The sequence below is a fragment of the Lampetra fluviatilis genome, chromosome 25, assembly GCF_964198595.1.
Source record: "Lampetra fluviatilis chromosome 25, kcLamFluv1.1, whole genome shotgun sequence".
NCBI classification, from domain to species: domain Eukaryota; kingdom Metazoa; phylum Chordata; class Hyperoartia; order Petromyzontiformes; family Petromyzontidae; genus Lampetra; species Lampetra fluviatilis.
Window position 1 is genome coordinate 11,658,297 of NC_136299.1, and position 144,179 is coordinate 11,802,475.

General features: G+C 46.6%; 3 protein-coding genes across 4 annotated transcripts; 1 reads left to right on the top strand and 2 right to left on the bottom strand.

The window, feature by feature from the left end:
- Positions 1 to 13,601: 13,601 nt before the first annotated feature.
- On the bottom strand, positions 13,602 to 15,411 carry LOC144941625 (uncharacterized). The gene is made up of 2 exons (XM_078867943.1): positions 15,300 to 15,411; positions 13,602 to 15,173 (listed from the first exon to the last, which is right to left on the bottom strand). The coding sequence occupies exons 1-2, from the start codon at positions 15,409 to 15,411 to the stop codon at positions 14,056 to 14,058; spliced, it is 1,230 nt and encodes a 409-aa protein (XP_078724069.1). The 3' UTR covers positions 13,602 to 14,055.
- Positions 15,412 to 45,041: 29,630 nt separating this feature from the next.
- Positions 45,042 to 63,210, top strand: NDUFAF7 (NADH:ubiquinone oxidoreductase complex assembly factor 7). Its single transcript, XM_078868281.1, has 10 exons — positions 45,042 to 45,316; positions 49,822 to 49,985; positions 50,422 to 50,502; positions 50,956 to 51,066; positions 51,539 to 51,770; positions 51,903 to 51,961; positions 52,565 to 52,678; positions 53,432 to 53,575; positions 54,723 to 54,899; positions 59,352 to 63,210. Exons 1-10 carry the CDS (start codon positions 45,247 to 45,249, stop codon positions 59,559 to 59,561), a joined length of 1,362 nt encoding a protein of 453 aa, XP_078724407.1. The 5' UTR covers positions 45,042 to 45,246; the 3' UTR covers positions 59,562 to 63,210.
- Positions 63,211 to 64,538: 1,328 nt separating this feature from the next.
- Positions 64,539 to 109,819, bottom strand: LOC144941813 (serine/threonine-protein kinase D1-like). Of its 2 annotated transcripts, XM_078868280.1 has the most exons (19): positions 109,728 to 109,819; positions 107,070 to 107,343; positions 91,281 to 91,419; positions 87,408 to 87,539; positions 85,092 to 85,207; positions 84,188 to 84,356; positions 83,612 to 83,689; positions 81,800 to 81,977; positions 79,979 to 80,102; positions 78,569 to 78,646; positions 77,579 to 77,900; positions 77,009 to 77,055; positions 76,392 to 76,464; positions 75,986 to 76,092; positions 75,385 to 75,546; positions 72,885 to 72,983; positions 70,704 to 70,974; positions 68,067 to 68,152; positions 64,539 to 66,984 (listed from the first exon to the last, which is right to left on the bottom strand). In XM_078868280.1, exons 2-19 carry the CDS (start codon positions 107,217 to 107,219, stop codon positions 66,646 to 66,648), a joined length of 2,670 nt encoding a protein of 889 aa, XP_078724406.1. In that variant the 5' UTR covers positions 107,220 to 107,343; positions 109,728 to 109,819; the 3' UTR covers positions 64,539 to 66,645. The 2 variants fall into 2 exon arrangements, with proteins under 2 accessions (XP_078724406.1, XP_078724405.1); XM_078868279.1 differs by lacking the exon at positions 109,728 to 109,819 and having other exon boundaries at positions 107,070 to 107,477.
- Positions 109,820 to 144,179: the final 34,360 nt, after the last annotated feature.

The window sequence follows — 144,179 nt, forward strand, 5'->3', positions numbered from 1 at the left end:
ATAATAACGTAAATGAACTCTTGACATCGTCGTGATATCGATTCAAGTGCAGAAATTACGAGCGCACAACGCAGTAGGTGAGTATTAACAAGATAGGGAATGAATATAGTCGAAGGCGATTCCCCAAATAGATAGTATTCTAAGCAAGGCCAATGTGACCAAAATCACCCGCGGAATGCGCCCGATTTGGTCAGATCTCGGAAGTTAATCAGGACTTGAGTCCGATTAGAACTCGGATGAGCGACCACAAACAGAGTTGAGCGTGACACAGTTTGCTGTTGGCTGCTGCTGCTGCTGATGTTGATACATTGTAGGCAGGAGACGACGGTGCATAAATATCCACGTTGTACTGCACTACATTCCACGCGGCTATAATCCACGAAATTCACCAACCCGCACTGAGCAGCGTGGTTGATGATGTGTGGTCATCCACACGTCCGGCGTAGGGGGGGGGGGTAGAGGCCCTCATCCAGCAGTGGATTGCCAAATGGGTACGTTCCTGTCCAAGCGATTGTATTCTTCTGCTATCCGCGACGAGAGGGCTTCAGGAGTCAAGAGTTGCTGTGGTTTTTCTATTCGTGCTATGGCCCATAGTTTTGGTTGCATGGCCACAACGCATCCTCACAGCAGCGGATGTCGGCTAACCATCAGCAAAGGCGGCGGTCACTGCATCGCGCGGAGCTTTCAGACGCGCTTCTGCGGCCGTCTGGAACGCTCTTCTCTCCGATGTTAGGAAGCCGCTTGCGCAATGTACGGCTAAATATAGATTTATAACGAATTTCTCTTTAGTTCTTTCGATAAAGTGACGTCGAAAGAAAAATAAATTAAATAATAGCTTACGACGTTTCGATTGCAACACAAGCAATCATCGTCAGGTACGAATTAATGAAATAACAAACCTAGTAAACTTAGAAATATCTTGCATTGCATCTTATTTCTAAGTTTACTAGGTTTGTTTTATCATGAATTCGTACCTGACGATGATTGCTTGTGTTGCAATCGAAACGTCGTATGCTATTATTTAATTTCTTTTTTTTCTACGTGACTTTACAGAAATAAATAAAATAATAAATCACGACGTTTCGGAGGCAACACAAGTCTCCGTCATCAGGTAGGACCGTCACAGCTAAATTTACTGTATCAAGATATTATTATTTTATTATTTTTTATTTTTATTTATTTTTACCTACGTGACTTTACCGAAAAAACCTAACAGTATGAATCCTTGCAGTCACGAAACCTTCAAATCTAGAATTTACCGAAAGAACCAAAGAGAAATTCCTGCAGTCACGAAATCTCCAAATCAAGTTAAAAACTAATTTCTTTAGAACTGCGACGTACGGTGGGAAAGAAGTTCAACAAACACACGTACATGCAAGCAAGGAACCCAGTTCATCAACAGAAGCTCCACCGAGAGGCGCCGGTTGTTACCATGAAGAGAGACGCGATTATTGTGCCAGGCTCACGAAGCGTCGCGGTAAAAGGAACGCTCCAGATCGAGAGCAGGGCTCAGTCTGCGCTGTGTTGCACCTTTGGTTTGTGAATTTTTTGGGGGGTCCGGAATTAATAGACCAGAGATACACTTGCTGACACTTTCCCCGTATAATATTCTCTGCACGCATCGTCTCATAGGGGCTCGCTAACAGCACTGCACAACGCCTTTGCATAGACGGCTGTATATGCGTGTCGCGTGTATGTGTGCGTGTGTAATTATCGGCACTGGGGATACAAAGGCGGCCGCGCGTGGTGATGGTCACATCACCCCTCCCATCCATCCTCATTCCGCGTGACAGTCTTTATAGGTGCTCGCTAACAGAACTTGGACATCCTATACGGAGTAGAGTTTCTTTGTCGTTTGTGTGTGCATTGTATTGGGGGCGGAGGCGGCGTGGTTAGCGCCAGGAACACGGCTGCTGTACTTTAGTTCGATTCCCGGTTAACGGTTCAGGGTATTGTAACATCGATCCTGAGCCTCTTTTGGGTCGACTCAGCCTTGGCTTGATGACACTGTGCTGTGTGGGGACGTTGAGCAATGGATTGAAGGTGGCCGCGATCGGGGTAGAGAGCGCTGCTCACCCATCTCGCTCGTCGCACGGGTCTCAAGACCCCAACAGCGCTCGGTCCCAACAGTCTATCGAGCTTCACTCGATAGACTGTTGGGACCGAGCGCTGTATGCGAGATTGTGACCGTCGGTGTGTGCTGCGCGTGTTGCGTGAGGATGGCTCGCAACGCAGAGCAGCGCTCATGAACACGACCTCCGCATTCCACGCTACGCGCTAAAGCATCGCGACATTTTGCGGTGTAACACAAATAAACACGCGGGGAAGGTCTCCTTCAGGTAAACCGTCCATCTCTCCTCGTTAACAAAATCACAGTCATCGTCAATGTACCGCTTACGCATCCATTGCAGCAGCATTGTTTCAAGACAAGCAGTGACCGTGGAACGGGATCGACACACAGCGAGCGTATCGTCATCAGCAGTCAGGCTTGCTCGAGTCAATGTCGCAAAAACTTCCGATCTTACTGGCAAAGAGCCCTCCCTTTACGCTCAGGGGGTCCCAGTTCCACGAAATGAGATAATACTTAACTCAAAATAACCATAGACGTGGCTCAAAGGAATACACAGATACATATTAATGTTGTTATTTATAGTGTGCACAGCGAGACTCATTAGTATGTTGACGTATCATTCGGTAGCGTCCTGGTTACCATCGATTCACTAATTGAGATTTGTCAACGATAAACGCACTCTGTGATATAAATAACACACACAATAAACAAATTCGTCTTCATCAGATCATTTATCTGCTCTGTGGAAGGGTCATTGCCCGAAACATCGCCGATTAAATGTAACTTGCGAATGCGATGAGTGTGTTGTGTTATTTGTGTTTATAGCCACCAGTGCCAAGGCTGCATCACGCAAACAATTGCTTAGGATATAAATGATCAGACCCTTTAAGTTTGAAAAAAGTAAATATTTCTATGGTGATAACCTTTTTGTTGTTGTTTGCCTTTTGTTTTGGTGCCATTTATTTGTTAATTCATTTTTTTTATTTTGCTTGGTGCTAATGTGTTAATTTGCTTCGGAGTAGCTGTATATAGGAGTTGGTGCTTTTACATAATTCATGTTTGCAGCAAGCATGAATGACGCTATAGAAAATGACATTTTTATTATTTGTATTTATATGCTTATCGTTACAAAGGGAATGCGTCCGCTGTCGTTGACAAATGTCTGTCGTTTTTACGTAACCTACATAAATCATCAATACGCATTCCCGCCATTGGCTGATTTGCGCGCACAACCTGTTAATGCAGTTTCAGTTTCATTGATTAGGCATAGCCCTGTGAGCCATGCGGCTCTTGACGAAGATGAGCTGGCGTAGAGCGATCGATCAGTGCTGAGCGCACCCAACTACGGACCCGGCCGCATGCGTTTGATTCCGAGCCACGACAAAACATCAGGGGCGAGTGTTACCTGAACCGGTCCTGTAACGAACGCGCACTGAATTATTATGAGTGGTATTATTATTATTATTTCATATGACTAGGGGAAGTTATTAACGACGTTCAAATAGCCTCTGAGATGTCGCCGTCAAACGTTGGAGGCTTGAAGGCAATTACAATGCGGTCCAGAGTTGGCCATTGACGGTCATATTATGCGTTGACCAGAGTGGTGAAGTATGACCAAATTGTCCTTCATGGACTAACACAGCATTGGGGAAGGCCTTAAACCAACAGGGGATTACCAAAGGCCTGTAAAATAGTTTTTACAATGTATTCCATTAAATGTGATACTATCATTACATGATTAAAATACATCCTTCAATGTGAACGTCACATTGCGTTTGTTCGGCAGCAAGGGAGCTGCTAATTGCACGTGTCTCAGCTCTTCGCGGAACTTTTTGCAACCAGTAGTATCGTGAACAACACGATCGTGCCAATTCGCAAGCGACGTAACGCTTGAGTTGAATTCGACTCTTTTCTCGCCGGTGGCAGCAACGTTCAGCGGCGAAATGCCAAAGTCGAGGTCTTCCTGGCCACGGCGAGAGGGCTTCAGGAGTCAGAGTTGACGTGGTTGTTGATATCCTTTCGCCTCTTTCTCGTCCGTTGAATGAGCGCAGACTACGGTGGGTGTCATACTCTTTGGGTTGGTTTACTGTGAAGTCCATCGTTTGCGTTGCATGGCCCCACACACATTCGCTCTACTGTGTGTTTTATTTGTCATTTTCCAAACTCGGAGACAGTATGTTGTTTGTTGAACTTCCTTCGTACCGTACGTAGCCAACCGTGCTAATCGGAGGTAGCGAGTACGAAGCACAGTTGGCCACTCAATGCGCCACCCCTCGGTTGCACACGTCTGATATAAATAACAATAAGAACACGTCTGATATAAGTAACAATAAGAACACGTCTGATATAAGTAACAATAAGAACACGTCTGATATAAGTAACAATAAGAACACGTCTGATATAAATAACAATAAAAACACGTCTGATATAAGTAACAATAAGAACACGTCTGATATAAGTAACAATAAGAACACGTCTGATATAAATAACAATAAGAACACGTCTGATATAAGTAACAATAATAACACGTCTGATATAAATAATAAGAACACGTCTGATATAAATAACAATAAGAACACGTCTGATATAAGTAACAATAATAACACGTCTGATATAAATAATAAGAACACGTCTGATATAAATAACAATAAGAACACGTCTGATATAAATTACAATAATAACGCACAACTCATTGCCACTTCACTCGTAGATGAAGGCCTCTTCGCCAGGCGGTGTCGGTCACGGGGCCTGTTTAGACCATACTTCACCACGCTGGTCAATGCGGGTTGGTGAACCGGGCGATGGGGGAATTGTCGGTCAGGACTTGGTAGATTTTTTTTTTGCTCCAAATTGGCGTTTACCTGTGGTCAGGAATCGAACTCGGGGCGCGGGGTACGAAGCACAGTGGACCAATCATTGCGCCACCGGCTTGGTTTCTACATCTAATCATTACAATCGATTGTGTAAGAGATTTCGTGAAAGCTTGCCACTGCGGCTGCAAGAATAGCGACGCTCGCATCGGCTCCATCGCTGAAGACCCCGGACCCACCAGGGTAGTGATTCACCAGCGCAGCTACGCCGCGGAGAAAACGAGCGCCAGCTTCGCCCGTGATCGACGATCATCAGCACGCTGTAGCCATTTCTAGTTTGTGCCCATTGTTGAGTGACGGCGAGAGCTGAGACGGAGCGATGGAATGGGCTGGCGTGCTGGAGGAGCTGAACGCATTTGCGGCGTCGCTCGCGGGATCGTGAGACAAGGCGATGCCTTGGCCGATGATGTCGATGTCGTTGATGTGAAACGCACACACACACACATATGGTGTACATCGTAGCTCTTTCAGCATTGCGATTCTATGCAGGCTGCGCTGGCGTCCGTGGCATAGGTTGAGAAACGGTGTTTCTCGCCAATCGTGTAATGTACGTGGCATAATAGTTCTTAATCCTATTCAAGAGATCGCATTAGATGCGTCCCCGGCTCGGATTTGTAAATCTACGCAGCTCCATCGCATCGACGCTCTCATACGCGTGTCGCCACGAATTCCATCATCATCATCAGCAGCAGCCACGAATTCCCATCATCATCATCATCAGCAGCAGCGGCAGTGCTCGATCCACTGCTGGACGCAGGCATCCCCGCACACGTTTTCGCCATCGCGAAATGGTTCACGCGCGCGCACTGTGCACGCTCTAACCCCGAACACACACAAACACACACACACCACACACACACACACGCACACAAAAACACACACACACAAACACACACACACAAACACACACACACAAACACACACACAAACACACACACGGACACACAAACACACACACACAAAAACCGCACACACACACGCATACAAAAAAACACACACACACAGAAACACACACACACAAACACACACACAAACACACACACACAAAAACCACACACAAAAACACACACGTACACAAAAACACACACACAGAAACCAACATGCGGCTCTGGAAAGGCTCGACGCGGAAATGATGTCATTTAATATGGAGAATGTCCATGAAGTGATCATGAATTACTAAACCGTTATAATTGGAGAGTACTTTGAGATAGGTCGATGACATCTGAATAATGTGGGGAGCGGTGGCGCAGTGGTTAGCGCCCTGCGCTACAAACCCGGCGGCCCGAGATCGATTCCCGCTGACGGTCAACACCAGTGACGATTATTTGAATCGGTCCTGGGCCTCCCGTAGGTCGACTCAGCCTCAAATGAGTAACCTGGTGCGATGTGTAGTGAACATCGCCACTGGGGAGACAAAGGCGTGGTGCTGACCACCCACCAATCTCACCCCCCTCCCCCCTCCCTCCGCCCGTCGTGTGTCGTGCAGAACTTCATAGGTGCTCGCTAACAGCACTTGGCTCCTACCGTCTGTTAAGACCTATACGGGGGATCTTTATCTTTGGTGTGAAGAATGTATCGCAACGGGTCTCATGCCACTAAAGCGCCACGCGTTCCCACAACGGCATCGGCGACGTAGCCCTCTCTCGACTGCGTCTGCTACGTGCTGTTGAAGAAGATGACTCGTGAGTTTTCCCGTTCAAACGAGCAAAACGAATGTTGAGTGTAGCACGGAATATGTTGCCAACATTGTAATCACTCAGTCCAAACTGTTGTCATTATAATGACCTAATGCTGGATGATGCCTTCATAGACACCCTTCAGTGCTTCCCATGCTGACAAATCAGATTTGGGTCATCCGACATATGGCAGGCTTTGCGCAAAGAATCGTATTATACACGTGAATGAGTGTATATGTCTATGTCGGGTTTATCTATGCGAACACAAACAACTGCTCCTGTGTAAATGTAAAACTAGTTGTTTGTCAACTTTATAAAAATGTAACAAAAAGAATATGAGAAACCTATTATTATCGTGCCTGTATCCTCTCTGTTCTCAAGAAGGGTCATGATCCGATACGTCTGCCCATTCTATACCGTGTTCACGTGCATGTGCCTGTCGTAAGGTAGTGCTAGATGACGAACGCTAAGATTTGTGTGAATGTCATGCTATTATTTCTGTAAGTCTTCTTCACTCACTGTTGCACCCTATAAATATACTGTACCTCTGCTGGATCCAGTCATTGTGTTCAGCATTTTCACGTTCATCATAATCTGACCGCGTGCACACGTGTGCAGGTTAGCGCGAGGGCTCCTGCAGCGAGCAGCAGACAAAAGATTATCCTCTGTGGCTCAAGATTAGTTTTGTCATCAAAATTGACTGTGCCAGACCTGTCCAGTTTTAATTCTCCTCCACGCATGCATCATTACGTGTGTACACGTTGCTCTGGGCTGTATGTATAAAACACAACTCACGTTGCCAGCTCATCATTGAACACACCTCAATGGCTGACCTCAAAATTCACCTCAAATCTGTGGTAATGCTGAGGGCACTCGATTATGTGTTTCATCTGTGAGAGGGGCATTCTTTTGTTTTATTCCAGCCCCTGGATTTTGAGCGGGCGCACACCCTGACGCAGCGAAGAGAGAATGAATCGAGCGTGGTGTGATGGCATAGGCATTCTGTGATCCGAGCGAGAAAGCTCGATAGCCCGTTACCACGAGGGGTGGAGACAATGATACCAATGTCCACCACGGGCAATATCCACCACGATTGAAATCTTTCTAGATTTGAAGTTTTCGTGACTGCAAGGATCCATACTCTTTGGTTCTTTCGGTAAAGTCACGTAGGTAAAAAATAAAATGAAAAAATAATGATTGCTTGTGTTGCAGTCAAAACGTCGTGATAAAATTCACTTGTATTTATTTATTCTATTTTCATCTCTTATTTTTATTTTGTTTAATTTTTTACCTACGTGACTTTATCGATTGAAATCTTTTCGTTAACTATGCATGTTTTAATCGCACGATGTCGTGGTTGTTTTCATATCATGTATATTTACAAACGACATACTCGACCGAACATACTATATGGTACAGTTGTAAGATCTATCTTTGGGTCTTTCGGTAAAGTCACGTAAATAGGTTCAAAGAAAAGAACCAAAAACTACGACGCAACACAAGTGGTCGTCATCAGGAAAAGGGGGTTAGTGACGATGACGACCGCTTGTGTTGCGATCGAAACGTCGTAGTTTTTGGTTATTTTCTTTGAACCTATCTACGTAACTTTACCGAAAGACTCAAAAAATATGAATTCCTCTAGTCACGAAAGCTTTAAGTCAAGAGTTGTAAGATATGTTTCCGATAAATATCTGCCACGGTAAGCTTGCTATCATAGACATTTTTGATTTACAGTTACATTGCTCTAAGGATTGTTATCATGTGCCACCCTAGATGGCACTGATAAGCCGTCATTGGCACAAATACTATTATAATAGGGATTATCATAGTATTATCATAGTAATGTATTGGTATAACTACACCAGACCTACGGCTTGAGTAGTAATATATTATAATGATAATTGTTTTTTTACCCTTTTATCTGACAACAAAACTGACACCTTTTTTACAAGGAGTCATGTTTGCATAGACCACAATACCTGCAGTCATAATGCAAACAAAAAAACATAACTCTGATAATGGTGTTAGTTTTGATAATGGTGTCAGTTTTGTTGCCAGATAAAAGGGTAAAACAACTATTATCAGATTTTTTACTGGCAAATGAGGTTCCAATGGTAGTAATATATTTGTAACCGCACATTGGAAGTTTTAGAAGTCATCATTTGGTGCTGGGTGTTGCTATGAAAATATGCCAATGATGTGGACCTGTATTCACTTCCTATTGTCAATCCACTCCTGGATGAAACCCTTCCCATGTCATGTATTATATATCAAGAAATATTTGTCAAGAAACATTCCATCTTGTGACCAAATTACATTTTGAAATTGATCGATCGTGGATGCGGCGTACAACGACACATCACAAACCTTCTGGATCATCAGCACATTGTGGACAGGTGTTGTAATGGACATCAATTATGCACGAAAGGTCCCTTTTGGGGCAACACGGTTGCAATCGATACATCCTTGTTGTTCTTCGTCCCTTCCTATTTGATCAAACACTCCTTGCCCGAGTGACCGGGTTAAAATGCACGAAGTTAAAGCAAAAAACACTTAGTAGATACTTTTCACAAAACATATTAAGGCACCTGGCCTGCCGCTCTTTGCATAACTTTGCTCCCACACCTCCGATGAGCACGGTTGGCCACGTACGGTGCGAAAGAAGTTCAACACGCACACACACACACGCACACACGTGCGGCATACGTGCAACTCTGTGGGAGGGCGTATTGCCGCCATGTTTGATCATGGATGCACTTATATGAGCATTTATTCATTTTCTCGCGAAATAAACTTCTTTAACTTTTGTTGTATCGACTCGGGCAGTAGCCAACGATATGAGCATAGTGTACATACCGAGGATACATTGTGCAAATGTTTATATCAACAAGGTCGGACCCTGCTGATGAGACTCGGAATGTCTAAACCGGGTGCAGAGTTTGCCTTGCTTAAACAAATGCTGCTTAATGACTTTGGTCTGGAAAGCCAATCGGCGGATGGACTGTGACTTCGCTTTTGTTGTTGTTGTTGTTGTCATAATGTGGAGGCACCGAATGGAATTCTGCTCATATTCGCTTGTAAAAACTGTCGCAGTATTACGTGACGCAAACGCACAGGCATTTTAAAATGATGAACATCTGTCACCTGTAGTACTTTCAGTTTAATAACAATAACAAGGCTATCTGTCCCGAATGCACTGTATGTCGTTGTTTCGTAAGAAATTCGTAAGCTGTACAGAACATTTAAGTCTCGAGGCAAACTTCTGCAGGACTGTCTGACTCGTGGACAGCGACTGGCGATCAGCACATAAACCCAAACAACGAAACGAGTGTTTGTATTTGACCAAGTAAGGCCCACTACATAGCTGTTTATCAAGCGCGACCTGGCCACAAATGATAGCTCAACATAGTCGCATGTCAAAATGGAAATGTACAGCAGCCAAATACGTTTCTAATTGTGGAGGGAGGTTTGGGGAAAATCGGAGGACCCGGAGAAAAATCCACGCGACCATGGCGAGAGAGACACGCAAACTCCGATTATACAGGCATCAGGGTCGGGATCGACACCCACGACCTCCTGTATACCAGGCGAGGAAGTTAACATCTCGTCGACCAACTACCCTCTCGTGAGCGAGATAAAGACGCCACGAGAAGCATTCCGAACGTTCAACGGACCAGTCACCGACAAATCGACAATTCTCTAGAGGCGCAACAATCGGTTGGAGCTGCTGCTGTTATGACGATTAACCTTTAAAATAACGACAAGTCATGAACAGTGTCTATAATCATATAGGCCGAGTCGTTATACCTATAGCAACGTGGACGCGCGCGTGCGTGAATTGTGTGTACGTAGGGAGCCGCATATACGTTATAATGTGTATATTTTATACGCGGTATAACACGGTTATATAAAACGCCTATACCGCACATGCATACGTGGAGTCGAGCGAGCGGTGGCGCCGTGGTTAGCGCACTTCGCTATGAATGCGGCGTCCGGAGATGGATTCCCGGTCACGACTCATATCGGTGGCGAGTGGCACCTGAACCGGTCCTGCCCCCCCGCCTGACCACCCTGTAAGGTCAACAACCAGCGCGGGGAAGTATGGCCAAAGAAACCCCATGACCGACACGGCTTAGGGAAGCCTTCGTCGATTGGTGTTATTTTATCTGGTGAATGAAGAAAATAGTTTAATAGTTTCGTTTTAGTTTTCAAATGGGTGGAACTTGTTATTTTAATTAATGGCATTTTACACAGATATACATTGTTGTTATTGTTGAAAACATTCAACAGTGGATTTGCAGAGGGAGGGATGTAAACTACACGGGTAGGCTTGCAGAAGCACATATCGTGAAATAACTGTCTCCACTCTACGAAGTGGTCATCTATTCGTGCTATGGCCATGCGCGTGTGTGCCAGGACGTGCCTCTTACATCACGCACGCTCGTCGCACGTTCTTGTGTAGGCCCTGCGATAAATGTGTCCTCAGATGAAGACATTTGAAATATTGGATACATATACGACAATTGGCTTCGTCGAAGGCTCACACGACACGCGGGAGTGGATTGGCAAAGGGCTGTACGTTGCCGTGAACACTCGCCCTGCACCGTAGCCATCCGATTGTCCGAAGCGGATGTCACGCGTTGGAAGCGACGTACGCGATTTGCTCTGCAGCGCAAACGATGCGTATACCCGTGTATGGGCTCAGGGTCTGCATGTCACGTCACCGAGTATCCCAAGTACTTATTGTTATGCATAAATATACGTATGTAGGTGTATATCTGGATTTTGACATGCTATACACGAATTAAGTTAGTATTTCAATGGACATATTTCTAATGCGCGTTCGTACATATCCACTTCCGTACAAAAACAATGTAATTTCGTAGGCTGAAATTGCCGGTCTGGGCTGATATTCAATGATTGTCTCTAAACTGGCAAAAACAAAACTTTACACCGAGAGAAAGCCACATTGGTGAACAATGCACATTGTGTGTGTTTGTGTGTGTACAGCCTTTGTAAATCCACTGCGAGATTAAGGCTTCCCCACGCCGTGCCAGTCACGGGGGTTATTTAACCATTCATTCTCCACGACGTCAACAATACTGCGGCCTAAAAAAGGACATGTATATAATAGGCGACGTTTCGGGCAATGAACCTTCATGGCACATACATTCACCACGATTGTGAGTGCTGGTGTGGAGGGAGGAAGTTATCCGCCACTGGTTCAGATATCGCTCGCCAATGATGTTAGCCGTAGCCGGGAATTGAACTTCAGGTTGGTGGATTCGTCGAGCAGCAACGATGCTAACGACTGCGCCTCTGCCCCTTAACGCATGAAGATGTTATGAAGAGCGCTCGCTCTTGACGACGAGAGGGACCCGATCGTGTTTACCATAATACTGAGAGAGAGAGCGAGAGACAGTACAACATTATATGACCAACATTTTAGATAGATGCCCTTCCCCCCCCCATTCATGAAAATACCACCACCATAAATAACCAAGCCTGGACAGCACCCGACGTTATGGTCACAACACGTGTCTCAAGTTGAGCACGGGGTTGCCTGAGCGTGGGTTAACTTATTGGGGGGGGGGTTGTTTATCACTGGCATAGAGAGAGAGATAGACACACACACATCAAGCACACCACGTCAAATGTGAATCTTTAAAAAAAAGAGAGAGACGACGACGCTACCCCCAGTGCGTGCGTGCGTGTGAGTGAGTGAGTGGCCGCTACTCTGCCGCATACGCCGTGCAATGCCGCGTGCTAAGAAACACAGAGAGAGCTTCTCCAGTGTTGCCGTGAAAGCATCTCGCGTGGTCTTTTTTATATACATAGCCCGTAGCGTGTTAACTTTGCGTGTTTAATGTGTCGGCAATTGTGATGTAAAATAACGATGAGACCGTAGCATACACTCTGGCGTGTGCGCCCAACGGTGCCAAGACATGCACTAATAGACGTCAATAGGCCCGCTCTAAAAGTAAACATATAATGTGCGACGGATTCGGGGTTATTGGCACCTCATTCATATCAGAGAGAACATATGAAGAAGGAACGTAGCCCCGTGTCTCTACCCTTCGTGATAGCACCTCCGATGAGCACGGTTGGTTAGTACAGTGCAAAGGAAGTTCAACATACATACTTAGAAGGGGCATTGCCTGAAACGTTGCCTATTATTTGTGTTTCCTCGTGCAAAACGACCAAAGCAGTATCACAAATCACGCGAATATATCGGGTTGCCCCAGAATTCAGGACACATCGGGTTAATTACATTTATTTTAACAAATGTTCAAACTACTCCCATTAACATGAATGTACGCATTAATTATCTTTTACATTAATTCATGACCTTTAAAAAAATATTACAGGTGTAACATTAATCTGGACAGTGCATACAGAGTTATGTTTTTTGTTTGCATTATGACTGCAGGTATTGTGGTCTATGCAAACATGACTCCTTGTAAAAAAGGTGTCAGTTTTGTTGTCAGAGAGAAGGGTAAAAAACAATTATAACATTAATCTCTTACGTTGTGTCTCAATTCAGTCAATGTTCTCTACATTTTTAATTGTCATATGAAAAGGAATAGTAAATAAATAGTAATAATGATAATCGATAGAATATTTAATTAAATAATCAATAGTTAACACGTGTTCATGCAGGTGTTAAAATAAATGCAGTAACCCTACGTGTCCTTACTCTTGGGCTACCATGTATATACGTGGTGTGTCCAATTGTCACTCTCATCAGCATTAGATTGTACGACAATTGTACGACAAGCTAATTGTAATTAAACGCACACACACACACGGGGGGGGGGGGGGGGTTAAGGTTGCCACTTAATTCTGTAACTCCCTTCTAGATGGTGGACTAAAATATAAGAATTAACAAATTTGTTTGACATCAAACAACAACAAAAAACACTTGTTCGTAAAAGTTTTAAAACAAATGTAATTTATATATATTCAAAAAAACGCTGCAAGTTTACATCCTAAAGGGCATACAAAGTACGCCAGAAACACGTTATATACAGTTTGTATTTACAAGCCATTCACATTGTGCACGTGTTCCTTTAAGTTGACTTTGAGAGTACCGTGTGTTACTACCGAGATTAGTGTATCGTATATGCCGTGGAAAACAATGACTTATTGCACAATTACACAAATTCACATTTCCTCTATAATATCTTAGCTATGTACACATGAGCCGGCATAACTTTAGAGGCGCGTTCAATCGTCAATTAAATCATACAGCTATATTATCTGGGCGCACAAGTGAGTCGAGCGTGCGGATTGCTTTGAAAACTAATAAACAAAGAAAAACAAGAACTTACAGTCTTGAGATCGCGTCGTTGAATTTTGTCTGTTTATCGGTAAAGCACGGTGTCGTCTATGTACACGTGGTTTCAGAAACCTTAGCGATCATCAGCACGCTGCGCGGTCAATGCAAGGAGGCGTAGGCGGATGACACGCGCGGGTAGAAGGCGGAGAGTGCTGGGGGGATGGCTGCTACGATGCTCGTGCCCACGCACGGCTCCACCGTGGAGCTCGACGCGTCCACTTGACTTTGCTGCTGAGGTTCAGTCGTCGCCTTCCCACCGTGTAGGCCAGTCAGAGCTGCAAACGCGGTCGCGGTAAGTTGCTGCTGCTGCTGCTGCTGGTGATGATGATGGTGGTGATGGAACGGTAAGTCCCGAAAGCCTCTAAGCCCATCGGCAAGCTGCAAAAAGCCACCGCAGGCTCCCGCGAGCGCCAGGGGAGGACCTCCCAAGGCCGCGTGGCACAGCAGCGGCGCGTACAGCCCTGCAGCTGCGCTTGCGTGCGGAGGGCAATGGAACGTCTGGGCTGCGCTGTAATGCAGCCCGTGCTGAAGCTGCTGCTGCTGCTGGTGATGATTCTGCAGGTGGGGATGAATAGAGGACGGGTGATGATGATGATGATGCGGCGGAGGCGGCGGAGGCGGTGGAGGGGGCATGATGGGCCAGAAGATCGAGGCCGCTCTCTCCATGAGCGCCAGGCCGGCCGAGGCGAAGAGAGGGCCGCGGCGGAAAGCGAGCTTGCCCCGGGACGCGCCCGATCTCCGGCGCAGCTTGCCCGTGGTGCCTCCGATGAAGACGTCGTCGCTGCACGGGTCGAGCATCCAGTAGTTGCCTTTGCCCGGGTCGTCGTAGTGGCGCGGCACCTTCACGAAGCACTTGTTGAGGCTCAGGTTGTGCCGGATGGAGTTCTGCCAGCCCTGTTTGTTCTCGCGGTAGTAGGGGAAGTTGGTCATGATGAACTCGTAGATGCCGTTGAGCGTGAGTCTCTTCTCGGGACTCTGCCTGATGGCCATCATGATGAGCGCGTTGTAGCTGAAGGGCGGCTTCTCGTGCTTGCTGTTGTTGCTGTTGCTGCTGCTGCTGTTGCTCTTCTCGTGCCGGGGGCAGGACGACTTCTCGTCGTCCGCCTCGTCGCATCCCTCCACGCCGTTCGCGTCGGCGCTCGCCCTCTTCTCGTCGCCGCTGCTATCGCGCCGCGCGGTGCCGCGGGCCCTCTCCTCCTCCTCCACCTCCTCCACGCCTGTGCTGCCACCGGCGTTCCCAGTCGCTTCCCCGTCCCCACTCCTGACGACGCCGCTGCTGCTGTTGATGATGATGCCGCTGCTGCTGCTGTTGATGATGATGCCGCCGCTGCTGCTGCTGTCACCGCCGCCACCGCGATGGTATCCGCGCTGCACCGCTTCGAGCAATAGGCTGTCAATGCTGAAGGATGTCTTCGCAGCCACTTTAACAGCGCCTGCATGTCGTTGATCGCCCATATCCGGACGCAGCCCAGACGACCCTCAGCCTCGAGCTGTTCCACGCAGAATTTCCAAAGCAGCGACAGCGACGAGCACTCCAAGCCAGCAAAAAAACGAACAATCCAACACCGGCGGACGGAAAATAATAAATATATACGCGCCGAAGCAAGCTGGCTCTTGCACTCCCCGTCTCCGTGTGCCAGCGACATATACGCGCAGACGCGAGCAAGAGGAGCACTCATCTGGCTGCCCTGGGACCCATAATGCGCCCTCGGCCGTGTCGGTCCGACGTGTTAAAGTGCATGGGAGCTCATTAAGAAGCGGCGCGACATTGGAGGGGCGGGAGGAAAGGCGGGGGTCGTGGAAGAGGAGGCGATGGGTGCGGGACACGGGGGGCACGGCGAGAACAAAACACGCGCACGGCACTCGCTCGCTCGCTCGAGGTTCGCAGCCCACGCGTCGGGCGGGCTGCGAGTGACGCGCCGAGCCGCCCAATCCGCGCGGCTCGGCCTCGATGCGATCGACCCATTTCTATCGCCTGCCGCCAATCGGACGACGTCCCGATCGCAGCGTCAGGGACACCCGCACGGCCTGGCGCGCCGTTTGGCCTCGCACAGACAAACAGACACGCGCACACGCACGCACACACACACAGACACGCACACACACAGACACGCACGCAGACACACAGACAGACACACACACAGACACGCAGATACGCGCACACTCACAGACACGCGCACACACAGACACGAAGACACACACAGACACAGATACGCACACACACAGATTCACACACACACAGATACGCACACACACAGACACACACACAGACACGCACACACAGACACGTACACACAGACACACACACAGATACGCTCACACACAGACACGCACACACAGACACACAGACACACACGCGCGCACACACAGATACGCACACACACTCACAGACACAGACACAGACACGCACACACACAGACACACACACAGACACGCACATACACAGACACGCGCAGCAACAGACAAAGATTCCCCCGTATACATCCTGCAAGCAGACTAACACGTAGGCTTTCGCGACCAATGTCATCCACAATAAGGGTTTTTTGGTAATGAAGCAAGTTGTAATTACTGGAGAAACGTCGTACTCAGATTGTCAATGTCGTGGCTTGGCTCTCCAACACACCGGCGTGCTGTACTAGTATACTACACCATACACTACACAATACACTACACTATACACTACACAATACACTACATTATACACTACACACTAGTTCTGTACTAGTGACGAATTGGCCACGTTCTGTTCACGCGACAACCCTTACTAGTTGGCTGTGTCGGGTGGTGGCGGGTTTTAACGACACATTTACATATTTACGCGATCTAACCTCAAACAAAAACCCTCTCTTATGGATGCAAGCAGACTGTTGGGGCAAGTTCGGTCCTGTTGTAGGGCGCACCTGCGATGGGCCTGGCACGACCAACACGCACGAAAGGGGTCCCTGGGTGGCCGAAGACCACGCCCGGCCGCCTTTGTCTCTCACTCTCGCTCGTGCTGATGCCGAATGCACACCGCGCAAGGCGTTCATTTAAGGCTGAGTCTAGCTAGGGGAGGCCCGGGACCGGTTCCAGATTTTGGCTCTCACTGTTATTGGTCGTGAGCGGGAATCGAACTCGGGTCGCCGGTTCGTAGCGCACTAGGCTCGCCACGACGCTACTAAACACGGACACGCACAGATGGAATCTGTAATATAGTATGTGCTATTTAGCACGATATGGCTACTCTATAGCGCCGTGGAAATATCGCGAAGGTGTTCACATTTTGGAGTTGTGTTTCCCAGTGTGTTTGCGTGTTATACAAATGTTTTACTCTTTTTTCACGAGTTTGCTGTATTTGTTGAAAAAATGTCCACGGCGCAGGTTTTCGTTGCGGAGAGACGCCTGATTTTAAGAATGGGACTTCACCTGCCCTGAAAGAAAGGTGATTCTTTGTTTCACTGTGTAGTGTGCATTCGTGTGATGCGTGTGCATGTGTGTGGTTCATGCACGCGTAGGCTGTTACATGGATGCAATACGACCGTGACGAACAACAAGTTTTATAATTCACGTCTTAAGACCGTCATAGACCGGAAAATGCCCACACTTTGTACTCAACAATGTACAAACACGTATCCTCATTTTACCCGTATAGCCTTAACAGACTTTTGGGGCAAGTGCTGTTAGCGAGTAGCACCTATGAAGGCCGACACGGCACACGAGGGGGTGGGTGGCCAGCACCACGCCCGGCCGCCTTTGTCTTCCTAGTGGCGATGTTTACACATCGCACCAGGTAAGTCGTTTGAGGCCGAGTCTACCTAGGGGAGGCCCAGGACGGGTTCAGAAAATCGTGCCATGGTCAAATATTGCTGCAGCGAATCCGCTCTGGTTGGGAAAAGAATAAAATAATAAATGAGTACACTTAAGACGATAAAAAAAATAATTATAACACATTGTCGTGTATTTATGACGTGTTAACAGGATGTTGTGAATATGATGAAATGGCTTTGTTTAAAAATTGGGGGTTTTTTTAGAGCTCGGCCACCTGGCGGAAACGTGGCGAGTGTTTGTCTCTCAGCGAAAACCTCTCTTACATTACGGACTTTTTATTATTTAACGTGAAACAAGACAAAGAGTCCCCGTGTAGTCTCAACCGACTGTTGGGGCAAGTGCTGTTCACGAGCACCCTTTGGCGGGTCAGCACGGCGCACGAGAGGGTGGCGTGGCCGAGTTGGACACCCGACCGCCTTTGTATCCCCAGTGCTGACGTGCAGCACCGGATCCTATTTTAAGGCTGAGTCGACCTAGAGATGTTCGTAAAAGACACACACACAAAACTTTCGCACACACACATTGTTACACATTAAGTATGTTACCGTGTGTATGTATGTTGAACCTCTTTCGCACCGTAGGTAGCGTGGTGTAAATAGTTTCAGATATAAATCTACACGAGCACAAATATAGTATATCTGTAACTGCGGGTATGAGTGTGGTTTGAGCAACTGCGTTATGAACCGCGCTAACTGAGTTCGATTCTCAGGCAGGGCTGACATCAGTGGTGAGCTGTATACCACAGATGGTTTGTAGCATCCCATCAGCCTGTTTCGCAATCGTACACTGACCTACGCGTTTAGTAAACCACAGATCCGTGATCGAGATGGCAAGGGAAAGTCTTCATCCAGCAGTGGAGTAGTATACATTCACGGATACGTGTACTGCCATGTGATGGAGACACTAACAGTGTCTGCCACACGGCCTAGATTATTATGATAGTCTCCATTAAGGTGTGCCTGCATAGTCAATTACCCCGATTAATGATTCCACAGTGGTCCATTTTATATAGAAAGTGTTCACGAAGATGCGCCAAGAGCGCCAATGTTGTTTCGTTGCATAACTCGTATTTATTTTATTTTATACCTACGTGACTTTACCGAAATAACCAAAAAGTATGGATTCCTCCAGTCACGAAAGCCTCAAATCAAGATTGTATTTATATGCAGAGCATGTAAGGGAACGTACGCGCCGTGTTTGGCACGACGCGTATTCATTTACTAATCCCGTGCACACATATGGCTCAGGGTGATACTGTCAAGGTAAAAATTCCAGAGAGCACTCGAATGAACCTCAGACGTAGCTCTGTAATATCCGCTTCCGCGGGCCGTTCTCTGACACGCAGCAGGGTCGCGCTGCTCAGCGAGACATCCGAACGGCCTCGCTTGTCTCACCACGTGACGACTCAGACAACACAGTCGCGATAGAAATGGGGGGGAGGGGGGTTGGGTTGGAAGCTGACAAAACACATTTTACTATCATTACACAGAATGGAGTTTACATTTCAGCGTTATACAATACCATTATGTGTCATACAATACCGGGTATGAGTCAAACACTTCTCCCACTAGCGCCAGCGTCGATGCAGTGTTGGCTATGTGAACCCGAACTTGGAAAACCTCTCTACACACCAGCCTGGGGAGTGGAGGTTACGTGGTGTGCGTACCGCTTACGGCAGTTTACACATCCACGGTTTCGACTTTAAACAAAATCACAACGCGTTGCTGTGGAACAACATTACATGTTGAAGGAAACACGAGCGGAACTTTGCTGATGTCTCTGCATTATCCAACAAAGCCGAATGGGGACGGACACAATTTCGTTGTGCATTGAACAAGACCCGATGGTTTGTTCGGAGTGCTCTGGGCAATGCAGTCGTACCGCGACTTCACGTCTCCCCTTTGTTTACGTCTTTTCGCAAATACGTCGTCACTTTATTAACTCCGCTACTACCCGGTTTGCATCGTCTCAACCCCCACACTCACGTCGCTGATAGCATCGGCCTTCCTTTCTCGTATCCGTCGCATTTCAGCCTTCACCACCACCACCACCTGCCACCATCCTGTAAATCGCTTCTCCGATTGACGTCGTTTCGATATTCGTCGTCGCACATTCCCGGAACGCATCCTCGACGTTAACCGGGGTAATATCATCTCGTCACCCAACAGCATTTGTTTTAACAAGCTTGACACGAGGTCGAAAACGATCTAGAGTTTCCTTGCGTTAAACAAATGCTGCTGGAAAATCGTGATGTGGAGAGCCTCGGAGTGAAACACATTTTGATGTATGTAACAACACAAAACGGAGCTGTGTCGTTACATATATATGCATATCTATTTGGATTTGCGTGTCGTGCATGGTAACACATAACCACGATTACGCACCAACATGAAACAAACCTTGACTTTACCGACGTCACCGGACCCGCAAGTTGTTTATTCAGTAGATTACATACAAAGTATGACGGCACATATTGAACTCTAACACAGCGCGTTTATAGCGTTTTATAATGATTACAGTCTATAGCTCTTTACGACAGACTTCAAAACAAGCCACACATTGCATCGGTGTGATTCCTTTGGTATTTCGTTATCAAACACCTTTTTTATGACCGCCCCCATATGTTAGATGACATAATTGGTCAGTCCTATACTCGAATTACTGTCACATTGACGCCACAGCTGGGGAACATTCGAACGCTGTGACGACGACGACGATGTTGATGATACGCATAACAGAATAACAAACGTCTCGACAATAAGAGAAACCACGTAATCACAGAGCCCATCGGCTGCATAATCACAGAGCCCATCGGCTCCCCCGTGAGTGCGTCCGTGTGCGCACACCGAGGCTCTGATGGTTGATACCGGAGAGCCGAGAGCAACTCGATACGGCAATGAGGTTTGCATCTCATCTGCCGTCGCATGCATCAGCCGAACAGGCGGGCCGTATGAGTGGCGGATGAAGCAGCGTAGGTTACTGTAGACCACGAAACAAGTCAAACTCCGCCGACGAGACGCTGAATGACCAACCCCGTCCAGACTTTGCAGGCCGTGCGACCGATGGAATTGTGTCTCGTTAACGTTTCTATTTGTCAGTGGAGAATCGAAGATTGTAGGTAGGCGTTATTTGTTGCTCGCTATTAACCATGTCGACGCACGCCCCGTGAGTTTTGTTGGAGCCTTCAACAAAAGGCAAAGGGACTTAGCAGTGCCCCCCCCCCCCGCCCCCCCTCGCACACATACATTTATTATACACAGGAGCGCTCGTATCCCGAGTTTACACACGGCTGTGTCTTCATGCAGAACACATTCAATGGACTACTGCCGATGTCTGCATTAGCAGCGGCCATGGACAATCCACCGTTGGATGAAGGCCTCCTCAAGCTGCCCGCCATCCGTCACAACCCGACGATGTCATCATCCACGCGGTCGAAGGGTGGTGAGCAGTTGCTCTGCACAAGAGTCCCCTTGCCAATCCACTGCTGGATGAATGCCTCCCACCACGCCCCGTGTCGGTCATAGGAGTTGTTTCGGCATACTTCACCACGGTTTTCAGTGCAGGTTGGCGAAGGGGCCTCGGGTGTGGCCCAATATGGGGCCCAGGATTTCGTCCAGATATCCATCGCCACCGGTGCCAGAGCCGTGGCCGGGAATCAAACTCAGGACGGCGGATTCATAGCGCTGTGCGCTCACCGCTGCGCCACCGCTCCACCCACTCCATGTATATGAACATGTAAATATGTATTTTATATATCCGTGCTACACCAAGTATACACGCGTGATGGGTTATGTAACCCCGATTTAGCATACTGGCTACCCGGGGGTAATTTCGCAAACGAGCTTATTTGCGCTACACAAAGTAAACCCTTGTGCGATCTGCGTTGATTTCAAATCAACATCGACGCTTAAATCGATGTTTTATCGCTGTTCTTACATTCACTGGTATTTCAGTTTATCCCCCAATAATTATTTTCCCCGTGTTACATTTAGGAGTGGTTGTGTTTGTCCTATACTCTTTATATGGCATTGGTGGACGTAGCTGTCGTCACAACTTTATTGTAATTATCATCATGATCATCATCAGCTGAAGCGGTGACGAATCCACTGCTGGATGAAAGAACCTCCGAGCTGCCGACTTATCTCACGATCCTGCTTTATAAACGAAAATGACGAAAGCATGCGTTCATCGTTGTTTGTTTTATACGCATACATGCGTGAAGGCGCACGGGTGTGTGTGTTTTTTAATTTCAACCAAACAACAACAAACTAGTTATCCTATGAAATTATTATCTTCTTAGCAGAAAAAACTCGTAAGGATAACCTCGTAGTTACGCGTATGAGTCACGAAGAAGAGCCATTGCCTGAAACGTCTCCTATCATATATATATTCCCTTATAAGACAACGATGTTATGGACGAATATCTTGAGCTTTTGTTGTTGTTCATAGTTATGCAACGACGATGTATTTCTCTGCAAAGAATGGGTGGGTACATAGGCTCGTGATTCCACGTGGCGATCGGGGCGTTGACACGAATGCGCAGTGGAATTATATGGCAAATGACCACCTTGTGTGCACAACGGATTTGCTGTGCGTTTCTCCCAACGGGACATATGTGAAAAGGGATATATGCTGGGAGTTTTTTTTGGCACCAAATATGCAACACAATACGCACATGCAGTAATACTTAAGGGGGACTTTATCTGCAACCCGTATAGAATTTGGAAATCAGGGCTATTGTGTAACGACCTTACCCGTTCCTATTAAATTGGCAATTACTGAAAAGGCCTTGCAATTTCATACTCACATTGATAACAATGCAGGCGTTTTGTGGCATGAAATTTATTTCATAATCCCATGAGTATTATTTGTCTACTTGCCTTACGCTGTGTGTACATACGTACTCTGTGTGTACATGCGTACACGTACACACAGAGTAGTTTGCATGTAATATGTGAGCGCTATGTATATTATACTGTGTATGTGTATGTAGGGGGGGGGGGGCAGAGTGGTTAGCGCATTGCGATGTGAAAACAGGCGACGTGACGAACATTCCCAGCCCGCATCATTGCGAAGCATTGACCAGTGTGGTGAAGTATGGTCAATCAATCTACCCTTTCCCATGATCGACACGAGGTGGAAAGGACTTCATCACGCAGTGAAGCGCCAAGGATCAGAAATGTTTTGTTTTTTTGTTGTTCACGTGTGTGTGTATGCGTGTATTCTACCATATATGTACGTAAGTAAGTTTTATAATAATAAAGATTTATACTCGGTGGGGTCGTGTGACCATGCTTCACCACGATGGTTAGTGCGGGTTGGTGAACGAGTGAAGATGACGCCAGGACCCATTCAGACAGCCGTGACCTGGACTCGAACTCTGGCGTGGTGGTTTCATAGAAGCGCAGTGCGCTAACCGCAGCGCCACCGCTCCACCCCGCCGCGTACGCATTATGTATGCACAATAAACCCTCGAGATAAATGTTTCCTCGAGCAATTAGTCACGCTGCTCTTTATACGCTTAAACATTGCGATTGTCTACACATACTCGTGGCACTTTATACGGCCCCGCTCCACATTTGTATATACCTTGAGTACATTACACGCGTTATTTATCCGTGATGGATTACAGTTTACGGGTCAGCGACAGCAGGGTATACACGCTTGTCCTTACAATAACACCGCAAGTTTATATGCCATTATCATTAACCGCATGCGGGATCGCTCCGTGGATCAGATGATTACCTTTTTGCCACGATGGTGACAAGAAGAAGAAGAAAAGAAAAACCCCCACCAAGCAAAAGAGAAGAGAAGCCGTTAATCACAGAGTCCGTGCGGTCAGACAGAGCGGAATGCGCCGAGGTGTCGGGGCTAAATGAAGTTAGCGATGTTGGTGGAGGGGGTTTGTGTGTCTGTGTGTGGGAGGCGGGCGGGCAGGGGAGCGGTGGTGTGGCGGTCAGCGCGCTGCGCTACGAACCTGGCCACCCGAGTTCGATTCCCGCTCACGGTCAACACCGGTGACGATTATCTGAACCTGTTCTGGGCTTCCCATGGGTCGACTCAGCCTCAAATGTGTACCTGGTGCGGTGTGTAAACATCGCCACTGGGGAGACAAAGGCGGCCGGACGTGGTGCTGGCCACCCACCCCCTCGTGTGCCGTGCCGGCCTTCATAGGTGCTCACTAACAGCACTTGCCCCAACAGTCTGTTAAGGCTATACGGGGGATCTTTGTCTTTGAGGGCAGTGCAGGTGGGGGGGATGGGGTGTCTGTTTTTGCACGTACCCTAGCCCCGGCCCCAACCCATCATCCATCATCCGAATGCCGCCTATCCGAAGCCACAGCGCGCTTTTGGCCGTACATGTCTCCCGACGCCCTTTAAAGTGTCTGTGGATGAAATAAATAAATCTCGATCCCCCGCTGCGTCTCCACGTAGCAGTGAAACGCGTGCGTGTGTGTGTGTGTTAAGTCGATCGGCCCTATCGCCTTCTCGACTCGTTGCTGTTTAAACGGCGGCGTTTGCTTACGCAAGCAAATTGTGTGGACTGAACTCCGGAGCGATTTCAGCCTCCTACGTCTGCATCGATAGCAGCGTCGGGGGTTGTGAAATGAAAACAATACCAAATAGCGTGCACGTGTCCTGGTCGTCCCATTCACCAAACCCGCACTGACCAGCGTGTTGGCCAAACAACCCCAATAACCGCACACGACGTTGGGAGGTCGTCATCCAGCAGTGCATAGACAAATAGCCGTAGACCACTGATATTGAATATGCATTGATTCATATGTAGTCGTTAATGTACATTCATTCGTATGCGTTATTTAACGTGCATTAAATAATCAATAAATTAATCACTCGTTGATGGTGGCCTAAGTATGAATTACTTACGTCCAGCTCTTTGACAATCCATATTTCACCACGCCGGTCTGTGCAGATTGCTGAACAGGGGACCCAGGATCGATTCAAGTGTCAGCCCTGGCCAGGAATCAAACTCAGACGCGACGGGTGTCGAGCAGAGTCGAGGCTGCCCGCTCGCTGCCCAGTGGCATTCCGCTTGAGAGGTCATCCAGTCATGTGAATTGAGCTTATTGCACAATGACCCTGGGATTCCTAAAGTAAAGTTGCGTTTACGACTATATATGTTTTATATATACACCATGCATTGTTCAAACATAGGTGTAACTTTTCAATTGCAGAACATGTTAGGTTTAACTATTACTTAAAATAGCATTCATGCTTGCCATACATCCACAAAAAAAACTTCCGTTTGTCTCTCCAAATAAACGTTAAATCTGCTTTAGTCTATCGGCCTATTGGCTTGCCGGGCTATTTATTTATTTAGCCAAGCGACGAACGTGCCGAGACGAGAGCAAGTCTCTTTACCCTTCATGTTACATGCGAGTGGAGCGGTGGCGCAGTGGTTAAAGCACTGCGCGACGAGTGTGACGGCTCAAGTTGGATTCCCGGCCACGACTGTAATCTGTGACATCCAAAGCGGCGACTTCCAAAGGGCACAATCTCAAGCAACCCGCGCTGAACAATGTGGTGAAGTATAGTGGAACATCCCCTATGACAGATACGGCGTGGGGAGAGGCAGTGTAGTGGTTTGTGCGCTGCGCTATAAACCTGGGGACCCGGGTTTGATTCCCGCTCGCGGCCAACACCCGTAACGATCCTGGGTCTCTCCTAGGTCGACTCAGCCTCAAATTAGTACCTGGTGTGGTGTGTGAACATCGCCATGAGCAAGATAAAGGCGGCCGGGCGTAGTGATGGCCACCCACCCCGTCGTGTACCCTGCAGGCTTTCAAAGGTGCTCGCTAACAGCACTTGCCCCAACAGTCTACTGACGACTATATGGGGGAACTTTGTTTTTTGTGCAGGTCTTAATCTAGCAGTGCATTGACAAATGGGCGTACATTATGATTATCAACTTTGAAAATAGTGTTTTTGGAGCCACATTGTTTTATTTCCATTGCTCAATAATCACGTACAGACCTTTGTCAGTACACTGCGGGATAAGCGCCTCCCCACGTTGTGTCAGTGGTAGGGGTTATTTGACCATACTTCCCCACGCTGGTCAGTGCGGGTTGGTGAAGTGCCGGTTCAGACATCACTCCCCACTGATGTCAGCCCTCGCTGGGATTCGAACTGAAGTTGATGGGTCCATAACGCAGTTCGCATACCACTGCCCCACCGCTCCACAACTTAGTATACATAAAACAGATGCATAACACAATTATCGGTGTCATTACCATCACCACCTAAATCATTATCATCATCTGTATTTATAAAGCGGCTTGCATAATAATAATAACAAAAAGTCTATCCCGTTGTGCTACAGAAGCCAGTGCAGCCATATCTGTTGTTGTGCTGTGCTTCTACGCTCCCATCTACGCTTCGCGTCTTCACCAACGCGTGCAAACAAGTGGTCAAATTCCCCACGAACCCGCACGGCGTCTGTGTGGGTTGGGGTGGTGGGATCAACCATCGTCCAACATTGACAGAGTGCGCGCAGATTCGCACGGAGTAGTACATCGTTTACGGTAATAATCCTAGAGCAGCCCACCTACCGCATGTAATGATCGCGCATTCGGCACTCAGTGCACATTTTACAGTGCAACAGCGACGGCCATGAACTTGCGCTCGCCAAGCGAACGCAGATCGTCCAAAAAGACACGCCGGTACATTGTCACCTGATACTTCAGCCTAAGAGTGTGTATACAGGCACGCATGAGCAGGTGCTATCCTTTATTGCTCTCAGGCATACACATTCACTCCGAGGCCAAGCAGAATGTATGGTTCACGGAGGGACCTTTGACCCCCATATATCCGAATGGCTGGCTGAAAAGCATTTCCATAACCATTCCTAACCCTCCCCCATCCGCAGGCTCCCTCCCTCCCTCTCTCTCACTCACTCAACCCATTTGCAGTTTCCTTCCAACTCTGAATGGATGACCACCAGCCAAAACACTCGGGCCTCCCATAGTCTCATCTGTCAGCGGCGCGGCTGCGAATCCATACACGGTACATTTTGCAGCGAAGTGATGTTTGTCTCAAGTGATTTTGATGTCCTTCTCTAACTGTTTCGCGAGTATATACACACACACATAAAGAGCTGTCAAGTTCTGGCTCAAGTGAATGTGCTTGTGTATATGTAGGACGAGGGGGCGAGAGCGGCAGCACAGTTTGACAAACGCTCTGTTATGTGCACCTGAGTTTGATTCCCTGATGTGGCTAACGTCAGGGAATTGCTAACTGGCGCTCTTCCCTATCGCTCCGCGCCCACTCCGAGCCGCGTCGGTCAGCGTGGTGAAGTATGGTCGGACAACCCTCGTGGCGGACGTTTCACGGGGAGGTCTTCATGCAGCAGTGGATGGACACAGGGTTGTAACTGATATCTCATCCTAAGCCATGATCGGTCCGCTGCTGAATGAATCCCGCTTCCTAAGCGCCGCCCACGATGGAATGCACGTGTACACGTATGTGTGTTGAACTTGTTTCGCACCCTACGTAGTAAGATGTGCCAATGGGAGGTGCGGGGGATGGATAACAAACTGAACACGAAAGTAATTTCTAAAGAATGTAATTTTCAATTTAGTATTGTGGTGTAGTATACAGTAGTGTAATATATCGTAGTGTAGTGTATAGTGGCGTAGTGTATAACGTGTTGTGTAGCGTAGTGTATAGTGTAGTGTATAGTGTAGTGTATTCTAGTGTATTGTATAGTGTAGTTAATGTATGTTGAACTTCTTTCGCATCGTATGTAACCAACCGTGCTAATTGGAGGTGCGGGGGGAAGGACAACACTAAACACAAAACGCAGTTCTAAGTGATGAGTTTTCAATCGAGATGATTTAAAAGTGCGTAGCTCCAGTGGCTCCCTAATATCGGAAGGAAGAGCACACAACAGGGCGCGGAGTGAGTTCACCTTCAGGCATTGATACGGGTAGCAGAACCTGCATTCTAGACGGTGCCACTTGTCTGCGTTGTGGTCTGGTTGACCGTCGCCAATGACGCGAGACGGTGCTGTGCAAATCCTGCACGCTTGGATTTCCAAGCAAAGTTTTCACGCGGCAGCAGCAGCAGCAGCAGTGGCAGCTTTGTGACGAATTCACGAGCACGCACGCAAAATCCGGCAGTGACTACGAACAAACACATCGCACCGCGAACGTTTTTCGATCGTGCCGCCTCTGTCCGCCCGGCAGTGTGAACGACCACACCAGCGTTAGTCCATCCGCACGTCGCCTGCGGTCGGGGTTAACTCTCGGGTCACATCCACCCCTTCGAGACGTTTGGCCAGCGTGGAAGAGTAGGCCAAAACACCCTCCAGATTCGTTTTCTAGAGCCAGCAGCTCAGTGAGCAGGCAATTGCAGGGCTGCGCCTGGACCTTGGAGCTTGGCAATCCACTGCTGGATGAAGGCTTCCACACGCAGTGTTGCTCGTTAGGGTTTCTGTTTAACCATACTTCACCACGCTGATCAGTGCGGGTTGGTGAAGTGGTGTGAGGGTGGTGAGCGGGTGGAAGGGGGGTTGGTTGCCAATATGATCTGTTCGGTTATCACTCGCCACCGATGTTCGCCGTGTTCGTGAATCGAACTCGGCTCAACGGGATCCATAGCGCAGTGGGCTTAGAGCTGCGCGCTCCCGCCCCTCCTTGCAATACAAACAACAACAAAGTGTTCCCTTTCAGAGCGCGAACGCAATTGAGAATGGTCGCTAAATTCCGCTGGAGATAAAACAAAACCCCATCAATGTTTGTGTTGCGTCGCTCGAGGAATAAACACTCGGCTCAACAAGCGAAAGGCTTTGAGTGAAAGTTGACTACGCACTTATGCGCTTCTACGAAGTGGGTTAGCGCAGACTTACGGAAAAAAAAAACAAAGTGCAAATACCTACGGCGTGGTAGCACACACACAAATTACAAGTCTCGCCATTGTCCCGAGCGAAATTCTCCTTGTGTCTCAACTAATCGCCATTTACCAACTGTTGACTGACACGGAACAGGTCGGTCCGCTAATTTATTTTAAAAAGGTGGGTCAAGTTACAGCGCAAACGAAATCTGCTTCATCTCCCAAGTCCGTTTGAAGCATTACTAGGTCCGCTGGCATTTGCAGAGGGCAGAGGGCACTAATATACTTGGAGTCTGAGCGACGGGGAATGGCCAGGCGCTCTGCGCATGTGGCCTTGCAAACCACGCGGCCTCCCAAATCTGTAAGATCGCGCGTGACACGCGGCCCCGAAATGTGAAAGTGGTTTTGACTCCCGCCTCCGATAGCCACCAGGGCCCACCTGTATACCACCAGGCCTTGGCTATCACCTGTGCTCTCCGTTGGTGCTTATAACGTCACTGCAGGGAATGCGCTTCGTAATGTAAAACGAAGGTAACACGTTCGTCAACACACGGCTGCATCCGAAAGATGAAAACTCATTCTATTATACTCTTAGGGTTTTTCCGGTAAAGTCACGTAGGTAAAAATTAAAAAAAAAATTACTAAAAGTAATAATAGAAATCAAATAATAAATCACGACGTTTTGGAAGCAACACAAGTCTCCGTCATTAGGTGGGACCGTCACAGCTAGATTTGCTGTATCAAGTGAAAATCTAGCTGTGACGGTCCCACCTGACGACGGAGACACGTGTTGCCTCCGAAACGTCGTGATTTATTATTTTATTGTATTTCTATTATTACTTTTAGTAATTTTAAATTTTATTCTTTTACCTACGTGACTTTACCGAAAAAACCTAGGAGTATGAATCCTTGCAGTCACGAAAGATTCAAATCTAGAATTCATTCTTTGATAATGTTGCGTGCGATGGCAATATGTTCAGGAGCTAAATGCCAATGTCGAGGTCTGCTAGCCGTCACGGGAGGGCTTCAGGAGAGCAGAGGTGGGACAAAGTCATTGTTATGCAAGTCCAAGTCGAGTCGCAAGTCATCAAATTCATGACTCGAGTCTGACTCGAGTCCAAGTCACATGACTCGAGTCCACATCTCATAGGTGGGACAAAATCATTGTTATGCAAGTCCAAGTCGAGTCGCAAGTCATCAAATTCATGACTCGAGTCTGACTCGAGTCCAAGTCACATGACTCGAGTCCACACCTCTGCAGGAGAGTGTTTGTGTAGTTTGGATGCTCCTCCTCCGTTGAAGGAGCGCAGGCGACAGTGGGTTTACTCTACGCTCCAGAGTTTGGGTTGCATGGCCACATACGTCCTGTGGCTCATCTCTTTTATTTACCATTCGCGAAGGAGACGTGCGCAGCGGCCCGTTGCGGTTCTGATGCGGCTGACGGTCCCACCACCGGTGTCTTCGAGGAGGGGGAATGCCAATGCCAGGAGGTCAGTGCCGGATTATCCTGGAAGAAAAAGTAGCTACACATGTAGTAGCTACAACACGTGTAGTGGCTACAACACGTGTAGTAGCTACAACACGTGTAGTGGCTACAACACATGTAGTAGCTACAACACGTGTAGTGGCTACAACACGTGTAGTAGCTACAACACGTGTAGTAGCTACAACACATGTAGTAGCTACAACACGTGTAGTGGCTACAACACGTGTAGTAGCTGCAACACGTGTAGTAGCTACAACACGTGTAGTGGCTACAACACGTGTAGTAGCTACAACACGTGTAGTGGCTACAACACGTGTAGTGGCTACAACACGTGTAGTGGCTACAACACGTGTAGTAGCTACAAACCAGCGTGGTGAAGTATGGTCAAACAGCTCCCATGACAGGATCACGGCGTTGAGAGGCTTTCATCCAGCAGTGGATTTGGTACGTTATTTAATTATTCTGTTACGTCACTACGCCACCCCTTCGCCAACACGCACCCGACTGTTTACTAAATATGTCTGTTGCCTAATAAGGGCAGGTGACGTGTTGAATGATACAATGTGTGATTTATTTCAGGACAAAGCAACAATATAACCGATCTTATCTGGCAGGCACAGACACGCAGCTGTGTCCCGGGCTGACACGAGTGTGAGGCGTTGTTTACGAAACAACAAAAACAACGGCAAATCCCGATGCCGCCGTGGGAAAATCCCGAGGTAGCCGGTTCGATCTCCCGGTTTGCGGCAGTTCAAACAATCGGCAAATAAATAAAATATCCCCGCTTCTGTCCACTCAGCCCCTGTAAGATGGGCCGGTCACGTGTGGTGGCGTAAAGCGTGGGCTTCGTAGGCGTCGGGCAAGAGTGGAAGACGAGGCCAAGATAGCCTCGAGAGGGGCTCTCCGGAGCTCCGTCTTTCGCCAGCAGTGCAATAAGCGAGCAATTTCAGGGGCTGTACCTTTACCTTTCAATGATAATACAGTCAAACCTCGATTTATCTCTGCCCCATTTTACGTCGTTTCGCAGATACGTCGTCACTTTATTAACACCGCCACGTGATTTGCGTCGCCTCAACCCCCACGTTGCTGACAGCACCGTCCCTCCTGTCTCGTTCCCGTCGCCTCTCAGCCTTCCGTCTCCACCTTCCCCGTGAATCGCTTCTTCGATTGACGTCGTTTCGATATTCGTGGTCGCACATTTCAGGAACGCATCCCCACACGTAAACCGGGGTATTACTTGATGCATATATACACACACACAACAGGATAGTCGTGGTCAGGAGCGTCACTCACTGTGGGGCAAGGCCGTAATTATAATATATATTGGAGGGGGGGGGACATATCCACCCCCTCCAATATATATTTATCCCACCCCCCAATATTCAAATATGCTCAAAATGTCCCCACCAATAAATTGCTATAAAAAAATTGCTATGTAAATAAAAACAACAATTTGATAAACCTTGGCCACAATATCTGGACTTGTCTTCATATAAATCAATGCATAGATTTCTGTTTATATGATTGTGGTTATGGTTGTACGTTATTAATCCCTAATCTCCGCCATGACATACAATGAAACAATAAATGGTAAAAAAAAGTAAAAACAGAGCAATGTAATACAATACACTATTAGACATTGTAAAAAATAAAGAAAAGGTCCATCCCATGTGTTAGTGATTTTTTTTTATTTTAGGCAGGAAATGAGTTTGCAAATTAGATATTATTCTGGGTTGGGTCCCCCAGACACCCTGGAAGATTTGGTCCCCCCCATTGTTGACTCCATGGCTACGGCCTTGCTGTGGGGTAACTCTCAAACATTCTATCACAACGTCACTGCAGTGACGTCACTAGCGTACTCTTGAACGTTAATGTTTATTTATTATCGAAGCCACACACTTGTATCGAACAGCGCAGGGCACACAGCGTAGGTATTTGTCTTTTCGAACAGCGGAAGGAAATCTACAGCCCCGCAGGCCGCATCCAATCTCCGACTTCATTGTATATGACCCGGAGCAACGTGGGGCCTACCTAGCAGACATACCACGTGCTGCAAAGCACCCCGCTAACAATGTTTATCCGTCAATGCAAGAATCTTAGTTTAACCCGTAGGCTTTCGCGAGAAATATTATCCACAATAGAGGTTGTTGTAAGGTTAAATGTGTCGCTAAACCCGCCACCATCCGACACAGCCAATTAGTAAGGTTTGTAACTTAAAAAAAACATGCAAATTCGTTACTAATACAACACACCGGTGTGTTGGAGAGTAAACCCACAACATTTACAATTCGAGTACGACGTTTCGCCGGTAATTACAACCAGTCTCATCAGGCGAGAGACAAAGCTGGCTGTGCCGGATGATGGCGGGTTTAAGGACACATTTATATTTATGCGATCTAACCCCAAAAAGATAACCACTCTGAAATAACGGTATCTGCACTAATAAGAGTTGTGTGGCCATGTGCGGGCCACGAGAGGTATTTGAAAGTCATATTCAGGCCGTCAGTCGGGCCCTCGGGAATAGATTTCCTTGGTCTACAAAGGAAAGATAATTATATTTTATGCGGGTTGCATAATCGCGTATCAGTGACCTTTACTTCATTTAATGACCGTGACTTTTGTTTAATGACAGTGACTTTTAACAAAGCAAACAAAGGTCAAGTTCAAATATATTTTGTTTAACCTGGTGAGAACTCAAGAGAGTAGGAGCGTCTCATTTGTAAGAGTGACCACCTGGGGTATTCGTCTGTCAGTCGGCGGCAATGATTTCTAAGTATATTCCCAATTGAGTAATTTGTGGTTAATTTTAGAATTTAACAAATTTGGACACTCGCATTAGCACACAATGACCTATGCTCTTGCGAGTGATCTCATGTGATATTTAACATCCACCTCGAAGCAGACGGCACGCAATCATAATATGGTAATAGCACCTGCATTAATAACCAGGGCGGCCACTGGATTGGAACCGTGAATCTCTGCAACAACCGTGAATCTCTGCAACAAGCTGCGAGCGGCCACGTCAATGCCCCGAGGTCCTGTGACACAACACGTTTGGAAATGAAATAAATAAAATACACATTACATGGACGAAAACTAGAAATCGGCGCGGTTTACTGAAGGCACATTTGTAAATGAAGAGGTGAATAAGAGAAGAATGGCGTGATCCCGATGCGCTTGTGGAAGATGTTTTTTTCAATCAGTGCAAACTGCCAGAGGCATGGTTAACAGAGGCCGAGAGTGCGCAAATAAGTAGTAAGAACAACAACAGCAAAACAAACTCAACACGTTCGTCAATAACTCTGTGGCCTTTGAAGGCAACATATAATAGACGACGTTTTAGACAGTGGCCCTTTTTCACGGCAAACACGTAAAGGAGGACCATGGTGCGAAACGTCGCCTATTGTACATTTGTTTTCCTTTTATGGCATGAGTGTGATTGACGACTGTGTTTAGCTTGTTGTTATTTGTGTTTGTGCACTACTGCCGATGCAGCAGCGACCGCAAATAACGTCGATATAAGTGCGGCGCGATGCATGTTTGGAATGACACCGAGAGACAGGCAGAGACGAACGTGGATCAGCGCGGAGTCCTCTGTTTGTTGAACTTCTTTCGTCGCCAACCGTGTGAAGCGAAGGTGCGGGGGGGGGGAGACAACAAACGAACACACAAAAAGCAGTTGTAAAAAAATGAGTTGCCAATATAGATTTTGTAAAGTCCATAGCTCAAGTGGCTTCTTCGTATTGGAAGGAAGAGCGTTCCAGACGGCCGCTGAAGCGCCACCCGAATTCTGGCGCAGTCCGTGAACCACCGCTTCACCCAGCTCGCTCTGTAATAGGTGCAAAAATACACAGCGCGCGTTACCGTACCGCCTCTCACCCGTATAGTGACACCATTGTTCAGTGCGCGCCTGCTTTGTGTCCGGCAGTCATTGTGCACCCCCCCCCCCCGCGTTGACCCCCCCCCTTGCCCCCCGCCCTGTAAATCCTCGCCTCTCCACCCCCAAGTGGCGCCCCCCCCCCCGACCTCCTTCAGCCTCTTCTCTCCCTGGGTGGTCCCGGGATCCTCCCTGGCCCAGCCATGGCAGGTGTCCTCATGGCCTGCTCAGCAAGCGGTCGGACCCCCATTGGGGGGGAGGTCGGAAACCTGCGGCTCCGTAGCTGCGTGCGGCTCTTTAACGGGCTGCTGCTTCGCGTTATTCGCATGGCATCGAGGCGCTTGAAATATTGAGTGGGTTTTTTTTACGTTGTTGTTGTTATCGACTTCGCAAAAGCAAATATGGCTCTTCTTCTTATTTTGGTTGACGAGCCCTGCCATAGGCTCAGGTAGAAGCGAAGGTCAAGGCGCAGCCCTGCACTTGCTTCCTCACGCTACTGCTGGAGGAAGGGTCTCCGTCAGAGGGAGCTCTGGAGAACCCCTTTCGAGTTAAGGTTATTGTTTAGCCAGTTTCCCGATCATAGTGTAAAGGAGATCCGTGGTGCGTGAACACAGCAACAACAAGACAAGGCCAAAAACATCGACATTGCAGAGAACGAGTACAAGCTCCTTGAGGAATGTTGCAAAACTAAAAAAAAAACACGAGATATTTGACGGTCGTCAAAGAAACAAACGCGAATAAAAGAAACAGTACACACGTGATACGAGAGCAAGATGCGCCGGAAAAGGTACGTGAGTGTGCAAGTCAGCGACTTCCTTGGTCTAGCAGTGACATGAGCGCACGCGAATCGAACACCGTGTAGCAGCAATACGCTAAAAAAAAATTACCAAACAAAGTTTTAGCAAATCGAACTTTTAGTATGATTAAGGAGGCACTTCTGAGGCTACGAGAAGGGAGTTGGATGAATTAAATGGACCTATTATAGGTCATTGGTGGATTTGTTTTAAGAGGACCTCTATAGGATGAAGGCAGCCCAGTGGTGGTCCTCTGCGGATATCCGGGCAGGGGGGGGGCATATTTTAGTTATTGTACAGGAGGATATGTACAGGGGGGTGTTTTGCCTACTCCGCAACTGCTGTACTTATCGCAGGTCGGAGTACCCACGCTTTACCCCACCACAAGCGACGTGACGATCGTCATTGGTGAATCCATTTATGCCGCTGGCTGGAGAGAGGCGGGCGGGAGGGTCGGTTTTGGAAACTTGCACCATTGTCGAGTCAAGGTTCAAGGTTTTTTGTTTTGTTTAACCAGCTGAGAACTCGAGAGACCAGGACAAGCTACTTTGCCAAAGCCACCTGGGTCATCAACGTGACAAAAAGCAAAACAAATAAAGTACAGCAATGAAGCGAATATAAAGAGAACAAAACACAACTGTGCGTGTTCAATGCACAGTGGCATAAGAACATATAAGAACATATCTTCGTCATTTCACCGCCGGATGAAGGCCTCCCCATGGCGCCCACGCCATTTCATTCATAGACGCCGTTTGGCCATACTTCACCGGGCTGGTCAGTGCGGTTTGGTGAATGGGGGGGGGAGCGATGGAGGTGACACTGGTGAGGGCAGATCTCGCCTGGAATCGAACTCAGTTTGCCAAGACGCTGACCACTGCCGCACCACGTACAGTTTATACGTATGGTAAGTCCTCGCTTAACGCGTGGTGTTCACACCATAACGCGTTTTCGCTTTAACGCGATTCTTCCATTAGGGAACAATTTCCGCCCGTGGAACTCGCTCGTTGCAACACAGAACAAAGCCGCCGTTAACACGCGGTTTCTGTGTGGTCGGAGCTGCGTGGCTGAGCGGGTACGATACGGCATGCATAATGATACAGTATCCATTGAAAACTCATTTCTTTAGAACTGCTTTTTGTGTTCAGTTTGTTTTCCTTCCCCCGCACATGCGATTAGCGCGGTTGGCTACGTACGGTGTGAAATAAGTTCATCGCGACGGCGAAGCCTCAGTTGTTTGTCTCGCCCCATCTCACTCACCGCTGTGTGTGCGTAGCACATCGTATCTCGCTGAACTTCATCGTTACATTCTTGATGGGGGAAAAGGGTTTTCGCCGCACGCGTTTTTCGCTTAGCGCGGCACCTTTGAGGAACGTATCTACCGTCTTAAAAGAGGACTCACTGTACTGTATAACAACAATTAAGATTGAGATCTGTGTGTGTGTGTGTGTGCACCGATCAGTGCGCTGCGATACGAACCCGGCGAGCTGAGATCGATTCCCGCTCAAGGGCACCACCAGTGACGATAATCTAAACCGGTCCTGGGCAATCCCCTAGTTCGATTCAGCCACAAATGAGTGCCTGGTGCGATGTGTAAACATCGGCACTAGGGAGACAAAGGCGGCCGGGCGTGGTGTTGGCCACCCACCCCCTCGTGTGCCGTGCCGGGCTTTATAGGTGCTCGCTAACAGCACTTGCCCCCAACAGTCTGTTAAGGCTATACGGGGGATCTTTGTCTTTGTGTACGCGTGTTGCAAGTCTGCGTGTTACCGTACACGGGCTCCAGGTGACGTGGACAAACCGACAATGCGTGGGGGAGGCCTTCATGCCGAAGTGGATATCAAAGGTCCGTGTACATGCTAAATATTATAATATATAATACGTGTACGCATGTACACATTAGACACACGCCATTAAATTCGTGACCCTCCAAAGACACCCCTTTAAATAAATAAAAGAATTTAAAAAAACATACTCGACTGTATTGTCATCTCAAACGTCCAATAAAATTCACGACGATCTGGAACAACAGCACACGTGTGTGACTCTTGTCACCCATTGCCAAGTATTGCCCTGCGGCAGCTTGGACCAGAAGGAACGTTTCTCACCACGAAGAGGAGAACATGCCCAGGGCTCCGTTGACCGAATAAGTAGTCCATGCAACTACAGAGTGTACTGTAGATAAACTAATGGAGTCGTTGGCTCACTGCGCTACGAACTCGGCCAACTGGGTTCGATTTCGGGCCAGTGGCGAGTGATATGTGACGGGGTCATGTCAATCCCACTCACGGAACCCGCACTGACCAGCGCGATGATGCATGGTCAAACATCTTCATGACCGACGCGGCGTGGAAAGGCTTTAATCCAGCAGTGGATTGTCTCGGGCTATGTAATGATACAGTCATGCTACGGAAAGAGAAACACATCGAGAGGGGGGCACACGCAGGTAATTGACATCGTGCGGTTAAGAACAGCGGGCTTGTACAGGACGCGTCACTCGAAGAGATGATGGTTGATGGTCAAGAACAATAACGGAGTGGCGACCAAGGGATGGAACGCGTCCGAGAGGACGTCAACCGAGCAGATGGAGCAATGAAATCAGCTCGTGTGCAGGTGCGAGATGATTACATTTTCGTAGGATCTCGACAGCTGGCGGCGGCTTGGAGAGGCCTTCATCCAGCAGTGTATTGAGCACGGCTGATGCTGATGACTGCCGTGATAGCGCTCATGGCGTGCGTGGCTCGGTGTGAGGTCTGCCGGGTCTCGGCGTGCACGCCGGGCCACGCGCACTCCTCCTGCCCGTTACTTACCCACGCGGTGTGAGTTTATTTTTCATTCCAGATTCCAGATTCCGGGAATTCACATAACGCTTATCTACGAAGGAATGATTATCGAGGCATGCACACAGTCTCATACCACAAACGCTTTTCGTGTACAGTATACGTATATATATAAAAACAAAAATTCCCCGTACAGCCTATACATAGGCTCCATAATGCAGGTTTTTTTTGTGCTAGATGGCGTAAAAATATAAATGTGTCGTTAAACCCGCCACCACCCGACACAGCCAATTAGTAATATATGTCACGTTAACAGAACTTGCCAATTCGTCACTAGTACAGCCCACCCGTGTGTTGGAGAGCCAAGTCACACCATTTACAATCTGAGTACGACGTTTCGCCAGTAATTACAACTAGCTTCATCAAGCGAAAGTTTAGGTGTTATACCATAGGCTGCTGGGGCAAGTGCTGTTATCGAGAACTTTTTCTGAAGGTAAACGGAGGCGCACGCGACGGTGTTGTGGCCAAGACTACGCCCGTCCGCCTTTGTCTCCCCCATTGCACGATGTTTACACATCGCCGCCGTGTGCAAGACACAGGCCCCGGTCTGATGGTCTGTCACTCGCTTGGGGTGGTGAGCGGGAAGAGAACTCGAGGTTTGTAGAGCGGTGCTCTCACAACTGCACACACTATCCCGCCACATAGATTGTAAACGTTTATAATATATACACACACACATATTTAATTTAATATTTTAATTCAGTGGAAATTTCAGGCTCTGCGAGGTGAAATCTATTCATTGCCTCACAAATGTATTTCGCCATTGAGATTGTGGTAAACGGGTGAGATACGAAATGACTGCCCATAAGTAAAACGGCAATTTATAACTTATTCAATACAAACTGCATTGTTTTAAAATGTCTGTGGTCGAATATAAAAAAAACTACAGATGTGTTGAATGATATACACATGGTAATATACGTATTTATAATCCAATATAAAGCACGTATCCACATTAGTAGCTGTATAAGCCAATTAATTTAGATTTGAAATAAGACGTGCCAATTTGAATTCCACGTGCATTTTAAATACATTTATAATTGTACAATAAAAACAGGCCTACAGGATAGACAATCGCGTATAGGTTAGCGATGTAAATTATTATGTTGTTCTAGAAAGACTAAAAATGTAAAATCTTGGTTCGCAATTTAGATTCTAATGATTTTTTAGAAAGATGTAAAATAAAATAAAAAAAATCTGGCACAACTACAGTCGAGTCTATCTGCTTATAACAAAAAAAACACCATCATTTATAAACGATGAATGTTTTTTTGTAAATTACCCGGAGAGGCCCACTGAGCTATATAGCTCTTTTTCAGAAGCAACCTGGCCAAAAATGATAGCTCAGCGAAGTGGCTTATCATGTGGAAATGTATAGCAGCCAAATACTCTGAGCGCATGTTTCTAAATGTGGAGGGAAAATATCGGAGGACCCGGAGAAAAAAAATCCACGCGACCACGGAGAGAGACACTCAAACTCCAAATACACAGGCGTCAGAGTCGAGATCGAACCCACGACCTCCTGTATACCAGGCGAGGGAGTTAACATCTCCTGGCCACCGTGTTGATGATGAGAGAGAGAGACGCGCAAACTCCAAATACAGCAGGTGTCAGGGTCGAGATCGAACCCATGCCCTCCTGTATACCAGGCGAGGTAATAAGCATCCCCTAGCCACCTAAAAATGTATGACCCGGAGGTTAATTAGTTTCATTCCTTGGGCAGGGCCAGGCGTAAGTTAGACAATAAGTATCCCCAACAAGAGAGAATTAAGCGATTATCATCTACCCGCGGAGTGTGACGCTCAAGCTACAAGAAAGCGGACTTAACGGCTACCGGTTAGGAGCATTGACAAACACGCGTACGCACAGCATCGTAAGCCATGTACTGTATAGTTAGTATATGCTGCTTGCCCATATATTTCATTTGCTAATTTAACACCATCTAGACAAATATGAAAAGTAATGAAACTACAGCCCGTTGTCAATCTACCACTGGACAAGGTTATCTGTACACCTTTGGTGGTCATGATGTTTATTTGACCATACTTCACCACACTGGTCAGTACGGATTGGGTTGGTGAAGGTGGGGGGGGGAGGCGCAATTACTGGTCTAGACATCACTCGCCGCTGATGTTAGCCGTGAATCGAGAGCAGGTCATGTGCGACGTTCACAGCTGCAGCGTTGCTAATCACTGCGCCACCGCTCTAGCCCATCTATAACTTTTGCGAAATGAATATCGTGAACTACTTAAAGCAGTACGGGTTTCATATCTATTCTAGAACATTATCATTACCTATGATCTATCCACTGCTGGATTAAGTGAATGCATGCTTTCCAATGCTGGATAATATAAGAGATACAAGCTCTACATGACACAATTTAATATTCCGACTTCCCATATGTGCATAATACAGGTTTTATTTTGTTAGATCGCGTAAATATATAAATGTGTCCTTAAACCCGCCACCACCCGACACAGCCAACTAGTAAGGGTTGTCACGTAAACAGAACATGCCAATTCGTCACTAGTACAGCACACCGGTGTGTTGGAGAGCTTGCTGTGGCTTGGCTCTACTAGTAACGAATTGGCACGTTCTGTTTACGTGACAAACCTTACTAATTGGCTGTGTCGGGTGGTTGCGGGTTTAACGGCACATTTATGTATTTACGCGATCTAACCCCAAAAAAACTCTGTTATGGATTATATTGGTCACGAAAGTCTACGTGTTAAACTTTCCATATGTGACCTTCATCTGAAAAGTATTTTTCACACATCCCATCAGCTACACGGTCTTCTGTGAGTGCACAATTTAATCGGCATTGGTTCGACTCAACTTTCTCGCAAGCAAGCTGTGGACCGGATTAGTCTCCACAGCGACACTCATGATTATGTTGTGTTATGCCCGATACGATGGGTCACACGTGCGTTCTCTAATGTATGTATATATATAGGCTATACCACAACATACCCATGGGAGTCGTGAATAATATAAGTAACCAAATAAATAAGCAGACACTGTCTCATTCACGTGTTTGTCTCACCACGGAAAATGATATATATATTACGCCCAGCTCATCGGTCGTATGGTCTTCTGCATGGGAATGCATAATCCCAGCAGCATTGATTTAGCACAAGCAAACCCGTGGACCGGTTCGAAATCGTGCAATGTCTCATCAGCAAAGTCAGGCTTGCACGAATGCATCAATTGCCGGTGTACCAGCTGCCAGGATGTAATAGGCAATCTCTCTTTTTCAGCATATATACGTGTAGGCTGCGCACGTGTCACACACATTTAAAAGCACGACCTCTCGCCACCGTAACTCGCTGAGAGCTGCGCACGCTGCGCGCGCGATCCTCCGCTACCCGGGCGCTCACGCTGTCTTGACCCCGTGGGTCACGTTCGGACAAAATCCTCATCAAAGCGTGACACGCATTGTCAGGGCGTCCGTTAGGACGCGACAAAGCGTCGGGAAGTGCGCGGATTAACCTTTCACACACTCTCACCATGCGGGTCACTCGTGGTGAGACGCAAGTGATTTTTTTTTGTGCGCCGCCGAAGAGTGGACAAAGCCGCGAGTGGGGAGACACAGGATCACACAGAGGTCACTCGGAAATATCTGTGCGACATATCGAGCGGGCGGGAAACGGAGTGGCAGCAATGCAATGGGACACGTAGGACAGGACGGCCCTCGAGATGCGATGAAGCGATGGAACTAGTTCACGTGCAGGTGCTATTGAATGAAACTAGTTCATTCGCAGGTGCTGTAGAATGAGTACAGATGGATGGTCACATGGCAGGATCGTGAGATATGGCGGGTGGCGGTGGCGGCTTGGGGTAGGCCATCATCTTGAAGTGGATTGACCATGGCTGATTAGGATATAATGTTGAGAGGGGGCACGGAATGGTGTCGGGTTGGTGATACGCACGCTGCACCACGCATAACATATGAACCCGGCGGCCTGGGTTCGATTCATGGCTTGCATCAGTGACGATGGCTCATCAATCCGGTCTCACGAACATTAACGTCGCCCTTCTTTGCTCACTTAATGCACTTTTGGACCTTCGTCAACCCTAAAGATCGTGTCGGTCTTGAGGGTTGCTTGACCATACTTCATCACGTTGGTGAGTGCGGACAAATCGTGGACATCACGCCACTCTGATGTTACCCGTGGCTGTGACCCGAACTCGAGTGGACGGGTTCACAGCGGAGTTCGCTAATCACGCCGCCACCGCAGAACTCCATATACAAAGTGACATGGACGTGAAAGGAGGAATTATTTGGGGCGTCAAACTATATAAATGTTAAAAGGTTGTGAATTATTAATGTTATTGTTAAAATGTATCACGTGCACGTTTTCAGATGGTTTTTCTCATGACATTTATAATATTGAAATTTAATCTTATAGATATGAACACAGCACTGCTGTCTGTCCATAGAACTTCAACCAGCTGTAGTTGGACAATGGGCGATGAGGATTACAGTAAAACCCCGGCTAGCCCCAAATTGGTGGTTGGGTCACATTTAGCTGCATGAGGTCGGAAAATAAAAAGCATCTAAAATGTGAATTAAATTGCGCAAAATCGTAAACGTCGTTGAATAATACTATATATAAATTTTATACAATGCGTAAAAGATCATATATAATAAGCATGCACTACAACTGGAACATGTTGTGTATGATGTATAAAAGAGTGATAGTGTCATAATTGTATTTACGAAAATACGTTGGTGGTGATATCATATAGAGTAGAGTACATGATAGATATGTTATTTCAAAGTACATCTGTTACCTTGGTTGGCATAAACGTCGTCTTCAGTGTTCATCAGGCTTCCTATGGTAAAACACGTATTATCTAAAGTAGATACTCAGCTTCCTTTGCCATAGCAAAGTAACTTGGGCAACTCAACTACAAAGACACATAAACTGCATACCTACAGTGTTAGACGTCTCCGGTTAAATACATGTGGCCATTGCATACATATGGTATTTGAAGCAACATATCTTCCTTGATATGAATGTCATATCTGCTCTACTGTTATCAATAACGGGCTTTGGATTAATTCACGTGTTAACACGTGGATTCAGATATTAAAACGTTACAAAGTTGTAAGATGGCAGAGTTGAACTTTCTCATTGTGTCTACATCCTGTGTGTGATATGAGTGTTCTGCGAAGTAAATTTTGCAATTAAACGCATCGCTTCCTGTGAATAGAAAACCTCACGAGACTGCATTTTTTCTCTTTGTGACATATACAGAAAATAATTATTGACATTTCTTTGTCAATACACTGTTGGATCAACACCTGCCCCCCGCCCCCCAAGCACGCCGCGCTAGCCACAGGGATTGTTGAGTATAGTTCACCACGGCGGGTTGGCAAAGAGGTGGAAGATGCCGATATTAGGAACGGCTTCCAACGTCGCTCACCTCTGATGTTAGTCGTGAATCAAACTTAATAGCAGGGTTCATACTGCCCTAACCACTGCGCCACCACTGCACCCGATGTTTTATATATATATCAGTATTGCATGCATTATATGCAATATATATCATGTGCGTGATTGTTCAAACATAGGGTATAGTAAAATAAACTACATACAGAACTGTAAAATTAAATGACGTCCCATATGATTATTGGATCTCTCGTAAAATCTTTATAACCAACATATATAAGCTAAGCAGTCTCATACGCAGGAATTCAAGTCAGCCGGGATGGTGAACATGTAAATAAATCTGCATCCGGCACACCACACCCAGGATACTTCTCGCTATGGCTGTGGCTACTCGTCACGTGCCAGCGATGTAATAATCCACCTAAACAGAGCACCTTCAGCGAGACATGAGTCCCTGCAAATTATAGGTTGTGGTGGTCATTGTCGCCGCTCGTGTAAACTGCACTCTTCTAAAGACCCGAGTGCTATTACATCTATGCAGTGTAGCTGTTCCGTGTACAAATTCACCATTCTGACTTCTGAAGGCTTCAATACTGGGTGGGCAAATTAACCCCGGATTGAATTTCAAAAAAGGAACTGATCTCAAAAGAAAGCCCGTTGAAAAGTGTAAAGCAATACAGTTTGTATACACTAGCAAAGTTCATAGATGTCCATTTGTAAACCTGATCATTCTACATTGGCCCTGTGTATAGGCACCTGAGTTGATAAAGGAATCTCATTTTCGGTATCAGTAAGAAAAAAAAAGAGCAACGCATTAGAGACTAATATGGGCAACGTTCATCTAGAAATAACGCACGATCCTTTGCCGATCCACTGGCGAATGAAAACCTCCCCAGGCCCATATTGATCGTGGAGGTTGTTTGACCATACTTCACCACGACTGTCATTGTGAACCAGTTCAGATATCGCTTGCCACTGAGTCCGCCCAGATGCGGCCCGGGGCAATCGAATTCAGGTCATAGCGAAGCGTGCTAACCACTGCGCCACGGCTCCACCGCAAGGTTGATTTACGAGCTATGAACACATCTGTCATCATCATCAATTGCTTATATTAAATGCGTATGGAACGCCTACCCAATGCAGAATTTGTCAAAAAAAATAAAACTTAGAAATATGGTGATGTATAATCTCTCATGTTATATTTTCCGGGGCTACCCACAATCCGTCCAACCCCTCCTTTATATTTACGCGCCTCCCTCCTATTCCTATTCTCCTCTGGTATTTTATTTTTCCAGAGCGAAATTCCGGAACCCGGGAATCCCGTTGCGATTGTAACCCTGCGGTTATAGGGACAAACCCTCGTAATACAGAGTGCATGCATCCCTCCCTTGAAGCCAAAACGAATGCATTTTAACAGAACGTTTCAAACGCAATTAATACGAAACACCACTCATTAAATTTCGATTTAAAGCTTTCGTGACTGCAGGGATTCATCTTCTTGGTTCTTTCGGTAAAGTCCGTAGAAGGGAAAAAAAACCATAATAAAGACATATTATTAGGTTTATACGTGAACCAAGAAGATGCACCGCTCATTAGTTAATCGCTACCTTCTGGCCAAAAATGAATGCACGAATGTAAAAAGTATTTAAACATTATTAAAATTACAGTATGAAAATATGACAATTGTAATAAAATTATGTAAATTATATTATTTAAATAATGCTTTCGTACTGTTATTTAAGTAGTCAAATGTTATTTGAATAATACTTGAATTCGTGCACAATATTATAATAATAATATTTCAGCCTGAAAATGGCCCTTTAAAACTTGACCTGTGCGCCACTGACGGTGCAAAGCACGTGGTGGACACTGGGGGCTGTTACCGTAATCCCCCGATTACGAGACACTATGGGAAATAAAACAAGACGCAATTCCCCACTCGTGTGCCGGGTCGTCAATAGATTATTTTTCCGTTTATTTTACAAACTTTATCTTACACATACACACACACTCAGCACACGAACCGCATTATAAGCCGCACTGTTATCGTTAACTTTAACAAAAAGTTATGTGCGAGCATCTCTCGTGATCCAGAGAATACGGCCACAAGCGGCGAGTCGCCCGCCACGATCGCGCTTCGTGCCGTGTTCACTTCTTATTTTGCCCTTTTTAGTTGCGTTTTAAATGCTCGCAGCGAGCAAAGCAAGACGATTTATAATCGATTAGGGACGAGGCAAATCGTCATGAGTGCCGTCGTGCGCCGCTCGCTGTTCGACGCGCGTCGTCTCTATCGCCGAAAGCTCCGAGGCCTAGGTGAGTGGCGCCGCAGTCCAGCGGGGGTCGGGGCGCCTTTCCCGGCAGCGGCTTCTAGTCGAGGGTCGGTGCGGGCGGCAACCGAGTTCGGAGCGAGAGAAAAGTGGCTCACTTTCGCGCGGGAGTTGCGTTAAACGACGCACTTTATGCAGTCAGGCGAGTCGTATATAAACGTGCCGTCGCGTGTGCAAGGTTTAGCTATAGTACGCAGTGATTGCATGTTGTAATATTGTATCGCGATGTCGCAGGATCGGGCGAGAGTTTGCGGGTTCGGAAGGAATTCATCCAGCAGTGGATTTACCACGGCCGCTGAATTATTCTACATTTTATGGTGGTTCAAGCACTGCACTGCTACGAATCCTGTGGCCTCAGTTCGATTCCCGGCCTCGGATAACAACTTGTTAAGCTGCATGGGATTTTTTTACCCTGGGATCTCCTCGAGGTCAACTCGGCCTTAAATAAGTATCTGGCGCGGTGTGAATTAAACGTTGACACAGGGGAGACAAAGGCGGCCGGGCGTGTGGGGTGTGCTCGTCCCATAACTAGGTGCTCACGAACATCACTGTCGTATTTTGTGGGGTTGTTTGTTTACGGAGTGCGAGTATGATGACACTTGGGCACATGCAGAAGGCAATGCAACCACATTTATTGTTGTATTGCACTTCAATGTGCCCACGTCTATGCTCCCCACACATGCCCAACGTGGTGAAATATGCACCGACCAACGTGGTGAAATTTGGTCGAATAACCCTCACGGTGTGGAGAGGGCATCATCATGCAGCAGTGGATCAATATAGGGCTGTGACATTTAAATAAATTACCCTCAACAATTCTTGGTCTTGAGCTAATGTTTTGTCAAACTCGCTGAGATAGCAAGCTACGTCGTCGTTTTCTGTGTATCATTCTTTACGGCGACAATGCGTTTTGTTTATTTACAACGATACATTGAAACAATTAATACTCTACTGCATTGATTACAATAATAAATAAAAATTAGAGATGGTAGCATCAATGAATGTACCTAGTAGCTAAGATAAGATTTACACATGTGTGGGGTTATATTTGTGGATCCAATTATATTCGAGTTTTTTCCTTACGTTTTACTCTTATCCGTGTGTGGATAAAATGCGCGTCTCCACTTGCCACGTGTTTATAATGGAATGATTGATAGACTGCTTAACACCCGTGCAAAAGCGCGGAGAATTGGATCAATGTGCCAGTAATTTCCAGATTACGAGGTTATGTCCGCAAAATCGCGACTGATTGAATTCTCCGCTACTTCTCGCTTACTTTTGTTTTCTGCTCTAAATGGCAGATAATAGGATCGATAATGTTACTTCCACGATACCAATTCTAGGGCGATTTGGGAGTTGTAGCTAGAATAGAAACAGTGGGCAAGAGGAAGTGCATGAGAGGAGATTTCTCTGTATAACTATGCAAGACACGACAATGCTGTCCAACTGCATTTGATTGAATAATAATAGTACATCTTTTTCAGGAAAGCCTCAGTAAAATTTTGACTTAACTTTCGTGACTGCAGGAATTAATGTTCTTTGGTTCTTTCGGTAAAGTCACGTCGATATAAAATAATCAAATACAAATAATACAATAATTTTTGGTTTTATAAAACGCTAACACTCACGACGTTTCGATCGCAACACAAGCGGTCGTCATCAGGCGGAGAAAAATCATTTTTCTATCTACGTGACTTTACCGAAAGAATCAAAGAATATGAAAGCCTCCGTACTTTTGTTTTCTAAACAGTTTTTCACTTGCATGTTTTGTCATTCCATAAATACGTTTTTTTTATTCCATTGATGAGTGTTTTAATTACTCTCTGTATGTGAGTTTAATATGATCTACTTTATGGCCGTGTAGTTGGCTTGCCGATGTCGTATCGTGTACGCAGCCTGCGATAGAAGAAGAAGAATCACTGCTTTTAGTTTTTCCCTGCTGTAATTTGAACTGCTTCAAGCTAATGTTTCCAAAGCCTTGGGCGAACAGCTTCCAACTGTGGATTAATCACCAGATTAGGGATGGCTCTGTTTTGCTGTTTGCACTTTTTGAAAAGGATTAAGAGGCCGCTGGCTTCAAGGCATTAGGCACTAGAAAATTACTGCTTTCGCCACAAGCTAATGCCTGTTTATAGTTTAATTGCCTGATAATGATTTCCTACTAGAACTAAGAATGTTTTTTTCGCCAGATTGGCTGTTTGCTCGACATAGCTCAGTATTTATCAATGTGCTAAAATGTTTAGGAATCTGTTATTATTTGTATGTTTTAATTAGCAGTTCAACGTGCAAATAAGTCCACAAACTTTAACTCCTTTTTACATGCTTGTTTTTGTTAAATAAACGGCTTCATTTTCAACATTCTTTTCTGCAAATTCCACGTATTATAATATGCTTTGCTTCGTAGTTGCTTATGCATGTTATTTTAAATGCAGTATATATGGGCTTTATTTTCTAACCTCAATTGGTTAATATAGAGTAATAGTCCTCCCCCCCCAGATCCACAGCTTAGAAGTGAGGGTTTGCGGCTAATTTAATGGTACATGTTCAATGAAGGGACGAAGGCCCCCTGCCAATTTCTTTCTTAGGATTTTGAAGGCCAGGTCCTTGGACATCACAAAAGCACGACACCATTAAGACTGAACACACACGGGGACACCAACCGGGCTGCAGACAGGGTCCTTTTAGAGGAACATTCTCTGCAAAAGCACCAGCACAAGCACCTATGGACAAAGGCTTCCCCCCCCTCCCCTGTTTTAAACAAAGGCAATTCTTGACACGGCTAAGCGCTCAAATGATGTGAACAAAAAAAAACCCACACTTTTTGTGGATCTTTTCCACACTTTGCTCGAATTAAAGAACTTAATGGGGTTTTTATGCCGTCCCACTTCCTGCCTCATTAACGCACAATACCTCACCTGGCGTCGAGTTGATTTGTCCTCTGTGGCCCCCTTTTTTGAAATGTAGCCTGGGTTGGGACTGAGAGAATGAACTGAGCAGAGAGGCTGTTGTTTTGTGAGCACTGCTAATTGTTGATTGGCAGCCCTTTGTGTTTTCTGGTCCATTTCAGTGGCCTATACAATTTATTAACAAAACCCCATTAAGGATTAATATTACTACAAATCGACGGATATCAATGATAAAGTGTTTGCACAATATATATTTAAATGTAATAAAACAAAAATTGTAAGCAAGCAAAGTATAAAAAACAATACCAAGCTTCGTGCCTCATTATTTTAAAATAACCAATACAGTACACGTTTCCATCATACATAGTTACGTACATACGTGCAGTGTAACAATGAAACCACGAACATTGCCCTCCGCATCCAACCACAACTGTGAAGCTTGGTAACGCACCTCACCGGGGCCTCTCGTCTCCGGCTAATAAAGCGAAGGAATTGTCAGCTCTTACGGCCACCGAAGTGCTGGTGTCGAATGCTGGCGGCCACGTTCATCTCACAAGCGGTCCCACCCTCCATTCACCGCGCCGGCTGCCGGGCACGGAAATCCCCCCCCCCCCCCCAAATTAATAGTCACCTGCAGCTGAGCGGGCCGACTGAGCCTCTGAGTGACGCTCAGAATTAGGGCTGCACCCTGGGGTCGTGAGATCGTCGCCACACAATCCGAGCTCTGTCAATCTCCGCGATCCTTTAATAGAAGCGGGAGCGGTATTAACGGGGGTGACGGCGACGACCGGAGGTTTTGAGCGTCGTTTGCATTCCTCGCTGCCTGCAAAATTAAACTCTTCCTTTTGAGCCCACCCGTAATTACCGACTTTCTCACTGATGCTTTGTTGAATCGTAATTATAGGAATTTTAATTTAAAATTCCAAAGATGTGTTTTTTTTAAAATATATTGTCAGTTTTTAAAACATGTTCCGTTTCAATGAAGGATACACTCTGAACCCTGTAATGGGATCGTGAAGTAAATGTACATGCATGCTTCATCATGTTTTTGTAAATCACACGTTATATTTCAGAAGTATACACTTACAAAAGAATATTGTTCTAGCTCATGTGATGCATTTATAAATTATAACGGTAGCCTCCTGAACAGCACGACTTACACAAAAAAACCAACTTTTTGTACGGCACAATGTAAACACAAGGCAGTACTCATTCCGGCACCTTCCCCAGCGATTCAATGAAGCGTCACATTTCAGGGTTACATCTCAGTTGTAAAATGTATGATGTTTTATTTTTCATCATGTCCTTTGTATTTATTCCTCTTTTGATCTATTTCAATTAAATCATTTTCTTCACTCCATTAGTGCAAATGTAACAGCATAATTTACATAATTGCACACGTCATATAAATTGTTAATCATCTAGTTTCTCACGCGCAATTATATGCGCGTGTTGTGAGTACGAGGATCATTTGCAATCCACGAATCCTCTTTCATTGCTTGTTGAGCTAAAACAATCGATTATAGATTTTGCACGTGAAAATTAAGTTGCAATAATCTTAACCTTGTACCACATGACGTTATAGGTCTTTTGGAAACGCGGATGGACGTCGAGAGATTTTCATCCACTCATCCAGAGAGTGGCGTGGAGGTGACGCCGATGCTGAAGCATTTGGTGTCTAAAATCAAGGCCACTGGACCCATATCGACAGCGGAATACATGCGAGAGGTCCTGACCAACCCCGCAAAGGCAGGTCACGCGATGTTTTTTATATAACCGTCACAAGAGCATATTTGATTTGTACATGAAATCCACAGCATTCTTGTCTGTCAGAACAAAAATCTCAATGTTTCAGTAGATGTAAATATATCAGCCAAGTCAGCCGAAACTTCAAGTTCTTGTTTTCTTAGCGTCCGTGACACGCGTTATTATTTTTTTAATTAACCTGCCTGTTTTTTACAAGCTCATTGAAGGAGAAAGTTTATAATTTAATTATTACTCGAATTTTTATTCTGAAAACACGCTTGTGCTTTTTTCCATTAACTGATGAAGGCGAGCGTTGTGTACACGTCTAGGTGCAGTAAGTACACTTTGCACGGGTGTTGTGAATTGTTTTGGGTGCAGAGCACAGCGGATTAAACCACGTTTTCTTGTATGTGATGATATGATTCGAATTCTTTTGCAGGGATACTATATCCACCACGACATGCTTGGAGAGCGTGGCGATTTTATTACATCCCCAGAGATCAGCCAGATATTTGGAGAGGTACACAAGCGTCTTGTGTTTTCCACAACTACATTGAATGAACACTTTGCTGTAGCTAAGCTTCGTATGATACACAAGTGGGCATCCCCGTCCTATTGATGGGGTGATATGAAACTCACGTGAAACTTATTTGGCTCGCCCAATCCCACATGCCTATCTGTTGTATGATTTTGACACTTGACTTGCCTTACTACGCATTGAGATGTAAATCCCAGACGGGATAAACAATGCCGGTTAAAATGTCTTTTTTTCTCTTGAGAATGTCATTGTCCGTTCAATAAACTAAACATCGTAAGCTTGCAAGTTCAATTTCTTTCTTTAAAATTTTATTGAGCAGTTTCGGAGAAGCTCCTTTTGACAAAGATGCAGATTGTCTACTCATCATGGAGATGGGCCACGGTCAGCAATGATGTGTGGTTGTGGATCTTCTTTTTGTCATCCGTTGGGCCTCAGCTGGTGGCTGTGTGGTGCGTGAGCGAGTGGGTGGCTGCTGGGAAGCCCCCTTCTCTTCGTCTGGTGGAGCTTGGCCCAGGACGTGGCAGCCTGGCCAGTGATGTGCTCCGGGTTTGTCCTCCCCTTTAAACCAGTTCCCGCATCTTCGATTAGCACAGTTAGCTATGTATGGTGCGAAAGAAGTTCAACATACATACATACATGCAAATGCACATCACAATCCTCATCAACAACATGAAATACATCACCTAAAGTTATTTCACCCAAGACTGCGGTAACATAGGTTAGTGTTGAACAATAAGTGAAATATATTGGTTTTCAAAAATGTTTGAATTTATTACACCATTGAAACACACACACACAGGTTCTAACAATGAGGTCCATAAATCAAAAGCTTTGTGATTATTCCATATATATATGGGTCTCTGTGAGTCCAAGGGTCTATGTGAGGCTGATGATCTCTATGTTAATCACTGGGTCTATATGCGAATCTACGGTTTTCTACGAAAATCTCTGTCGTTGATTCTTAAATTCCCCGCAGTGTGAACAAGAATCCTCCACATCCGTTTTCTGCTCTTTCTAGGTGGTCGAGCAGTTGAGGCAAGTTCTGGACAAAACGGAGGTGGCTCTGCACTTGGTGGAAGTGAGCTCCACATTGAGCGAGGTGCAAGAGCAGGTGCTCATCGGCAGGACGCAAGAGCAGCAGGCGAGCCTGGATTCCCACGCGCAAGCGGAATCTTCCACCTACAAACAACGCGTAACGAGGAGTGGAATTCCAGTCTGCTGGCATCGGAATCTGCAAGATGTGCCAGAAGGTCAACTGTGCCAAATTCATTTAATGTTTCAACAAAGAAAACCAAAGACGCTATTTTTTATTAATATCAACAATCTTACGTAACAGCTTTAAGTAATAACGTTTATTTGACGTGATGTCATTTTTTTTATAGGCTTCACTTTCTTTGTGGCACATGAATTCTTTGATGCGTTGCCCATCCATACGTTCAAGGTTAGTGCGCTTTTGTTTTTGTGTTTTTATGGCTGTGGATCGCTCGTGAAAATGTGCTTAATCGGTACTGTTGTACGACCTGATTTCCATTGCGAGAACCACAATGTAAATAAATAATGCTTGAGTTGCACACCGTACACCACATCAGGAGAAACCACCCATGACTTAATTTCATGCGGCCCTTGGCCACATCATGGGGCCAGTCACTTCGAATTGGCCTGCAAATGATATCTGTCCCTTGCTGAAAGCATATCGGCCACATTAATCAGATACCAGAGGGGAAGGTGTGTGACCTGCCAATGCTTTCTAGTTTTAAAATGCGTTATCACCTGTTATGATTCAAAGTTCTGAGCACCGCAGTCAATACATGCAGACCTAACTGATTAATGCATAGAGTGCTAAGTTTGGTTAATGGATACAGTCTAAATTTTAGTATTGACTAATGTGTGGCTCACAAAAGCTATTTGAAAATGCTATCGGGCAGCTCCAGAATGAAACGTTTCCGTACCTCTGCTCGACACGAGTTGTAAACCTGTGCTTTGTTACTTTTAGCCAGTAATGGGGAAAAAAAACCGACCTAAAAGTGGTGTTGTTTGTACACAGAAAACGGAGCGCGGCTGGAGGGAGGTGATGGTCGACATTGATCCGGAGTTGCCTTTTGGGTTGAGGTTTGTGATGGCTCCAACTCCCAGCTTGGCCTCGAGTGCTCTTGTTCAGGTCAGGTTAAAACACAAAAAAACAATCCCCACTGTCTCGCTTTTGAGATTTCTGTCTTCTGCCATCTCACGTAATTAAGCTGCGTGTAATAATACCTGCATGGGGTTGTCCTGGCCCTTAATTAGGGCCATGGAGGGCTGAACAGGTGGATACATTAGCCAAGCCATGGTTAACTGCCAAATTAACTTAATGCATTTTTACGAAAAGTGATATTCCATGCAGGCCCTTTATAATGAATTTGATTTTGTCGGGATTAACAAAAAATGTTGCTGTGTCGTGGTGTTTTATGTACCAGATTCAGCAGTTGCATGTAATATGGAGTGAGTTGTTGAAAGCTGGGATTCAAGTATTCAGAGATCATGTGTGGGAAAATGCTGCCCTCTGTCGTTTGCAGACTTGTATTGCTCATATTACAAAATCCAAGTACAATAGGTCTACGAGAATGTATCTAACGCTCATTAGATGAGAATATATTAATCTGTCGATGTATGATAGAATAGCAATGGAATAGTGCTGTGCAGGGCTTAATTTCAGCCGGGTCTGTCCAGTCCGGCAACCTTGGATAATATTTATGCGCCCGGCACAACCATGTCCAGTATGCCTGCCGCTACGGCTGTGGCTACCAGTCACGTGCCTTCTCCAGCCGGCCAGCGATCCAGGCAACAACAATATTGAGTAAGTGAGATGTTAAGCTCCGGTGCTGGGTGCGTGGCCACAAGCAGCTGCGCGATTCTTCCGCTCGTCGGACTGCAGGCCGGGGAGGTGCGGGAGCACGTGGAGGTGTGTGCGGAGGCCGCGGTGCTCGTGGCGAACCTGGCCGAGCGCGTGGCCGCACACGGCGGGGGGGCGCTCATCGCCGATTATGGGCACGAGGGCACCGGCACCGACACCTTCCGGGTGAGCTCCCCGCTCTCGCCATGGGACAAAACTGGGCAAAGTGGCGCGGATCCTGCAATTTCATGGTGTTAAGATTTCACTGCTAATTTCATTGTTCCATCCGCACAGTGGTCATCCTCTCCCGGTGCTTTATTTCCTTTGGCTGCCATTTGATTGTAAATTGTATTCATTGGCCATCATTTAAATTGAGCGATGTGTCCTGCCCAAGCCTACTTTATTTCCGTGGCCGTCTGGAACGCTCTTCCGATGTTAGGAAGCCACTGGAGCGATGCACTTTTAAATCTAGATTTAAAACTCATTTCTTTAGAACTGCTTGTTTGTGTTTAGTTTGTTGTCCTTCCACCCGCACCTCCGATTAGCACGGTTGACTACGCACAGTGCGAAAGAAGTTCACCATACATACAAGATGATGTGTCACTTTCATCTTTGATTCAAGTGCCCCTCTTCACTTCTCTTGGTGTAATTATAATTATAATCATATATCTCTACGATTCTTTGCACATATTTCAGCATTGTTCCATTTTCCCATTCACGTGCCATGGAGAGGCCCTCATCCAGCAGTGGATTGGAAAAGAGCTGCACGTGTATATATCGTCATGTCAAATTATACAGTAAACTGTGCACGGTTTTACCTAAACGGGGCATGCGATTTTTCTAATGCATAACCTAGGTTCATTTACAATTAGCAGTCTATGTTATTGAATAATGTGGTAAGCTTTTTAGAGTTGTCTTTTATTGGCGAGCACAGTATAAATGCGATTTGATTCCATCATGTGCCGTGTGCGTAATGTTCCGTGTTTTTGCCTGCCGTGCGTGTGCATGCGTGTGCGCGTGTGTATGCGTGTGCATGCGTGTGCATGCGTGTGCGCGTGTGTATGCGTGTGCATGCGTGTGCATGCGTGTGCGCGTGTGTATGCGTGTGCGCGTGTGCATGCGTGTGCGCGTGTGTATGCGTGTGTATGCGTGTGCATGCGTGTGCATGCGTGTGTGCGTGTGCATGCGTGTGCGCGTGTGTATGCGTGTGTATGCGTGTGTGCGTGTGCATGCGTGTGCGCGTGTGCATGCGTGTGCATGCGTGTGCATGCGTGTGCATGCGTGTGCATGCGTGTGCGCGTGTGCATGCGTGTGCGCGTGTGTATGCGCGCAGGGCTTCCGTGGCCACAAACCGCACCACGTGCTGTGCGCCCCGGGGTTGGCTGACCTGACGGCCGACGTCGACTTTGCATACCTGCGTCGCGCGACCGAGGGCCACGGGGTGACCTGCCTGGGGCCAATCGCCCAGCGAGATTTTCTTCAAAACATGGGCATCGACCTGCGCTTGAAGGTTAGAATTCGGACCCCGATTCGTGCTCAGACATGCTTGGTGTGGCCTAGCAAGGCTCTTTTTCAGTGGTGTAGTGTGGATAGCATGAACCCTCGTGCAAGGAATTGAATGGGACTCCCTGTCCCAATTTCTCCGCCTTATTATTAACTCTGCGTCCACGGCCCATCTGTCCTGTGGGTCTCTGTGCAGTTGCACCCCCTGCACACTTCATAGCAGCTACGTCTCGCTTGCTCCTTGGTTCTACTGTTCCAAGCTAAAGATGACGTGGCATAAGATCACCGCCAATTGCAAATCTCACTTAATTTCCCGTTGCCAAATAGTTTTTTTTTATTCTTACACCTTGAATGCACACTTCATTGCCAGATCCGTGCGTGTCTGTGCTTGTCTGTGTACAGGACACCGCTCTGTAATAAAACAAATTTAATTGTTTTTCCTGGCACAGTGAACTTGGCGCATTTAGCCCTCATTAAACTGAATGACATTTGTCATTGGGATTTATTGCTTTCGTGACTGCAGGAATTAATATTCTTTCAACCTATGTGCGTGACTTTACCGAAAGACCCAAAGAATATTTATGGCTTTGTAAAGTAATTATTTAAAATCACAAAGTTATGCTAATTATAAATACATGTGTGCTTTATTTATCCGAGTAAACATCATTAAGTAATTTCATTAAGATTTTTCACGTCGGTCCTGCCGTGGGATGATTTTCCATGTAACAGGAGTTATTTGAGTTGATAGAGATTTTAACCAGACACAATATAAGTCTAAGCCAGTTAATTGGATGTCATTAAGGTTCATTAACTGGCTTAGACTTATATTGTGTCTGGTTAAAATCTCTATCAACTCAAATAACTCCTGTTACATATAGATATAAACATAAACAGACATACAAACCACAACACAAAACTTGACTGGGATAGCATATGTTATAAATTTGACCTTTCGAACAGGGCTTGATTTATCACCGATTCTTTTTTTGGGTTGCTCGTAAACTGTAATAGGTGGCACGTGACTAGTGGCGACAGCCATAGTGAGATGTTTATACTGGATGCAGTGTGCTGCGTGCGTGCTTTCCGGTTCAGCGACCCGGACTGAAATTATTCCCTGCTTATGAATATCGTTCTCAGCCTCTTTTCTCGCTTGCCATCCATTTGAAGTGCGGGTGATGTATTCTCACGGTGTTGTCATTTATCTACAAACAAAGGGCATCCTTTTTCCCCATACATTTCCTTCCATACTCATCCCCTTCAACTGGTTGCGGTTCGCTGGGTCTGGAAATATTTTCCAGGTCGTCGACTTGGACCGGCCCGGTTGGTATTATGCCCTGCTTCTGTGAGGAATGTTTGCGGCGGCATCTTGTAGCGCTTGACATTCGAAGTGCGAGTGATGTATTGACGCAGAGTTGCGATTTAGCTACGCGCCAGCGGAACCCCTTTCACACGCTTTCCTTTCTTGCCCCGGGGCTCGCGTGCTGGAGAGCCGGCTCTCAGGAGTTGTTTGTGGCCTCCAGGGCACGGCACCTGTGGAGGTAGTGAAGATCCTCACGCAGTGCCACGCCGATGCGTGTGCCCGCCTTATCGGCTTATCGCCCTGAAAGTGTGTTTGTCAACAAGCACCGGGACTTGTTGTGACAACAGAGGAAGGAGCCAAGAAATGAAAAGGAAAGAACAAAAAAATCATTAAGATGCCACCTCTCGGAAAAGTGTCACATTATATTGTAAGCACTTGTGTTCGTTTCCCGAAGCTATTTAAATTATTTTAACTTAATGAAGCCGATTTTACTTAAAATCATGTATGCAGGTAAAGTAATTCATTATTTACGTTTATTGATCTAAAGCTAATGCGTTTGTGAAACATACAGTTTAACAGTAAAGCATTTCTTCTCAACACAGTGACTTGTAGAAATCTGGGCCAAGAAAGGATATGCACGCATGGAGGAATAGATATATGCACAGGAGGAAAATATTTACGTGCACACCTTGTATAAATAATTATTACAGTAATGCCCAGGTGAACCCAGGAATTTACATGAGTCTTGAGACTCCCAGGAGGGTCCTGCTTTGAAATGTTTGGCCAATTCCACGAATTAGTGTTTGACGTACGGTATAAAACCGGAGTACCCAGAGAAAACCACACTCGTACGTTGGGATAACACTCGAAGCTCCGCACATTTGGATTCCACCCGCTTGCTGTACCTGCCATCTCTTGGTCACCTCACAGCCTCAGTGGGTTGGGAGTTTCATAAATGTGTGCGGTCCACCACCCCTCGCCCTCAAAGCACCGGATTGCAGGTGTGTGCTTCACCCCCACACTGGGCTCACCTCTCGTGCTTATCGTGAAGACCAGTTTTCATATTGCACTTAGCTATTGAATTTCTTAATGCGAGGTATTCACCAGCACAAAGCATGCCCACAATGGTGGAGCTGAGAGCTTCCCTACTCCGGCATCTCATATTCTCCCTCCGTCTCTCGGAGCCGAACAAACATTCTGACACGGCAAAAGGGCCTCGCAATGCTCGTTCGGAACGCAGCTCAGCTTACAGCGTGGCCTCATCAGTGGACCCGATGGGAACAATGCAGCGAAGAGCTTATGGATCATTCATATTTGTGCCGGTCGATGCTGTTATAGGATAGAGGCTGGAATTTACATCAGGGTTCAATTGGTCTGTGTGAGTGTGTGAGTGATCATAGCCCGAGAGACTCTACATTTATAATACAGATGTTAATGATTTGCTTCCCACCACCCCCCACTTGCGATTCAGTGAATTTCCAAGATTCAGGGATGCATATTTTCAAATAAAGGATCGATCGTTGTATCGGTTGTGACACCTTTCCCATTGTTTTATAGATTGCGTTCTCGGTATCATTTCACGAAGCGAATAATCCTAAAAGGAACTCTTGCAGGGCAGTGCAAGCACCCATGTTCGAGAATGTTCAGCGGAGGTGGATATCACAGGACTACTTCCGAGATATCATCAAGCGACTTCTTATCCAAACGAGGGGGCAGCCACTTTCCCACCTGCCCTGCTTACAAAGTAGTGTTCATCGCATTGCAGTCAAACTGAATTTTTAAAATGACAGACCTTGAATTTACACAAATTAACTGCAGAGCAATATAAAATGTGGTGGGTTTTTTGCGTGCGGTCTGGTGACTGGGCAAAGACGAACTCACTACACTGGAACACCCAGTTCATCATGGGTAGTTGCCCGGAATCTAACCCAGGATTTCGGTGGTGCCAACATTGCCACGGTAATGTGGAAGTTCTCTCCGGCTCGCCCAAGGCTTGGTACTGTAAACAAGTGCCCCTCCAACTCGTTTGTGCGGCATACTTTTTTAATTATGCATATTTCACTCAACCCTCACAAACTTTGCACGTGATATTTTTGTGTCACCAGTAGCTGAAAAAGGGGGGTGATGTCTGTGCAGGGTCAAGAGGGGACATGTCGTCCATTGGTTCCTATGTCCAGAGGCAGCCTGGAAAATGAGGGCTCTAGCCCGTGGCACACATTCTTGAACTCTCATAAACCCTCGTTCCAACTTTAGCACATCCTCGTTATTTTTTCATGTCAATTTTTGTTTTCTTCCAAATGTCATTCTTCACATTGGCCAATATTGTGTAACAATACTGGGTATGATTAAGGCACAGCAAAAGGTTGTTTGGCAGACACTAAAATTGCAATATTTATTGTGTAGCATTGAAACATTAAATATTAAATCTTCTGTGATGTCATTGCAATGCATCAGTGATGTCATGGAAGGTGCTCACCTTTTAAACAAATGGTTGAACATTGGGGGTGGCCATACAACACTTTACCCTGCCCCTCCCATCCCCTGCACTCCCCCAATCACCCCACAGTAGTTTGATCAATTGTCCTGATGCTATGTCAGGATTCAATAATAATATTTTTTGTCTTTTTTTTACCATTATCATTTGTGTTCTCATTTTTTGTCTGCCTTGCATGGTCGTGTTTAGTTTTGTTCGCTGCATTGACTTTACGTTGTAATTGGCATATAACTTGCATATATATTCTTTGGGTCTTTCGGTAAAGTCACGTAGATAGGTTCAAAGAAAATGAATAAAAACTACAACGTTTCGATCGCAACACAAGCGTGCGTCTTCCTGATGACGACCGCTTGTGTTGCGATCGAAACGTCGTAGTTTTTTGTTATTTTCTTTGAACCTTTCTATGTGACTCTACTGAAAGACACACATAATTAGAATTCCTCCAGTCACGAAAGCTTTAAGTCAAGATTTAACTCGCATATACTTTGCATAAGTCATGAGGTGTAAGTTTTCATGCGCTCAAATCTGGTGCATGAGCAAAATAATTGATATTACTTCAGCAATCGATGCATTGTTACTTGTCTACTCAGGGTTCGCGATCTTCTCAGTCTTGAAAAACCTCCATAGACAGCACCGGGTGGTCTCTGCCTTATTTTCAAACTCAGATTCTGCTGCGAAACGCGGGTGACGCCGAGACTCGCCGGCGATTGCTGGCCGGCTACGAGATGCTGATGAGCCCGGAGAAGATGGGCACGCGATTCAAGTTCTTCTCCTTGGTTCCGAGTGCACGATTGTCTCCCGGCCCGACTCGGGAACCTACAAAGAGCCCAGCGCCACCACCCGTGCCAGGTTTCAGTGAACTCGTCATGAAATGACCTGCAAAAGTCCTGTTTGCATTTGCACATCTTTTGTAACTCTACCGTGTTTTACAACTCGCCCACCACTGGATGGAGGCCTACCGATGCCTTTCACTTATGGAGGTTTGGCACTTATTCGTAGCTGGGCGGTGGTGGTGTATGTCTGTAATCCTAGACTGTAGAGGTGAGTGTTCGTGGATCACACAAACGTTGTGAAACTCCCTTGTGGACTCCCACATATTTAAATGTGGACCCCACCTATTCAGGCTGTAAGGGATAGTGTGTTGCCACCTTACATGCGTGGGTTTTCTCCGGTTGCTCTGGTTTCCTCCCACATGTAAACACTGATTAATTGACTGAAAAGATCTTAACATATGGAGAACCGCAGAGCTCAGGCAATTGTTGGCACTGGCTGGGCACGTGGTTGCCTTACTCATCACTGATATTAGGCATGGTTGGGAATCAAACTCGGGTCGCCGAGTTAATAACATAGCGCGCGAATGACTGCACCACCACTTGACTCAGACTTCCATTTCTGTGAACCCATCAAATAGAGTACAACTATAACATTCTAAAATGTACAATGCAAATGTAAAGGAGTGGAAGGTCACTTCCAAAGATTAACATAAGTCTCACTGCTCTGTTATTTATTTGAGTGTTTGATAATGAGAACACAAAAAAACCTGCTTTTAAAACCACTCGCCAACTGACGTGTTCTTCTGATTTGTTCAAACGCAGTGCGTTTTAAGTTTCAAGCAGCGCACAATCATGTGTCCAAAGCACAAGCCTCTGTGCATTTTGCAGAAATATTCAGCATTTCTTGAAGAAGTGCATTGTGGTCCTCTTGCCTTAGGTCACCATCGAAATAAATTTGAGTAAATGTGACCGACTGCAAGGCAGCAGTGCACAGAGTTGGACCACTTTGGACCTGGTTATCTCCATACGACTGTTCGGGGAAGTCTGTGTTCCGACCTGCGCTCTTATTCTCTTATATGATGGGATTTTCTCATCATGTACAGATTTCATTCATGTCACACTTGCATAACTTTTACCGAGGCCTCCGTTTCACGTAACTTGCAGCCTCAAAATTTGACGGCGTTGTGAAAAGTGAACTCTGGAGAAACGCACGAAATAAACGACTAACAATAAATACTGATCGTGTTTATGTGTTTGGTAGAAGAGGACTTCGATAGAGATATTGATTAAATTGAAGCTGGAATTGGCATGGACTTCATTCCTAAATTGGCAGCAACACAGGCAACAAAATACAGCTTAGCCTAATCCGTTTAAACTGCAAAGAGCTCATTATTATAATTCTAGTACAACTTGTGCTATATATCAGTTGTTGTGCTTCTGGTACAACTGCATGTCAATTACAATGTGATTACACCAATGGTATCGGGAAAACGTACACAATTCAGGGCCAGTCTTTGTTGTACATGATGTTTGAAATGTAATTCTTTGACTTTTTAGACAGTTGTGTACACGCATGTGACTACGTCACGTGGCGAGGTTGGAATTGTTTACAGAGAACCTACGGGTACAATCCTGATGTTAGGCCCAAAGTATTTCCATGTGTAGGTAAACGCCACGGCGATAATTGTTGATTAAAAAAATTCCTGAGTACATTGAGTTCTTGTGGATGCCTGCCTGGATAACCATTCTATGTTACTCTATCACACCACCTTTTGTGAGGGGTGTCAACGGTTTACCCTCCCTCCCAGCAACGTGGGGAATTGTCACAGTTCAGCGTCATAATTTTATTGACGAATTCAATGTTTTGCTATCTCGCTTGTTTTGGTTCTCATTTCGTTTTCTCTCGTGTGTTCATGTCGCTTTCATGAGCCCATTTGTAGCGGCAGTACATTCGCACGCAATTTTCAAATATCGTAAATGATCAATTCTTGCGCGCGCAATTCGATGCCGTGTACCATGAGAGCCTTCACGAACCGCGTTGACCCTGCAATGGGGAAGCATGGTAATACAATCCCCATAGCCGGCACGGCATGGGGAGGGAGCCCTATATACAGCCCCGAATTGACGAAGCTTTGAAAAAAATTGCGAGCCTTAAGAACTGATATCAATTGACGAATCCACGCATCACCACGCCCTCTGCTTTACACTGATCGGTGTAACAACCATTCACCAAGTTATCCTGCAGGTGGCACCAAGCCAAAGCCCTTTCTGTAGGGAGAAAATGTCAAAAGCACATTCAGCCTTGATTTGCAATGGCACTGCAAGCTTTATTATTTTTCTTACTGGCATCTCACACATGAGTTTCAAATGGCAGTATCCAGTTCAGCAGAGGTATGTTGTTAAACAAGCATCGTAATTAATCTCAACAGTGGTATTGCATGATTTTCTTATAAGTGTAACAAATAAGAAAAAACAGGAACAACTTAGCAAAGTCAAAACCTGTAGTTCGGATGCATCTTGTCCCACTCACCGATGTTCAATAGCATGACCCACTTTCAAACATATTGCTTGCTTATCACAGTGGTTTTGCTGTGATTGGGCAATGTTTAGAAAGTAGAGCAGCCATGATCAATACAGGTGAAATCGTTAATCTCAACAGTTGTGTTGCGTTATCGTGTGAAAAGTTAAAAAGACAGCACGCGAATCGCCGTTCGTGAAGTCAAAGCCCGTTTTAAGTGGCAGCTTGTCCAATCCAACTCGTCAATGCTCAATAACGATGACCTAGTTTGAAACGTATTCCTAGATTTTAAATGTGTGTTGCACAACAGTGGGTAATTCTAAGAAGGGGGACATCTGTGAGCAATCATCCAGAAGTGAAATGGTGTTGCCGTGGAGATTCGTGTTTGGTATCGGACACGTTCAAGATTATGGACCACACACTCAATTATTAAAATTCATTAAAGACAGACACGTAATTGAGATGTTTTTTCGATAGATTATTTTTTTATGTATTTTAAGTTCAAATGTGGAATGCTTTCATCTCTGTCCAAATTAATGCATTGGTCGTTAAACTCTGTCCGTGTCTTCAGATCCAATTTCTGTGGTTCCATTGTAACACAGGCGTGCACTGTCAGACTGAAATAACCTTTCTCTCTCGTGATCCAATATATTGTTGCGATTCCGGGCCACGTTTTTATTCAAGACGTGCTTCCCGTATTAACATTGTTGTCAATGTTGTGATCGTTAATGGTTGGAAAGTATCACGTGAACCTATTACACGTGGCATTAATCACAATCATTGTTTTTCACACAATCAATTTGATGCATGTATCGTACATTTAAGCACTGATTCAATAATAATTGTATTGTGAATTATTCGCTTGTGTGTGAAAAAACAAAACATGGAAATGAGAATGTGTAAGTTATTTGGTCATGCTGCGTTGCTATTGTGGTACACAAACACAAATATGAATAAAAGCAACAATTAAAAACTCAACACATTCGTCAATAACACTGTGGCCTTCAAATGAAAGATGTCGGTGACATTTCAGGAAATGGTTCTTAATATAACATAAAATAATTTAACCATACGATGTTTTAAAAAAAGTTTTGCTGGCTGGCTGGCTGGCTTCCTGGCTGGCTGGCGCGTTGAGCCGGGTTCGTGCGTCGCGTTGATGTCACACATCATTCCCTCCACCCCAGCCGTGGTTCTCGGGCCACTGCCCGATACGTTGACTTATATTTAATTTAAAGGCAGTATTGTTGACGATTGTGTTAAGTTTTTGTTGACATGAGAATTAGGTACTCGGTGGTTGTTGCGTCACAGGTGGTGGCGGCTTGGGGAGGCTTTCATCCAGCAGTGGATTGACCATGGCCGATGATCATGATGGGCACGAGAATCAGATGTGGGATCAATTTGGAACCACTAGGCTCAGTGCATGTTTTAGAATGGTGGAACAGCTGTTGTGTTTTTTTAACTGCCACCTTCGTAAATATCAGATATTTGTCATGTTTAAAAGAAAATGTGTTTGTTGTTTTCAAGTTTATACGTTGCGCCGTTTGTTTATAGCTTTGACTCTTGCATTATTTTGACAACAGATATGCTTCGGCATAAATGCAGAGGGTAAATCTTGATAGCTATGAAATATAATATTAAAAATAGAGCAAAAGCCTTAACGTTCGTATAACTACATTCTAGAAAACTGCAAGGTTGACATTGCAAGTTTATATTTAAAAAAAATATTAAAAGGATACCTGATTATTTCATCTGCAGTACCCCAATAGTGGCATGAATTGCCAGATACAAAATGTATTTCTTCTGTGTAAACTGATAAGAATATATCTAAAATCGTGACAATCGTTATCTCACTTAAAATTGATCTTTTCAGCCTTCCTGATATCGTTATATATATAAACACTTTCATAGGACAATAAATATAACAATGGCAGTTGTCACAAAACATACCAGAACAACGCCCTTCACTTACCCAGGGAACAAACTCGACTGAGTCTCAAGACGGTCCTCTTTGGGATGTTTGGCCAATTCCTGCTTTTCTAATTTTTAGTTTTTGAAAGAAAACCAGAGCACGTACCCAACAAGAAATAACAACGCATGCATAAAAGGGGTCATCATCACTCAAACCTGCCACTGATTTAGAGGTCACCAACTCACATGTCTCCCTCGCTATACGCGGGTTCAGTTTGTGCAATTTCACGTACATGCGGATAGCCTATTTCTACCAATTATGTACGGATGTTTTATTTATTCATGGTTATTGTTATTCTTGAAGCCAAAGAACATGAGTGACAGAGGGGATACATTCGGCGTGTCCACAACAATCCTTGGTCTAGCCGCAACCTCCGAGTAATTCTCCCCGCAAATGGGAGCCGATTAAAGTTACCCGGATTCACGACGCGACAATGGTAGAGGGATAATGGTCAGGAGCAGTCGGTTAACCGGGGAAACGCGTGCACGTAGCCAACCGTGCTATACTCTTAGTTCTTTTGGTAAAGTCACGTAGGTAAAAAATGAAATTAAAATTAATAAAAACAATAAAATCACGACATTTCGGAGGCAACACAAGCTTCCGTCCGAAACGTCGTGATTTTATTGTTTTTATTTTTTATTAATTTTAATTTAATTTTTTACCTACGTGACTTTACCGAAATAACTAAGAGTATGAATCCTTGCAGTCACGAAAGCTTTAAATCTAGAACCAACCGTGCTAATCGGAGTTGTGGGGAACCCGTATTCAGCTATAAACTTGGATGTGGCACAACACTGTGTATTGTGCTGTGTGTGCTACTCGGCAGGCAGCTGTGTCGTGCAGTTTTGCTTTGTGCGCCCCTTTTTTTGGAACGCATCCACCGCATAGAGCGAGGGGAACCTGTACTTTGATTTACCGCCTTCCACGGGCCAACTTAAAGCCCTGTCGGCAGTGTCGCACTGAACCACAGGTCTGTGCCGCCACCATGCTCGGCAAAAGGCACATTCAGGTGGCTTTCTAAATAAAATAAAAAATGCTTCGCTGGATGAAATATCTCCACATTATTAATACTGTACTCGTTCAAGGGCACCAGTTTCCCAAGGACGCCCTGGAACTTAACTATAAACCAAAACAATGTTTTATTTTACCAGGTAAGGCCCACTGAGCTTATATAGCTCTCTTTCAGAAGCGACCTGTCCAAAAAATATAGCTCAGCGAAGGTGGCTTATCGTCATGTGAAGATTTATAGCGGCCAGATCCTCTAAATCAGCGGTTCTTAACCTTTACTGCAGCCTTTCACCCCTTTGGTTCTCAATCGTAAAAAAAACATGTTAATAAATACATAGAGGGTTTGGTGAAACAAAGTAGTTGTACTTCCATGCCCGTGCTTAATTTGGGTTTCAATTATGTAACTTCTAAAACAATCTGGCATGTCTCACACCCCCAGAAAGGGCATCATGCACCCCCCAAGGCATGCGTGCAACCCCAGGTTAAGAAGAACCACTGCTCTAAACGCGCGTTCATTCTAAATGTGGAGGGAAACGCCGGAGGACCTGGAGAAAATCCACGCGACCACGGGGAGAGAGAACACGCAAACTCCCAATATACAGCAGCAGACGTCAGGGTCGGGATCGAACCCACGACCTCCTGTATACCAGGCGAGGGAGTTAACATCTCGTCCGGGCTGTCCCAGCTAGGCCCTGGTTGCTTGGTCCCGGGCTGTGCCAACTGCGTTGCTCTCTCTTTGTTTCCCTGCAGGGATCCCCTCGTCGTCCACCCACCCCTCTTCGACCTTAATGCGGTTTGATGAACAACAAAAATGCGTCAAGCATCTCTAAATCCAATTGCTTTTGGATGCTGAATTAATGTAAATTGTTATTGTTGTACTCGTGTCAAAGCCAGACAAGTGGCACTGTTGGTCAGAAGAGCGCTTGAATCGCAATCAGAAAGTCGGGAGTTCAATTCCTGGTGAGGGGCCGATTCGGTCCCCACTTTGTGAGAAGTTCAGTGGCACCGCTGGGAGACTAACCCCTGCCATGGGAATGTGGAATTTACACTGGAGGCTGAAGGTTGCTGTTGCCAAAGGCCATCCAAAGCTCGTTAGTGCAGGTTGACGTAACTTTCTTTAAAATTGGATGAATCGCCCGCAATGCTGACGATCTTTCAGATCTCAGAATCTAAGCAGGCTTGAGCCGGTATAGCGCTTGGATGGGCGACCACCATGCATCAAACAAGAGTTAATAGGCTGCGTCAGCAGAAGGCAGTGCAGAAATATCCATTGTGTTGTGCAATGCAGCAACGCCTATGCACCCGACCTTCACAAACTCTCACGGACCAGCTTGAAATACGGTCAAAGAACCCCACCCACGACCCACGACCTGGAGGCCCTCATCGGCGGATGCCCTCATCCCTCAACGGACTGACACAAGGGCTGTACGTGAACACATTTCACCAACACTAACGTCTCACCAACCACAGCCTCTTACCAAACAGCCACTTTAGCAATGTCCTCAAACGGGGCATGAGAAGGCGTTGAAAGGGATGACCAAAGAAAAAATACTCTCCTCGGCTGTGCACCTTGAGCCACGGGGACACATTTGACCAGCACGGCGAAGTCCGGTCAACAACCCACCCGGCGTTAAGAAGTCCCACCACTCAGCAGCAGTGGATTGACACGTGCGCTCGCACATGAAACACAATCACAGGCTGTTGACGCGCTTGCTCAGACACTTCACAATGTCCGAGTCGCTTGAGATATCCGCGAGCCGGCGGTAGCAGTCGCCGCCGCCGCCGTCGGGAAGGAAGCGACCGTTTTCCGCGAGGGCGGCTCTCTCCGCGGAGACGGCGCAGCTCCAGCGGGCGGCGGAGAGGGCGGCCGCCACAGCCGAGTGGTCGAGGCTGTCGCGGAGGTGCACGGGGAAGGGCAGGTCGCGGTCGCGCGCGTACTCCTGCCAGCGCGCGTCGTCGCTCTCGTGCGTGATGTAGCGCTCGCCCAGACGCAGCTCGAGCTCGCGAAGCTGCAGCCACGTGGGGTAGTCCTGCCGGCGAGACCGGGCGAGGCGGGGGCGGGAGGGCCTTTACGCAAAGGTCAAGAGGGGTCAAGATTCTAGAACCGCTGTTTGTGTTTAGTTTGTGGTCCTTCCCCCCCCCCCCACGCACCTCCGATTAGCACGGTTGGCGACGTATAGTGCGTAAGAAGGTCAACATACAGTACAACATACAGGCTAAATTTCGATTTAAAGCTTTCGTGACTGCAGGGATTCATATTCTTGGTTCTTTCGGTAAAGTCACGTAGAAGGGAAATAATAAAATAATAACCAAATATAAAATTCTCACGACGTTTCGATTGCAACACAAGCAATCATCATCATGTGTGAAAACCACACCTGATGATTTTATTTTATTATTTCCCTTCTACGTGACTTTACCGAAAGAACCAAGAATATAACATACAGGCTGTTGGGCAAAGGGCTGTTAGCAAGCAGCAATAGTGTACGAGGGGCGGTGTAACCGGTGCCACGCCCCGCCACCTTTGTCTCCCCACTACCGCGACCAGGTACTCATTTACGGCCGACTTGATCCAAAAGAGGCCCGGGACCAGTTTAGATAATCACCACTGATGTTAGGCGTGGCCAGGATTTTAACTCGGGCCGCCTGGTTCATAGCGCTGTGACCTAATCACTACACTTCCACTCCCCATGTAATTTACATACAACACCAGCCGCCAAGTTTTGGTAATGTCACCCAAGGCCATAGCCATGGAGTCAACATTGAAAACGAATTTCCTGCCATTTCCTGCCTAAAATATTTAAAAAATTAACTAACACATAGAATGGAATTTTTATAAAAAATAAATTACAATAATGTCTAATAGTGCATTGTATTACATTGCTGTTTTTTATGTTTTACATTTTCTTGTTTCACTGTATGTAATGGCAGAGATTAGGGATTTATAAAGTACAACCATAACCACAATCATATAAACAGAAATACATTTTCTAGCAATATATTGGGGGGGACATTTTGAGCACATATATTATAATTACGGCCTTAATGTCACCACAGCGCTTGTGCCTTCCGAGGTTCCATTCAGGGTGACGTCCTACTGCGGGCTCTGTACCTGTAACCACGGGTGACTCAGCGACTTGTCCACACTGAACCGCTGCCTCATCTTCACCTGAAGCAGGTTACCAATTAAGTCGATGGCTGTAACAGAGCAGCAGCAGCAGCAGCAGCAACAGGAGCAGAAGCAACGCGGAAAAAGGTGTAAAAGTCAATCGTGAATATTCACGTACGGCGTGACGGGAACAATATAAATCATCAACTGCATGGCGGCCGATAAATGCTACCACCATGCATGGGTTAGCGGTTGGGTTGACTACGGAGTGGCAGCCAAAGGAGGGAATGCCCCCAAGAGTCCATCCACCCAGCAGAGGAGACCAGCTTGTGTGCAGGCCCAGGGTCGAGTGTTGACATTGCAGGCCCGTGAGAGATGCAAATGGCTTCCGGAGGCCTTCAACATTTGGTTGGTTTGGGCCGACGCTGACTTAGTATGGTAGTAAATGTTACATTTTACAACAAGTGGCTTCCCAGCAAAGCGATATCAGCTGATGGAGCTCATTTTACTGATCGTAGATTTATGGGAAACTACACTCCACAATGGTCTGGATTCAAACCAATTGCCCTTGTGATTGGAAGCCTTATTGCTCTGCCAACAGCGCCACGTTAATGCATACTGCATGCAAATCCAGGAGATTCATATGTGCACATGCACGGGTTGTGGACATTAAAGTTGTCTGGGTGCTCACGGTCATTACCTTTGTATGCGTAACTACGTGCATTCTACGCTGAGTGCTTACAGACGTGGCTCTGAAATGAAACGGGCTCCACAGGAGGTTGCTGTAGATTTCCGTCGTCATTTTCTGACCACTTCTAGTAGCCTATACATTGTGTCTGACCAAACAAAAAAAGTTTGAATCACCGTTGACAATTTGACCGACCGCAGATGGGTTGCAATTTTTCACGAAAATTGGAAGCATTCGGGCGACGGATTGAAGCTGCAGGCACATTCCGCGTGCCGTTCAGCGGGAATTGCACCGAACGCGAGCGGTAGAGAGTGCGCGTCTCTCGCGAGTGGGACACGCGCCGTGCAATTCCACAGTTTTAGCAACTTTCTTTTTTCACGAGGACCAATTGCTGGCCGAATTGCAGAGTCGCATACATCCGAGCCCATCAGGGGAACATTTAGCCGAGTTTTTGTTTTGTTCGTGATATTTTGTGGCGAGAGCGAGAGAGTCAGGTTTGGATTGTGGAGGGAGGTGGGGGGGGATGGAGCGCATCGGCTGATGGAGCGTCGAACGGCTGGGCTAATGAGATCTGCAAATTCGACTCGAAGAAAGTGAAGTGCACTTCGGTTGCCGTGCGACGACTGTGATTGTGAGCACCTGGCATGCAGGTCTGGGTGTCCCCCCCTACCACCACCGTCCCTCCCCCACCACCACCCACCACCCACCACAACAGTGCAACACTTCACAGCCGATATTCACGGGTGAGAGAGACAGAGCGAGGGGGGACAGCCTTCTCAACAACAAAAAACCACTTCGATTCTGAGAGGATCCTTTTAAAATATTTGCGCCACTCATCTTACGCGCTCCCTAACTCAACCATATTCACCGTTTCGTATTCAAGCATTACGCAGTGTTGTGTCATCGCCATTCCAAAGCCAGACACCATCACGGAAGATATTGAACAACGGAAAAAAATATGCCGAACTCATCTATTCAGGCAACATGGTAAGAGCTTTGTCCTCCCCCCGCTTCTCTAAATATGCAGAGCTCCCGAGCGGCAATTAACGCACAGCTCTTAAGCTGGCTCGGTGCGGCTCGCGTGACGACGGCTCACACTCCTCGTTGCTCTTCACCGGTCCTTCACGGTGAAGTGCCGTCGCGTGTCCGCTTCTATTTACTTGTTTTTGCCATCGTCTTGCTCAAGTTCCTTTCATTTCTTATGCAGCTTACGCTGTATATCAGGGGTGGGGGGGTGGACGTGCGATGGTTCGAGGAAATTGTACTCAGGGGTTGGAGGTACAGGTGAGGCCTGCGGAAGCGATGACGTCAACAAGGCTTCACACGGATGGATTCAACGATCCGTTCGATCCATTCGTGTTCTCTGACTTGTTACTTGAGGTGCGACCCAAAAAAAAACGCATTGGAGAATTGCTCAGCTCCAGCGCGACGAGTCTCATAGCCAACGGAGGGGACACGCCTGAGAGCACATGCTCACCTCGGAGACGGAGCATTGAAATCGCTCCGTGTGCACATCCTCGGGCGATTCGTTACACGGCAAGGCATCGTGAGGGATGACAACGACTCGGCGAGGGCTTCATCCAGCAGTGGATAAAGGCCTCCCCCGGTCGTTGCTATCTCACGATGATGAGATACGGGAGAGTCATCGTGTATGACGTTTAACTGCAGGTGCAGGTGGCGAGCGGTGGGGCAGCGAGCCCACTCCCCCCCCCCCCCCGTCTCTAAACTCGGGGGGCACAGCGTTCGGGACGGAGGTCCGCGCAGTTTCTGAACCCCCCCCCCCTCCTTCCCGACGTCGCGGTTCGTGCTCTGTGCCGGGCTCGATTGCAATATAATAAAAAAAAATGTAAACTGCATCCGGCGATATTGTTGGAGGTGGGGGGGTGTGTGGGTAGGGGTGACCCCCCCCCCCCACCCCGATCTCATGCGCCGTCGTCACATCTGACCATTACCGTGGGGCGATATCTCGCGCCAAGGGTGCGGCGGGTACATGAAGGCGGCGTTCTGGATCTGCTCGTTGATGTCCTCGTCCTCGTTGAAGGGGAAGGTGCCGCTGAGGCTCACGTAGACGATGACGCCCACCGACCACATGTCGAGCGAGCGGTTGTAGCCCTGCTTGCTGCGCAGGACCTCGGGCGCCAGGTAGGCCGGAGTGCCCACCACGGAGCGGCGGAACGACTTCTCGCCGATGATCCTCGCGAAGCCGAAGTCGCACAGCTTCACCTGCGGTGGCGGAACCGTGTTCAACGAACTAAAACTATTGACTTTTTTTTTTTTACCGGTTAAGGCCCACTGGCTTGCCCATACTGGAGATGTGTGAAAAATAGCTGCGTAGATCATCGGAATCCTCCAGTTTCTAAATACAGATTCTGATTCTGAGCTATATAGCTCTTCATAATCAACGTTTTTGGGTTTAGATCGCGTTATTTATAAATGTGTCGTAACCCTCCACCACCCGACACGGCCAATCAGTAAAAAAGTGTCACGTTGACAAAAGACAAATAGTTCACTGCTTTAGCCCACCGGTGTGTTGAAGCGTGAAACCACAATATTTACAATTTTTGAGTATGACGTTTCGCTGGTAATTGCATCCAGCATCATCGGGAAATTCGCCAGATGATGTAGAAGTGACCTCGTCACAAATGAAACTCAACAAAGTGTATGCATGGATTCATACTCTTAGGTTTTTTCGGTAAAGTCACGTAGGTAAAAATAATAATAAAAATAAAATAAAATAATAATAAATGAAAATATTATTATTTTTTACCTACGTGACTTTACCGACAAAAACCTAAGAGTATGAATCCTTGCAGTCACGAAAACTTCAAATCTAAAATGTATGTATGGATGTTGAACTTCTTTCGCACCGTACGTAGCCAAGAGTGGTAACACTATGTAACACAATTTTTGTTCCTGGGTAGCAAGTGTTATTTCCTAATTTCTTATGCCTAAAAAGTTGAGAAAATGGCTATTATTTCCAACAAACGTTGCTTTTTTGACCAGGACATTGATATTTTGAAATGTACCTATATTCAATGAGAAAACGGGCAAACTTGTGCCTTTTCGTTCACATAAAGTCAGAAAAAACATATTAATTAAAATAACATGTATTTCATATATTAAAACCTATACGAGTTTCGTAGTGAGACATAACCCTTTCGAAATTGGAGCACTCTCAAAATGATTCACATGAATTATTTCTTCTTGTTATCCCATCATGGCCCATTCCCGTCGAACAGACTTCAAAGCAAGTGCCAAATGCATTCCCTTGCCTCAATGAGGCTCTCTCTGATCGCCAAGACACGGGTTTCTCAAGAACTGGCCTCGCTCCGTAGGACCGTGCGATTATTTTCCACGCGCGTTGGCATCTATCGGCACACTCGCTTCATTGTTTTTTGCGCTGTTTTCATTATTTTTTATTTCCTTCCCCCCCCGCCCCCCCCCCCTGTCATTATCAATTTTTTTCCTGCCGTCACTTTCAAGTACCCAGCACTGCAGCGCCCTGATAAAGCAGGCCAAACAAGGTGACGTGGCCGATTTTCAGATTCCCATACCGCCTCCACTGCCGTGGGATGATCATCATAACAGCCATACAGAGCAGTGGTTCTTCTTCTTAACCTGGGGTTGCACGCCACCCCCTGGGGGTGCGAGATGCCCTTTCTGGGGGTGCGAGACGTGGCCGGATTTTTTCCGAAGCTAAATCATCGAAACACAAGTTACACACGAGGCACCTAAGTACAGCTACTTCGTTTCATCAAACCTCTACGTATTTATTGACGTATATTTTTTTTAAACCATTGAGAACCAAAGGGGTGCATGGCTGCAGTAAAGGTTAAGAACCGCTGCTCTAAAGTACCTGCGCCATTGTTTCTAAAGCACACAACTATCACGCCATGGTCCCGGCAGGCGGGGGTAGGGGGGGGGGCGACATTGTTTTGCAGATTCCCAACTGAGTAATTTCCCGGTAAGAATTCAATTTTGCACAAAATACGCCCCCGCCTTCTCCCTATTCGCATTCACTTGTTGTTGTTGTTATAAACGCCCGCTTGCTAAGGAGGGCGGCGCGTGGCACCTCACGGTCAAGACGCCGGCGACAATAACCAGGACGGCACCGCCAGGCAGACTCTGCCGACCTGGGGAAGGGGCTCCGGGGAAGCGAGCAGGACGTTCTCGGGCTTGAGGTCGCAGTGGACGATGTTCTTGAAGTGCAGGTGACGCAGCGCGATGAGGATCTGCGAAGGCGATGCGGGGACAGCGAAATAAGTTAGCCGACAATGCGCCTCCTTCGCACATCTGTCCCTATCGCGTAAAACAAAAAGTATTTTTTTACAGGTCTCGTCAGCCGAATGGCCGTCTGTAAGCGTGTGATTTCGGCAGCAACTGCTGATGAGCAGCATGTGGTTATGCAACTGGAAGCCACGGTTCACACAAAGTTGGCTACGGTAAACGGCACGCATTTATGACCACATCGGAGCCCATTGAGACCAGGAGTCACTTTTTCAAGGGAAATTTGTGTATCCATAATTACAGCAGGAGGTTACAGATTTACACATAGACACAAAGACTTACATAGAGACCGAGAAACTAACATTGACTTACATACAGACCCACAAATGTGTGGCACAGAGAGCCACATAGACTTTATTAGAAACCCATAGACTTACACAGAGACCAACTAAATTCGTGTGGAGACTTACAAATACTTAAGCAGACGTAAACTGGGACATTGAGACATTAGGCTATGTATACATATATCCTCGTGTAGAAACTCAAAGACTTGTTCAGTAACCTATAGACTTCTATGGAGACCCATATACCTAGAGACCCATAGAGTCATGTAGGTAGATGACTTGGAGATGAGTACTGCCCCATGCATATTTGAGCCCCAAGATACTTTGACTTGGAATCTGAATTGCAATCGGCTGCTCAACCCGAGATAAAACTTGCACGGGTGGTCACCACGCACCCCAGGTTGTGGGCAGTACACGGCAGTGCAGTACAACCCACTGTTGTTAATCTATGTCCCCTGCCTTTGCCAATCCACACTGACCAGCGTGGTGCGGTACGGAAAAATACCCTTCACTATCCGCGTATGACATCGGTAGACCCTCATCCAGCAGTGGATTGGTGGCAAGCTGTAGAGGCACACAACGTAGGATCGTGTAGCCTTCGTGCCGCTCTTACAGCAAGCTAAGGCCATCACGAGGGCGCTGTGTTTTACAGACACGGTCTGCAGTCGTTTCAAGAGTGGTGAGCGAGATCGCTCCGCGTGATACCACATGAGTAGAAATGTGTTCAGTTGCCTAAATTTGGACCACGATGCTGGCGGGCAATGGCCTACGCATGTCTGGATCTATTAACGTCCCACCGTGAGCCAGATGGCACGTACATTATTATTAATGCGCCCGTAGGGTTAACCAGGGCGGCCTGCCGGTTTCGAACCGCGAACCTCTGCAACAAAGTGCCACCAATGTGCCACGACACCACCGCCCCATGCCAGCCATGTACCAAGTCAAGAATGCATGCTATACTTTGTTTTACAACCCATTGTACATAGTTTGGAGGATATTTGAGTGCGTTGCATATCAGGGCTAAACCCCCGTTGCGTTGTCAAGATAAGGAAAGGGAGTTGCTTTCTATCGTTGGGCTTTTTGACAATTGCGGTTTTACAGAGACAATGAGAACAATGTCGTTGTTATCTTCTGCTTCACAATGATGACGCAAGTAGGGTACGGGCATCTCTTATCGACTCACTTCAAAAGATATTTGCGAACCGACACACAGACACAACGCAGCAAAACAAAACTTCATACAAGTTTCACTGGTCATGTGGGCCTGCATTTTAAGTTTAATAAAATGATTTTGTCTGGGTAGCTCAGAGGTCAGAGCGCAGAGCTGGCAGCACTGAGTTTCTCAGTTCAAATGCAAGCAGCTGCCTGTGATTAAACCAGGTTTGTGAGTTTATGATCTCAGCCCAGGTCATTCATGACTGCGCGCACACATTTCACAAATGAACGCACGCATGCACATTCCAAAAACGACAAATGCGTAAATATATAAACGTGTCGTTAAACCCGCCAGCAACCGACACAGCCAATTAGTAAAGGTTTGTCACGTAAACAGAACGTGCCGATTCGTTACTAGTACAGCACACCGGTGTGTTGGAGAGCAAATCCACAACATTTACAAATCCACAACGTTGGTTGCGAAAGCCGACGTGTTTAAACTGGTGGGAAAGTGCTGCCATCTGCTGTGCAAAGCAGAGGTCGCTTGAACTGATCTCAAGAGGTAGCTCAGTAGCATCCGCTTCTGTGGGCCGTTCTCTTAGCACGGAGGGTTGCACTGCGCTGTAGGCGATCCGGACGGATGCTTCGAGCAACGATGTCAACAGCACAACATTGGAGAAGACGTCAACAATAAAATATTTTTTTTTATTGATTATCGAATCGCGTCCCTGAATTGTGACAATCAAGAGAGGTGTTGATATCTGCACTTGAACTGCGTGTTTTGGACATGTACAGCGACTCAAGCCACTATCATATAACAAATCAGTAAAATGAAGAGGTCGTGGTGGTGGTGGTGGTGGCGATGATGATGATGATGATATCGCAGTGACGGCGATGCCGTTGGAACCTGCGTGATGAGGAACTTGGTGATGTGCTCGGGCAGGCGGCCGCGCTCGGAGGACAGGATCATCTCGAGCATGTCCCCGTGGAGCTTCTCCATGACCACGAACACGCGCTCGGGCGTCTCGAACATACAGTCCAGGTTCACCACCCCCGGGTGGTGCAGGTTCTAGGGGGGGGGGGCGTGGGGAGGGGCGTGTGGGGGCGAGGGCATTTAAATTCAACGTCGATTTATGTTTGCAAATATATTTTCGATTCCTCGTTTCATACACAGTTGTTGTTGTTTTTGTTCTTATTTCTACGTCATTCCCGTACTGCTTTTGTTATTTTAGTAACCCAGGGCGCTTGCAAACGAGGCTATCCTGGTCGCAGCAAACATTACGGCGCCACCCGCTAGAGCAGCGTGGCATGCGCCCTGGTGTGCAAGAAACGCACCGGGGCACCCCCTACCCAACACCGCAGCCATTTTTCTGTAGCCCGGCGCCTGCACCGCAACCCCCGGCCCGTGTGCCCCGGTGCAGTTGCACCGCCTGCGCACTCGACAGTCACGCCGCTGGCACCACCGCTCCCCGCGCGCGACTGGCTAGCGCGTGCTCGCGTGCGCGCACCTGAAGGATGGAGACCTCGTTGCGGAGCTGGCTTTCCTGCTTGGTGGGAAACTTCTGCTTATCGATCACTTTGATTGCTGCGTCACGCCCTGTCTGCCTGTGCTTCCCTGCGGTGGGGAAAGAGAAGGGGGCGCCGTCACGGCGAGCCCCTCACTCCGAGGTCATCGCGGTCGCATCGCGAGTTTGAGCAGCTTCCCGAAGACCGCTCGCTAAAACGACGCCGAGGGTTGTCGTCTCCCGCCCGAGACGCCTGCGAGATTTGCGGACGGCATTTTTATATATTTTACTTTTTTACGTCGCGAATGTCAGTTAGCGAGCTGCCACGCTGCCAGAGCTGTCACGCTGCCAGCGCTAATCCTCGAGCGCTATTTTGACAAATTTTGCGGTGAACGTGTGACAGCCCTACCCCCGAAGACGATTCCAAATTGGCCCGAGCCCAGCACCTCGTCAGGGAATATTTGGTAGACTGTGCTGATATCCTGCGGAGGATGTAAAACAAAAAAAGTCAACATTAAACATGAAATGAAAACGCTCGAATTAAAAGTGAATAAAATAAATACGTGTTTGGTATTAATGTGAAGGACTTTGTATGTTGTTAATGTGCATTGTTTGCTGGAACTATAACCTCTGTGGTGATATCACCGTTCGTACGTTATGGCTTATAGTTTTGGCAGTGACGCGGCCCGGCGTTAGTGCGTTCACCGCTATTTGTTGCGGAGGTTCGCGGTTCGAGTCCAGCGGCCGCCCCGGTTATTACTGCGATGTGTAACAACCATAATAGTCACACTACGCGCCGCCTGCCACACAGTGGACGTTACAGGTCCCCTGACGTCGTTCGCAAGAGTCGCACAGTGCGTGCCGGCGTCAGCGTCCACGTTGACAAGAATTTAAACTCTACACCGCAAAGGAGTTACTCAATTGGGATTCTACTTAGGAATCGTTGCGTTCTACTGGCAGTACTAAATACCTCATGCTACTCTTGCCAATGAGACTATTCCAGTCTCTAAACTTGAAAAAACTTACCACATTTTCCTGGACTTGGCAGCAGGAAATACTGACAGAAACTTCTTCTGTAAATTACACGGCAAAACAACAACAACAACTAATCAGTTCCGGTTCGTAGAATCAAGTCCATTAAAACTGGACAGGTAGATGGTGACCAGTGCCTACAGACAGGTGGGCAGATGTGGCATTCAAAATAAGCTGAAGTAACTCCCGTTTTGAACTTCTTTCGCACCATACATAGCAAAGCGTGCTAATCGGAGGTGCAGGGGAAGCACAACAAACTACACACAATAAGCAGTTCAAATCTTGGTGATTTAAAAGTGTGTAGCTCCAGTGGCTTCTGAATATCGGAATGGAGAGTGTTCCAGACGGCCACAGAAGGGCATCTGAAAGCGCGCGATGCGGTCACCGTCTTTGTTCGATGGCAGCAGCCAAAAGCCGCCGTTGCTGCGAGGATGACCGCAGTTCGCGTGATGATGGTTTATGCTCCTTGACGAGATCAGCGAGGTGTTGTCATTCACCTTTGCCGGGCACTTTGTTGTGATATTAAGTCACAGGGGCCACGCCCCGGGCGTACGGAGCACTCACTGTGCTGGTTCTGTCCAGAGCCCGAGTTGACGGAGCCCTGCAGGGTGACGGGCATCAGCGCCTGCCTGATGGCGAGCTCCCACTCCCGCGCCACATCCGCGCTGCTCCCGCCGCCGCTGCCACCGAAGCCACCGAAGCCACCGCCACCCGTGCCGGAGAGATCCAGAGGCATGAGCGTCACCGCGGCACCGTCCGCGGCCTCCCCCACGTGGTACGTCACGTGCGCCGTGACCAGCTCGAAGCAGTGCGGCCCGCAGTCAGACGCGGGGGCGGCCTGGGCCTGGCGGGGCTCTACCGCCAGGATCTCCGACAGAGGGATCTCCTGCGGTTACAGAAACAGCAAATTTGGTCACCTCGGCTGAACACTGACTACGCCCGATGTCATAATTGTATTTTTTTTTTAACAGGTAAGGCCCACTGAGCTATGTAGCTCTTTTTCAGAAGCGACGTGGCCACAAATAATAGCTCAACGAAGTGGCTTATCGTCACGTGGAAATTTATAGCGTTCAAATACTCCAAACGCGCGTTGATTCTAAATGTGGAGAGAAAAACCAGAGGGCCCAGAGAGAAATCCATGCCACCACGGGGCGAACGTGCAAACTCCAAAATATGCACGCGTCAGCGTCGGGATCGAACCCATGACCTCCTGCATATCAGATGAGGGAGTTAACATCTCGCCACCATCATGTGGCAAAAGCTTCAGTGGGGTTCCATGTGGCTAGTGCTTGGATGGGTCACCGCCGTGCATTGCAGGATGTTTTAGGCTGTGGGGCTATGATAACGACAGTTTAGCTAAAGTCATTGTTGTACTGTTCGTCTGTGCTCCCGTGTATATATGAATTCCCGGCATTTGTCAACCATGCGCTGACAAGCGTGGTGAAGTATGGTCGACATAACCAAAGAGGCGCACACGTACCCGCGACCGGCTCAAACAGTCTGAAACAACACTGACATGAACGTGAAGAATCATTGCCTGGCTTTCGTGGTCACCTTGTAATACTTGCTCCCGGCGTCCGACTGGAAGAGGGTGATGCACTTGCTGTCCAGCCTCCAGAAGTGGCGTTTGCGCTGAAAGAAAAAACAATCGCCAACGTCGCCGTGACTTGGGGCACGCAGCGCTCGCTCCCTCGCTCGCTCGCTGGGACAGGCGCGGACGGCTGGCGAGAAGGAGTCGTCGCATTGCGTGGCTGTCGAGGTGCATGCGTACGCAAGGCAGTGGTGCAAGTTTGAATGTGCGACGTGATTGAGGGACCATGCGTTGCGTTGGTGTGGTCTGGGACTGTTGTTGTTGTTGTTTTCCTGCCGTGCCCAAGCTTGCGTTTGCTGTTGACAAATCGACAGGAATGTATGTACTTGTGCAATTTGTACTTCTATACTTTATTGTGTATTTATGTATGTATTTATTTGGAGCGACCTGTTAACCTTTTCTCTATCTTGCACTCATACCATCTTTTGTATCGTTTGCTGACGCAAATTCGCTGACCCAACCCTACTGGACATCTGTGAGAAAGAGCTTCATAGCTCATCGGATTCTTCCAGGAAAAATAAAAATAAAGACTCTGATTATCGAGCGTGCAGGCGGTGCAACTGCACTGCCAGAGGACCCCCAGGCGCCGGGGCTACGCAGAGTGGGGACCGTGGGACAAGGGGGCCCGTGCCAAACACACGAGGCCACTGATGCAAGATTAGTGAGACACACAAACAAATACAAAAATCCCCCGTATAACCGTAACAGACTATTGGAGCAAGTGCTCTTTGCGAGCACCTATGAAGGCCAGCACGGCACATGAGGGGGTCGGTGGCCAACGCCACGCCCGACCGCCTTTGTCTCCCCATTGTGGATGTTTACACACCGCACCAGGTATTCATTGTGAGGCTGAGTCTACCTAGGGGAGCCCCATGACCGATTCAAATAATTATCGTCACCGGTGTTGGCCGTGAGCGGGAATCAAAACCCGGGTCGCCAGGTTCGTAGCGCAGCGTAGCACTAACCGCAACACTAACACACACGCACACACGTACACATAGATAAAGATCCCCCGTATAGCCTTAACAGGCTGTAGGGGCAAGTGCTGTTAGCGAGCACCTATGAAGGCCGGAACGGTACACGAGGGGGTGGGTGGCCAGCACTACGCCCGACCGCCTTTGTCTCCCCAGTGGCGATGTTTACACACCACACCAGGTACTCATTTCAGGCTGAGTCGACCTAGGGGAGGCCCGGGACCGGTTCAGATAATCGTCACTGGTGTTGGCCGTGAGCGGGAATCGAACCCGTGTCGCCGGGTTCATAGTGCAGCGCGCTAACCGCTACACTATCGCTCCCCACACGTCCACACACACGTACACACACACACACACGTACACACACACACGTACACACACACACACACACGTACACACCAGGGTGTCCTTGCTGGTGAAGTGGACCATCCAGCCCTCCTTGAGCACGCTGCTCCCCCGGCGCTTGGCGTGCTTCACGGACTGCACCACCCGCATCAGCGGGATGTTGTTGCTGGGCGAGGGGCTGCGTCGCAAGCGGGGAGGGGGACCACTCGCTCACTCGTTCACTCGTCCACTCGTTCGGCACGACAGCGGCGCTTTCCTCCCTTCCGTCCTTCTCCTACCCCCGCTCATTTGTGTGGACTGAGTGTGGAGTAAGCATTTACATCGCCAAAGCAATAATAACACATTTACATATTAATATAATAAGTGCATTATTATGATACTATAATTTAGGGCCGTGTGAATCTCTCTGCAATCGGGAGTCAGAGCCACTGAGCCTTCAACGCTGAGATCCCCGGTTCGAATCCGGGTCTCAAACGCCCGAGATGAAACCGGATTCTCAAGCTGAAGGTCTCAACATGGCCATCAAGGATGCCCATCATGCACGGCGTGATTTTCATTTGTATGAGGTTAATACTAATTGGCATGCCCTTAAATCTTGATTTAAAGCTTTCGTGACTGCAGGGATTCATATTATTGGTTCTTTCGGTAAAGTCACGTAGAAGGGAAAATAATATTAATATTAAACAATACAAATTCTCACGACGTTTCGACTGCAACACAATCAATCATCATCAGGTGTGACATCTCTATTAATATTATTTTATTATTTCTCTTCTACGTGACATTACCGAAAGAACCAAGAATATTTGCATGCCCTTGTTCAGCTACTTCTGGATGAAGGCCTCCCCACACCATACGAGACGTGGGATTTGTTGACCATACTTCACCACACTGGTCAGTACGGGTTGGTGAAGGCCAGTGGCATAATAACAATAATTCAGTTTTATATCGCGCGTCATTCATGCAATTGCATATCACAACGCTATGCAACAATTACATAATCACATTTAGGACGAAATCATATTCACAGCAGTCATTGACGTGGGAATATAGACATGGCTGGAAATGGTAAGGAATGACCACGGTTCTCTGTGCTTGTCTGTGGGTCTCTTTTGTTAGTCGAGGGGTATATCTGTAACTCAAATAAATAAAATATGAATCCTTGAATCCTTCCGGAACGCAGTCGGGTTCAAATTTACACTCCCACCACGGCGTTCCAGGGTGTTCCGACCCATTTTCACCGCTAGACATAGAGGTACAGTACAACAATGGATTGTGCTGCAATGCCATCGACTGGCCACGACAAAGCTCGCTGCATTGGTCGCCTGTACAAAGAGCATCCCAGGCGCAACTCAGCGTGTCGTCCGCCACCTGACACGATTGGGGAGCGTCCCGTGTGATGCGTCCAGGGACCTCACGTCAACGCACACGACGCACTCACTTGGACGATGCACGTGGTACCACAGGCGTCTCTCTGTCTCTCTCTCTCTGTCTTTCTCGTTGTATCTCTCTTTGTCTCTCTCTCTGTCTATCTGTCTTTCTATCTGTCTCTCTGTCTCTCGCTCTCTGTCTGTCTCTATCTGTCTCTCGTTGTCTCTCTCTTTGTCTCTCTCTCTCTCTGTCTCTCTCTGTCTTTCTCTCTCTGCCTCTCTGTCTTTCTCTGTATCTCTCTCTGCATCTCTGTCTCTCCGTGTCTCTCTCTGTCTCTCTGTCCCTCTGTCTCTGTCTCTCCGTGTCTCTCTCTGTCTCTCTGTCCCTCTGCCTCTGTCTCTCCGTGTCTCTCCGTGTCTCTCTGTCCCTCTGTCTCGTTCTATCTCTGTCTCTCCCGTGCTGCCTCGGCGCAGCTTGGGGCGATGCGGCGACAGCGTCCGTCACCTGATGGCTCGGCTCCGTTCCGCGTCCATGCCTCGCTCCGTCGTCTGCGACCTCTCCCCGCGCGGCGACGGCCGCTCCTCGAACTCGTCCACCGGGGAGCCGTGCGTCTGCTCGCCCTCGCTCTCGTAGCCCAGCTCCTCCATGGCGGCGTCCGCGTCACTCGCGGGGCTCGGAGGCTCTGCGGACGACGCGACAGGTTTAGCTCCGGGCCGAGTTTCATTGTTTGACCGGCTGAGAGCTCAGCAGAGGAAGGGGACGGTAGTCTCGCTCGCAAGGGTTACTACGGTTTGCAAGAGTGCGCTCCCCGAATTGTACTTGTAGTGGTTCTTGTATATTCAATGTATTTTGCCCAATTGCTCTCCCCATTTCTATTCTAATTGTACGGCGGCTTTCCAAATCCAAGCTTCGGGCTTTAATTTGAAAGAAGGTCAGGGTTGGATTAATGATTTCACTCGTAGATTTTGACGTGCCAAATTGGAACCAAGAGATGTTGTGATGACATTAAAACTGAATGATGCTCGCTTTGTTTGCCTTGGTCACACCCCTTGCCTTTTCTACTTCCCAACTGTGCAATCGGCATCATTTCAAGATGTCGAGTTTCCATTCGGAACTCTCACAAAGCAGTGCATCACGCCATGCTAAAGATTGGCCTGCGGAAGGAGATACCACGGAAGTACTTTTGAGATTCCCTTCGAGAGCACTTACCCACGCACTTTGCCGCGGAGACGTCCGTCACATGGAAGTCGAACTGTAATTTTATAATTTCATTTTGGGACCTAGAATTTTGGCCAAAATTAAGTAAAAATCCTAATTTCATTGGGGGTTTTTGTTGCCTGCACTCATTGGTGAGTGGGCTGAGTTCAGAATTTCATTCCACATGGGAACCCAGTTTAATGATGGGTGATTGAATCCCAGATCCAAACCCAGATTCTCAGCGGTCACGATTCAACGTTCTGTCCCGACTACTTCACAGTTTGTCTTAATGGCTCGGAGGGATATAAAATATATATATATTGCACTTATGCGTGTTCGAGTTATTGCTCTTTAGTGCCTGCACGCTGTCAAAGAGTCTGCATTCTGAGTTCATGGAAACACGACATGCAGACCATGACCATAACACAGAGGTAGCCATAGCAGTTTTGTTTTTAAAGCTGGGCTATTGCCACGAAGTTATTCTCTCCCCTCTCTCCCATATTTCCCAGCCCTGACAACCCCCCCCCCCTCGAGTCTAATCTACTTGCTCTTCAATTTGAAGCACCTTCGACTAGCATGGTTTGGCTACGTACGGTGCAAGGAAAGTTCAACATTCATACTTTCATACATATGTAAAGCGTCGTGAGATGCGATTGCATTTTGGAAAGGCCTCGACTAAAGAAGGATATTTTTTGGCCTACTCTTCCACACTGGCGAGACACCTGTGAAGAGGTTGGAGTACCCACACATCGGTGCTCGCCAACAGCACTTGCAGTCTGTTGCGGCTATACGGGGGGGGGGGGGGGATCTTGGTATTTGGACCCACACTTAACCCCATCCCACACACGGTGTGTGGCGGACCGGTTTATACGGCTGGATGGACAGAGGCGGGGGGGGGGATTTCAGAAACTTTCACTGCCGTTGCAACCGGAGCGCCGGATGATCGAATCGCACCGGTGACCTCTGGATTGCACGTCCGGTGTGCGGACCATTGCAGCCTTCCTTACGGAAACTCTCTATACATGCAAATTGTTGTTGCTGTTGTTGCTGTTTGTGTCAACATTTGGAAGCGTCTGTCGAAATGAAATCAAACGGCAGTGTGTGAGTGTGAGTGCTTACCATCACAGAGGGGGACCTCTCCCAGGCAGTTCTTTGGAACCTTTGTTGCGCATCGCTTGTGGCAGTTAAACTTGCAGTCTGCAGGGCACAGGCACTCAGGTCAGGGGGACTGCGGGCAGTGCCGTCCCACGTGTACATCCGATAGCAGCACACTGCAAGCGACTGCCAGTGCTCTCTGCCAAAGAATAACAACAACATCTGAATGCGACATTAATTGAATATGACAACAAAACACGCGCACGCACACCCGTAGAGAATGGGCAGCATTTAAAAAAAGAAATCGGAGCAGTTATATTCGCTCATGGAGGCCAATAAATACAATATGGAACACAGCAAAAAAAATATGACGGAACATGTCCAAGAGAGCGAGACGGCCGTCAGGGAGATGGAGCGATGAAATAATCTCGTGCGCAGGCACCGGGCGGCTCATTACATCACAGGCGGGCATCGAGAGAGATGGCGGTTTGTACAGTAGGCCTTCTCCCTTCATCCAGCAGTGGATCGACCCTGGCCAACCTTGACGCCGATGGCGGCGACGCTCTGCCGCCGCCCTGTGCGGGCGTTTGGGTGCCGCACCTTTGCACTGCAGGCCCTGGCGGAAGAGTCCGCGAAGCAGCCGCTTGCAGTGCTGGCAGGACGTGGGACGCTTGTACGACTGCACCACGAAAGTGTGCGGCACCTTCACCTTGCCCGGCCCTCCCGGCACGCGCTTGAACGGAGGGAACTCCCCTTCCGTGGGGCTCCTCTGCAAGGAGACGCCGAATCGGGCGGAGAGATCGCACCAGGGTGAGCCGTGCGTCGGCGGCTCCTTGGAGGAAGACGCCGTCACAGAACTACTGCTGAGAGAACTGCTGAACTACTTGTAAATTACCGTGATGCTGGACATCCGTGAAAGAGAGCTTCATAGCTCATCGGATTTCTCCAATCTAAATAAAGATTCAGATTCTCATACTTTTAGACGTCCTTAAATTGGCCTCTTCTCCACAATAGGGGTGGTGCACAAGCTTCCATGCCCTAAAACTGAGCGGCTGTCTTATGATTAAGTTTGCGAGGTGGTTTTAGAAGTAAGGATCTTGTTGAAAATGCACACAAAGTTTTACTTTGTTACGGCAAAATAATAGTGGGGCTCCATATTTGAAATGTGAATAAAAATTGCTCATTCGTGGTAATTCTTATTCATTCCTGGGTTTACTAATATCTGGGCATGGGGAACTGAATGTCAGTAGCTCCAGTGATTATTGAATCAAGACCTTGGATACAATTTTTTATGACAATTGCAGCAGCGCCGTTAGCCGAACTCGACAGCAAATAGTAACGGACCCCGGGTTCTGTTTGAACGGTCGCGTGCGTGTGTGCGTGTGTGTGTGTGCGTGTGTGCGTGTGTGTGTGTGCGTGTGTGCGTGTGCGTGTGTGCGTGTGTGTGCGTGTGCACGCGATCGCCGGCACCGCCAAAGTGTCACGCACGCGACCCGCGTCTCACCGGCACCAGCTCCTCGGGGTTGCTGACAGACACGGTCGACAGCCGTCGTTTCCGCACGCCGGAGCAGTTGTTGGGGATCCTGAAGGCGCAGCGCTTGTGGTAGTCGAGGCCACAGCCTGCGAGATGGGTGGGATGCAGTACCCGGCAGCATGCAGCAAATCATCCAGCCAGCCTCCCACCCATCCAGCCACCCACCCGCCCAACCACCCAGCCGCCCACTCAGACACCCACTCAGCCACCCACCCACCCGCCCAACCACCCAGCCGCCCACTCAGACACCCACTCAGCCACCCACTCAGCCAACCACCCACCCGCCCAACCACCCAGCCACCCACTCAGACACCCACTCAGCCACCCACCCATCCACCCACCCACCCGCCCAACCACCCAGCCGCCCACTCAGACACCCACTCAGCCACCCGCCCACCCACCCACAAAAATCACAGTGCGATGCTAAGCTGTCGATTCTTTATAACTTCATTTTGCAGTTGACATAAATGCGAGCCCGTTTACATATTACAATTTTATAACATGTTTACTTCAATACCAATATACATTTTAAGTAAATAAACCGTATCTGTGACTATGTGACCGTTTAAACTATACTAATCGATTTTTAGCAGATGGTTGTGGCAGCTTCTGTAGCAGCATTTTCATGTCAATGATGAAACAGCAATAAATAAGTTATGCCATTACCCCTAAATCAATACCCTCAATATGACGTCTCATGGAAAAATAAACACAACAACACCGTGAAAACAGGCCATAATCAAGATTTAGAGACGTGTTTTGACTATCTAATTGACACGTTTGGTTGTGAAAACAGTTATTCAACTCACTGGTGAGCTCAACATATGAATTATAAATTGCACGTTAAACACTTTCATTTGTTGAGTTTCGTCGGGTGGTGAAGGGTCTTGACAATACATGGATGGGAGCGTTACGTGGCCAACCCCAAAAACCAATTGTTAATAACATATCTCGGTTACTTATCCACGTGCTAGATGACTTGAAAACTCCGTATATTATCTGGATTGACGATTTGACCATTTACAAGTCTGAAACATTGACCGGAACAGCACCCATAGCGTTAACAAGGCGCTGTGAAGGCAACCGGTGATCTCTGAGTGGAACTTCACTTCGGCTGGGTTCTGTTCGACTTTGTGACCCCTTAAAATATTTCCACATTCCGGCACACCACGTCCAGTAGTATACATATCGCTATGGCTCTGGCTATTCGTCAGATGCCGATATATTCCAGTCTGCAAGTGGCCCAATATATGTGTTTGTACCCAGCACACCACATCGAGTATACCTCAGACGATGGCTCTGCGTACTGGTCACATGCTACCGACTCTAGTCTACCTGCATGTGTGGCTCATTCCCTGTGGAGCCTTCAACCTCGTTGGCGTGTCCATGAAGAGACAGCGTGCCCATGATGAGTTTTCATTCTGCACCTCAGCGCCCACCTTTCTCACGGTTTTATTTTCACCAGGTGAAGCCCCACAGAGCTGTGAGCTCTTTTTCAGAGGTGACCTGGCCGCACACGATACCTCAGCGACGTCGCTTATCATCGGAACATGATCAATGATACAAGCGGCCAAATAATCTGAGCGCACGTTTTTAAACGTGGAGCAGGGCAAAGCCGGAGGACTCGGAGAAAAGTCGACATGGCAGGCACCAGGGTCGTGATCGAACCCACGACCTCCTTCTTACTGGACAAGTGAGGTAACATCTCCTTCATCCGAGTTGAATTTCACTTTGGCAAAACCGAAACAAAATTTCGATTTAAAGCTTTCGTGACTGCAGCGATTCATCTTCTTGGTTCTTTCGGTAAAGTCACGTAGAAGGGAAATAATAAAATAATAAAAATAAAACATAAAATAAAATTTTCACGACGTTTCGGCCACAACGCAAGCAGCCGTCCTCAGGTGAAGAACATGGCTGTCGGAAAGACAGATCATTCGGACGCTGTCTTTCAAGGCTGTCTTTCCGACAGCCCTGAAAGACAGCCCTGTTCTTCACCTGAGGACGGCTCCTTGCGTTGTGGCCGAAACGTCGTGAGAATTTTATTTCATGTTTTATTTTTATTATTTTATTACTTCCCTTCTACGTGACTTTACCGAAAGAACCAAGAAGATAAACCGAAACGCTTTAATACTTCGCAGCTGTTGATACCGATTTTAAAACTTCACGTACACAAGTTTTGACACAATTTACCAAATGTAATATATATAATATATATAGACACGACCATAGCGATTGATCGATCGGCCTGGCAAACGTTGAGCGAGAGAATGAATCCATCCCTCCGACCTTCGCACTTGAGCCCCTGCCGCACCAGGCCCCAGAGCATCTCCCCGCAGTAGTCGCAGAACGCGGGAGACTTGTACGAGTGCACGAAGAGCGCGTGCGGACGGATCTGGAAATCCTCGAACGTCGCCGACGCTTTGGCAAAAAAAGAGAGAGAAAGAGAGACAGGAAAAAAACACCACCGTTGACTTGATCCCACATTCATCAACGTCATCATCAGATGCATTACTTCATCAGCGCTGTTCACCAAGCGATACGTATTACGGCGCAAATCCTTTAATCGCATTTGGTGCGAGGGGCCACGAGGGGTGGAACGTATAATCTGTCTTTATTCACGCAAATTCTTCCTCGTATCTGTCTTGATACAGGGCCAATTGCTATTGATTTTAATAACATTTGAAAGTTATTGTGCATTGTTTATTTTATACATGGTCCTGATATAAATTGCATCTATTTATTTCTCAATTGTGCAATTTTCCCCGTCCTCTCAACATTTAAATATTGTCAGGATGAACCATTTCCTGTGACCGGTTAATTCAATTGGACGCCGGTTTGGTCTTATCGACTTGAGGTCACGATCGTCGATCTTGTGATGTAACCCAGGACTCATTTGCATCGCATTTAAATGTGTGTCTTAGTGGAGTATTTACATCTCCGGGTGAAGTAAAGACCGGGAGTAGATCAACATGGATAACAAGATGCGGTTGCCACCCATATGAGAATGGACGGTGACGTGGACAAGCGGTAGCGCATTTCACCACGTGTTGCCGAGGTTATTGGGGCGCCACGGTGGCGAGATGTTAACTACCTCGCCTGGCATACAGGTCATGGGTATATTTGTAGTTTGCATGCGTCTCTCCCCGTGGTGATCATGTGACTTTTTCTCCGGCTCCTCCGGTTTTTCCCTCTACATTTAGAATCAACGTCAGCATGCATTTACAGTCTTTGGCTGCTGTAAATTTCCACGTCATTAGCCGCTATCATTTGTGGCCAGGTCGCTTCTGAAAAAGAGCTATGTCGCAGCTCAGTGGGCCTTACCTGGTAAAATAAGAAAAGTGTACAGTTTCATATTCTTGGGTCTTTCGGTAAAGTCACGTAGATACGTTCAAAGAAAATAATCAAAAATAGCAGAAAACTATGACGTATCGATCGCAACGCAAGCGGTCGTTTTCCTGATGACAACCGAAAGACCCAAAAAATATGAATCCCTGCAGTCACGAAAACTTAAAGTCAAGATTTGTGCAGTTTTAGTTTTCTTATAACCAAAATAATGCATGTCACGTGCTTCGCAGTGGATGTTCGCAAGAGTTGGTCATTGCGTGCCAGCGTCAAGGACCAGATTTTTGACAAAATGAAAATACTAATAATAAGAGGAAATTTACTCAGTTGGGAATTTGCATTGCAATCACTGAGCACCCACTGGCAGAGATTATTGCCCCGGGTCACTAGCAAATGAGCGTGGCTAAACAAAATCAACGGAAGGTACCAGGTCGCAAATTTGAAATCGCACTAAGACTTTGGTAAAAGGATAGATTTTTACAAATGCGTTTTGCAAAGAATATGATAAATTTACTGCTATTTCTGCATATAAATATGATTTATTTTCTATTTTTTTGTGTGACTTGCATACCTTTCCTATACTTTGCACTCATATCGGTTTTTGTATTGTCTGCTGCTGTAACTTTCTGACCCGCCCCTTAATGGACATCTGTGAAAAAGAGCCTCGGAGCTCATCGGATTCCTCCAGGAAAATTTCTTTCTCCAGAATTTGCCACCTCCACCGCTGCAGACGTTTTCCATCCAGCGACGCGTACACTTAAACGGGCTGCGCTCTTGAGCCGCGGTAACGACTGGGCCGCTTCCGTCGGACGAAGCCTTCTTTACTGGGCCGCGAAGGAGAGCAGAGGCACAACGCTTTCCCATGAGCAGCTTCTCCGGACCGTGACATTTACAGAACACAGACTCCTTTCAAATGTCCACGCAAGTGTCCCCCCTCTCTTTGCACGCATTGCTCCAGCCCCCCCTCCCCCCACCCCACCCCCCCCCCAAAAAAAAAGATTCGGCTCTTCGGTTGAAAAGACTGCGCGCGATAGAATGGCGCGATAGAATGGTCGTTCTTTCTTTATTTCCAGACCTTTTAAATAAAGGGGTGCTTGTGCAGAGCCCAGACGCTAGTGCAACTATACGGCGAACGCCGCGCTCTCACTTATCCACGCGTTCGCGCGTTCGCCCAGCGTGATACTGTTTCAGAGTTGAAGTTGTAACCATAGCAATCGGCCGAATTGGCCGCGGTACCGAGGCTTGTGCTTTTGGTCGGTCTACCTTAATCACGGGCGCACAGTCTACGGATGGTGTGGAGCGCTCAAAACAGCCGTTGGCGCCGTTCTTGGGACGCGCGGTCGCTCGTGGCTCACAGCGGCGCTGTGCTGAGGATTATTCATCGCGGCCAAGGGCTGTGTCCGTTGCGGTGATGAAAAATAATACTGTGCTCGTGACAAAAAACAGGGGCAACCTAAAGCCAGTGGTGTGGCACGTGGTTGGAAGGGCCCATGGTGCTGGGAATGGAATTGGGCCCCCTCTACAATTTCCGCTCCATTTTCCTAGCCAGGTGCCTGGGCCCCCTCTGACCTGTTGGGTCCCATGATGCAGGGCGTGCGCACGATTCGATCGCTACGTCACCGCCAATAACGTAACAATGCCGTGATGGTTCTGTGCTTCAACACATCTGCCCCAAGTACACTTCCCTACACCTGAGGTTGAGAGCCACTCCTGTGACCGCCTTTGAAAGACACACTTGGAAATGTCATCAGAAGAACAAAGGCAGAGGTTCACATCGCTGCAAGCACGCGTGGACATTCACGCAGAAGAGTGAGCTCAGCGATAGCAGGAAGAGCATTCTCAGTGCCCCTTCCCGTGTGATTTCCTCATTTATGTCACCTGCTGATGATCACAGGTTTGCCTGCGTATGTATGTATATATGTTAAACTTCTTTCACACCGTATGTAGCCAACTGTGTGTGAGTGTGCGCTGTGTGTCGCTAGCTAGCGAACCAGGCGACCTGCTTTTGACTCCCAGCCATGGATAATATCAGCGGTGAGTCATGGCAAAACCATCCCTGGTCCTCCCTTATGTTGATTCAACATCAAATGAGTAACCCGGTGCAATGTGGAAAACGTCAAAACTGTGGAGACGAAGGCGATCTGGGCGTGGTAGCCGACAACACCGCCTCCTGGTGTTCCGTGCCAGCCCTAACGCGTGCTCACAACACTCTGTTGAAAGTCAGCATGCGGCCCTCGCGGTACGGGTTGTTTTCCATCTGCTGTTTCCGTGCCGAGTCGGAACCAAACCGTGCACCTGGCTGGAGGCCAAGCAGGGCCAGGGGCGGGGCTAACGACGTGTTCACTGCACGAGACATCAGTCGGTACGCTGTGAGGAAGATGAACAACCCTGGCTTTCCTGCGTCGTCTACCTGTGTCTCGACTCAGGTTTTTTTTTTCACCAGGTATATCCCACTGAGCTATATAACTTTTTCCTGAAGTGACTTGGCCAGAAATAAAAGCTCGACAAAGTGGCTGGCTTATCACGTGTAAATGTATAGCAGCCAACCCGATTTACGCGGAGAAAAGTCCACGTGACCACGGGGAGAGAGAGACACACAAACTGCAAATATACAGGCATGGTCACGGTCAGAATCGAACCCACGACCTCCTGCATACCAGGCAAGTTAGTTAACATCTGGCCACCGCGGCGCCCCTGATGTCAAGAGCAACGTAAAAACAACCCCGGCGCGTGCTAAGCCGTGCTGGGCTGGCTCGGCACGGCCCTGGCACGGCTCGGCAAACCGAGAGATATTTGTGCGTGCGTGCGTGATGGCACCTGAAAGCACCACTTCGACGAGGTCTCCGGCTTGGATGCCATCGGCCGTTGCCAGCAGCTGCAGAACGTTGTCCGAATGCGGGTCGTGGCGGAAGAGAAGGATCTTGTCGTACATGCCGTAGAAACCGCACTCGGGGAACTGCGGATGAGAGTTGCAAATAAACGGCCCTCAAATCGAGGGTACGTAACGACCGCGGAGATGTTCGCTGCGCAGCCCGCCGGCGAGCTTCCGTTGGACATTGTGCTTGACAACCCAAACGCGCGCCGGACATCACGATGTATGGATGTGGAAGTTCTTTCATACTGATAATTGTATGTGCGGGATATATGTGAAATTAATAACGGATGTTTATCGCTTACATTTTTTTTTATTCCACGCGGGGAAACATGAGCTGATGTATTCAATCAACGGGACACTTTTCAGTTGGTCTCATTTAATTCTGAGCGTACATTGGTGTACAAAGTACATTCGTCTTAATATCTGCGGTCTTTTCAAAACACTTTCCAAGCCACAGTCCTGGCTGAATGTTTAATAGCTGCACATTATTGTTGTAAACACAAGTGATCATATTCACTTCAAATTCACCTTCTCCGCAACATGAGATCCCTGGCCATGGCTTACATCAGAGGGAAAGTGATGTCTGATCCGGTCATGTTCTACTCTACTTCTATGGTTCCATGTCTACGCTGCCCCCTGTTCACCAACCCCACTTCAGACTACGGACGTGTGTGCTTATGTCCAAAGTGTGCTTGTATCAGAAGTTGCCCTTTGCCTTCCACCCAGCGGTGTAATGTGAGAGTATGATGCTAGATACCAAAGCTGCGCTTATATAATGCGTCCTTATATCCAGTCTCCGCTGCAGCGTCACGCGGAACGACATCATATGAGGCAATATGGAGAGGCGGCCTGTGCACGCTGCGGTTTATGAGGTCGTTATGTAAGAGGGCCCCTGCATTAAATACAACGGGCGTTAGTGCACTCGCAACTTCTTGGGGACAGATGCACTCCAAAAAAATCGATTCTTCCATGTCGACGGTTGCTCCAAGATGAAACGTGCAAGCGATGTAGAGTGAAAACAAAATACACATTCAGCTCATCGTGAACATGATCATCATGCGGTCAAGAACTCGCGACGCCCCAGAGCAGTTGTTAAAAAGTAACCTGAATTCTAATTATTGGTTCAGATTATCCCCGGGGTAAATTCTGCAGAGGGCACTGTATGTATGCCTGCTGAACTTCTTTCACACCGTACGTAGTCAACCGTGCGGAGGGGGACAACAATCACCGAGTACTAATCGAATCACATCGTCACCCCACAAAGCCCACACTGAGTCTGGAGACTATTTTCAAGAGGGTCCTGCATTGGGACGTTTGGCCCAATGCCTTTGACAACGTCCCTTGTCAGCCATGGGCGGAAACCGGAGAAGACGGAGGAAGACGACGCGGAAGAGGGGGGGTGGGGTGGGGGGGAAGACGTTACAAGCGGCCACGAAGAAAGGCGGCCGAGTCAGGGATCGAGTATCACCAGCGCGCCACCCTGCAAGCCGGATGAATGGCACAATTGTTGTTGTAACGTTCTGACCTGTCCCGACTGGACATCTGTGAGAAAGAGCTTCAGCAGCTCATTGCTCCTGCAGTGTGAATCAAGATTCTGATTCTGGCAATTCTGCGCGAGTGTCTGCGGCGTGGCCCGGCCGATGCGTGTCTCCTGATGTTCGCGGAGCCCACGACGCGAAGCAGCGTTCGCATCCTCTGGGACAGCTGCACACTGAAGCGGAAAGACGCTTTTTTTGTACGGCGAGGTGCGGTGTGCACGTGCGGTAGATCGCGCACTGCTAAACCATCCTCAGGCGAACAACTCCGCTCATCCTCGCAGCAGCAGCAGCAGCGGCTTCTGGCTGGCCATCGAACGAAGGCGGTGGTCACTTGCATCGCGCGGCGCTTTTAGATGCGCTTCTGCGGCCGTCTGGAACGCTCTTCCCTTCCGATGTTAGGAAGCCACTGGAGGCTGTGCACTTTTAAATTATCTCGATTGAAAACTCGTTTTTTCAAAAACTGCTTTTTGTGTTTAGTTTGTTGTCCTTTCCCTGCGCTTCTCATGAGCACGGTTGGCTACGTACGGTGCGAAAGCAGTTCAACATGCATAAATACAACCTACATATATGCAACATACATGCATGAAACATACATACATGAAACATACATACATGCAACATACGTACAACATGCATACAACATACATCCAGGTAATGTTGCAAGAGAAAAAAACAAAAGCGAGTAATGCACCTTGAAGAAAATAAATATGATGCCTCATTAACAACAACAACACAAGCAGTGCTGCTGCTGCACATGAATGCATCTGGTTAAGAGATGGAGTGATGCTCGCCCGTCCGACGAGAGCCCTTCAGCAGCACCCCGAGGCTTCAACAAGCGAGTGGCCCAGGGCTCAATACACTGGGGCCTCTCCACTGTGGTGTTCTGGACATCACCTCTTGTTCAGTGTGCTCGTTACAGAGAGGAGCACACAGCAGCAGGTCGGAGTAGTAGCAGTCGCGATAATAATACGGTCATTATTTATTCACCTGGGGAAGCCAACGAACCATTCATTACATTTTATGTTCTTACACGCCCAGAGGAAGCCCATGCAGTGCAGGGGGAGAACATACGGACTTCACAGCGGAAAGGTGGTCGATTTCAAGAAGCAAGTGTTACGACCAATGTGCCACCCTTACCGCTCCAGATCAACAAATACAAATAATAGACCCCCCCCACCACCACCCACCTCTGCCTGTTAAATAAAAAAAAGTTGTACGTGCATCTCATTATGCGGTCGGCATGCTTGCACGAGTGACCAGATCTGTACAACTGCATTGACACTGCCGGGCACGTGTTTGGGATGCGTTTTAATTTGAGGGGCCGTCTGTTATAATCCCGAGAACACGTTAACGGACTGATGATGAATAAATAAATAAGCAAAGAGATACCCGCGCAAGAGATAGAGCGCGGACGTGCGGGAAACCGGAATAAAATCCTCGACAAACTCACCCCCTGCTCAAAATGCTGCGTCGATAATTAAAGCACTACTTAACAAATCGGCTTTCGCCACCCATATTATCCATAATATAGGTAAATGTTGTGGGTTTACTCTCCAACACACCGATGTGCTGAACTGGTAACTAATTGACACGTTTTGTTTACGTGGCAACCCTTACAAATGTTTAACGACACATTTATATTTACGTGATCCAATCCCAAAAACCTCTATAATGGAAAATAAAGCACGGGTCTCCGTGCGGTGTTGTTGTTGTTGCTACGAAGCTGCAGCGTCAAATCCAGAGGCTTAGGTCTACAACCTGGTAGCAGGTGGCAGAGTGATAACGCTTGTGCTTCAGAGCAAGAAGTTAATGGGTTCGATTCCTGACTCTGGCGCTTTCTGTGCGGAGTTTGTATGTTCTCCCCCTGTTTGTTCTGCATGGCCTTCCTTTTAAAACACCGTAAAAAAAACTTCATTGGTATTGGCCGACAACTCATGGCTAACAATGTACCTGCAATATATTCATTCGAGATTAGATGTGTAGGAACATTGCTCCTACGGTGGCAGGATCCTCCTGAAAAAGAGTCTTGAGACTCAGTGAGGCTTTCCTGGACAACCTAGAAGAATCCGGATTATAAAAACCTACCAACATGCACCTGAATTTTATTTTAGGAAGCTGCACACCGCACAGAGATCCGACTGCGGTGTGTTATGATTGGAACATTGATCTGGCAGTTCAATTCGATCTCCAGGCACGGCAGTCGAAGCTATGGGCGAGTGTCGCTAAGTCAACCTCTACCAAGACACCTGGCCAGCATGGAAGGTTGGGCCAAATACATTTTAGAGGGGCAATCTAGTGTCACTTGTCCTCGCATGAGTGAGTGATTTCAGGGATGCGTCTTAAAAAAATGTGTTACACTGAACAGAGCTCTTGACGGGGTTTCACTTGCTGGAATCTACCACTGATTTTGGAGATAACTTCCTTGATCTGACCAAACATGCCGAGTGTATCTTGTACGTCATCGAGTCTTCTTCTAAATGCTCCCCGTTCGCCTACGCAACCGCAGCTTTACAATGTGCCAGCCACGTGGCAATGGCGAGGCCCTTTAATGAACAGCTCTAAATTAGACATTCGTCTCATACGATATAGGCAGAGCTCAATTTCAGCTGCGACGGTGACCTGGAAAATATGTCTGCACCTGGCACACCACATTCAGTATGCTTCTCCGCATACAGTATCCCAGCCACGGCTGTGGCTTCGAGTCCCGTGCCACCTTCTCCAGTCTACCAGTGGACCCGTAAAATATTCAGTGAGAAACTAAGCCCTGGGGTATAGGATTCATCGGGTCCTTTGTGGAACCCAGAGTGACCAAAACAAGGCATAAACACAGCCACAAGCAAGGCGATAGCAACTACAGACCCTTGCGCTGATAACAGATTTGTGGAAACACACGCACACAAGCTCGCGCACCTACATGCGCATGAATGCGCCAGCAGCGTCACCAGACACCCGCGCCATCGGCCAACTGGCGAGGCGCATGGCACAAACGAGCGCGGGCTACGATCAGAGCCACGTCCACCGACTGGTGCGCCTGTTGCGTCCGCGGGTATCGCCTTGCGGGGCGAGACAATAGGCGAATTCCCGACACCGGAACCACGCCGAGCGGATGAACTTTCAGGCTAATGAGAGGGACGACCAACGGAGAGCGCCAAGACGGTTCGGTTTTTAATATTTGACGCTCCGCCACGGACGCTCGCCACCCGTGCCAAATGCTCCGCGCGCCTGCTTTTGTTCCTTTGTGTGTGTGTCTGTGTGTGTGTGTGTGTCTGTGTGTGTGTGTCTGTGTGTGTGTGTTCATTCTATTAGCTTAAATGTTCATTAGCATATGTGAGTACATCACAAAGTACGTCATTGATTTGCAGATGCTCAATGCAGAGCAAATCCAAACATTGATTTTAAGTGATACATTACCATTATTACATACACCACTTGTAGAATGGCATTAGCATATTGCTGTTTAGTTTTTGCATGCGCTTGTGCATATTTATTTTTTTAAACACATTTTGGGGGAAAAAGTTATCAATTATTGAACAATAAGCTCAGAAATGCTGTTTATGTTAAGGTAATATATGTAAACACTTCATTGCAGATGCTCATCTGCTTCTATGCATCCAGATGAATTCCAGCTGAGTATAACCTGGCGGGTAAATGAGATAGCAGGAGCAAAGAGCCGCCAAGCATTACAAAATGGGCCAGCACAGCCTCACCTATTAAGCAAGCGAGTACTCGTGGTGACCAAATGAATGTGCACTGTGCACTTGTGCTCCAACATACATGAAAGATGTGGTGGGGGGGGGGGAGTGATGCCACAGTTGATAGCACACTCCACTATGAATCTGGCCACCTCTATTCGGTAGCGATAAACATTTGAACCCACTCCAGGGTTCCCATATTCACCACCCCACACCGACGATCATGGTGAAGTATGGTCAAACGACCACAACGGACCGACACGTCCTGGGAAGGCCTTCATCCGCCAGTGGTTTGACAAAGGTCTGACAATTACGATTAAAACCGGACCGTTATAATTAGTATGGCAAAAGAGTATGCTGTGGTAACCCTAACCGCATTGTTTTCCACGTATTTGGAACACAATGCAGTTTATAACGTGGCAGCCTTTGCACAGCAGCTCAAGCGGCCTGTATGCGGCTATAGAAGCAGCCCCATCGCGCGGCTCCTGTCCACTGGTGGCATAGGCTCTTGCCGAACGCAGCTGTGCAGGGCGGGGGTTGCGAATGAGTCCAGAGGGCGTATTTACACATTTCACCTCGTCTCAGAACCACACGTGTCAATATTATAAAGGGTGTCTCGCTCAGCGCTTTAATCATGGCATTATCATAAAAATGCGTTCTACTTTAGCCACACGCAATCATTATCGACGTATGGTTATAGGTACAATCGTGAGTTTTTGGGGTAACAAATGTACGTCTGCGGTCATGGTGTGCAGTTGGTGTCGATTTGAGAGTGCCTTATGAGCAGATGTTGTTAGCCACGTGTGTCTGTGTTATCCGTCTGGTTATCTGCATACAACGTGAACATGATGAATGATCGACTGCTTCCGGGTGACTTCTGCACAAACACTGAGAAGATGAGATGAGTTTAGCGATTCCGGGAAACTTGGTGACTCCTATTACCCATTGTTTGCCTATCCACGACTGGATGAGGGCCTCCCCACATCTTGTGGCCCATCGGGGATGTCTGACCATACTTCTCCACGCTGGTGTGTACGGACTTGTGGAGGCGGAGGGAGAGCACAACTATGGATTTGGCTGCTCTGGCCTCTACTGCCCGCAACGCCTGTTGCACCTTGTATTTGTGTGCGTGGTGGTCACCCATCCGTGTAAGTGCTGCCCGGTCTCAATCCTCATCACCTTCCCAGATCTTACCAGATCAGGGGGAATTCCAAGCGACTTTGTGAAAGGAAAATGCAAGGATCATTTAGCTGCCACATCTGGGTCACTCCTCCTCTTGAGCACGATTAAATGTGGATATTGGGAAACTCCGTTCGGTCGTAAGAGTATATCCTGATCAGGGGTGCTGACATGCGGGTGGATAATTGAGAATACTGTCTGTTACGCTGAATGGACGCCTACGCATTTTGAAGAGTGCTCTGGCCTGCATCATTTGGAACCGGGCTGCATTTGTTAAACCGGCACAACTGCTGATGGGAAGCAAAAAGTCAAAACCGGTCTGGAGTTGTCATGCTTTGGCAAATGCTGCTGAAAAATGTTGGTCTGGAAGACCAATCGGCTGATGAACCAAAATACTTTTTTTTGGATGTGGAAATTCATACTTTTGACTGTTTCGTTAAAGAACAGTCTTAGGCAGTGTGCAGTGGCGTGGTGGTTTAACACACGTTGCAATAAGCATGGCAATCCAAGTTTGATTCGTGGCCGTGGCGAACATCCGTTGTGAGTGATATGTGACGTGATCCTGGATCTCCCTTCAACCCTCCTTTCACCAACCCACAATGAACAAGACGGTACATTTTGGCACGAAAAAAAACCCCTCATGACTGACAGCGTGGGAAGGTCTTCATCTACCAGTGAATGGACGAAATGTTCTGAACATTATTATTGTTATAATTGAATAGATTGTGCATGTGTGTACGCATGTAGCCAAAGCAACCATGAGGCATATGTGAACACAAACACACAACTTTACTGCATTTATGGTACACACACACACACTACAAAGCTTTAAATATTGACTCAGCGGCCTTCAAGGCAATGAATAATATCTGACTCATGACATACAGTGTCGGCGATATAGATTTGTATGCGCCACAGTGCTGTCTTGTGCCGCAAGTTAAGTTATTTGTCGCGTGTCCTTGCTACGTCCCACACAAGACACGTGCTGCACGGACATTTACTATGTACGGAGAGTGGCAGGAAACTGAGCTCCCCCCCATCAATACCCCTGCTGAAGGCTTACCCCCCCCCACCCTGCACCCCCTTCCAGATTATTATACCCAAAGTCAAAAAGAATGCTGGCACAAAAATAAAAGTACAATTCAGCCTCGCCTCGTGCGCACAGGGGGCGAGAGCCAGAGCAGGATGCACGACAGACGAAAGCGGATCGTGTCGTTTGTAAAAAAAATAAAACACAGAATCTATTAATTAAATAATTGTGAGTTTTTGTATTGCCTCCCACCTTTAAACAAGGTCACGCTGCATAGTTGACCCTGTAGAAATGTATGTTTTTTTATTTTAATCAAATTTTTCCCAGAAATTTTACCGTGAAAGTATTCTCAGGTAAGAGAAGTGTGGGTAGTCTATTTACTGTTCCTACTAAACAATTTATTTTATTTTATTGGGTAAGGCCCATGGAGCTGTATAGCTATTTTCTATAAGCTACCTGGCAATCACGAATGATAGCTCAACCAAGTGGCTTATCACGTCGTAATGTGTAGCATTCAAATAAGCGAAACGCGCACGTTTCTAAATGTGGAGGGGAAAAGCGGAGGACCCGAGGAAAAATCCACACGGCCACGGGAAGAACACGCAAACTCTAAATATATCCTAGATTTGAAGCTTTCGTGACTGCAAGGCATCATATTCTTAGGTTTTTTCGGTAAAGTCACGTAGGTAAAACATCAAAATTAATGAAAATAAAATAAAATAAAAACAAAAATCACGACGTTTCTGCATCACTTGATGCATCAAGTGATGCAGCTAATTCGGCTGTGACGGTCCCACCTGATGACGGAGACTTGTGTTGCCTCCGAAACGTCGTGATTTTTGTTTTTATTTTATTTTATTTTCATTAATTTTGATGTTTTACCTACGTGACTTTACCGAAAAAACCTAAGAATAATCTAAATATATCGGCGTCAGGGTCAGGGTCGAACCCACGACCTCCTGCAGACCAGGCGAGGGAGTTAACATTTCGCCACCGCGAAAGATTACACTTCAAGTAGATATGCATTGGAAAGTGGTGTCTAAACAGTCACAACATAGATTAGTGTGGGCAAATGTCATTTTATAATGATTCAGTGGAGGTAAATATAGCAGTATATCGTCTCAAATATCATAGTGGATTAGGGGGTGGAGTGGTGGCACAGTGGTTAGCACACCGCACGATGAACCTGGCGACCTGAGTTTCATTCGCAGCTATGGTGAACGTCAGTGGCGAGTGCTGCACCCCTCCCCCTGGCCTGTTTACTAGCCCGCACGGTTCAGTGTGGTGAAGTATGGTCAACACAGCCCCCATGATCCACACAGCATTGGGATATGCCTTCATCAATCTGTGGATTAATAAAGGGCTGTCCGTTTTTTATGATTATTAATCGCGTTTACCAACAATTACAGCAAAAACTGCTCACCTCATTTGCTTCCCCAGAGGGAAAAAACGGACACATGTACAGGGTGATCCATTTACAGACACCTCGTGGATTTCAAATGACACTCTTACTTTCATCTCAACTGCTGACTGAACACTGAAAGCCATGGCTCTCTTTTCTGGAGGAGAGTGATGGCGGATTTAATACTGTGAATGTATCGTCTTGGTTCTTTCGGTAAAGTCACGTAGAAGGGAAATAATAAAATAATAAAAATAAAACATAATAAAATAAATGTGAATGTATTGATATTGCATGGAGGTAGGTGGAGGCTCTGAAAAAAAAGATTGTTTTTGCCATACTACATGGTACTGTGTTGGGCATATATGAATGGATCAAGCTATATATAAAATGAAAGGTCCAGCCCAGCAACTGTTTGCTCACGTCACTGCTGTCTCTATAGAGGGCGGCCCACAAACCAGGGCACATCGGGTTATTAAATCCTTTATATTAAGTTCACTTGCTTGCTTGCTTGCGCGCTTACGACCGTGCAAATCTTTCGGTCGTTTTTTTACCCACTTCCCGTGATCCAATCGAGCTGACATTTTGAACACAGACTCGTTGTGCGTGACAATTAATTTTCGTGAAATTTTTTTTCCAAAATTTTACACTTTTTAGGAAAAAAAAATATGTAATTACCAATTGCTTAATGGTGGCAAGCAATCATCTGACCCATAGGTGGCAGCCATCTCAAGCCAGAGGACGAGAGGACTCTAGCCGCCACGCATATAAAGGATTTATAGTGAAAAACTTTGTTTTTACGGGTTAATTTTTTACATATTTAAACACATGCCATGAACACATTCAAATTGCTTATTCTGAACGGTAGCTTTTGTCTGTAATTAGAAATTAATACGTTCTTCTTCCTTTAAAGATGACGTATACAAATAGAAAGACATTTGACTTCAGACGAACGAGTTCAGTTAGTTTGTATACATGCTAAAGAAGGCAGCTGTAATCTTTAAAAAGTCCCAACAAAAATTTTCAAAAGAGAATGCACGCATGCATTCGTGTTAATGAAATTCCAATTGAACATTTGTTAAAATAAATGAAATAACAGTACGCGATGTGTTAACATGAATATTATAACCCTATGTGTCCTGACTTTTGTGCCACCCTCTATAAATATAACATGTATGAACGTAGTTAATAGGCTGGGTTATGTGCCCTTGCCTCGTGTGACGCTTGCCTGCTTGACGATGAACTCATTGTACAGACTAAAGTGTCAAGAGTGAGTTCCTGTTGTGTACAGGATACACAGTGTGACACGATTTGTGGGGTGGATCAGTAGTGCAGTGGGTAATACACTAATGAATCTGACAACCCGAGTTCTATATCTGGCCACAGCGAATATATCTGAATTGGTCGTGGTCCCACCCATTCCCCATCAACCAATCTTTTCAAACCAATCTTGGTGAGGTAAGGTCAAACAACGTCCATGACTGACAGCACGGCCTGGCCTTCATCCAGCTGTGAATTCTATGTATGATGAACTTTTTTCATACCGTAACGTAACCCACCGTGCTAATCGGGGAAAAAAACAAATGTATAACGGCATATTTAAGTAAATTGCTATAATACTGTATAGCGATGGCTTCTAGTTGCGGATTAATCGAGATGGCAAAGTGGATTTTATCATTATTCTGTCACCAAAATTAAAGTCTTAAATCCCCGTGACCTTAGCATATTTAGATTATACGTGTTTGCTTTGTTTTTCTTTCCTTCGTAATTAGACTAACGTTGTGTTATTCTAAGCGACAGTAAGGACTGACTTAGGAAACATGACCCCAAGTCAACCCCGCGCATGTTTGTTCAAGCCTGCTGTCTATCCGATGTGGTAAAATTATTTACTGACATTTCAACTGCAAACTATTCATAGTTCAAGCTGATGTTTGGCCACACCCTAAAAGGGCTTTGGCATTTTGGAAAATCCAAAACTTTTCTTGAAGTTTAAATTCAACACGCCGGATGTTACGCGCCCATTGCTATGCTTAATAATTTATTCTTAATATTTCAGAATCACATCAAAATATATATACTGGAGGAATCCGATGAACTAGAAAGTTATTTTTCACAGATGCCCAATGTTTTGGGTCAGATCACTCTTGGCATCGTTTACTGCAGTTTCCTACTTACCTCTACATTGATGACGTCACACAAGGCCCAAGATTGGAAAAGATTTTCACAAATGTGTCAGTTGCCTGATGATGCCAGTGTACAACTACCAGCGAAAGCTCCTCCCAAACAGTTCTTGGAATTTGATTTCATTTTCCAGTATTGTTGGAGAATTTAATTACTCTTGGATTGCTAATATAGGGCTGCAGGATGCATACAATGTAAAACAACACGTGTTGTTTAAAATAATCATCTAAAAATACAGTAATAAAGGTGAGCTCGGCAATACACTATTGGACAAAGGCCTCCCTACGCTGTGTCGGCCATGGGGTTTGTTTTTACCATTCTTCACCGTGCTTGATGGTAAGGGTCAGTGAAGGAAGTCGATGCTAACCTTGGCTGGGAATTGAACTCAGGTCGCTGTGTTCATAGTGCCGTGCACCATTGCTCCCCACCCCCAAATGCTGTTTACCACGATTTTTATATTATCGCACTTGTTACATGCAAACACAATTTTCCCTTTTTTTTGTTACAAAGAACGTCAACTCATTTGCATCGATCGACACACGAGATAAACGCGTCATTCTAAAGAACTGGTTCAACAGAGAAGTTGAGATAAAGTCTCCAGGTCAAGTCACGTGAAACAGCCTTTGAGAATAATACTAAAAATACTGTAATACTTTGCAAAAATGAGGCCGGGCAGGAACCTGTACTTGGCAATGTGACGCATAAGGGGAAGGAAAAGGAGTACAGGAAGACAAAAAAGCAGGTGTCTCGATGCAGTGGTGAAACATTTACAAGAAATGGAATTAAGGTAAAAGAGAGCAGTAATTTCCATATATATAAAAGGCAAAGTTGTGATTATGTGTGTCTGTTCAAAATGTTTAGCGTACTTCCCGACATGCAACAAACTTGAAATTTGCCATGTGGGTACTTTCCAGACTGTACACCATGCAAAAATTACAAAAACACACTTTTTTGAGGGGGGGGGGAGCTCAATACGCCACCTGAGATAATGCATTACACACCATGGCTTGGCCAACCTCAGAAAGAACACAGGTGAGTGATGATTTAAAGACCTGTGGCTATTTTTTTAATAGATGTAGCACTTGCAGATGTGCCAAACTTTAACTGCCAACTGTCAATTAGAAGGACATATGCGTATGTTTACTGTAGTCCAATGTAACTAAATGCAGTTCAAATAACTTGTGCAATCATACCACTACTAATTTATTGAAAGATGTTTGTCATTGTATATGATTCGTGAATTACGAGTCATGCAAGGATGAAGAATACACCAGATATTCTGAAGAAACAATATACATTATCAAAGTGTAGTGTTTTTTTTAAAGAGCAACATCACTTGTTTAATCAGGCAACTGATAGGTTAAGATTGCTCGATAGAGACCCCTCTTAATGAATGTCTAAATTACAATATTAAAAAAAAACATCATCATCACACGCCAGATTTTGTTTAAAGATGATTAATTTCATCATTATACTAATACGGATGTATCTAAAGATTTTTGTCCGTCATGCCACGTTTAACTCGACAGCCAAAAGTAGAATGAGGATGAGCCCCTTGCGTATATGGTGGCCTTCCTGTGTACACGGCCGTGGTGACAGATGGTGCCACAGCCTACAGAAGCTATTAAATATCATATAAATATTATACGACTAAACAGTAATAATCATGTGTACTCTCCTCCAATGTTTGCTCGTGATCTGTTTCCAGGATGTTTTCAGCATGTTTGTAGACTTTAGCTCTTAAAGTATTGAACGATGAGTGACAAAACATGAAGATTAACGTTAATTCATCACCACTGTCATCATCAGCCATGGTCAATCCACTGCTGGACGAAGGCCTCTCCCAAACAGCTGACGTGTCGTACATAGTAACCTCAGTTCTTCTGTATTGTTCTCAATAATGGTGAGCCAGCCACGATATTTTGAGCCCACGGTAATCACTATCTTGTCTCGTCCAGTGTTTTCAAGACATGCCGTAAAATGCATTTCTTAGACGGTATTGTATTTTTTAATACGACCAATTATTGATGCTCCATACGTGCTGTCCCCCATCCTCTGAAATTTGCCGAACTGTTGGTCAAATCGGAGATGGCAATGATTGGGTGGACTGCCAGGAAGTGCACATTGCTCAAGGTACGAATTGACAAGCGGCAGATGCAGACACCGGATGCACATGTGTAGTTAGTGATGTTGCGCAAACAGGCAGTACTATAATACCGTGCTTAGGGCCCTGTGTGTATAATTACATGTCTCTGCCTATGCAGCCTCCCAAAATTCAGCCATTTGTCCCCCGCCGCTCGCAATCACGATGGTATGAAGCTACTTGCGTTTGGCGAGACCTCGTACTGAACAGAGATAATTTCAACTCCGATTAACAAGGTGGGCTACGTACGGTGCGAAAGAAGTTTAACATACGTATAACTTATTTTCTGCCTTTCAATGCTTACAGTATTTACATTACAATTGTGCATCATTTTATTTTTTTGGATTTTTGATAAAACACTTGTGCAAAAGAATCGTAATAATAATTACAAAGTGCCTTTTAATTACGCAAGACAGCCTCGCTGAACCTCCAGTTATGTTTTGTTGGCTCATGGGAGGAAGCCAGGCCACCCGAACAAAACCACAAATATGAATTGATAACTCTTAAAGCTCCGCATAGATGTATTTAATCCACGGATGATCCAATCTACTCAACCAATTACAGACTGAACCCAAGTTGATGGCCACCTCAAAGTCCCACATCTGTAACACCTGGCTATGCACTTGTGGTATCCAATTTAACTTACTAAGCTCAACCCAGCTGCTTTTATACAATAGATTAATCTAACTTGTGGTTATTAACGAGAGTCTGTAAGATCTATTTCACAGCAGGTCGTAGGCTTTGACAATTTACCTGCTACAGTGTCATGGTGGTGAGATGTTAACCACCTCGCCTGGTATACATGAGATCAAGGGTTCGATCCCGACCCTGACATCTGCTTATTTTGAGTTTGCATGTTATCCCCGTAGTCATGTGGATTTTTTTCCAGATCCTCCAGTTTTTCCCTGCACATTTAGAATCAGCATGCGTTTAGAGTATTTGGCTGCTATAAATGTCCACGTGATAAGCCACTTCTTTGGGCTATAATTTATGATAACCAGGTCGCTTCTGAAAAAGAGCTATATAGCTAAGTGGGCCTTACCTGGTAAAATATAATTTTAAAAAAAGTATGTCGTTCAAAAGGACCACCCGGAGGATGCTACAACAATCAGCAATGATGCAACGATGTTGTCCTGCTGTGGCATCGCCATCGAGTGTGCAGGCGGTGCCACTGCGCCAGGGCCCACGGGTCACATGGGCCAGTTGCTGGGTTACACAGTATGGGGGGGTGGAGGGGATTGGACAGGTGGCCCCATTTAGTTTTAGTTGAGTTTCAACACGCTAGCCCTGGCTGTGGGGCGAGTGCTTCGTGGCTGCTTGGGGCTGTTCACCTGGGCAATGGACCCAACGACCTTGAGTTCAAATACAGGCCAAGGCGAACGATGTCTAAACCTGACCTGGTGCCACTCACAACCCCATTCCCCAACCCACACTGACGATGGTGGTGAAGTATGGCTTAAACAACCTCGTTGACTCTGAGGCATTCATCCAGCAGTGGACTAATAGGCTGGAAATTGTGCGTGAATAAAAGTTTAATGTATGTGATTAAGATACTGTAATCTGACAAATCCGATCGCAGTGCAATGCATTATAATATTGTCTGTTTCAGAAGAATCCTGTTAAACGGATTGTCTCTGCTATCTGTAGGGAATGTGGACGTATAATGTGCAACAGGTCCGTAATGCGATCAGCCCAGCCAGGTGGCTCGGCGGGGGAGCAAGACGGCTCGCAAACAAGAAGGGTACCGAAGTTCAAATTCTGGTCGGGGGTTAACCCATCATCCCTCCACGGTTGATAAAAACAAATGACTACTACTTTGTGGAGAAGTCAACGGTGTTGATCCTCTGGGTAGACTTTGCCTCAGCTCATAGGAATTTAAATCGATGGTCATTTGAGCAAGGATATTCCCCAAGTCATTCAATCGGCGGGTCTTTGACGTTCACAAAAAGTGTTTCTCGTCGCAAATAAGCAAACGGACTGAGCACTTATCCATTGTCAGTCCCGGGCTAATGGTGAAAATTCCATATTTCTATGGCCGGGGGTTAGTTCATTCATAGGTCTGCCACTGTTCACCCAGTGGTGAGGTAACTGCTCTGACCAGCCGGCACAACAATAAGTGAACAGTGAGGTACAGTAGAAATTGGTGTTGATGGAAGTGGCAGCTGGTGGTCGTGCTGTGTTGGTACTGGAGATGGGGCTCATGATGGTGCTGCTGGTAGTTCCATGGTGATGGTGGTGGTGGTTGGTAGTGGTTGTGCTTTTGGTGCTGTGGTGGTGCTGGTGATTGTGGTTCTGCTGGTGGTGCTGTTGGCGTGATGATGCTGCTGGTGATGGTGATAGTGTTGCTCGTTCTACTGTTGGGAGCTATCGCTACTACTACTACTGATGATGATGACGATGCTCATTCGTCTTCATCAGCTTCTGCTGGCATTGCTGTAGCAGCAGCAGCAGTAGTAACAGCCAGTACTGCAGTGAGGCGCAACAATCAATCCGCCGCATCACCCCTAAAAAAATTATCAAACACAACTCTCACAAAAGCCCTCCGAAGATGACATCGTCAGCAACGTACCTTCTGATCCACGATTGAGCACGCGAGCTCTCTGATGGCCGCCAGAGACATCCCGTTCGCGTCGAGCGTCACGGCCTCTCGTGACAATCCGATCTGCAGCTGGAAGGAGATCCCGAACGCCGCTAGAGGTGATGGGGAATCGAGCTGCATCGACTGCAGGGACCCCTGTGGAGACACCCCTGGGCATGGCCCCAGCCCTGCTGGACTTGACCCGGCTCTGGGTCGGTTCTGGTCCCTTTGATCCGAGTGGCCGCAGAGAGGACTTGAGTCTGATCTGACCACGGAGGCCACCGCCTCTTGGTCATGATGATGATGGTGGTGGTGCTGATGTTGATGATGGTCGTCACACGCTTGCATTATCGTGGAAGTTGAAATTGTGAGCTGGGGTTTTTTTGGTCAATGTTTGCTCTTTGAATACTGTAATTAAATCTTATTAGGTGTATGTAATTGCTACTAGTTATGAGTATATATTATTAATACAAAAATATATCTATATACAGCAAGACGTATATTTAATATTATTTGGTATCTGCATAACATTAGCAGTATAAGGATATCCCTGGGTAATCAGGCACAATGAAAATAATTGCTGTACTACATATGGTAAACTGTCAATAAGGAAAACTACTACAATAGCCGAATGTATTCAACTTGTTTCACACCGTACCTATGTGTCTGCACGTGTGTGTGAAAGTCTCTGCATGTGGACGTTATGTACTCGCATCTACATGCATGCTGATCTGTTGTAGATGTATCTACATATGTAATAAGGCAAGTCTACATTTGCAAATGTGTGCGTTTTAATGTTTAAGTGAATGTCTAATGTCCTTTCCTCTATGTCCACGTATGTGAATGTTTTAACGACATGCGCCTGTGTACATGCAAACACGTGTGTGTGTGTGTGCACGTGTCTAAGTACTGTATATCTAAGGTGCTTGCTAACACCACTTGCCACAACAGCCTGCTAGAAGGCTATAAGAGGGGAGGGGGGATGTTGCCTGTCCTTCGTACGGTGTGGACACGTGTAAACAAGTGAGTCTGCTGACACGCGCACCGATTGACGTGCACACGTAAAGCGCTGCGAGCGTCTGCGAGCGATGCGTCTGCGGCGTGCAACTCGGCGGAGCGGCGAGGATTCGCCCGACGCTGGCAACTCCTGACAGTGGCTGTCAGCAGGAGACCCCAGCGTGCACGCGTGCAGCTACGACGCGAACGAGGAGGCGGAATAGACTCGCCGCGCGCTCCGAGAGCTCCCTCCCCTCCCTCCCTCCCATCCCTCCCTCCCCTCCCTCCCATCCCTCCCCTCCCTCCCTCCCATCCCTCCCTCCCCTCCCTCCCTCCCATCCCTCCCCTCCCTCCCTCCCTCCCATCCCTCCCTCCCCTCCCTCCCATCCCTCCCTCCCTCCCCTCCCTCCCATCCCTCCCTCCCCTCCCTCCCATCCCTCCCCTCCCTCCCTCCCATCCCTCTCGCTCATCGCAAGCTTCCTTCCTCCTCCTGCTGCTGCTGCCCACGCAGAGCACTCGCGCGCATGTGTGCGTGTGTGGGTGAGTGTGTGTGTGGGTGAGTGCTTGTGCGCGTGCGTGTGTGAGTGTGTGTGCGTGTGTGTGTGGGTGAGTGTGTGTGTGTGGGTGAGTGTGTGTGCGTGTGTGTGTGGGTGTGTGTGGGTGAGTGTGTGCGTGTGTGAGTGCGTGTGTGAGTGAGTGTGTGGGTGAGTGAGTGTGTGGGTGAGTGCGTGTGTGTGTGTGCGTGTGGGTGTGTGTGGGTGAGTGTGTGCGTGTGTGAGTGCGTGTGTGAGTGAGTGTGTGGGTGAGTGAGTGTGTGGGTGAGTGCGTGTGTGTGTGTGTGCGTGTGTGTGTGGGTGTGTGTGGGTGAGTGTGCGCGTGTGTGAGTGCGTGTGTGAGTGAGTGTGTGGGTGAGTGTGTGCGTGTGTTCGTGTGTGTGTGGGTGAGTGTGTGCGTGCGTGCGTGTGCGGGTGAGTGTGTGTGCGTGTGTGCGTGCGTGTGTGGGTGAGTGTGTGTGTGTGAGTGTGTCTGTGTGTAGTGGGGAGTGGTAGTGTAGCGGTTAGCGCTACGCTGCGCTACGAACCTGGCCACCCGGGTTGGATTCCCGCTCGCGGCCAACACCGGTGACGATTATCTAAACCGGTTCTGGGGCGGCCTCCCCTAGGTCGACTCAGCATCAAATGAGTTATCTGGTGCGATGTGTAAACGTCGCCACTGGGGAGACAAAGGCGGCCGGGTGTGGTGCTGGCCTCCCACCCCCTCGTGTACCGTTCCAGCCTTCATAGGTGCTCGCTAACAGCACTTGCTCCTACATCATGTTAAGGCTATACGGGAAATATTTATCTTTGTATGAGCGTGTGTATGTGGTGTGTTTGTGCGTGGGTGTACGGTCCCTGTGTCGGGAACAGCATTTGCCCCTACAGTTTCTTAAGGCTATACGGGGGATCTTTGTATTCGTATGCCAGCAAGCCTTCGACACTTCACGTGGCCTCAAAGTGCACCTAGCATGGCACGAGCGCTGTGGTGACGTCACCGCCACTCAGTGGTGAACGTGGTTGTTGTTGTGTGCGGTGTGTGCGTGCACGTACGTGTGTGTGTGGGCGTCAGTGTGCGGGGGAGCGGTGGTGTAAGTGGTTAGCGCGCTGCGCTACGAACCTGACGACTCACGGCCACCCCAAGTGACGATTACGCCTCCCCGAGATGTGAAATAATCGCCACTGGGGAGACAAAGGCGGCTGGGTGTGGTGCTGGCCACCCACCCCCCTTCATTGATGGTCGCCAGTTCTGTAAGTCTAAGTGTGTGGACATTTGTCTCTGTTTTTTTCGCCATGCATAATGTATGAGTGTGACATGCAGGGCAGGGCGATATGGGTTGGCTGCTCATTCAAACCTCTGAAAATGCTCTGGGGAATCGCATCGTTATTGCTGTGTGCTTGTCGGCTGGCCAAAGGATCATAACTTACAAACGCTTTGCATCGGTTCTTCATAATCATCCATCCATCCCCGGATGAATGCCTCCCCGAGCCGTCTCGATCGCTAACGGTTCCTACGATGCAACAACAACAACCACAACCATCCAGCCAGCAGCAACCTGCACGCGATCTGATTTCGTTGCTCCATCTCCGTGGTCGTCCGTGTTGCGTCCTTTGAAGGCCGCCACGTTGCTAACAGCGCGCCGTTCATGCGAGCGATGCGTCCTGCCTACTAAGGGGCCACTTTTTTTGTAACCGTCAATATGTCTGTAACTTGCGCACATTGGCTCAGCCACGTGTCCCCCTTCAGGATACATTTAAATAATGTCAAATTATTGCGTTACAGCTGATAATAGCAACATAAATGACTGTCGTATTTAGCAAACAACAAAGGATGGCACAAACGTTAAATATAAATTTTAGTTGCCAGGAAAATGCACGTAATACAGGGTTTTTTTAGGCGGTTAGATCACGTAAATATATAAATGTGTCGTTAAACCCGCCACCACCAATTAGTTTTGGTTGTCAGGTAAACAGAACACGCCAATTCGTCACTAGTACAGCACACCGGTGTGTCGGTGAGCCAAGCCACAACATTTACCATCTGAGTACGACGTTTCGCCAGTAATTACAACTAGCTTCATCAGGCGACAGCCAGATTTGTGGAGAAGTCCACCTTTGACGCGATCTAACAACAAAAACTGTATTGGTCGCGAAAGCCTACATAATCAACGTTTTGGGGTTTAGATCGCGTTATTTATAAATGTGTCGTAACCCTCCACAAAAAAATTGTAAATGTTGTGGTTTCACGCTTCAACACACCGGTGGTCTAAGTAGTGAACTATTTGTCTTTTGTCAACGTGACACTTTTTTGCTGATTGGCCGTGTCGGGTGGTGGAGGGTTACGACACATTTATAAATAACGCGATCTTAACCTAAAAACGTTGATTATGAATAATATTGGTCGCGAAAGCCCTACGTGTTAAACTGAAAGCCTACATGTCAAACTGGACAATTTCCTTTCGCTTTTGAGTGCCATCTTGGCTCTCCTCATCAGCCCGTTGTCAATCCACTTCTCTACGAATGCTGCCCCCGTGCCGTGCCGGGCATGGCGGCTGTTATGCCATACTTCACCATGCTGGTCAGTGTGAGTTGCTATGGGGAGGATTTTTACAAGAGTGGTTTGGACATCGCCCAGGACTGATGTTAGTTGTATTTAATCGCGTGGTGTGATAACCACTGCAACAATAACTACCTCATACTTCCATAATGCAGGGTTTTTTCGACCAATAGCATCCATGAAGCATCTCTAATATTTTGGGTGATATTGGTCGTGAAAGCCTCCGTGTTAAACTGACTACCCCATACTTAGTATACTATCGAGTGCACAATGTGCCCTGTTTATACCTATGATGATTTAAATAATAAATTACATTATTGCCACATTCTCTCGGTTTCATCTCACTTACCATCATTCTACAGTATTCCTCAAAAAGAGTATGTGTTCATTATAAGCCAACACACATCAATACCATACGTGGAATGCGTTTTTTTTCATATCAAGTCAGAGTCACAGTGGATTTATATAAACTACGGATTCAAGGGTGTCTGGAAACAGCCACTGATCAAATCAATCCACTAGGCCCGTATGCCTGCTTCATGTCACTTTTATTGCACGTGCAGTGGCACTGGATGCTGCCATTAATGGTGTAACAATGGATGGCACACGGGACTTGCAACGGAGGTCGCCTGTTTGATTCGATCTCCCGGCTTGGCAGTCGAAACAATGGTGCAAGTTTCTTAAATCCGCCCATCTCTACCCACGAAGCAGGAACACATACAGTAGACGGGTGAACATCAGTTGTAGGGAAGATCACGTGTCGTGGGGTAAAGTGCGGGTACTCTAACCTCTTCCAAGATGTCCGGCCAACGTGGAAGAGTAGGCCAAACACCCTCTACTCTAGAGGTGTTCTCGAGAGGAACTCCCTCTTGTGGAGCTCCTGCCAGCAGCGGCTTGAGCGAGCAAATGTGCCGCAGGGCTGCAACTCGACAGTCCTGCGCTGTTGCGATTGACAATTGAGAAGCGATGCTTAAGGTGCCTTTGGTGTGGCTCTGAGTCGTTTCTTGTGCTCTGGGTGCCCTGTGCTTTGGCGGGTGCGGAGGGCTTAGAGTGCCGCACATCCTCCTCGCCTCGTGTGCGAGTGTTGCCAAGCGCGCCGACGATGCCACGTCGATGCCTGCACCATCCAAGTGTCATTCCTGCTGCTATTTGTCCCCGAAAAGCCGTCCTGTGATGTCTCTCTTTCTGACCGGCGGCGGCCCGCGTGACAACTGTTTTGTGCGGTTACGCAGCTTCAATGTCGAAGCAAGAGACGAAGCTCCCCCGTGTAGCCTTAACATACTGCTGGGGCAAGTGCTGTCAGCGAGCAATACGTGTGAAGGCCGGAACGGCACACGAGAGGGTGGGTGGTCAGCACCGCGCCCGGCCGCCTTTGTCTCCCTAGTGACCTGGTCGCCTTTGCATGCCAAGCGGCAATGTTCATACACCGCACCATTTGAGGCTGAGTCGACCTAGGGGAGGCCCACGACCGGTTCAAACATTCGCACACTGTTGTCTGTCGTGAGCGGGAATTGAACTCGGGAGCCGTGTTCGTAGCACATTGCGCAAACCATTTCGCCACCGCTTAATATCAAAACGCACACAAACACACACACACACCCATAGAACGACGCCACATGTTGCTTACAACCCACTGCTGCTGAATCATCGCACGGGATTCAGAACTATACGCCCGACATTGTACAGACCCGAGTTAACCCGACTCAAACAACGCTTCGATCGGGACGTCTCAATCTTGGTTGATTACAAATCAACCCATTTCACAACATGTGCCATCACGCGCGCCACCGCAATGTTATGTTGGTAACATCTACGAGCCGTGGGGAATTGAACTCCAGTTTTCAACTCGAGTTTGAGAAGCTCTGGATAACACAGTGGCTTCATGACATCGATGGACGTGGAACGGTGTTACAATGTTCGGCGGCAGTGAAGTTGAGACGTGTGTAGGGGTTGAGGAGGCGTGGGGGTGCACAGCCGACTGCGTTACCACCCAGAGCACCGGGCCTGGCTAATCGCGCTGTGCCATGAACCCTGCGACCCAGTTCAATTCCCAACCATGGCTACTATTAGTCGCGTGGAATATCTGAACCGGTCCTGCCTCCCCTCCATTTCACCAACCGGTAAAGACCAGCACGATGAGGTATGGTAAGTAAAAAAAAACACACAACCTGACCGAATTAGCGTGTTTAGTGGTGGCGAGGGGCCTCGTTCATTGGTGGAATGAAAACGGCTGCAGTTTATCCCGAGAGTGGCATTTAAACCCACGCGTCAAACACACGGCGCGTTAAACAGACCGCGCAAATCCTCATCGCACACACGCCGCGTGTGTGTGTGTGTCTGTTGCCAGCCGTCGGTGGGAGTCGTAAACAATTACGAATTGTTGTTTTCTTGCGCTGGAGTTTGCGGTAGCTGTGAGCTCCAGCTTCGCAGAGAGCTCCCTTCGTCTCCGTGCCAAGCAGAATGAGTCAGCTCTTGTGTTGCGCGTGTCGAACTGCCGCACAAAATGTGAAACATGTGAGGAAAATGTTTGACAACAAATGCCAAGCAAAATTCTAAAAGCCATGCTGGAAACGTACCCCCCCCTCCTCCTCCTATCCCCCGTTTTATTTTCCCTTTTCCGAGCAGTGGAAAAAAAAATCTGGACTTGGTGCCTCGTTCGTACGTACAATATGGCACAACGGTCGCCTTATAAACACACGCACTTCATCAACAATGTGACGTTACTGCACAGCAGTCTATGTACGGCAAATCCTTCGTGTTAATGAGCACTATAATATTTGTAAATGAGACAGAGTTATGGATATTCAAGTGAACGATCTCATGCAATTTAGTGAAAGCAAAACATTTCACAATGAATCCGCTGCTGGGTGAAATCCTCTCCATGCTGTTGGTTACGGCTATTGTTTCAGCATACTTCACGTTGTATAGTACAGGTTTTTAAAGGGGGGGGGGTGGAACGAAAGACCAATTCATATTTAATTTGTCGCTGATGTTAGCCTTGGCCTGCGCTCAAACTCGGGTCGGCAAGTTCATGTCGCAGTGCACAGACTGTTCGCTGTGCCATCGCTCCCCCACGGCGCAATGTGGATTCATCACAGCGTTTCCATCTACAGCGCAGTACACGCAAATATTGAATTTTAATATCGTATGCACGCCTTGCACAGTGTTCTTCATTTCAAGGCCCGCGGGCCACTGGCGGACCCTGGTGGCCTTAAGTGCGGCCCGTAACGTAGGGCCCACGACAAGACACAAATGATGAAAAACTCGCTTCGCAAGCGGCGTGGCGACCCCCACACTGGTGGCGTCTTGTCGGCGAAAGTGGCCCCACTCTGGAAATGAGCGAATAATGCTGCTCCCTCGCATGGATCCAAAGTTAGAACGAGCGGTGTCCCTATGATGTGCACATTCGGTACGTGAGTGGAATATTGTCAAGAAATGTAATTTCGCAACGTCGATATCCTAACCATAATCTTTCACGAAACCTAACCGCGATCCAAGCCCAAGGTAAACTCATTATTTCAGATGATACTTGTTACTTTACTCAGAGGGGGGAGGTTCCTTTATTTGAATGTAATTTCCTCCCCGAAAATAGCCGTGGTAGAAAAGCCTGGGTGAAGGAACCGGGAGACGATGAGCACGAAAAGAAAAACTAAAAAAGTAACGAAAAATCACCCCGCCGTACAGTGACTGCTCTTGCAGCAGCGAAACTTCCCCCACCACCAGCGGGTTTGGACAAAGCCACGGGGGGGGGGGGAGCTCGCGGACAATAGTGGGAAAAAGGCAGCGAGACTCAGGAAGCGATTGCACGCAATGCAAGGATATCGCCTGAAGGCCAAATACAGTTCTGTTTGAGAGAGAGAGAGGGAGGGGCGGACGGGGAGAGAAAAACAAAAAAAAGTTCATATAAAATAATATATGCCGCATTGGCATAGAGGCACAGCTGCTGGGAAGGAAATTTAAACACCGCGTTGGTGAAGTAAGTTTCGGCCTTTCTTTCAAGCGGCCTTCTTTCGAATGTCAACAACCAAACAGGGCCGTGATGGAAAACAATAGAGGAGTGGTCTCCATCTCTGGCAAAGGTCCGCAGAGCTGTGTCGGTTCTGCAACTGGTGAGGGCACAATGTCGTAGTAGTAGAACCACATTCGTGAGTCTGCGTTGCCGGTAGGGCAATGAGCACGAACAATGCAATCGAAATCTGCACATCGGTCAATAACTTTGCGGTAAAATAGAATAAAAAGTTTAATAGTTGACGTTTCGGGCAATGGCCCTTCTCTTCATAGCAGAGCGATATAATGGAGACATTGGTACAGTTTTCACCAAAAATTGGACAAAAGAACATTCACAAACATAGAACCCATTAGGAGGATTTATATATATACACCGTAGTGTGCTTTGCCATTGTCGATAACTTTCAAAACGTAATGATTCCTTCCATATGCCACCAGATGGAACATTTGAAACTCCCATGAGCCAAGGGGGTTGGTTGGTAACACCTGGGGTGAAAGATGATATCATTCTTCACCATGGACAGTAGTCACCACGGACAGTAGTCACCATGGGTAGTACCTTCCAGGGCAGAAACATTCGCATATGTACTCTCCATTTCATAGACAAACTCACATATTTATTTTGTTTTTCATATTCAACAATACATTCTCTATCAAATATAATATTAAATTTTTCTTACGTCAACAAACTAATTTAGAGATGCAATTATTCACGATATGCATTGTTTGCTTTGCCGCCCTGGGTGGTACCAATAGGCATTTTTGTGCGAATGGCCCCATGAACAACTAATCAGTTCTACAAATCACTTGACTTGGTGTCTGAGAAAAGATGAAGACAAGCCTAACGCTGCTTCTGCTTTCATCCGATGGGTATTTCCAGGGCATTTAAAAAAAATTCCAAGCAACTTACCAGTGTGTTTAAGAAGAACATTTTTATTCATCAGGGCATATAAATATAATGGCAAAGAAAAATAGAACAAACGCTAAGAAGTGCTTGGTGATAGTTGCGGAGAGGTGCGGGTTTGGAATCACTCTTCTTCTATCGTATGAATCAATAACATGGATTAATAACATAGATTAATAACATGGATTTATAACATCAGATTGAAGATGTAATTGTACATGTTTTTATCCACTAAATTGTTTGTTCAAAGGCAAGAGTGGACCTCGTCTATTCCTCCTGTAAAGGAGTGAAAACAGCAGAAGTCGGCGGAGTGTTTACGATGTGGTCGATGGTTTGGGATACGTGGCCGCACGCTGTCAGAGGGGCACGTGGGTCAGGCAACGAACACGCCACGGGAGACATCAAACGCGAGTTAGAGACGAGTGAGTTCACGAAGAGAGAAGTGAGCCTGTTTGGGCAGGACATGTCGGTAGCAGATGATGATGCCTGGTGGTCAAGACTGACTACGGAACGACAGCCAAAGGCGTTCAAGGGGACGTGGACCGCACAGCGATGAGATCAGCTCGGGTGCAGGTGCAAGATGTTTTGCAGCATCACAGGGACATCAGGGATACACGGCAGCTTGTGGAGGTCTTCATAAGAAGTAGATCGATCGTGGTCGACGTTGACGATGAATGAGTGACTGGAATGAAAAATTGAATAAAAGGTTCAGACGCATAATGAACGATGTGTAAGTTTTGTATCTGAGTGTGGACTGGGGTAGGTGAGCGTCTATTAGAACATGCCACCAACACAGACGGGACAGGAACGAATACTTTTTTTCAGAATGAAGGAATCGAGGAAATGGCCATGCAGAAGCCCAGTTGGTGACGTTATGAATGAGATCGTCTTAATTGTAATGATGATAATGTAGGAGATGCCGATGTCCTCAAGAATTCCAATACAGGACGTGAGCACAGGCTCTTATGATGCAAGCTGAACTTTAATATAGCCAATTATAAAAGGCTAATTATAGGCAAACATAAGTTAACATAAAAATCTGAGTCAGGAGATAGGCGATGTTCGACTAACTCTAAGCGACAGTTTCGAATGGCACGAGGAGGAGCATTCTTGCAGGTCTTCACGAGGTAGTAGATGCGTTCCAAAAGTAGGGCACACAAATCGAAATCACGTAGCATGGACCCCACAGTCACCCAACCCACAATGCACCGCACGAGGAGACAGTTGCAGACAACGTTGTCCACGTCCAACCACTTAGCCGCATATGATTAATTCAAATGTCATATATAGGTTAGCCACAAACATACGAAATCGCACAAACCGAACCGGCATTAAGTTAAGCAAACCCGTAAATGGATTCCACCAGATTAAACGATGCAATAACTGGCATGGTAATAGTGCATTAAAAGTGGAGGGAAAGAGACAATAACGGAGAACGAACGATATGAAACCATAAAATGCAGATGAAGGAAGAGGAGAGATGAAGGGAGATGATGGGGATACTAGACAATGGTTGAATACACAGAACTCTAAAAACAAACAGGCCAAGACTGACAAAATAAAGAATAGAAAACAACACGACAGTGATTGAAAGCGCCATAGTGAGCAAGGGAGCATGCGGCCGTCTGGAACGCTCTTCCGATATTAGGAAGCCACTGGAGCTATGCACTTTTAAATCATCTAGATTGAAAACGAATATCTTTAGAACTGCTTTTTGTGTTTAGGTTGTTGTATTTCCGCCGCACATCCGATTAGCGCGGGTGGCTACGTACGATGCTGAATAGCTTATACATACATAAAACCAGCAAAGAGGAGATTGATGATTGGCATGTGACATTGTAGAGAATGATGGGACCATAACTTACCATAGAGATAACATCTTAAATTATTTGGGGAACTTGCTGCAGATGTTTGTAGTAAAATAAATAATCATATAGCTGGGGATTAGACCATCAGATGAATACACCTAAATAAGTGCACATTGCACCTAAAACTATAAACTATGTTTTTTTATTGCACCAGGTAAGGCCCACTGAGCTACATAGCTCTTTTTGAAAAGCGATCTGGCCGCATATGATAGGTCAATTAAGTGGTTTGTGTAGAAATTTACAGCAGCCAAATACTCTAAACGCAAGTTGATTTAAAAATGTGGAGGGGAAAACCGGAGGACCCGGAGAAAAATCCGCGCGACCACGGTGAGAGAGACATGCAAACTCCAAATATACAGGGATCACGGTCGTGATCGAACCCACAACCTCATGCATACCAGGCGATGGAGTTAACATCTCACCACCGCGGCGCTTAACAGAGCACATGAGGGGAGAGCTCCTGAACCAGACAAAAATAAACGGAGGACATCATCCAAAGAAGGAACCCGTTATTGAAACAAAGCTAGAGGACTTATTGATTACACGTTTACAGATAAAATAAATAAGTCACGGAATGATGCCTCGATCATTCATCTATTCAAAAAGGGTTTCTATAAAATTGACTTGAAGAGTCACAGACCCATTAACCCTCTTGTCACACGCAAGTAAATTGTCCATGAATACTCTTGGGGTGCAGAATAGTGGAACCTTTTTTTGAAGAGGTCAACCAACTTCATGATGAGCAAGCCGGCTTGATGAAAGGCCTATGTTTCATCAACCATAAACGCCGCCGGATAATATCAGTTTTGAACTGAACTTTTTTTATTTTTTCTCACGTGTGGACACACAGAACAGAGCACTGCGTATACGTCCGTGTGTTCGCCCATAATGTTTGGCACGTGTCGTGGTACTTAAACACGTGCAGTTCCTATCACCACACCTCCTCCCCGACTGTGAGACTTTCTACAGAAGAGACTTTGCCATTCGGCTTATGGCAGTCCGTCGATGTATGGCTGTGTGCGTCGGCGCCACACATCGGGGGCTTAAACTCCCACGTTTTCTTCGCAAGAAATCAAACAGTCGGTTGACATCTTCAAGTTCATCTAAGGGCATCGCTGTGAAAGCTTTATTAACCTGGCACCGGGATCTTAAATTACATTCAAAGATCATGGACATTTAGTCAACCGCTGCTAAACTTTATATATTGCATTCCACGTGTATATACACACACTCACACGTATCACCCGATAATCAATACACTGCAGGATTGTGGAGGTTAAGTGACCTTACTTCACCATACTTCACCACGCTTGTCAGTACGGATGAAGGCGGGGAGCACAGATGTGAGGGCATCAAAGTAGAGTCCAACGATGGATTCTTACTGCACGGATCTCTCCTGTCCACCGTGTAGCTCTGCATCCACCTATAACACCTGTTTTCTTTATTATCGTGGGGACACATTCGAGAACTGCAGTATACAGGCTGCAACCTGCTTGGCGACAGGGATCTGACACGATCTGGCGCATTACGAGTAAGTTGGTGATCGGCAGACAGTTCATTCTCGTAAATCCAATATAGTGTACTCCATTACATTACTCCAAACGCAACATGGGAGCATGAGGGCAGAACATTGCTCCGCACACTTTCATTTGCTGTGTAATTCCTGGCAAACCTTAAACCACCCCCATTTTACAATGGCAGCATCCCCTAAAGAGCGATTATAAACAAGGGCACACATGGAACTGAAATTAGACAGACAGGAACCTGGGTGGTAGAGAGAGGAAAATAAGCACGTGGAGGAAGCAGCTGGCTGCTTGAAAAAAAAGGTTAAAGCGCAGCCCTGCAAGTTCTGCCTCACGCCACTGCCAGCAGAAAGATTGTTTCTGCAGCAGGCTCTAGGGAGCCCCTCCAGAGTCCAGAGCATGGAGGTCGCCAACTCGCGGCTCCGAAGCCGCGCGCGGCTCTTTAAGGGGCTGCTTCGTGACATTGTCCACTTGACATTGCGGCACTTGCAACATTGAGTGGGGAGCGGAGGGGGGTTTTACCGAATTTGAAAACAAATGTGGCTGTTCTCATTTTGGTTGCTGACTCAACCCTGGTCTAGAGGGTTTGTGGCCTATGCTTCCACCAAAAAAACACTTCCATGCCTACTCTTCCACGTATCATGGAAGAGGTAGGAGTACTCACACTTTACCCCACCACACGTGACCTTGCTGATCGACTCACTGTGGTGGACCTGTTGATATTTGTTGGATGGACAGAGGTGGGAGGGGAGGGGGGTCGGAGGAAATTGCTCATTATTGCTGCTGCCGCGCTGAGAGGACTGGCGCAGCACTTTACTGACGGCCGAATGTTTACCGCAGTGGTGTAATATTATATTATATTATGAGCAAATGGCCACTGCAAGTTCTTGATACAATAATAATTGTTTTTTTGGTGATGTCGAACCGATGTATCACCAAGTGTTGTCATGAGTGTGGGAGTAAACAGGCGTGCGGGGATGCCGTCGGTGGCGTAGCTGTGGAGTGTACAGGCGGTGAAACTGCACCAGGGCCTACAGGACAAAGGGCCCAAGTGCTGAGCTGCGTCGAGCTTGGGGAGTGAATTGTATAAGAGCCCCCGTTTCATTATTTTCACGAGGACTTATCCCAATTAAACTACATACAAACTACTTGTATTTTACCAGGTAAGGCCCACTGAGCTATATTGCTCTTATTCAGAAGCGACCTGGCCACAATTGATAGCTCAACAAAGTAGCATTACCTTTGGAAATTTATAGCAGCCAAATACTCCAAACGTGCGTGTCTAAATGTGGAGGGAAACCCGGAGGGTCTGGAGAAAAATGCACGCGACCACGGGGAGAGAAACATCCAAACTCCAAATATACAACAGGTGTCAGAGTCGTGATCAAACCCACGACCTCCTGTATGCCAGGCGAGGTAGTTAACATCTCTCCGCTGTGGCGCCCCAACAATGCTGTGCTACCGGTTAGAACGCATGCGAATAATACTAATACAATGACACTCTGTACCAATCTGCTTGCCGCTACTTCCTTCAAAATACCTGCTGTACATATAGATAGAGCGGGCTAAGCAATGCGAATATCTCATTTATTGATGTGACTTTTACATCTGATGAATAAAATAAATAAATATAAACATGTGAAGGCTTCTTTTCAAAACGTGACATTTTACAGCATCTGTGAAAGCATTGCTTGATTTATCGAAGGGAGCGGGAGTGACGGTGCGGTGGTCTGTGCACTGCCCTATGGATCCAGCAGTCGGAGTTTGATTCCCTGCCAAGGCTAAAATCAGTGGCGAGTGACATCTGAACCGGTCCGAGGCCTCCAACCCTGTCACCAACTCGACCAGCGTGGTCAAGGACGGTCAAACATCATGTGGAGGCCTTCATCTAGCAGTGTATTGACAAAGGGCTGTAAATGATTGTTATCTTGCTACTGAAGGGTTCCTCTTGTGTGGCATTGTGTCCAATATTCACTCAGAAGTGGCCTTGAAGCATAAAGTTCCCGTTCCTTTGTCACGTGACAGTTTCACCCACTGTGTGTATGGAAACTGGTTTGCAGTTTCCAAAACAAATGGTAAACATTATCATTCATAATCTTGAACGTTCACCGTCAGATTTACAATATTGCAGTGTGTGCCTTGCCCACTGACCTTAAGCCTTTCCAAAAGTCGTATTATAACGCTGTAATGCGTTTGTGAGTTATTGCATTCATAAACATTGTCGGGTTGCCAGCACACGTAATTAAAAATCACATCCTCGGAGCCAATCATAACCAGATGACTGTGAGCCGGAAGAAATGAGGATGGCTGAGAGGAATTCTGCAAAGAGGAATTGCTAATCCGGCATATATTTTGTATAACTGCGTCTAATGATGAGCTATGGAGGGTGAGAGTAATGTGAGGCTACTTATAATGTATTTTTTTTATGATGGAATATATCATTGACGTCCTGAACCTATATACGATTCTCACAACATCCTGCTTTGGAACGTATACTCGCTTTTGTATGTATGTACGTTGAACTTTTTTCGCACCGTACGTAGCTAACCGTGCCAATGGGGCGATGCGGACGTGAGAGAAAAGCGCAGTGCCTGTAACAGTGTACGCTCAACCGAACACTTCACAACTGTGCCAGCAAACCAATGCACTGCACAAGACTGCATTCTAGAGTGCACGAAGATGCACTCCACGTGGCGCGCGTGTCCTTTGTTGAAATGTGTGCTGCACATTCTCAGACGTGCAGAGACAACAACACACCCACACACAGCCGGCACGAGAGGGCAGCACCGGTCCACTAACTGAGCCAGTTGAAACCGCGCAGCACTGTTTTAGATGTGAACGCAGGGCGCGATGTGAAGCTCGGCATTTGACTGTGATCGTTCACATTGTTTACCGGGGAAAGTATGGCAAGCGAGTGTGATCTTCGATGCAATTATTGACATTGTGTCAATGTGTTTCTACAAACTGGATGTCAATATATATTTTTTGTAATGGACCCCATCTTTGTCCATTCACTGCTGGATATCACCATGCCGTGTTGGTCATGGGGGTTGTTTGACCATATGTCACCATGCTGACCAGTGCAGGTCGGTGAAGAGAGAATAAGGCATTTAAAGTTGGTATACAGGTAGATGTGCCGTTTATTAAGGCAATAAAATGGGCACATCGTAATTGGAAATATCTGTTTTGTTTAGAATACTCTTATAAAACAATCGGAATAAAATGTACATATATGTTGAACTTCTTTCTCGCCATACGTAGCCAACCGTGCTAATCGGAGATATGATAATAGTGGGGGAGAGGTCATTTAATTACAATATATCCAAACATTGATGCAGGCATAAACCAAAGATTGAGCTGAAGTCTGTGAAGGAGAGCAAACGTTAATGATGTATAATTATTTGCAAGTTATTTCACAAAAAGTGCGTCTTATGTACTTGTAGAGATTTTGAGTAAATTGATCACAACACATCCAACACACCCCTATCTCTGTGAGATTGACAGGGGCACAATACGCGATTGTGTTTGTGTCTGGGACTTTTTTTAGTTTAACAATGCTCTTGCTACACCCATGATTGTGTGGCCCAGGTTTTAATATATACATTCTCATGACATCAGATTCCTCTCAAGGCATTGATATGCAACCTCTGGGGCACAGCAAGGAAGGGAGTCACCATGTAAATGCCCCCTTATCAGAATTTGTCATTCACACGTGAATCGTGAGAAAGGCTATGTATTGAACGAGATATTGACCTGTGGCCAGACTGTCAATCCACCGCTGGATGAGGGCCTCCCCAAGTTGTGTGGATCATGGGGGCTATTTGGCCATATTTCTCCACGCTGGTCAGTGCAGATTGGAAAATGTGGGAAGTATTGACAGGTATAGTTCATATTCTTGGTTCTTTCGGTAAAGTCACGTAGAAGGGAAACAATAAAATAATACAAATGTAAAACAATAAAACTCTCACGACGTTTCGATTGCAACACAAACAAGAAAGAACCAATAATATGAATCCCTGCAGTCACGAAAGCTTTAAATCAAAAGGTCTAGTACATTATAATAAAAAAATAATGATGTATGTCGCTGTCACTGCCCTGTGCTGCTAAGAATGTAGCCATGCAGGAGCTTCAAATCTGGCCACCCACACAAGCATCTTTCAGGCTTAACCCTGCTTAGGTTGTGAGATCTGATGAGATCAGGTACAATCTGGGTGATATGGTAAGTGGCATCTTCCATAGTCATGCGTAATTTCCACCACTAGTTCAGGGCCAAAAATGCGTACATTGCACCGCTGAAGTGTTATGAGACTCGCAGTATGTTTCGTTTTTCATTGCGGAGTTTTAATTCCACAACGAAATGTACGAGGAAAGAAAGTGCCCAACAACTTATTGACATGAGGCCTGGCCACTGCAAACGTCTACTGCATCCATACGTCCAGTTTTATCAGCGTACAGGCATACGAAAGTCATTCTCGTGACGACAACTATGACCAAATCACCCGGGATCAGCCCGATCTTGTCCGATCTCAGAAGCTCTGCAGGGATTTTTAAGCCCGGACAACGCTTGGATGGGTGACCACCATGCGTCGACGACCATGGGCAACAACCAGATGCAGTCGGCGTTGTGACCTGTAGGGGACAGTGCTGCAACATCCCTGCGTCTCCACTCCTCTCAATCCACACCAGACGGCACGAACAAGCGTGGTGAAGTATGGTCAATACATTCCACATTCCTGCAAGGTGTCGGGAGGCCCCTCGTCTAGGAGTCGATTGACAGAAACATGGACTGTGCATGTGCATTATGTCATGGCTATAACGATAATACGATGGCTGTGGTAACGCAGTTCCCGTGTTAAAACAGCGCAGGTCTTGGCCAAAATGACTGCTATTCAACGCCGTCTCAATGTCCAACGTTCCTATGAAGTTGTTATCATGCTGTGGACCTTCAATGATTCAACACGAAATGCCTGAATTCAAATATAGGGAGAAATAACAATTCATGTTGTAGTACATTAATTGAACGATACGACGTTATAGGAAGGCTGGCAAGGTTAATTGAGATGGAAGGGCATATTCCTTTCCTATAATTATCTCTTTTGCTTTTCTACTGTTCCCTAGATCCTAACTAGGGACTTATATTATTGTACATATCTATACAGACCTTGCGTGTTTCAGCCGAGTTTTACTTCGTGCCTGTCGTCATAACAAATAATAAGTTTTAAAAAAATCACAACGGACCAACGACAAATGAAACAGCGCCTAGTGCATGACATTTAATTAAAAAGTATGTGCAGTTGGAAACTGCAATTATATGTTCTTTAGTAACTATTTGTGTTTTAATTGAAGATTGACAAATATAAACGACACCCCTGTAAAAGGGCGCCCTCTCGTGAACTTCACAGGCACGAACGCGTCACCGTGCGCCTCCGCCGGATTGCATCTTCGTGCGCCTTCGCATCCAAAAATAATTAACCCGTAAAAACAAAGTTTTTCACTCTAAATCCTTTATATGCGTGGCGGCTAGAATCCTCTCGTCCTCTGGCTTGAGATGGCTGCCACCTATGGGTCAGATGATTGTCTGCCAGCATTAAGCAATAGGTAATTAAATATTTATTTATTTTTCCCTAAACAGTGTAAAATTTTGGAAAAAAATTTTCACGAAAATTAATTGTCACGCACAACGAGTCGGTGTGGAAAATGTCAGCTCGATTGGATCACGGGAAGTGGGTTAAAAAAACGACCAAAAGATTTGCACGGTCGTAAGCAAGCAAGCACGCAAGCACGCAAGCAAGCAAGCGAACTTAATATAAAGGATTTAATAAGAACGAACCCACAGCTCTTCGCCGTGCTGCTGCAACTGCGATGCAGCATCCCCTGCAGTGCCGACAAAGTCGGCCCTCACATTAATTTTTGCAGTTACATTTCGCAAAATGACATAACCGGATTTCACATTTTCTTGCCGTGTCTGATCGCCTACATCAGGGAGGGCTTAAATGCCACTTTAAACAGGTGGCGGAAAAACGATACCGTTATTTGCAAACTCATTTATTGTGGATTGTCTGATCCCAGGCAAACAGTAGGCGTCGGAGGGGGCGAGGGGAGATATCGTCCCTCGGTTTTTATTTTCATTACGTTGAGCGAGGATTGGGCGGTAAATGTGCTCTAGGTGGCAGGTAATTTCCAGATTATACCAATCCCAGCAGCAGAATGTCTCTGAGCGAAGGCCAACTCCTTCTGGATGAGCAATGAAAGTTTATTTTTTATTTTTGATATAAGCTGGCTGGCTTTCAATGCCGTAAAATTACATCTCTAAGTGACTAAAGGAAGCTGTGGCCAGAGCCGGACAAGTTTCTATCTGTTTAGTGTTGCATAATTACAATTGCCTCCTCCATCAGCACCATCATCATCAGTGGCTCATACACACGCGGCTGTATTTATGATAGCCCAACTGTTTTCATTTCTTGCTCTGAGGGAAGCAGCAGGCAGCTATGAGTCAATACTTTATTATAAGGGAGCACGAGATCTCTCCTGAGAATAGCCCAAAAAAGATACCCGAAATATGTTCAGGTTGAAGCAGCGATATTGGCTGCCAGATTTGTTTTTTTTCATGATGTAAATAATAAAGTAGGAATGCGAGCTGAACTTTTCGACTGTATCCTTTCGCGTGGTGTAATGGTTATAGCATGCTGGACTGTCTTGCACTTCAGTGATTGCCAGTTCAATCTCCAGTTCAATCTTCCGATTGCCAGTTCAATCACTGGTGGCAAGTTTACAAAGCTCCCCCCAACAACCCCGACACCCTCCTCTGCCCATCCAAAGTAGGCATTGGGTACACTGCAAATGTCGTGCCAATTATTTCTATCCCCAACTAGATAATGTATTTTTTTTAATCAACACATATGTACAGTAACAGTTATTAAATCGGCCTTGAACATTTGTTTTGACCGTTTGTTCTTGATTCTAAAATTCAGATAAATGACTGTGTAACAATTGTTTTTTTCTTCCTGGGTAGTAAGTGTTATTTCTTAATTGCTTATGCCTCAAAAGTACAGAAAATGGCAATTATTCCCAACAAACTTTCCTTTTGTAACCAGGACAGTGATATTTTGAAATTTACCTATTTTCCAGAACATTCCAGATAGATTCAGTGCTGAGTAAACTTGGAGTAACTTCTAGAACATTCTAAAACTTTCCAGTAATATAAATAATAGTATAACTACAGGGGCCTTCAGCCCACCAGTTCAGTTTAGTTCCAGCTGCCTAAGTGGATACATATCTGCATTTTTCTGAGAGGGCATCAAGAGGCTGCAAGCATCTGGCAGACGCATTTTGCTACGTCTGCGACCAATTTATCAAGACAAGAGCGAAAAAGTACTCTGTGGAAGCATCTGATAAAATGTGTGAGGCCTACGAGGCATATTTCGGCATGCCTGTCAGGGATCAAGACAAACCTTGGGCACCTCATTTCACCTGCGAGCAATGCAACAAAAAAACTCTGAAAGGTAAGATGTACAATTGTTGCTCGGAATTTTATGTTATAAGATTTGTTTAAAAAAATTAAAATTGTAAAAGTTTTTAATTTTAGAATGTTTTACAATTTTCAGTGTTATTGAAAAAATATATGATATTTGAAAAATGTTGCGAGAATCTCTTACACATTAGTCATGGGTGAAATAAATGTATTTTTGTTGGATGTTACAAAGGGGAAAAGAGAGCCATGAATTTCGCCGCTACCAAGGACATATCAGTTCAAACTCAATGTACGGTATTTGCTTTTGTAGAGATGAAGGGATGAGACACATTTGGCCAAAAGAGCAATGAATATTCAGGGTGGCAAAAGAGTCAAGACACGTAGGGTTATTTAACTTATTTTAACAAATGTTCAATCTAACATTAATGCATGCATGAATTCTGTTCTGAAATGAATTTAGGACTTAAAAAAGATTACATCTGCCTCCTTTAGCATACATAAAAACCCTTGAACTCATTCGTCTTGAGTCAAATTTCCTTCCATTTTAAAATGTCATCTGAAAAAGAAAAATAGATATGTAACAATGCAGATAATATATTAACTTAAAAATACAATGTGTTAATGTTTTAATGCCAGTGTTAACATAAATTAAATAACCCGATGCGTCTTGACTTTTGGGCCAACGTGTACAAGGGGCCACGTTAATACTTCTTGGCAATCTTTTTTCCATCCACACGCAAACCAGGTGGTAACCTTCAGCACGTACCTAAATGACACACTTTGTCTCACATGTAATGACGGATTCTGCGTGCCCCCCCCCTCCCAGCATATGTGCCTCTTCTTGTTGTTAAGCCGATGTCAAGGCCAGCTGTAGCATTTACTTCTGCTCCATTATGGACAAGCTATCGCTCGAGCCTCCATTCTCGTTTTCCTTGCCAGCGGCCTACATTTCAGGCCAATGCAGACATTTTAGTTCAATTTGTAGCCCCCCGCCCTCCCTCCCAAGGTGCTAAAGGCGACTTGGCACACAACCAGCCTCAGGTGCAGAAACAATATAGCCGACGCAAGCTGCAATTCAAAAGCCACTTTATCTCTCAATGAATTATCTGAATCAGCCACACCCAGCAGCAGTCTCTGTGAAACCAAGTCTGGCCAATCAGGTGATTGAGGGCCTGTATGTGGGCTGTTGAAGCTAGCCTAAACAAGAGGTGCGCGCCACGAACCATTGACGCACGCCCAATTTGCCATGCTAAATAAACAGTGGACGTTGTTGGTTCATTCAGTCTGGTCGAAATTGCTCAAGGGCTCCATCTATGGTTTGGGAGTAACAGATGGCAACAGAGGAGGCTCTTCGAATTATATTGACTTTCCAACCATAATTTGGGCGCTCTCCTATGTCCTTTCGGGTTTGACCGCGCGTTGTTCGACATGATGCCCAGCATTTCGCTTCCTTGAAGAGGCTTCCAGCAGGTGGAGCGAAACGTCGGGCATTATGCCGAACAACACGTGGCACGACCAGACTTGTCATCGGTGAGCTATTCAGCAGCACGACCGTGAAAACCTAGGAAGTTAGAGTCGGGATTCTTCGCCATGTGTCACCACTGCGCCATAGGGCGCTTTGTTTAAACCGGTGGGTTCTAGTCCAGCAGTGTTCGTGTCCAAGCGTTATGTTACAGGGCGTAGTGTTTGGCTAATTTTTTAAATAGGATTTGGCTTCATTGATCGTTTTGATGTGGGATTAATATTGCTTGATCCACAGCGAGAATACCGTTTCTTTTCTGGAGCCAGACCCTTTGTGGAGTATTGCACAGTCTATGCACGCTACTGTTAAGTTAGCAAATCAAACTCGTATATTTGCTTAACAGGCGAAAAATCCAGCATAGTAAAACAAAAAATTGCAGAATCCTTGTATTTCAAGATAGAAAGTAAGATATGTCGTTAAATAAGACCAATGGCGTATCCACAGTAACAAGATACAATTCCTTTCACCTGCTTGTTAAAAAAAAGAAAATCATCGATTGCATCTCTATAAAAGTGCTTCTTATTTATTGTGTCGGATTAAATTTGTCTCAATCAAGACCTTTTATATGAGACGGAGAGATGGATATAAGCTGTTGCTTTGTTTTCCTCTTAGATATTGAGCCTTAAACGAGATGGGAACAAGACGCTAATGAAAACAGTATCGGTGAAAATCCAAATTCTATTCCTCTCATTGTAGTTAGATGAATATACAATTACACGCACCAGAGATTCGGATTCCAATGACAAAATTGGAAAAAGGAGGGAGAGAAAAAAAGTGAACAGCGGCGATTCTTTCTGGTTTCACATTTCCAAGATTATTACCAGCAGAACAACACCACTGAAATGTGGAATAGAGATGGAGTAGAATACTATCGCAATGCCGCTTGAGTGATCACATGTGCTTTTATTTTCTACAGAATAAATATGTGAAGTGTTTCGGGCCCGCTTTGTAAAGACGTTGAGTCGCTTGTAACATGATAATGTCAGCCTAAACTACGTAACTTTGTCCTAAAGCCTGAACCAAAATATTTGTAAATATGCCACTTCCCATCTTGCGTTCCTTCACAGGAGAAACTTGATGGCACATTTTGTTGGAGGTTGTTTCGAGCAACAATTTTTTGCTTTTTTCCAAAGGGACAATGTTGTAATCGTATTCTTCTTCTAAAGCATTTTTCCCCAACCTTAACTTTGTCAACATTCTCGCAGTGTCTTGGGCCCTTGCGCTTATGTGGCACTTATTGCCCTTTGACCTGCGTCTTTGGGATTTAACCTCTGAAAGAGGATATTTCTCCCAACTCCATAGGTAAAAAAAACGAAAATAACATGCATCTTAGTCAAACGGTTGGCTTCCCCAATGTGCATCATCTGGGTGTCCTTCTCAGATGGAAAGGGTCCGAGCGCGAAGGCATGCAACTTGTGCCTTAATCATTACCGGCGTTGTTGGCAAAGCGATACTTTTGGATTTTGCTGTCCATGTGAATTTCCAAAAATGTGCGGTGCATCTGGCATAATAGACCAGGTGCTTTCGCAATTAGATTTGGGACATTTTGCAAGGACAAAGGGAACTGGCAGTCTTATGTCGCATCTAATTAAGCGATTGCCGCTAATGTTTAGGTGTGGCAGAACCGTTCTTTTCCTATTCAAATTATAAAAAATGGTGTAAATTGCATGGTGGCTATGAATGAAGAATGTGTGTGGGATAGTGCGCTCATTGTGAATGGGGATTCGTCCTTTTTTTCTCTCTGTGTTGTGTTTCATCGAAGGCAATTATGCGCGCGCGCGAAATTACTGAAGTGTTTCAAATGAGCCATTGTCAAAAGACACACAGATTGCTATTTTTTTAGAATATGGTGTTTGTTTAAAAAAAAAACACTTTCTCCGTAGTTATTAGTAGGTGTGAGGACAGATAATGTAGGTGATGGGCATCGGCAAAAAGTACACGGTGTTTTATAAACAAGGTGGCAACAAGACTTTGCAAAGTTATATTGCACGTTATGTTTAAAGTAAAAGGCTCACCTCTGCATGCATTTTATATCTCAACCTTTGGTCCAGCAAGTGCTTTCAGACGACACGAAGTAGAGACCGCGGCGAAAATTAATGGCAAGCAATTTTTAAGAGTCGCAGAATGTTAAAACAATCAAGGAAATCTTCTTCAGCCTTTGACGAAAATCATGGGGAAATGAAAACACAAGCTTCCATCTGCCCCACAGTAGGCAGAAGCAATGAGGCCCGTATGAAACCAGATGCCGCACCGTGAGTCCTGCTTTTCTCATCACGAGCAAAGCGGCTGCTTTCCTACAGCTGAGATTCATGACCTCTTGCCACCGGAGCACAGCCTTGCGGAGGCTCCGGTGCAAAGAATTGCAATTGAGTCGTGCTAGGCACGTGGGGAGCTCCGTGTAATGTATTGTGAAATATACCTTTAAAATTACACATCGTCCAACGTGTGCTTCCTTGCAAGGCATTGTGGGAAACATGCTATTTTACTCCAATTTGAAAAAAATAAAAACAGCGTTGTGCCTGGTGAAGAGGTGGCTTGGATGTCTGGACTGCACCAAGATGTTTGGACATGGCTAAGAGACACCCCGAACATGTTTAGATATGGCTAAGACACACCATTTTGACGTTTTCGACAAGGTGATGAACGCTCGTTCTGCTGACAACAACTTAAATACAAAGTAACATGAAAACAGGCGGCTCAGTACTCCGTCCCGTAGCCAGTAGTAGTTACGTGGAATTAATATAATGACAGTGTCGTGCAGGTCCTCTGTGACGGAGTGGGCGGTGATCGTTGCGGATCGCGTCCGTGATCTCAACAATTAGCACCGGGAGCCATTCGCGAGTAGAACACCCAGAAACTGCCCAAGTGTGGCTGTGCCCCCCTCTCACTTTGTAATTTTAAAGGCATTGCTCGTGTAATACAAAAAAAAACAAAGATGTGCATGGGATTGTTTCAAATAGCGACCCATTTCTCGAAGTAAGTTGTTTCGCAGCTGTGTTTTGCACACGTGTAAATTCCAGTGTGTTCATGGGAATCCATCGTCCCTTCGTCGTCAATGAAACGCATACCCATTTGTAGAGAAGTCAACGGTGATTGTCCGATGGATAGACTCGCCCCTGTCATAGCAATGTTCAATTTCCACCGCTGACTTCGAACATGTTAAACGGGAGATGAGCGCAGCTTCGATGCTCATTTGAGCGGCAGGAACTCGCTTTGACTTTGCTGGGAAATTCTAATTTTATCAGATGCTCGCTACGAGGTGTTGCCGAACACGAGCCCCGCGTGCTATCGCAGCCTACCTGAGTGCGCAGGCTGCTCGGCGCGTGCGTGCGGAGAATGGGCCCCATCACTCACTGTCCATTGATTAAATGCTTGAGCACCTGTTACTGAGCTGACTAAACCTGCGCTTCAACTATGAACTCTTGACTCACAAATTGAAATGGTTGCTTCAAAGGCGTCGCGAGGCATTAGGGCTCAAAGTCTGGGATTCCATTTGGCCGGGCGGCTAATGTGTTTGTCTTTGCCGTGAGATATGAACCCGGCTACTTCAAGTCCTACCTGTGTTCCCTTTGAAAGCTCGCAGCTAACCCTGCCACAACCCCAAGTGCATCAACGAGTGTTGAGAAGAATCTCTGCAGGCAGGGTTGGATGGAAGCGGAGTGCGTGCTGCAAATTCTACTGCCTGTTTATTTTTATATATATACTAAACCTGTTTTGTTGTTTTCTCCCAAACTCCCCCTCCTCCTCGTCCCTTCTCCTCATCCAGCTCTTCCCACCCTTGCTCCCATCCACGTGTCAAACGCGCCGTCAAACTGACACGCACTGAATACCGGCGACGGCTTTTGAGAGCGACGTGGGGCGTCGTCAGAGCTGTCATCCTGAAGGTGACTGGCTGAATCGCGCCGCTGTGCCCCTTGCTCAAGTGGCCACTTTGTAACCTGGAAAGTCAGCCGTCGTTCCACCGCGACGCGATGAACGATTCACCTCGGGGGCACGCGAGGGGGTGGGGGGTGGTGAGGGCGGGCGAGTGTCAGGTGAACTCGTCCTTCCGTGGCTTCTGTCTCTCTAAACACGTCGGCCCATCGATAACGACCCCCACCCCACACACACACTCCACCAAACTGACCACCGAGCTTAACCCTCCCTCGGTAAAGTCGGACAGCGCCCCATCACCTCCCTCCCTCCTCCCTCCCTCCTCCGCTTCACAGCAAGGAGACTGGCTGGGGAATTCCTTTCATCTTGTTATGCCGCTCTGGGCTGTTTTGTGTGTTGGTTGCCGGAGGCGGTCAGTGTTTTCTGTTTTGTGTAAAAAAAGGAAGCACTCCAAACGTAAGTTTAAAACAATTGCGCTTGCCAAAGTGCGATACTGGACGTTTAGCCAATGGGGCGGTATTAATTCGTTTCTCCGAAGATTATTAATCCCTTGTATTGAGCTGTATTTTTCACGATATAAAGTTAAACTTTTATATATGTTTTGTTTATAAACCTTGTTTGACACAGCACTAACATGCAACAACTCTAATGGGGTAATGTTTGAAAAAGCTTATGTTAACCGAAATATTTTAATGATGGGTTTTTAAAAATCTAATTGTGGAATTACATAACCAATCTGTAGCTCTTTATTTCTAGCGAGATTACGAGCAAACGACAAAAGAAAACGCTTAGAATGGTACGCACCATCCTCAAACGAAGCATACGGTTTGTATCCTGGGCCTGCACGCAGCGTGGAATACCTTTTTGCCAAGAACAGAAATAATAATCCAACCTAAAGAAAAGCAACTCGTTCTCCATGTGAAACAACAATGTGATGCCTGGCACGACATCTTGCTGCTGCGCCGATGAGTGGGCGGGGGATCTTCGCAATCCACCGCTTGCCGACGCACTCTGAGCAGCTTCCCGATATTCTTAGGTTTTTTTCGGTAAAGTCACGTAGAAAAAATTTTCATTAATAAAAGTAAAATAAACATAAAATAAAAATCACGACGTTTCGGAGGCAACACAAGCTTCACCTTCGAGACGCGTTGATCGCTCTCACGTTCATTGATTGTATTTGATTTGTCATGAAAAAAAAGCACGTGCCCTCGCGTAGCCTGCACTTGTAAAGATGTCGTGGGGTCTTGGGAGCCTGCGTGTTGCTCGTTAAATTAATCTGTAATCCTACCCTGGCTGCCACGTTTGCAAACCACAATTAAAGGCTGCATTTTGCAGCCATGCTTCTTTAAAAAGAAACATGCAAGGGTAGACTTAGGTCCCAGTTACATTTCTAAAATATATATTTTTGTTATATATAGAGAATTAAAGAAAGTGGGTTTGAGCAAATCCACTGCGACAAATGGTGACGATGGGTAAGTATAAATCGGCGTTACTCCTCTTGGTTACGGGATGCTGCCGTAGTGTGATGGGGGCAGCGGACTCACGAAGTCTCCGCTTGGATCTCCCAGCGGGTGGCAATTGAAACAATGGGGCACGTCTCTTAAATCGCCCCGCCTCTGTCCACGCAAAGTCCCTGCACATGGGTTCACCACTGTTCATCAATCGCCAGGTCACTTGTGGTGGGGATCACGTGCGAACACTCTCACTACTTCGAAGATATTTGCCTAAAGTGGTAGAGTAGGCCAAATGCCCTGTAGAGGAGCTGTCGAGAACGTATTTGGAGGCCCTTCTTTCAGCAATGGTTTTAACAAAGACATTCCAGGCATGAGCCGATACTTCAACTGTATATCATGTTTTGTCTGTGGGAAGAACATTGACTATATTGACAATAAAACAGTATAAATGTGGATGTAGACTGTATGTAAATACAAAGGTCGCCGTTTCGATCTCCTGGCACGAGAGTAAAAAAATGGGGCCCCCAGCAGCATAGACGGATTCACCAAAGTGAATCCATCAGCAGTTCTTGTTTCGTGCGTACTCCCAGCTCTTCCAATATATCTGGTCAGTGTGGAAGAGTGGGCCAAATATCCTCCAGAGGTTGTCCAGAGCTCCCTATCGTGAAGGACCTTCCATCAGAAGTGCCGTAAGCAAGCAATTGAAAGTCTGCGGCTTTATCCGTTTTAATAAGACAAATCTACTACACTGATCTAACAACGAATATCGTGCTGTGGTTTGTTTTTTTAACACAGTAACGGAGTAGAGGAAGGGAGAACTGGGGGGGGGAGGCTGAAACAAAAAACACCAAACCAATATTGGTGAGTCACGGTACATAACGTGTAACTAAAACTCAAGTAGCGCAGCGCAGCGGAGAGGATGCACTTGGGGTCCTTTTGAAGTGGCGACAGACACAGCCACCCCCCATGTGTTCTAGGTGCCAGACTGTGCCCTAGGAAGACCTTGAGTTGTAATGGCATTTGTGGGCGTTTTGAAATCGGAAGATCACATTTCAGAGCCTCATTGCCAACCATACAGTTCAGGTTTGTCTTAATCTCGTTCTGTCTCTCTCTTTCTTGATTAAAGCTGCCTCACATTTGCAACGAAGAGCCCGCGAGCTTTGTTTTTAAACGAGAACGTTTTGTTGTTTAACTTTTGCTTCTGAGCAGGAGAGAGAGAGAGAGACAGATGCAAGCGTTGGGATCAGGCCTGGCAGGAGACACGTGTGTCTGTTGGCAGTCATTCGCCCGAGTTGCGCAACTGCGTCGTCTGTTTCTCATCCAGTTTACGTGCACGTGGTGCGTGATCAGAATTGTTTAAAAAAAAAAGATACTTTGCGTTTTAGCCGGTAAGTCTGTTCCCAATTACGCCGGTGCATTGCCGCCTTCGCATTTGCTGACGTTTTACACATGTATGGCCGTCGATTGTATAACAATTCTTTGGGGGGAAGTTTTTATTTTTCTCCCGCATAGCGTGTAAAGTGACACACAAATGCTCAACGCGGAAGAAAAAAAAACCCAAAGCAGCAATGCAAGTGCATTATATATATATGTAAACTATTAGATTTATCTTTTAGGCCGCCCAGAAATAACACCGTTAACTTATGTTCGGGCTAAGCTGATTACATTTTTGTGTCAGCTTTAAAGAGGGGCCCCACTCAATCTTATCAGTGCTGCATAGTAGAGTGGCTTTGTCACATCAGAGGCTGTGTCTGCATGTCAGAGGTAAAGCCAATTAAATGCCGATACGTCTCGAAGCACATATTTTGTCCGGTGAAGTGGGCAAGCACGGCAATTACTATGAAGGAGGTGTTTACAGCAAAGCCAATGAAAGGAAGTTTATAGGATGAGACTATTCGCAACACAATGCCCACGCTCGAATAACAGCTATTTAATTTTAGCCCAACGGGGGCTTCAAGTGGGATTCTTTAGCCAAATTCTAAGATGCTCTCACGCCCTTTATCGGTTGTCAGTCTCATCGAGGGCCTGTTTTGTGTCTTTTAACAGCTTTTATTTCAGGCTGTAGCAGCGGACACTGTGATAACTCTTATCGTCGGTTGTGCCTGGTGCTACTCACAAATATCAGTAATCCATGCATTCTTTAAACAGCCGCATGTTACTGAAAAATAATTACGCCATTTCACATATATAAATTGTTTATCTTCATATATATGGAATGTGATGTTGTTAATGGCTGTAATATTTATAGTCGCTTTAAGAGTATATATATACATCTTAGTCATAAATTCAGTTATTGAATGTTTAACGTATTGGTCTATATTTTAACGTGACGTTAAAAATAAACTAAACTAGTTTATTTCACCAGGTGAAGCTCACTGAGCTGTATAGCTCTTTTTCAGAAGCGACCTGGCCACAAATGATAGCTCATTATAGTGGCTTATCAAGTGTAAATTCATAGTAGCCAAATACTCTAAATGCATGTCGATTCTAATTGTGGAGGGAAACACCGGAGGACTCGGAGAAAAATGCACGTGATCACGGGGAGAACATGCAAACTCCAAATATACAGGCATCAGGGTCGGGATCGAACCCACGACTTATTGTATACCAGGCGAAGCAGCTAACAACTCACCACCGTGACATAGCAAGGCGAATATTGAGAGAGAGAAAACATACGTACATTGCGTGTAAAAATTGACCTTTGTACTCTACCCCCACGTCACTATCCCACACTGACCCAGCGTGGTGAAGTATGGTCAATAACCAGCATGGCCCCCATGGCGTGGGGAGCGCTTCATCCAGCCATATCCTGGCTGGCCAGAAGGCAGGTACAGCAACATATTGCCTCTACCTGTTCCCCATCTGTATGAGATGGAGTGTTGTCCCCTCGCACACGCAGGCTTTTTCCTGGGTGCTCAGGTTTCCTCCTACATGTAAACACTCATTGATTGGCTGCATACATCTTAATATATAGAGGACTGCAGAGCTGGGGGGAGAGGGGGGGGGGTGTCAGTGGTTCCTCGCGCCTCTGAGTCGTTTCCATCTCATTGACAGCGAATACTGGCGGGTGCATTACAAGTGGAAATTATTCTTACTATGTACAATTAAACACTTTACACTGAATTATTACATCAGGTTACAACAAAAGAGAAATACATGTCTAACATTTGTTGTATGAATATAAAGTGGTAGGGTGTTGTGTTTAATAGGGTCAACGTTATTGGGCATAACATTAGTGCGAACAATGAATTAAACTAATTAAAAAAAAACTCTTGGCTTTATTGGATGGTAATTTGCTTTTAAATGTTAATCTGTCGGTTCTGCATAATGTGAAATGTGTATGAAATGTTAATTCGTGAGGTATACAACGTCCCATATTTCTAACGCGCATTGTGAATCTGCAGGCAAAGCAAAACGAGTTAAGTGAATGTTTTAAAAGCCGTTAGAGAAATAGCGTTAACAATAAAATAATGGCTATTGCAAGAAGGCGTGCAAAAATAAATCGTTTAAACAAATAAAATAGCATCGAACATGATAAAATAAACTATCTACATGAATAATACATGTTAAAATGTTAAACAGGGTTGAACAGTGGCACATTGGTTAGCACACTGCCGTTATAAACCCAACAATCTCAATGCGATTCCCTGCCACGACGAACATCAGTGGTGAGTGATACCTGAACCGGTCCTGGCACCCTCCTCTGCCTCGTCACTAGATCCCATGAGCGACACAGCATGGGGAGGCTTTCATCTAGCAGTGGATTGACAAAGAATGAGTGAATTTATTTTTGTAATAATTCGTCTCATTTGAACGTAAACATTAGTTCGCGTTAATGAGTAGGAATAACGGTATGACGCATCTATCCTTCGAGGACAAAGCTCGCGGGTGGCCGTGCAGGGAAGGGCTGCATATTCAAATGTGGAAATAAAAATCCCACCTTTAGCCTCGCAGGACCAACAGTGTGGACCTAATTGCAAGGACATCTGTGTGGTTACATGTGCAGAAATGTCACGGGTTTAACAAAGGTCGTTCTAGAAATGGCTCAATCACCGTATTGTCACACCCCAGAAGTGGCCTCTTAAAATAAAGGCGCTTAAATTACACCTTGAACTGTAGCCAACCATTACAGTCTCACAGGAGCCAGGCAGACGCAAGCTGAATTCAAATATATAGACATCGTGAAATAAAATATAAAAGAGTGTTTCATACTCGATTTCATCGCAGGATCAAGAGAGATGGTGGCAGCTTGGGTGTCTTTCATCCAGCAGTGGCTTGACCAAGGCTGATGGTGACGATGGATAATTTGCAGGCCTTTGCCAATCCACTGCTGAAAGAAGGCCTCGCAGCATGCCGCCTCCGTCGTGGGGAATTGTTTGACCATACTTCACCTCGCTTCTTCAGTGCGGTTTCGATATCACTCACCACTGATATTATCCATGGCCGGGATTCAAATTGAGGTCACCAGCCAAGTGCAGGAAACACTGCACCCCCCCTCCTCCTCCCAGACTCCCCACCCCAGGTACGACGCATCTCATTAAGTCCGATGTTAATTTCGCAAATTACGTCGAGGGAATAGGCAAATAACCAGAAGTGCTTCACCAGCATTCTCCGCATATCTCAGAGGTTTCGACGAGTACGCGAAAGACGGCGTGCAACGTACACGGAATGGCCCCCGACAGCAGCCTCGAACCTATCAACGGAGGGGACATCTGAAACGGGGTAATAAAGAGCCACCTGTTGTTCGGCGAATCTCTTTTCGTAAGTGGCCCAATCTCTACAAACAAGACTCGGGAGCCGAGATCCGCTGCTTCTCCCCCCCCATCACCACGAGGAGTCTCAGTGCTTGTGCGCCCGCCGTTCTCGGGTTGCCGTGGCGGAGGGGGCGGCGTGCGCGTGCGTGCGTGCGCGTGCGTCGTCTTCGTCGTGCCAGCGGGAGTCGGAGCCGCTGGGCTGGCGACGAGGAGCGCCAAGCGAGCGGCCTCTGAACGCCGTCGTCGCCAGAATTCCCGCAAGCCACCGAACCGACTCGGACGAGCTGGGCTCGGACGCTGGGGGAGATGCTCGTGTGTGCGTGTTGCAGCTGCCCGCTGTGTGACTTTTGTTTTACTTGTTTTCTTAATTGCTCTATATGGTTGCTGCTGCTCAAATGCTCGCATTGCTCGCTGCGACGTCTTTGATCTTGCGCGTGTGTGTGTGTTGCGCCCATGATTTCTCTTCTCATTCTTTTGCTCAAGAATTTACAACTTCATCCAACAGTGGATTAATCATGGCCGCTGATTATGGTGAATACGAGTTTAGGTGCAGGAGTTTCTTCGCACAGTGGATCGCGAACTCATTTCTTCACCTGATCAACTCAGTTACATTCCCTGCCTTGCCTTACATCGGTGGCGAGCGATAACAGAACTATCGCTGGCTCCCTCCTGCCACTCCTTCCAGCAAACCGCACGGACCGTAGTGGTGAAGTATGGTCAAACAACCCCAAATACCCACACAGCGCGGAGAGGCCCTCACTCAGCAGTGCACTGAAATGGCTCTGTGCGTGTACATAGGTCGGCCGATAATGAACATCGGCCCGTAGGTGACTTTGTGATGGAGGGGGTTGGTGGATGGGAGGGGAGATGTCTCCAAGGACACATACACTGTCTCTGCTGCAGTCATCGTTTTATGAGACAGCGTACATGTGGATAATAGTCCACGTTGCGTTGGTCAACTTTGGCGGAGGACTTGGAAGGGCCCTGCAGTCAAAGTGGTCGGGAAGGTGCCCCTGAGAACCCCCGTGGATGTGCCGCACATTGCACATTCTATTTAATTCCACACCTCATTAAGCCCAGCAAGACATCTCCTTAAATGAGTCCGCAGATGATAAGGACACAGACAATGCAACTTACGTAACGTGCTGTTGTGTTTCGTTTAAATATGCATGAGAAGCAAAGTTAATATTGGGCGGAAAAAAAGCTAAACCAACACAACTACTTGCCAAGTTGTATTTTCCAATCTTTTTCTTCTGCCCACAGATTTAAACAGATATAATTTTAAACCAAAGTGATACAATAAACCCATAGCAATATTGTATTTTCATTCGTGTTTTTTATGTTTGCATTTCCACTGCAGTTTGTAGCCTTGTAAATCTTCGACCGAGAAAACAAACCAACGCCAGTTGTGTTCCATGTCGAGCATTTGTCCAGCAGTGGATAGAGAATGCCTGGTGATGGCAGTGACGACAAAAAAAACGCGTTGAGATGAATACCACCGCTGATGTCGCTCTCACAATACTAACTTAGACGGCGGAGCCCTGCAATTTCCTGCTCAGGCCACTGCTGGTAGAAGGGCCTTGACAAGAGGAAGCTCTGCAGAAGCACCCCCCCCCAGAGGGTATTATACTTTAAACATCGATGTATATGTTTAACAAAACAAATATTATCCATGAAACATTCACCGCTACTAATTGCGTTGTGCGTGTAATTCGGGATCCAAGTTGGCAACGACTTCACTTTAATCAAAACTATGTTCGTTTGCCTTTGTGTAATGGGCCCAGTGTCGTCTGTGCATGCCGCATCAATGGATTTGAACAAAACTGTGAAGGGGAAGAGAAAAAAAAGCTGGGGCTCGTGGAAGGGGTTGAGAGGAAACAGTCGAATTTATGTTGTTTGTGCTGCGGGAGACAAGGCGGGCTCGAGTTATAAAGTTTGTCTGAGACCGGCAGCTGCATTATGCATCATGCTGCTCTCCCCAGCGTCAGAACATTAGCTCTCGGTGGTCAACACAGGGCAGATGCTCGCAAATTCTTAATGGGTCTCAGGTTTAGGGATTACATACCCACAATACGACGCGCATGATCCGGTTGGAGTTGGCGCAGGAGAAATAAACTTGTCAACTAAAAGGTCAGTATTGAGTTTCCCTTTTCCTATATTGTGGGCACTGGTGGGAGGACGAAAACAATGAAAGAAGAATCTTGAGAGAATGATTTTCTGAAGAGGTTGTCTGCTGGCAAGGCAGGCAGCAGGTTTGCGGCACGGGAGCAAATTTTTTCTGGGGTAACAAAAATTGGGCAAACAAATAATTGAGCTGAAATAACGGATTGAATTATCGTTGTCTTCCTTCCCGTTTACGGTATCTCCCTGAAGAGGGTTCAGATGTTGAGCTCAGCTAAGAAAGCTACGATGATTTACGAGCTCATTTCCGACGGCCGGAGCGAGAGCAGGTCACTCTTTCGACCTTCCATGAGGGCCACATGGTTGGCATACGGTATCAATTTGTGCATCCCTACGGACAAACGTCCTGGGATATTTGTTTTTTACCCCACGGCCCATCTCTCTCTCACCGTCCACCCTGACTCTGCTGCCCCACGTTTCTCAAGGTGTGGCTGGGACACTGACCGCACCCCCTCCCCCCACTCACCCATCGCTCCGGATTGTCGAGAAGAAACAACAAACCGAAGGACATGAAGAATGAGCCCCATCCATCACTAAGTCACCCGTGAGTCAAAGCTTTCCGCTGACAGATGCCACAACGACGTGTCGCCATCTGCAGCCGAGGGACAAATTAATTGGCCTCCTCTTAGCGGCCCTGCTCCTGGCATCGACACGGCGTGGACTCGCTGTGGCTTTCCACACATTTTGTTTTGACCGTTAAAATAATAAGTAAATAAAACTGCATGCTTTCCCCCCCTCCCCCAAATCTGTGCAGGGCCATTTAGATTGTGTTGGAAACTTATGATGGTGTGTTGTAACGTATTACATTAATTATTGTAAGTAAACAATTATTATATAAGTCTCTTTCACGAGGGTCCTGTATTTGGTTTCTATTTTCAGATGTTTTCAGCCAATTCACGAGTGTTTATACGTGTGGGAGGAAACCAGAGCACCCGGGGAAAACCCACGCCTTGCACTGGGGGGGGGGAGGGGGGCACTCCATCCCCGTACAGATGGAAACAGATGGCGATTAGTCAACTTGCTGTACTGTCTTCTTCCGGCGAGCCAGGGTATGACACCTCCCTGATACCCACGGGAAGAGAGTTTCGCGGCATTTTGTGCGATCCGCCGATCCCTGGATTACAGATATGCGCCACCGCCGCCCGGCTTGAACAATCATAATAATAATCATATATATTCAGGCCTTATATCAATCCACCGATGTATGAAGGCCTGTCCATGCCATGTCGGTCATGCTTTTGTAACACTACTTCACCACGCTGATCCGTGCATGCCTAGTGAAATGTGGTCGAGACAGAGGCTGCACTGGTTCTGATATCAACTGGCACTGATTGTTTGTTCCAGGTTCATAGAATGACGACATCAGACTCGTCTCTGAGTTAAGCAGCCATGTTCAGGGACCATGACGTCACGCAAATACAATGATGTTATGCTGTGACGCAATGTAGTAACAACTCATCTTGCGACTTCCTTAACATCTTCCACTTTTCAAATAACCACACATTTTTCGATTCAAATTCAAACAACAATCCAAGCAGCCACTAAACAGCGTTAACAAGTTTAATTCGAAGAACAATTAACAACTCAATTCTACTTAAGTTATTGAATTAATCAATCGCTGACATTTATCTGGAATTAAACAATCATCAAAATATATTACTTTCGTTGTTCAGCTGTCCGCCTCGATCAGTCTGTTCGAGGTTAAGCCTCTCCGGTGGCGTTGACATTCGTCCACCGCGGGAATAAACTTGACTCTTTTGTGTGGCCGTTGATACCCAGCCATGGCCTGGAATCGATCTTGGGTACAGCAGCACGCGAACCACTGTGCCACCAATCCATCCGCCCACGTCTCCTAGTACTTGCCACTGCGCTCGCGACATTGCGAGGACTTGTAGCAGCTTGCCATGAATTCTGGAGCTGCTGTGGTGTAATGGCTGGCACAATGGAAGCATGTTCAACTTCTTTCGCACCGGATGTAGCCAACCGTACTGCGGGGAAGGACACCAAACTAAACACAAAATGCAGTTGTAAGAAATGGGTTTTCCATCTAAATTTAAAAGTGAAATCGATTTGCAATCCAGATGTTGCCGGTTCGATTCCGCTTTCCAGGCGTGGCATTTGAAAACAACGGTGCAAGTTTATATTTGTGTTTATTATTATTCTGATTGTAATTCAACATGAGCCCGGTGCAGACCATAAACCTGCCAAAATAAGGGAGGGGGCACATAAACTCGACGGACAAAAATTGGGCTCAATTCCTCACCCAGGTGGAGGACCGCTAGCTGGAGCATGTATTTTTTTGTATTATTATTATGGGTAGAGGAGGATTAGGGTAGAAGAACAAAGATAATGGGGTAGAAGAGACGGCGCACGTTTTTTTTAATCCCTCCCGGTCTGCGCCCACCAAGCACTCTCAATGTGTAACACCACGGACAGCCAATCGGCAGGTCTCGTGCGGTGGGGGGTCACGTGTGGGTGCGCCAATTCCTTCTAAAACGTTTGGGCAACGTGGATGAGTAGGCCAAAACACGATCTTGAGCTCCCTCGGTTTTAAGGCGCCCTTCTGCCAGCAGCGGCGCGTGAAAGCCATTGCAGGGTTGCGCCTGTACCTATTACCTCCAATTTCGATTTAAAGCTTTCGTGACTGCAGGGATTCATCTTCTTGGTTCTTTCGGTAAAGTCACGTAGAATTGAAATAATAAAATATTAAAATAAAGTATAATAAGATAATTCTCACGACGTTTCATTTAGACGATGTCTCCCCGACAGACCTGGTCTTCACCTGAGGACGGCTGCTTGCGTTGTGGCCGAAACGTCGTGAGAATTATCTTATTATGTTTTATTTTATTATTTTATTATTTCTATTACCTCCAATTAGCGCGGTATGGCTAGGTACAGTGCGAAATAAGTTCAACATACATGCATTACCTTTACCGACGGACAAATTAGAAGGCATACATTATGGCAGAATGGCAATGTCACCTTTGAGTGCAGGGGGTTTGTAGTGACGCATGTCCAATGTGTTCCAAGACGAGACTGCGAGTGCATTGATGGCTTGCAGTGCTCGCATCGGGCAGCTTTTGAGGGCCGAAAGTCACTTTTCATTCTTTTTATTTCTAGCCTTGCCTTGGAAATGTCACCATTAATTCTGAGTAGGACTTCACGTAGACGCTCTAAAAAAAAAAGCAAAGTAAAACTACTTTTCGTAAAAAAAAAAGGGTTAACAAAGTGAAGCTATGAGCATTCGCAAGCAGCTGCGACCTCATGCGTGCTTTATATGGTGATTGTGCGCGCGCATGTGTGTGTGTGAGCCTTTGTGCAGAGTCAGCATTGAAATGCCAGTTGTTTACAATTGAATCGACACTCATCTGGTGCACATCTGTTGACGTTGCATGCCTTGAACATTGTAATGGCCGTAATGAGCTAAACATGGAAAACGACAAAGGGAATGGAACAA

Excerpts from the sequence above, each read along its gene's own strand:
- LOC144941625 (XM_078867943.1), bottom strand. The coding sequence starts at position 15,411 with ATGGGCGATCAACGACATGCAGGCGCTGTTAAAGTGGCTGCGAAGACA. Across the intron at positions 15,174-15,299 it reads ATACCATCGCGGTGGCGGCG|GCGTGGAGGAGGTGGAGGAG; the intron begins GTGACAGCAGCA and ends GTGGCAGCACAG.
- NDUFAF7 (XM_078868281.1), top strand. The coding sequence starts at position 45,247 with ATGAGTGCCGTCGTGCGCCGCTCGCTGTTCGACGCGCGTCGTCTCTAT. Across the intron at positions 50,503-50,955 it reads TCAGCCAGATATTTGGAGAG|CTGGTGGCTGTGTGGTGCGT; the intron begins GTACACAAGCGT and ends GTTGGGCCTCAG. Across the intron at positions 54,900-59,351 it reads GCATCGACCTGCGCTTGAAG|ATTCTGCTGCGAAACGCGGG; the intron begins GTTAGAATTCGG and ends TTTCAAACTCAG.
- LOC144941813 (XM_078868279.1), bottom strand. The coding sequence starts at position 107,426 with ATGCAAGCGTGTGACGACCATCATCAACATCAGCACCACCACCATCAT. Across the intron at positions 87,540-91,280 it reads CGTCGAAGTGGTGCTTTCAG|CGTCGGCGACGTTCGAGGAT; the intron begins GTGCCATCACGC and ends TTTTTGCCAAAG. Across the intron at positions 68,153-70,703 it reads GCGCGAGATATCGCCCCACG|CCATCGACTTAATTGGTAAC; the intron begins GTAATGGTCAGA and ends GCTCTGTTACAG.